This window comes from Mastacembelus armatus, chromosome 14 (assembly GCF_900324485.2).
Source record: "Mastacembelus armatus chromosome 14, fMasArm1.2, whole genome shotgun sequence".
Taxonomy (NCBI): Eukaryota; Metazoa; Chordata; class Actinopteri; order Synbranchiformes; family Mastacembelidae; genus Mastacembelus; species Mastacembelus armatus.
Window position 1 is genome coordinate 5,108,132 of NC_046646.1, and position 144,179 is coordinate 5,252,310.

General features: G+C 39.8%; 4 protein-coding genes across 5 annotated transcripts in view; 1 reads left to right on the forward strand and 3 right to left on the reverse strand.

Annotated features, from left to right (window-relative positions):
• Positions 1–26,779: 26,779 nt before the first annotated feature.
• uvrag (UV radiation resistance associated gene) lies at positions 26,780–103,173 on the reverse strand. 2 transcript variants are annotated; one of them, XM_026328406.1, is made up of 15 exons: positions 102,877–103,173; positions 99,968–100,085; positions 99,716–99,750; positions 98,370–98,531; positions 97,600–97,674; positions 97,388–97,473; positions 86,252–86,357; positions 82,682–82,808; positions 76,417–76,501; positions 73,692–73,779; positions 73,237–73,297; positions 69,100–69,265; positions 57,428–57,503; positions 35,794–35,885; positions 26,780–29,275 (listed from the first exon to the last, which is right to left on the reverse strand). In XM_026328406.1, exons 1-15 carry the CDS (start codon positions 102,979–102,981, stop codon positions 28,432–28,434), a joined length of 2,226 nt encoding a protein of 741 aa, XP_026184191.1. In that variant the 5' UTR covers positions 102,982–103,173; the 3' UTR covers positions 26,780–28,431. The 2 variants fall into 2 exon arrangements, with proteins under 2 accessions (XP_026184191.1, XP_026184190.1); XM_026328405.1 differs by having other exon boundaries at positions 99,968–100,121.
• A 988-nt stretch (positions 103,174–104,161) lies between these two features.
• On the reverse strand, positions 104,162–112,706 carry dgat2 (diacylglycerol O-acyltransferase 2). Its single transcript, XM_026328940.2, has 8 exons — positions 112,391–112,706; positions 110,801–110,929; positions 110,409–110,516; positions 109,559–109,629; positions 107,941–108,145; positions 107,388–107,562; positions 106,347–106,549; positions 104,162–105,642 (listed from the first exon to the last, which is right to left on the reverse strand). Exons 1-8 carry the CDS (start codon positions 112,428–112,430, stop codon positions 105,488–105,490), a joined length of 1,086 nt encoding a protein of 361 aa, XP_026184725.1. The 5' UTR covers positions 112,431–112,706; the 3' UTR covers positions 104,162–105,487.
• A 15,270-nt stretch (positions 112,707–127,976) lies between these two features.
• On the reverse strand, positions 127,977–136,527 carry mogat2 (monoacylglycerol O-acyltransferase 2). Its single transcript, XM_026328352.1, has 6 exons — positions 136,400–136,527; positions 135,108–135,286; positions 129,084–129,288; positions 128,726–128,900; positions 128,251–128,450; positions 127,977–128,131 (listed from the first exon to the last, which is right to left on the reverse strand). The coding sequence occupies exons 1-6, from the start codon at positions 136,491–136,493 to the stop codon at positions 127,977–127,979; spliced, it is 1,008 nt and encodes a 335-aa protein (XP_026184137.1). The 5' UTR covers positions 136,494–136,527.
• Positions 136,528–138,200: 1,673 nt separating this feature from the next.
• The window catches only part of map6a (microtubule-associated protein 6a), a 13,377-nt gene continuing 7,398 nt past the window's right edge, over positions 138,201–144,179 (forward strand). Inside the window, exon 1 of the mRNA XM_026328350.1 lies at positions 138,201–139,015. Within this exon, the coding sequence (XP_026184135.1) occupies positions 138,297–139,015 (719 nt within the window). The 5' untranslated portion in view covers positions 138,201–138,296. The remainder of the gene's footprint in view (positions 139,016–144,179) is intronic.

Sequence of the window (144,179 nt, forward strand, 5' to 3'; positions counted from 1 at the left end):
TGCTTTCCATTTGCCTTGTCCCTTTTCCACGTGCTGTTGGAAGGGTCTAAATTTTAGGTAATGTAGAAATGCACAATAATTAAGCTCAGCCTTTCAAAGTGTTAAGGTGTTGGCTATTGGCTACCTCAGCTGAGCTACTGTGTTTTGTCTGCTCATCAACCTTTCTTCACAATTATTTTTTTTGACTGGCCTGAAAACAACATCCGGGACAAATTAAATCAAGAGTCAAAAGAAAGGCTGAATATTAGATCATCTTCTATGAACAAAACAAGGACTGTAAATAATAAAATAATAACACATAGTTATTGAATTGTTAAGACATAACTGTCCAGCTTGTTTTCATGTCTTTTGTATGAGGAGCCTCAGTGCAGTCTGCTATGCTTTTGAAAATGGCATTTTCTGAGAATGTTTTCTTAATTTTGTGAAATGATTATCCATGAAATTTATAGTGCAACCACACAGAATGTAAACAATCTTGTACTCATTCACTAGCAATTAAGCTGCCAGATCTACTCACATTGGTCTCAAAGGCATGCATGAGCTGTCAGGATGCTGAAGGATAGCTGTTTAAACCAGATCATCCATAAGTAGTGCAATCCAACTCATAAAAAATAGTTGGGAAACAAATTTCACACTCAGCTGAAGCTCAGTAATATCATTTGGTTACAATTTGCATGTTATAAACAGCTGCCAATCAATTGTGCAACAAAAGGGATTCAAGGTAGTCAGTTCCAAACACTTTCAGCTCATCTCACACTGAAAATAAACAGAAAAACAGTCAGTCAAGCACTTCAGACATCAGATTGTTTGACTTCACAGGAATATGGACATGATTTTTGCAAATTTGTGACTCAGGCTGCTTAAAATAATACATAGTTTCCTATCACAGACTGCTTTTCTCACCTGCTGTTGTGGGAGCTGTTCAAAGGCAAAGGGAGCAGGCAGCAGGTCATCAAGAAAACTGCCAAAGAAATATATTAAATCAAGTTAGAACAATCATGAAATGTCATGGCACTGTATTTAGAGCAAGCAGACAGTTTTTAAGTGTTTCAGGTGGCTGTGAACGACACTGCAAAGCAAAGTCATCTAAATTCTGTCAGTATGGTCACAAAAACTCATTTCAGCTTTATTCTTCCTGAAAACCAGCTCATTTTGGTTTGTGACCTCTGACGAAGCCACAGGCTGAAATGTGTATGTACACTAATCCATACTCTGTATTTTCATTTTAAAACAGGACAAGGCAAATGAGAATGAAAGTGAGATTGAGCAACTCTAAAATATCAGCAATAATTCCTCATAGCACAATAAAACTGAATGTGTGCACGGCTATGCTTAAGTATGGTAGATCAATCTAGAAGAGGAAGTATTAAACTCTAAACTATAACGGATACTGACAGCCATACCGTTGCTTTCCAAAATTGTTCGACTAGTTAGAAGTTTGTTTAAAACCTGTGGACTGATTTTGTTTCTTAATCTCCTAATTTATCACTAATCTCAACTCAAAATGTTGTTTGTACTGTGAAACTGATGTAAAGTCCATAATTATGAGGATACAGTTCTGCTTTTAATGTCTGTGAGATGGTACAAGGGTGACATTGTGCAGGTGTTTCATCATCTCGCTTCCTGATCATGAATCACCTCACCACACACGCATGCAAACAGTCATATGACTGAGCTCTTCCGCTAAATGCTCCCACTGTGCTGGTCTGGAAGGACTGAGGCAGTGTGGCTGAAGACGAAAATAAAAGTTAAGTCGTTCTCCCCTGACCACTGGTGAGACCGCGGGCCTTTTTTGCTTGTTGTATAAATGTTTTGACAAATGGACTCCAACAGGCTTCCTTCTCTTATGCTTATTAAAAATGTAATCATGTGTAACTAAATATGTACAGAGATGAGCACCTTGAGACTGGAAGGAGGATGCAGTTGTTTGTTTTTTAGACTCCTAGTGCTCAATGTGTGGCAGAAAGCCCTGTCACAGTCAGGGGCCATTCAAATGGAGGTTGGAGAGTCAAAATATACTGGCCTCATATTTAACTTGTGCTGACCATAAGCAGGCATACAAACCATGGTCTGAACTAAGTCAACACATGGATATCTGGGTTTATTTGCATCTCCCTGTGCAGCGCACTCTGAGCTGATATCCTTTCTGCTTTATGGAAATATTGACCTCACTTCCATTTTTAATGCTAGTGATGAGGGTGTTGATTGACAGCTGCAACTGAGAAAGCCAGAATGATTTGATTTCTCTTGGTGAAGCATTGCCTGAATCCAGATATACATTTAGCCCCTGGGTGCCCTGAGGGTATCTCTGCTCTTTGATGTCCCACACACCTTCTGTTTGCCTCGGTGAGTGAAGAAAACAAAACCACAGCGGGCCCAGGGCTGGTTTGCAGCAATAACACTAAGATGCTGGGTGCTTTTTAGAAGCTATTTTTTTAAAGCACACCTTTAAAATCACAGGACTCTGTTTAATCAGACTGACTCTCACAAATTCCTGGTAAATATTAAAAACAAGCAAGTCCTTCTTTAACGTATAGTAAGCTTTAAATGGTGTGGTTTGTTAATTTAACAGTAGTCTAAGAGAGCAGTATCCGGTGTACTCTGGTGACCCCCGAGTTTAAACAGAGGTTTTGAACTCGATACTATGATCTGACAAATGAAAATATTTCAGTCTGATTAGTGGAAATGATTAAAATGATTTGTTTCCATTCTTTGGTGTTAGAAATTTCCAACCTAGACAGAAAAACCTGCAGTCTGAGCAACAGAAAAGAGTGGGAAAAAAAACAAGTTCAAATCCAGGGTAAGACGTTTATTTTGTCTTAAATCTGTCCTGCCATTCAACAATGATTAGAGGGTAAAGCAGAAATCACATACTACTTCACTGTAGTAATAACCCAATAATCCTTATGTCTTAAAGTTCACCACGTACGCACCAGCCCCCTAAACCCTGCCAGTTTTTCTGGTTAAAATTTTTCTGTCAGATGATGGTTATTTATGGTGCAGCTGACCTGTGCGCCAGATAATTAATAATAGTCTGATTCATCCCTGTCCAAAGGTACACGTGTGCTGTGAAGGAGGACACAGCACAGCTCAGCCCAGGAAATCCCCTGAGATTTAAAGCTCCGTGACTCTGAGTGCAACCTGCAGCTCTGTGTGGGCAGAGGCCGCAGGAGCACAGCAGCCCACAGAGCTCCTCCTGGAATAATTACCCCATCGCGTTCCTGTCAAAGGTAGACAAGGGGGCCACAGGACACATCTGACACGTTTCTGTCATTATTTGTGAAAATGGAAACACACTTCTGACTAGACTTCTGACAATATGGCTCTTCCATGTAGCTCAGTCAGAGTCAGTGTTGCATTTTTCTGACAGGTGTTTATTATTTTGTCCACCCCTTTTATATCAGTGTGTCTAGGTTAAATGACAGAAACATTTATCAGTAAAACACAATGACACAAGCTGTAGCCTCCAATACAGAGCTGAATCAAAAGCAGCTCTCAGAAACACACTCTGAACGCAAACTCTTCTTCATGTTGAAGGAGTTATTGCAGGACTGTTGGACTAGATCCACTTAGTTTTAGCTAATGATCCATCCCGCTCAAAGCAGCACCTGAGTGTAGTTTTATTACTATCACTCAAAAGGTAGCATGGAGCACTGGAGTCCCCTCCCCAAAGAGACTTTTTTCACTTTTGGACTTGAGCTCTGTTTATTTCTGTTTCCGAATGCTGTGACGAGGAGATCAAGGAGTCTGACATCACTCTTAAATGTCTGGAAAATAACCAAAAAGACATGAGCACAGATTTCATTACAATCTTGAAAATACAGAGATACTCCTCTCTAATCAGAAGTCACTAGGGGTTTCAAAGTGGGACAGCACAGCACTCTTTGACTGTACGACAGCAGATCTGGTCTATCTCAGCTGTTGCTGCAGGTCGCATCCACAAGTGACCTCTTCTTTTTCCTGTCGCTGCCCCCCCCATGCGTCAAATCAGGCGTTAGGTGATACCTAAGGAAAATACAAAGTGAGGAAAAAAAATCTTAATTTTAGAGCAGCTTTAGAGGGGCCATATTCAAAAGAAAAGCTGCTAAAGAATGGAAAATTTCTACACAGAACCTTGTTTTTTTCCTTTTAGATATGTATGTTAGGTATTAGGATTATTATTTCTATACCTTAAATACAATTCTCAAAAATGGTGCTGGGGTTTTTTATATTCCCTGTATCCCTCTGATCTCCATCATATGGACTGATGTTCATGATTCATCACAAATCATGAGCTCGCACCATAAAATTGAATATTTTGAAGTTAATACCTAATAACACTCTTAACATGACTCTAGCACCAAAAACACATATGGTACCAGTAGCTGTCATTTTCCCCATTGGCTGAGCTGGCTAGATTTCTAAGTGAGGAAAAACAGATAAAACTGTTCCTAAGACATCTGAAAAGCTTGCAAGACATTTAGTGTTCAGGATCTCTTGGAATTACTGGTGCTGACCTAGTCTGATATTCTCACCGAATGAACATTTCACGAATTGTTTGACAAAATTTAAAATGTGTGTGGGAAACACTGAGCAGAAAAAGGGCCTTTATAACACTCTTCTCCTTGACTGCTACTGCTGCAAATGAGATGACGTAACCAAGCGCATCAGTGACTTTCTAGGATGCATTTAATTCAAATAAGACTTTTGAAGACCAAAAAGAGCAATTGAAATTGACAGTAAGAGAAAAACACTGGTCTTAGATTGACCATGGCTGAAACATTTCTCCAAATCAGTATGTGTCTGCTGAATTTCTCAAATGTGAATATATTGCAATATACTTTATAAGTTATATATGATATGCTCACAGCTTATTTCTGTTGCACATGACCAAAAGCCAGTTGTTACAGGTTTAATTCACTCTGTTTACAACATGTAGATACAGTACGCCCTTTGGAGCAACATAAATGTATAGGTTTTCACATATGGTCTATTCCTATTCCTCAACAGATTCTCAGGCAAAGCTGTCCTGATGTGTTGTTTTTCTGACTTTAAGGGCTACATACAAGTGAGCACAATGGAGCACAATAGAAGTATAATGATGTAGACAGGAATTGACTGTGAAAATCTGGAACAGGAAAGAGACTATAAAATGTAGTGCCAAGGGATGACCTGCTGAAAAGGCATTCACATTTTACAAGCTTTGACACTCCACTTAGAAGGCCATTGTTTGTCTGTGAGAGAAATTTATACTCCCCATAATGAGTTGAAATAAATGTTGCTCCTGCCTAGTGACCAGATGTGATTAATGGTTATAAACTTCCTGGACTGGGAGCAGTTTCTAATGATCGAGCAAACTTGTCTGTTTGAGGTGATTTCTGTAGGTATAGTATATCCCACAGACCAAAGTCCTGTGTCCTTCCCTGTGTTCATACACATCCAGAGAGGACGCTCTAACAAATGAGCAGATAGCCATCAAGTCATTTTCATCTCCCCCACTGCTCCCTTCCATGCTAGAAGGCAAAATTAAGTTGCATATTGACAAGAGGTTTTACATCACACCATACTTGTTACACTGAAGAGCCTGTTTAGAAAGCCATTCGTTATGGAGCAGTGCTTACTCTACAGCTATTTCTCAGCATTCCCCACATTGAGACAGCTATGCCTGCTCTATGTTTGATCCCCTGCTCTCACTGCAGCGCTGTGGTATGCCCTGTGCCAGCTGTCACTGAAATGACCCCTAATTATCACTGAGCTCCAGTCTTTAATGTCCTTGTGAGTGGGTGTGTGTTTATGTGTGTGTTCCAACTCTCTCCATAACCAAGTACTGTAAATACCCCCCAGCACATAGTAGTGATTCTAGTAGTGGGTTTATGGCTCTGTGCCTGATTTTGTATTTGTGTGTGGCACATACAAGCTAGGGGCTGCAGTAATAGCATTTACAAAAGGGTGGGAAGTGAAAAAAAATGCAACAACCAAAAAGCAGGAAAGGTAAATTATTGTAATTCATCCATCCATTATTTATACCTATCCCAGCGCACTTCAGGCGTAAGGCAGGGGTACACTACGGACAGGTTGCCAGTACATCGCACGGCTGTTATAATAATTAATAATAATAATTAAGGATGGCCTGTACTGCCCTCCCACACACTTGTAGGTGGACATTCATTCACACATGACTCCCAGTTACTGACCTGCGGTGCCAGCCTGATCTCCTCTTTCTAGCAGCTCATAAAGGCAATCTACAGTGTGGACAGCCCCCTCACACTCAAGGGTCCTTCTCAGATCTCATTACACTGTATTACCACTAAGCCCACCATGTGTTCCCACAGTGGAAAATCCTGCTGTTCTCAGGGTATGGCTGGAAAACCATTAATTCCACCTCCCCCATCTAAATCTCATACAATCTCATAAAACCAGTGCGAGCTCTATGGGACGTGGAGATACGAGCTGCATGGATGGAGTTCCTAGACTATATGAGCAATGAAGGAGGGTTGCCATACGTTTGAAAGGCCCCATCTTATTGCTCAGCAGGACCAGCAGGCTCATAATGTTGAGAAATGGCTTGAGGAAAAAATAAAAGAAAAAAGAATTCAAGATATTCCTCGAATGAAATCTCACAGGATGTGAAAACTCCAGTTGAGGCTGGCAGCACTAAATCAAGACAAAAGGGGCTTCAATAATTCGGGGGCAAAGGGGGAGGGGGTGTCCTCCCTGTGTTAATGCTGGTATTTTTAGAGCAGCCATGGAGCAGGTCATTCAACAGCTGTGACCCGCCTAGGATGAGCGTGTGCGTCTATGTTTGTATGAGGATAAATGCCGTTATTAGTTCATGGTCACCTTCCCGCCTTAGCAACCAGTGATAGTTGGGTGGGGTGTGAAAGCGGGCCAGGCCACACACAGTTCATGCATGGCTTCAATGTTTTTGTCTAAGTTTTATCCTGAGCTGTATGGATTACAGACCGAAGCAACAGTGTGGTGTGGATATAGTATTAGCAGTCCAATATACTGGCCTGCACGGCCCCACCAGGGAGGACTAAAGAGCTCAGAAAGCTGATCCTGCTCACTCTGATACTGATGTATGATCTGTGTGTTTTCACTCTCCGAATGATTTGATACTGGTGTGCATGAGGACAAAGAATTTTACGACAGTGTGTGCACAATCCTAACCTGTAGCGCACAGGGATCTGGAATGGGGAGGCCTAAAACTTGGAGTCTACAAAAACAATAATAACATGCTTCTTTGTAGCTTCCTCCATGTCAAAATCCCAGCCTGCTGCGATCACAGGGGCAACAGCGAATTCCTGTCTGGGGATGCCAGAAGCTGTTAGTGTGAGGAGCAGTGTTCACTCGCTCAGCTCGCCCCAGTCCAACAGGAGGGAGGGAAGACAGGGGTTCTTCTGCACAAGGAAGTGCTTCAGCCAGACTATCACACAGATGGGGCGTGTTTGCAGACTTTTAAATGAACGCGAGGCTATGAAACCAACAAACAGGACATAGGTTAGCAATGCAACAAAACCTGCTTATTCCAAAAGGTAGTCATTTTTCTGATCGTCTTTTTTTTTAAATTATCCATCATTTCTTTCTTCTTCATAGACTTTTCACTGATTTCTTTCATACCTTTATTTTATTTCTCATTTTTTCTTTTTTCTAATGTTTTTTCAGCTTCTTTTTTCATTCCACATTCTTCCCTCTGTTTAGCCCTCCAGTCCCCTGGCATTTCTTCTTTCATAAAATTTTCCAGAATTTTTTTCCCACTTTTTTCTCTTTGTTACTGTTCCTCTTTTTTCTTCTTTCTCTCTGTTCAGTCAATCATTCTTTGTCATCCTTTTCTTAGAATTTCTCTTTTTCCCCTTTCTTCTCTCCTCTCCTGCCCTCCTTTCATGTTTACCCATGTTGCCTGACTTCCCTTCTTTCTCCATTTCCTTTCTTCCACCTTCTGTCCATCTTCCATCCATCCATCATCTACCACGTCTCCTGGAATATCCAGAGTCACGGGGTGGGGTTGGAGCCAATCCCAGCTGACACTGGGCAGGGGTCTATCACAGGGCCCTTTCAGTTTAAGCTAGATCTTTATCTTCTGTCCTTTCTTTGTATGTATTTACTTATTTATGTCAGCTTGTTCCACAACATTTGGTTGAATAAATGGGAAAAAAATCACAGCAACAGTTATTCAAACAGCTTTTCTGAATAAGTAAATTAAGTAAGTACAATTTTGTTTTTGTTTTTTTGTAAAGTGCCTTGATATAATTGTATTGTGATTTGGTGCAATACAAATAAAATAAACTGTACTGAATTGAACTTTTTTGCTTGGTAAGAACACAATTATTTCATAGTTTCAACAAAGACCACTTTTCCAATGCAAGCAACATCCATTTCTTAGACTGATCACCTGTTCCCTTTTTTCTGTTTCTATTCTTGCCACTTATTCTTCTTACCTTTCTCTCTCTCCTCTTTTCACCCATGAGCACCTCGACACTTGAACTGTCACAGTGCCGGTACCTGTCCGATAGTGACAGGCAGACAACAAGAGGAGAGACTTAAAGTCGCACACTGACATTGTGGCAGCTCTTAAACACTGCGCCCTCTGTGGTGACAGGCTGTCGAGCACTGCGGTTGATGGGACACAGTTAAAGTTACAGCAGCAGATGGTAAAGTACTAGAGCGAGGCTTTCAAAGGTACTTCTCATGCCCCTTTCTTTTGTGCAGCAGCAGCATATGTATGGTGAGATATTAAAAGCAGAGGGTCACATATATCTTCTGCTCAAACTCATCCTGGGCAACCAGAAAAGGGAGGCTTATAGCTTTCCCACATTGCACCTGGGTGAATTTTGAACCGTCCACACTTGCTCACTCCCTTACCTTCTTCATTTGTCTTCTCCTTTTTTTTCCCTTTCTCAACCCAGCATTCGACACCTCTGAACATCCACCCTGACAGCTGATTTATGTCCTTTAGGTGCAAATGGGAGTCCCCCCTTGAAGGATGTGTGGCACTGGGGAGGCGGCAGGTAGCGTGGTGTTACACCACAGGCCTTTGCGGTTTTCATTGTGACCTGCTGCACTGACATCATTTGACATTCATACTTACTTCATACCTTGCTGATCTTGTTACCATTCAGTAGACAGAATTCAAGAAGAACAAATCCTCAAGTGTGTAAGAGTTTTTAGGGCTCCCTGGATATTATTTATCCCTGTAGTCAGAGGATATCCCATGTGAGTGCAAGGCATTCAGGGGTTAATGTGAAATCCTCCTTATTCCCCCCATACAAGATGATTTATACTTCCAACTTAAGTTGTAGCACATGTGTCTCACATGGACAGAACAGCACATCGGATATGACTGCTGCCCCTGATGCCTTGGGAGTCATCAGTTGTACATGTTGAACCTTAAAGGTTCTTTCTGTGGCTTAACAGGTAGGAGGGTTCAAATCAAGTACAACTAGCAAGCTGTGAGGCTAACAATCACCCCAGCACACAGAATAAGAGTGCCAACAACTGTTACATTAACACTGAGTACAGGGAGCAGTCAGCCATTGTACAGTTATCAGATCTCTGTTATTGGATCACAAGAAAACCTGGACGTGACTGGAGGCTACAAATCTGTAAGAGCCATTAAGATGAGCAGAAAAGGTTAGCAAATAGATGTTAGAATCTTGTCATGGCTTAAAATACCATTGTCCCTATTGAAGAGGTATTTTCAGCTTCCTTCCCCATTGTTCATGTCCATCTCCAGTATCCACTTGACTTCTATTCTTGGCTTTATTGTAGCTGGGATTATGGTGACATGTCTATTGTGGCTCTCACAGCAGCTACAGCATCCATTGCTGCAGGACAACCACAGTTCAGTCAGTACAAGTTACAGCTGTCTTACACACACGATGCACCAGGCTAAGGTTACATATTGGTTTGACGAAGCCTGTTTACAGTGAAAGATACTGTTCGAAACAAAATTTCTGTTATCCATCTCCTTGGTTTTAGAGGTGTTCAGCAGGAGGCAGTTTTGTGACTCCCATCACTGAAGGCCTTTTATAGACCTTTTTATCCAGTCCATTCGTGATACACCAGAATACTTCTAAATGTTGCAAATCTCAAAATTGTATTATAAGGTCTGCTGTGTATAGTAATGGACTCAAATCAGTCCCCCGTGGAGCCTGCTGCTCAAAACTCTACCAGTGTAGCATTTTAGTGTAGCATTCACTTTAGTGTAGCATCTACAGAGAGGCCTCTTCAGCTCAGCTAGAATGGGGTGATATACTCCAGATGTGCTCCGTAGTAGTAAGAGGTGGTCATCTCTTGTGTAGATTGTCCTCCCCAGAGAAATATCCATAAGTGATTAAGCAAAATAGGTCAGTAGTACAAGGCTCAGGTACACATTTATATAAGTAAATATAAATAAATACAAGTATAAATGTAAATAACATAAAGCCAAGATACAATGGTTTGTAGAGGGTTTGTTTGTATTCTTTACTTTTGGACAGGTTAACTACTTCCTGTTTGCATTCTTTGTGCTAAGCTAAGCTAATTGGCTGATGGGTTTTGCTTTGTATTTAGATTTAAGAGAGCTTTTATTTTAAATGGGGAATAATGTCAAGCATTGAATTGGAAAGAAAGTTAAAGATCGTAACATAAAGAGAAGCAATGAAGTTCATGGTTAGCAGGTAATTAAAATGCATTTTGGCCCCAGATGTTTTGCAGTCAAACAATAGTGAGTCCAGCTGTCAGTGGATGGGACTGTTTCTTGTGCAATTAAGCAGCTTAAGTCATCTTTGGATACCTCACTTGAATGTGGGCTGGAACCCGAAAAGTCAGTTTTTTGTTTTGTTTTGTCAGTTTACAGTGTCATTTTTTTTTCTAGCTCCGAAAGAACTGGAGAGGCTTGTAGAGCTATAAGATATTCACAACTGGATAGGAAGCCAATCATCTGATGGTCCTCAGACGTTACAGTGAACATGAACAATGATGGATCATGCTTAGATCAAGTTTCAATACCTCAGTACACAAGCATCTGAGTTACCACCCAACTATATCACAGTTAAGAATGATCAGAAAACACAAAAGCTGCACAGCAAAGAAGGTACAGCAAAAATGATCTGTTTTCTCTATATGACCTCACCTTGGTGACATCTTGAGTTCTTTGGTGCTGGAGTTTCATGACAGCCTCTACAATAAAAGACTCCCACCACAGGAAGATGTACAACAGCAGATAAAAATGTAGAACTGAACGCTGGATATGTGATTCATTTGTCTTTGAGGAGAAAAGTTGCATTTCCCCACAGCACAAACCATGTCAGGAGCCAAAGTCAGGCCAGTCTGTCAATTAAGAAATGTCTCACTGCAGAGATTCTCACTGGGGTCATCAGGTAAAATAAGTTCATACTCCAGAGCAGATTCATCCTTTCTTCCCTATTGCACACCATCTGGACTGTCTGTGTATTTGTTCACCTGTAATATAAAACGTCCATGCAACAAACAAAAGGGAGGCATTCGTCTCTCTGTTTTGGTTAAAGATCCTTCATTGTGCAATAAGTTAGAACAGAACTCTCAGCACCAAACAACAGAGACCACATCATTTCATCCACCAGTTATCTGCACAGTTTTAACTCAGCTTACTAAATAATCTTCCTGAGTAAGTCTTTACACAAATGTAAATCTGTTGAAACAGATCAGAATAAGGTAGATTAAAAATGATATATTAAGGAAAATGTTTATTTTTACACCTCATGTGCCTCAATGCCACAGTCTTTTATTAGCTTAAGGAAAATATCATTCTGAAGTTTACAATTACTGCTCAACTGCATGTTTTATGTTGGAATCAATGTATTTTTAAAATATACAGGTGTCTTTTTCTTTGCAGTGCAGCTGTAAACACTGTATTCAGGTGATGTTCTGTTTTATAGACACTTACTGAAAGTGTTTATTAACTGGTTTTATCCACTATGGAAACTCTGTGTAACTAATGAGATTTCAACAGTATCTTTGAACAGTATCCTACTGTTACTTACAACAGTATCTTATATCTGAGAAAACATACTGTTTTGATTTGTTTTATATCTGAGAAAACAGTATGTTTTTACAGTATGTCTGAGTATGTTTTCTCAGATATAAAGAGAAGAACAGAGACAGTATGTTTTCTCAGATATAATCCAAGTTGTGGCTACACTTCAGAAACACAGGTACGATTTCAGCTCAATTTAAGCCCATCTTGAAAGATGTCATGTTTCTTTCCCCATTGTCACATGCTCTTTCAGTAAGCCTTAAGCCAATAAAGAGTACAATCAACACAGTCACTTCTGATGAAGTATCCACATATGCCTCCAATAAAATGTGGTGTGAAATGGGGGTTAAAGTTGAAATTGCCAAGGCTGACAGAACATCAGAAGACAAAGACACAAATCTGACAAAGTCAATATGAGTGAGAAAGGAAATATGAGGACTTATGATTGTAAGAGGACAATCAATGCAGCAGCCCTTGGTGCACCCTGGCACCCTGCCCCACCCTCAAGTCTCTATCTCATTCATCTCATCTGCACAAGAGCTGTGAGGCTGCTTCCACTCTCCCAGCTGCTTGCTCAGAAATCCACATACCACCTATTCTCTGTGCTCCCCCACCCTCCACAAACAACAAATAACTTACCTCAGCTGATGGATGACTCACTGTGAAACCTGAGATGGAAGCTTATCTTCATCTTCTCTGCAGTGTTACTGACAGCTTAACGTCATTAGAGGTATAACAAAGATTAGATCATTTTGATTGGCAATAGACAATACTAATATTTCTTCTGTACTTGCAGATGCTGGCTGGCAGTACTTTTATTTTCATTAATACACAGGACTCTGACATTGCAGTGTTCAATGTACAATGATTATAAGAGCAGACCATGGAGGCTTTTTTAAGATCCATCAGACACTTAAAATCTCATTGCTAACTATGTTTACAGACACAGGAGCAACTCAGGGTCAGATTTCACATTTTCACAGGAGAACTGACCAGAGTTCATCTGTTATTATTCATCTGTGGAGTATCAAATGAATCCCCAGGAGTTTCACACAAGAAAGTTTGTCTCCCCAAAGAAGACCTTCCTAACGCATAGAATAGGCACCAGGAGACTTTAAATAAAATTGAGTATATGGAATGCTTGAAAAACAAATTCATTATTTAAACTATTTTAATTTAGCATGTGATTTTTTAAACCTGAAGCTATTCTTGTCATTGAAGCAGCAGTAGGCTCCTTTCTACTGCTGCACAGTCATAGCAGGAGCCTCAGCCTTTCCACTGCACTTTATAGCACCTCAAACAAGTACATTTTCTATAATGACTCCACCATCTATCTGGAGTTCCAATATGCCAGTGGATTGTGGCAGTGAAATAGCAACAGCTGGCAACAACAACCAAGAGAACACAGCTAGAACATGATACATTTCTACAGTAACTATGACATATGGAAATAAAATTGAAAATGAGCAAAGTGTTCCTTTAATCTAAAATAAGTTACATTCTGCAGCATAAAAATAAGCACATCTGCTGATGTTTCTGCAGCCAACGTCTACAGTACATTTGTCATACCACTACTAAAGCAACAGTCAGTGCTCGGTGCAGTATACTGTATGTAGACTAATGGTCAAGCAATCTACACTCCAACCACTTGAATCGCTCTCCTCATTAGAACCTAATCAGACTTTAATATGGCTCAGTGTTGTTTTACAGCGCATGTGTGACTTATGTATGACTAGTCAGTTAATCAGTGTACACTTTCTTTAATGTACTCTTGATAGATTGAAACAGCTTCGCCCCTTGCTCTGCAGCTTGCCATTTCAGTGTCATTAGACATTATTGTTATGATAACCAGGACAAAATCCTTGGAATTGCAAAGGCCGAGGGAACATTTGATTAAATGCATCAATCTCTATTAAGAGGCCATACGTGCACACTATGCTTAATGCATAAAGACGAGGAAACCTAGTGCACTGCTGGTATAAATTAAAGTGACATTTATTCAACTTATCATTAGAACAGACCTTCTTGTCACTGAAATCAGATGCTTAGAATATTTGTGGGGAATACGAGTGAATTTTAAACTTTGACAAATGTTACTCCTCTGGCAGATAGTTCAGTATGTGCTACATGAACTCTGGTTTATCACTCCTGAATAGGAGCTTTGTAAAAGCTGCATGGCACACTCTGCACTATTTCTGATTTGGCCATTTATAACTGAAAAGTATATCTTTGGGTTAGCCACAGGCAACACATGTTTTTTCGGGCACTTTCTGATATTGCATTCTGCCTGTTGTATGTACCACTCGTTGACACATGCTTCCCTGTACATGTGCAGCTGGTTAATATGTAGCCTCATTCAATAAGCTTTTCTTTGGCTAAGTCTATTATAGTGTAGGAAATTCCTAATCCAGTATTCAGCCCAGCCATTGTTAAACACAAAGTACAATACACCTGTTGATGTTGCTGTACATAGTTTATCTCATCCTTCCCCTCCCCTGCTGCTGATGATAGGCAACTTACCAGTCTATTCTGTTCTGTATCATTCTGTATCAGATAGGTGTCATTATTGACTCAGCATCCTGCTCCACAGTTATATATACAGTCCTACATGCTATTAATGTAGAATGATTGCTAAGACAATCTAACCAAGCCCAGGTCTACAGGCAAATAGCAAAATATGATTGAGTCAACACTGAAATATTGTCAGCAGGAATATTGAATCTACCCTGATATTTAAACCACATTCAAAGCACGCAGTGAGTTTAATGTCTAATATGAGTGGGATTTTGAATCGTAAGCGGCACTGCATGCATGCCCTCCATGGGTTGATGAGTTTGGTTTCCATATGACATGTGTTGAATTTTCTACTTGAATAATTTGCTCATCAAGAACTGATATGTGATTTAAGTGCTTCCTACATTTTTTGAGCAGTACATTTAGGCAGGTGAGCCAGCAGCTGAAACACACAGATAATATTGATTAAATGTATTGTAGTGTTAAAAACTGGACCAATGATTCATCTTTTTTGTAACATATAATTAGTACTGCTGTAAAACCTCTAAGTTAAAGTTCAATGTTCAACCTCAACAATATCCAGAAACCTACCGAGCACAACTCAGTGTGCAATATTTATTATTATTCATTAAGTCAAAGTGGAGCTGAGCCTGATGGTTTTACAAGTAGGCCTACTGCATTTCTACAACCACACTATTAAAAAGCATTGAACAAGTAAAAATTTTGACCTGACAATGTCAGTAAAGGAAAAGAGCATCACTCAATTTAGTGCAGTTGATCTTAAAACTAAGTGAACAAAATGACATTGAGACTTTTCAGCCAAAATCAGAAGCAAGATCCTCATGGTGGTGAGTAAAGTCAGGGGATCACCCAAGTCTTCTTCTGATCCTCTGGGGATCAACGTCCATGGCAATCCAGCCAGCAGTCAGTGAGGTATTTCAGTTTGGACGAAAGTGATGGACTGAACAACCATCATTACCAGCCCTCAGTCAGATACCGAAGAACTATTCCCTAAGACTGATTATTCCTTTGACTTCGCTGTGTCAAAGTTTGTGGTTTGGATTTTGTGTTTTCACAGTTATTTTACACAAAGTCAGCACCGACAACAAGGAAGACCAAAGGGCAAATGCAAAGTATTTGAAGCAGAACACAGCAGTCTCCAAAAATACAGTAATTCTTCTCCTCAAGAGTTGGATGATGACATAGATTAAAGTTAGGCTATCAGACATCTTTAAGGAAAACTACAATAATATAATAATATCTTAAACGGACCTGTAATGTGCTTTCTTAAGATTAGTCAACATGATATTGTCTATAATATGTCATTCTTCATATTACAAAAGGCTTTGATACTGTGTCTGATTTCAGTGTTAAACTAGTAATAAGGGTAGTGTTACTGGTGTAATAGTCCCAGTTGATGATCGAGAGGCTGGGTATTCGTTTCAAGGGCCACTAAGGGCCACTGCTGGTGTAACAGAAGAAGCTGTCTCAGGTCTCATTTTACAAACAGGGCAGAAATATATGTCACTGAACAACATACACTTTGCTTGGCCACTTTACTTTGGCCTATCTGTGGGCTGTGGGCATATGTGAAGAAAGTCACTATGCACTCTTTTCTAAATGTATTTTATTCATGGTACCTTATTTTTATAGTGATTCAGTGAACAACAGTGATTCTAAAGCCCCATAGGTCACTGCTCATAGCCAGCTTTGAACAGTGAATTTTAGGATACGTCTTTGGCAAACCTAAAATCTAAATATTGCCCACACTGCCAGAAATTTAGGAGGTATTTTGATTCTTGATTATAAGAATTAAGTCCAACTCAATTCTGGAACCAGAGATACCTTTGAGGAACACTGAAGTCTTGTCCTCTATATTTTTTCTGGGAAGTTGTCTGAAGTTGAGAATGTACACATGGTGTGTCTCTGGTAGACAGATTCCAGTGCTCTTAGACCTGGTACATTAAAATTATATAAGCTAAATATATAAAATATTCAGTATTTCTGGTGGATCGATTCCTTATGACTAATAAAGATGATGTAAAAAATATGGTTATTATGCAGTAATATTCAGTGATCAATACTTTTAAAAATAGTTTAGTACTTTGGGAAATATACTTACTGAATTTTGTGCAGAGTTGGATGAGATAATTGACTCTATCTCATACCTCTTTGTTAAATGTGAAGCTGCAGTGGGGAGACAGCCTGGCTTAGCATAAAGACTGCAAACAGAGACAGAACATCTAGACTAGTGTAAGCTGTGAGAACATCTAGCTCTATGTCTGGGGAACTCTAACTTATGGGTTACTATAATGAAACCAAGAAACATCAGAGACCTGGGTGAAGTGCCACTTTAGTTCCATATACAATGCAGTTTCATTACAAACACACTGTAGATGTGAAAAATAAAAAACTGGGCTATTTAAAGAAAATAAATTAATGCAAAAATAAAACACTACCAATCATCCTTTGAATTATTTGACTGATTTGCACAAGCATGCAAATAGTCTGTTTAGTAACTCCACCAGCTGGAGGTAATTTCACGTGCAGGCCTGATTAGTCAGTGTAGGTGACTAGTACAATCCTACCACTAGGAAGTTAGTTCACCCACTGTTTCACTTGCAAGTGCATACCTGGGTTCTGGATATCAAGCTAGGTGGCTCGTCACCTACTGAGGTCTCTGACCACTGGACCTGCTCTTTCAACACAAACACTGACCAGCATTTCTAAACAGGCTTATAGTCTCTGCTATTCTTTATCTCATATTTCATTTTTCTCATGTTCTACATTACTCTAGATCATAACATCAACTGCAAATAATTACATACAGTGTAAAACAGTGTAAATCACAAAACACTTCAGTAGCCAATAAAACATAAAACAAAAAAAAAACCTATACTTTTTTAAAGTTTTTATTTTTCCAAAAATAATTTTAAAATATATTACCAGTGCATCTGTTGTATGTAATGTTAGTTGGTACTCATAAATACCTTCCAAGTCCTATAAAACCTCTGTTGCAAACGTGCTTTTCCTTATTTATACCAGAGTATTATTAGGCCTTGAATAACAACATTTGTTTGGGTTCCTCTCCAGAGGAAGTTGGCGGGGAAGGTCAGAGTGGTTATGGCTGTATGTAAGTGTGGCTGCAGAGCTGGAGCCCTGGAACAGATTTCTGGACAGGGCTTCAAAACAGAGGCCTGCCATGTTTCTTCCCCCCCAGTGAAAAACTAGACCGTGAGGCCCTCAAGAATAACATGGAATGCCTGGAGCAAAAATAATCCTCCCTATATCACACAATAGGGGAGTATGTGGATTTTGTCTCCAGCACAGCTCTGAAAAATGTGCAGATTGATAAGAAGACTGCGTGTTTTATTATAAAAACAAGGATCCCAGTTTATTGCACAGGCTAACCAAGGTATCCATCTGACATCCTAGCAGTCATGGTTTTTACTTAGTGGTCGGAGTGGCAAGCATGATTATATACAGGCACAGTGATATCAATCGGTCAGGAACATACAAATTTGTTCAGTTTGCATAAAACTGATTCTGGCAGCTATTTTAAAGATAAAATAGATGGTTTGGCTTTATAGTATTTAATGTGTGGATGACACAAAATTAAACTATAAAGAAACCTGGATCTACACGATTGACCACAGTTGAACAGTTTTATGTTCTGGTGATTTTACAGAAATCTGAATATATAAGAATCTTAGTAAATATGAACCTGCCTCTTTCCACACTGGTAGACATTTCTCATCCATCAATCCGTCATCTACGCCCGCTTATTCCTAACCAGGGTCAAAGGGATCCTGGAGCTGGAGCCTATCCCAGCTCTCTTTGGGCGAAAGACAGGGGTACACCCTGGACAGGTCACCAGTCCATCACAGGGCCACATAGAGACAAACAACCTCACACACTCACACTCACTCCTATGGGCAATTTAGAGTCACCAATCAACCTGACATACATGTTTTTGGACTGTGGGAGGAAACCAGAGTACCTGGAGAAAACCCACACAAGCACAGGGAGAACATGCAGACTCCACACAGAAAGGTCCCTGACAGGTTATGAACAGCAGTGCTTGGGAGACATTTTTGTTAAGTGAATAACAGCAGTAAATAGGGCAACATAGCGACGAGGTTTTTAGCACTGTTTTAGCAATAGGTTACACGTTCAAGTCCTGCTCAACTCAGTCTTTCTGTCTGCAGTTTGTATGTTCTCCTGGTGTCATGTGGGTCCTCCCACAGTCCAAAGACATACAAGTTAGGTTAACTGGTGACTCTAAATTGTCTGTAGGTGTGAAAGTCAGTGTCTGTCCCTACGTGTCAGCCTTGTGATACACTGCCGATCTGTCCAGAGAGTTGGACTTATTAGTGTAACCCGCATCTTACCCAATTTCAGCCGTCAGCTTCAGCCCTCTGTGACTCTGGATAGCAGGAATAAGTGCTAGATAACTGATGGGTGGACAGCAGTAAAGATGTAGAGGTGAAAATTACAAATTGGAATTTAAAATTGTTGCTTTATGGCTTTGGAAATTCCCCAGAGTTTTTATGACTTGAATGACAGTCAGCCCAGAGGGGAAAACAAATGTTTAGGTGAAGATAAACAAGGGACACGCTCTGGTGACTATATCGCAAGAGCTCCTGTGATTCCATTAACAGGACGTTGAATGCAAAACGTAATTCACCAAATGCAGGCACTGTGTCATCTGCACTAAAAACATGAATGAATCCTCAATCCAAAGTCTTTAAACTGGACTGACCACACTGAATCATCAGTGCTACTGAGTAATTCTGTAGTCATCAAGAACATTGTTGTCATTGTGGATGTGACATAAGAAACACACTTGCACAGTTATAATGTATGAGTTGATTCTCTAGTGCTGCAGCCTGTATTGTTTTTTGAGAGGAAGGGTCCTGTTTTATTTTAACATGCTCTGTAGTAATATGTAGCATATGTTAGGAAATGACCACTTACAGGTCTGGACAGGAAGCAGAACATTTGGACAGAACATCTTCTCAAAGTCATGGAGTTATGAAAAGTTTGTTTTCAAAATCCCATTACTTTGATATCTGGAAAGCAGCATATGTCAGTGCAAGTACAGACCTGGTGGTAATGAGTTTTCGCACCCAATTCTGGGAGCAGGAATTGGTCAATGATTAAACAAATGAAACTAAAGGTGGCAGTAGACACTGCACACTTTTTTGATTAACTAGAACTGACTAAGTCTCCCTCTCCTCTTCTTTCTCTGTGTGTGTGTGATAGAGTGAGAGAGATGCAGGGCAATTTCTGGTTAAGATTGATGAAAACAAAGCAAAAGTAATGAGAATTATTCCACTACACATCGAAACAGACAAGCTTATACAGTCATGAAACATGGTGTTCTGTTTTATTGTCCCCAAATTATTATGAACTCCGCTCAAACCCATCTGATTCTTCTGCACTGCTATGTGTAACGTGTTTCTCCCTCTCCTCTCTTACATAGTGAATGGTCTGTGGAAAGGTAAGTGACATTTTTGAGTCCGGATTGGTTCCACGATCTTTATGTATTCATTAAAAGTGAAGCTAACTTCTTAGCCTGAATCAAGGGAAGGTCAAGCAGAATGTATAAGGGAAAACAGGAGGCTGAGAAAGCAGGAATCAACTGGTGGCATCAATTAGCAGCCTGTTTTTCTGGGCCAGCCAAAACGTGGCTGCTGGAGACTGTTGCATGCTGGGACTCCTGCTATTCTCATGCCGCAGGATGGACCAAACTCTCTTTTGCAAACCCATGAATCTAAACCTAAGGTTGGTGCAGAAATGCTGAAGAAGTACTTATGGCCATTTTTCCTACTTCTAATTTATGAGACCTGTTCTCACATACAAATCCCTTCATGATCAAGCTCCTTCATACCTTAAAGACCTCATAGTACCATATTATCCCAATAGACCACTTCGCTCTCAGAGTGCAGGTCTACTTGTGGTTCCCAGAGTCTCCAAAAGCAGAATAGGAGGCAGAGCCTTTAGCTATCAAGCTCCTCTCCTGTGGAACCAGCTCTCAGCCTGGGTTCAGGAGGCAAACACTCTCTGTACTTTTAAGGCTAGACTTAAAACCTTCCTCTTTGACAAAGCATATAGTTAGGGCTGGCTTCAGGCAACCCTGAACCATCCCTTAGTTAGTTATGCTGCTATAGGCCTAGACTGCCCGAGGACCATCGGTGCACTGAGCTCCCCTACCCTAACCCTCCCCTCTCTTCTCTCCCACCTCATGTATATTCCACCATTGAATGTTACTAACCTTGTGCTCTCTCTCTCCCCTAGTTTGTGCTCTCTCTCTCTCTCTCTCTCTGTACCTTCTGCAGGTGTCCCTGGTCCTGGAGCTGTTTATCGCTGATGTGCAGTTACTGGTCCCACCAACCTGCAGTGTCTATTTGTTGTTTATTGTTGCTGTTCTTTTCTCTCTCCTCTATCCACTCACCCCAACCGGTCGAGGCAGATGGCCGCCCAAACTGAGCCCGGTTCTGCTGGAGGTTTTTTTCTTCCGTTAAAGGGAGTTTTTCCTCTCCACTGTCACCATGTGCTTGCTCATAAGGGAATTGTTGGGTTTTTAGTTTTAGTTTTTGTAAAGTGCCTTGAGATGATTTGTATTGTGATTTGGCGCTATACAAATAAAATTGAATTGAAATTGAATTGAATTGCTCAAATGCTCACATTTTTTGTGTTGTAGAGAGTACTACAGCTGTGAGCTCATTTAATGTGGATTATAAATACACAGTGGCTCATTATCATTACAAACACTGGAAAATGTAAGCCTGCCCTCTCAGTTACTTCACTTAGAGTTCCACACAAGCCTAAACTGAGATACAAACCATCTGCACAGTTCAGACTCAACCTGAACCCACATGATGCTGTCACACTCCAGAAAGCAAAACTAGACTGCAAGGAAACTTTTGACTGACCTGTGGGCACATGCTGATCTTTTCCCTCTGATTTCTAGTGTTATAAGAGCTACTGTCATTAGGCACATCATGATATGAATGAATTCTTTCATTTGAGTACTACAAGGACTAAAGCATAATGAGCTGACTTGGTTTGGGGATGAAAAGCAACAGACATAAAAAGTGGATGGATGTCACATTCGCTCATGTCAGTTATCATTGTAATGAACTGTGAATCTCTTAATAAAATGATTTTGGAAATGGTTCTTCCATTTGTGAAAATGTTGGCGTTCAGCTCTGTTGATAAAGCTTCATCACCAGCAGGTTTGACTATTCCCACTGGTTCCATGAAAACTTGGAGGAGTTTTCAGGCCAAGGTGAATTAGTGGGAGCTCTCCCAGAAACAACACACAGTATGATGCTGAAGTGTGTTTCCACACACAGTTTGGGTAAGTTTGAGAAGGAGATTTGTCAGAAGCTAACCAGTTGATGGGTGGATTTGGTGAAGATTACAGTTTCATATTTCATACTGGCTGGAGGAAGTGATAGCAGTTGGATAACACTATCCATGAACACTGATTTCACATTTGAGAGGTGAGACTGTGTACACAGGCGAGCAGGCAGGAAGAAAAAAGATTTCAGAGGCTCCGTTCTGGGCAAATCAGTCACTGTTTGCAGCTATATCAAAGCCAGCGGTGCAGCCAGAAGGCCATTCTTCTTTTCTTCTATTATTGCCTGATGCAGCCAAGCTTTAGTAAATCCTCAGGCAGGAGGGTCCTACCTGCTGGGTGGATTTTTTGAAAAGGGTGCTTGGCCCCACAGCCCCTCCCTGGAAATCTCCCCTCCACTACTTAGCACTCAAGTGCCTCTCTTTCACACACACATGCCTAACGCGCACTTTTCATACCTCTCCCCTTTTTTCACTTCCTCTCGCTCCTTTGTGTAACTGGTCTCACTTGCAGCCGATTAACATCAGATGTGTGTAATAGCTGCTGGGATTAAAGGCCTGGATGCACCTGTGATGTATGAGATGAGACAATTACACACATGACAAGGTAATTAGGAAGGAGAACATCAAGCCAATTTAACGACCTTGGCGATTTCCACATAAAATAGTGGTATAGCGGAGATTATCACTGACAGTGGCCATGTGTGTCCCATTTTCACATGGCCATGCTTGCACAGCCAAGATGTGGCTGTGGTCTTGGTTTGAGTCAAACCACTATCTTCTTTCTCATGCTGTGCATTTTGAAATAAACAGCACTCCGGATGGTAACTGGTAACTAACCACAAACCTGTGTTTTATCTATATCCTTCAGACTGTTTGAACATTTTTTTTTTTTAAATTGAGGAATATGTGAGGTTGTTACTTGTTTGATCACATTCCATGATGTGACTCACTGTACTCACTGTCATTAAATGCAGATCGACATATCTTCCATATTAGGAAGACAACATACATTTGTGTTACTTTTCAACATATGTTCCTGATACATTTTCACACAACATATGCCATTAATACAGCTTCTAATGAAAAGAAATGCAAATGCACATCATCCTGAAGAAGACACAGATGTGGTAAAAATTAATTATGTATGATCTATGTCTGACTTATGTTTGGAATGGTTTCTATGGTAATAAAGATAAAGCTGAGTAACCTGACTGACCTGTAGAAGCTCGGTAAACAAAACTCCATTAAAAATTGACTACGTTTAAATAAAGCAGCCTACAGCCATACTACTACTACTACTACTACTACTACTACTAGCTCACTGAGACTAAAGTGCTCTTGAGATAAAAAAGCAACGTCTATTACTGAAAACCACAAAGGTGAATCTCATGGTGGTTCTAGAGGGAAAGTCAGCGGATGATCCTGTGGAGACTATAGATGTTTATGCAAAATGTCACATACATTCATGTAAAATATGTGAAATTGCAAAACACAAACTGATAAGAGCCTCTGCAACAATACTTTGTGAACAAACCACCTGGTTAAAAAATTATGAGTAGTAAACTGCTGCTGTGTAGCAGAGCCACCAATTCATTTCATTTGTGTCTTTATTTTTGAACATTTTCAATTAAACACAACAAAAGAAAACATGTTTTTTAATGGAATATCATTTGTCACGATGTGGAAAGTGGGTTTTATATATAGGAAAGTATAAATAGGAATGATCAGACAGAAGGGCAAGAACATGGTGAAACAATCTACCAAACAACATGCAGACATCAACAGTATGTCTTTTTATTCTGCAATTTCTTCTTCTCAGATGGCACGCAGTGGTACGTAACCTTCAGTAGCCGCGCAGCAGGACACCATTGTTGTTCAGGAATATTGATGCTCAGCCAATTTTTTCATCACGAGATCAGGACCATGAATCAGTGCATGGCTGTACCTCAAAGGCACACAGAGAAAGAATCATTCCCAGAAATAAGAGAGGAGAAAACATGATGTTATCCATGAAAGTACGTCTACTTCAAAACATGTACACAATGTACAACACAATGGCTACTGTACAAAAGCAGAATGATCATCCGGCAAAAATCTAATCTTTCCCTCTGTGCTGTGATATGGGGAGTGTTGTTAAGGCCCATTGTGTGTTTGGGGAGTACTCCCTCTTCATTTGTATGTCAGGTGTCAGTTACGTCATTCAGACTTTCTATAGGTAATGACAGAAAACCACAATGTCTTCAAGCACAAATGTACTATATCGAGCAAGATGACATCAGTCTTCAGCAATCGGTTTTAATTTCACAAAGTTCATAATAAAACTGTCATAGTCAACATATTTTTTTAACCCAGAATTCTGCACTCACAGTACTGCAATCCCAATATTGATATTGCACCAATGAAATCAGCTGGACAGCACAGCATTTCATAAGCCTGTGCAACTGGAGCATGTGGAGAGAGTAAATCAGCCCTATAAAAGTCTGAGTTTGGTGAATGACTGGGAAAGGTTTGGATTCAGCTTAAAAAAAAACAGTGGGATTGATAGCGAGGAGCAAGGTTTTACTGCAGAAAATTTGGAGAGCTAACTGGGACCTCATCCAAGCAGATAGTTTTGTTTCTGAGATTGCTTAAACAGCTAAACCAGGTCACAGCACAATTCCAGGACAAGGTCAGCAGATCCACCAGGGCCTGGTCAAAGCTCTCAGACAGGACACCAGAACTGCTGCATATCCCTCCATGCTTGTAACACAGTCCCCCAACCCATTTATTGTGCCTATAATCCTACAATAAAAAGTTACAGTCTCAGTATGAGGTCTCAACTCACTAATGACTCAGAAGGTGGCTTGACAATAAAAACTATATACTTGTCAAAAGAATAGCTTTGGAAATACAGTTATTGCCTTTGTGTGTGTTGAATCTAAAACTGCAGCCAGGATGTGCTTAGCCTGTCCAAAGGTAAACAAATAATAATAATAACATAAGAAGAAGTCACACTTTATTGCTCTTGAATTCATAATTTAATTTCTACGTTGAGGAAATATTTTTTTCTTTGAAGGTTTTAATGCACATATGACAGTGACAGCAAACAAGCATATTTCAGCCTACATTGACTAAAATGTGCACTTACAGCTACTCTTCCTACTCTGTTAAGTATGATATACTGTGTCAGATATACTCTAATGCACCTGTCAAACATTCTTGACTTTTTTTTGTCTCCCATTTGACCACAGGTTTCCAAAAATAAAGTACAGTACACGCCGAAGGAGTGATAGGATTACAGTGCATGAGTGATACGCACAGTTAATAATGACCAGAGATCTGTACGACAGAGACCAGGTAATGCCCTGGGTATAGAGTGTCACTGAGACCAAAGAATGACAGGTGCACAGTGAGTGACTCTGAGCAGTCAGATGATATGGCTGATGTTTAAATGACATGTCGAAAGCTAAACTATTCTCCTCCCTGTGCACACTCTGGATTCTGGTCTATCACTGGGCGGTCGTAAGGATTAGATGGATTTTGCTGGTGACTATTTAAATCAATAATCAGAGTTAATGAGAACATTGCTATAGGGATAAAGGCAAGAGAGCAAGGGTTCATTCATTACTGTCACACACATACATACACACGTGGTGGTGTAAAGCCCAGAGGCCTTGGCTTAGACAGCCAGCAGAGGTGGTTTGGTTTGTGTGTATTTTGTGAGGTGCCTGTGATGATGAACAGTACAGCAGACTATACATCGCAGCAGAGCCGAACTGTTTAAACTGAGCTCTCATCTTTAAAAACATGAAGAGATGGATTTGCAAGGAAATAAGGTCTGCTTCCACTCACTCACAGTGCCTTGATTCTAGCTCTCATAAACTTTAAAATACAACAATAACCTGCAAGCTATCAGCTTTTTAAAGCCGTGCATCTGTGCAAAGGTGCACATGTAATGCTCACAAACATGTCTTCTTTCCATGATGGCACAAAAGTCCCGTGTCTGCCTGGATGAAATGTTATTTCCAGAAGGCTGAGTGTGGAAGCCTTCAGACACCTGTAGGGACTTAGCTGTGAGAGCAGACAGAGTGACACAAGGAGCTTACAGGTTCGAGGAGCAGGAAACTACTTTATGTGAATCTAGAGCCAGAAAGGAGAATTGAGCAATCACCCACATTATTGAAATTCCTAATGTGAAAGCCTATGAAAAGCCAAACATGTGATTTTGAAAGAGAAAGCTTTATTTCCATGAGTGATGGGCTAAAATATATTGATCACAGCCAATCATAATCTGCCTGACAGAAGGAAGGGAAGTGGGGAATTACAAGCACGCAGTGTGCTTCAAAGGCTTTAAGTTACTGTTTCTTGGTATTTAATGTGAACAAACTGACACATAACATAGAGTACAAAGTGACACAGTAATACCAGCAGGTAGGTTGAAGTTTACTCAGTAAAGTGCATAACGAGGTATAGGACTGCAGGGCTTAATTCAAGTACCGACTGCACTTAGCCATGTGTACCAGCACATGAGTACATACAGTATATGTTCGGTCTGTGGTGCTCACAGTGTCAAGATGATTGAAGGTAACAAGCTTTATTTTTGTTTTAGCCAACCAAGTGAGGCCAAAAGTGTTGAAACAAAGCAGTTCCCTTATGATCATCAGAGTTTCATCTAGTCAAATGAATAAAACAAATGTGGTATAACTAACCAAAATATAAAAATACATCAGTTTCTCCTCTTACATGTTTGTGACAGTACAAATTATTACAGATCCAGGAGAGCGAAACATGGCTAAAGATGTAGTCGACCAGAAATGTCTCAACAACTAATTGTCTATGACCTGTGGTGCACACATCCATGTACTCCACAGGATTATTTGCAATGTGTAAACTTGATGTAAACTTGAGCACATCCACACAAATACAAAAGCAGGCAGACCACACTTTAAAGGGGGCTACATAAATCCATGCCATTGGACTGCAAGTCTTTAATAACAAAAAAGAACTTCCATACAAAAGTATATGTACATGGTCACTTACTGAACAGTATAGAAGTTTATGGAAATGATCAAACATGGTTTATCTTTTAGTTTTAAACACAATACCTCTGAATAGTTAGCAACCACAGTACTGCACCTGAAACACAAGGTGGGCTGCTAGTGTAGAGTCTGTTTGTCATGGCAGGCAATGCAAAGCAGCTGTCCATGTCAGGACCCTCCACACACTGGTTATGATATGAGTCTAACATTTGACAGCAATAATTGGTAATGTTCCATGTAATTGGAGAAAATAAAAACTTATATTGACTTGCTTTCAAACAAAAGCACATACAGTTACTAAACATAAATAATGCAATAATTGAACCAGTGCAAGAAAGCATTCAGATCAGAGAGACAAGGGACAAAATCACAGACAATGGGACTGAGAGACTTGTATTAATACTTACAGTAGAGCCTGAGCCAGACAGCCCAACAGAGCACAGACACAGAATTTCATTTTTGGTCTACTGAATATGACAGTCAGTGGACATAACATCATCATGGAAGTTAATTGGAAAAAGAGAAAACAAGAGGACATGGAGATGGACAGAAAAGCAATTGCACTGTATCCCTGCCATGTGCTGTGAGCTCCAACCTGCTGCTTCTGTGATCCTCATCTTTACACCTGAAGGAAAAATCTCAAGCTCATAGGGTGAATAACGAGAGCTCAGGATGAGGAGATGCAGTGTGTTATAGTTAGGGAGCCTCTGAATAGGCTGCTGGTTCCACCTCCCACCTCACTTTGTGGTAGCAAAACCCTGCCATGTTCAAAGGTCACTGGTGAGATTAACTGAAGCCTAACTGATTGTGTGACTGTGGTTGTATACTAAAGTGAAGCCGCGACGGACACGCAGACATGTGCCCGTGTCCTCCCTCCTGCACGCTCCCCCTGCCATGACGCGAATAAAGGCTTGGAAACATTTTACTTTTATAGTTAAAGGTGTAAGTACTGGGACAGCAGAATGATCCACTTTGCTCTAACTTGCAACCAATGTGTGTGCATCTGTTGTCTGTGTTAATTGGTAAGATGTCTAAACAAAACACAACAAAACAAGCCAAAAAAAAAAGGAAGAAGCAAGCAGAAGCTTCTCTTGCTGAGGTAAAACTTGACATACAATGATAAGGAAAAGAGTTTGAAGCTGCTGCACTGAAAAAAAAACCAAAAACAAATCTTCTACCTTGGTGGTGTACCTAGGCTGCAATCTGGATGCATATTTTATATTTTTACAGTAATGGTCCCTGGTATGGAGCAACAGACAAAAACTGACATTAGCTGGGGCCAAATCATTTTCAGTGACTGAACAATGTTTTTTTTTCAATAATAAACTAATGTTGGCACAAATAAAAATGAAGTGGTCTGTTCCAGTACTTGTACTTTTAACTGTATTTCATTTGAAAGGATATTGGACAAATGTATACAATAAGTGCAAATTGATTGTAATTCCAGGGTAGCTCCTATGACTGTTGATGCTGAGATTAGGGAGTGAGGACCATGCTCCTGCCTTTGCAATTGTGCAGGTTTTTGATACTTCCCTCTCTCTTTTCAGAGCCTCTGCCTTACTTATCTGAGTTCTTGCGTGGTCTGCGGAAGCTGGACATATTCTCATTTAGTGCATAGATGCGCCTGGAGAACTCCTCAAAGCCAGCCACGTCCAGCTCACCCAACACCTGTTCATCACACTCCACAGCTACTGCATGGTCCACAGGGATGCAGTGGTAGTCTTCTAGGCGGGCCTCATCTGCTAGCCCTAACCCCATCCCTAATCCTAAACCCAGGCCCAAACCTGTAGCCTCTGTACCCATGATTTCCTCAGCTTGCTCTACAGAGCAGCGTGGCTCTGGGACCAGGCCAACTGGTGCCTGTCCTGGTACCAAGGTGCCATTCATGGTGCCCGTATGCTGAGCAGCGCCCACTGTTTCCTTACTAGTTTCCTGCACTGTAGAACAGGTGGGCACCACTGTGCTACTTAGCAGTTGCTCTTCAGTCTCTTCTTCCTTATTCACTTCTATCTCTTTGTCAGTGCTTCCTGATTGCTCTCCCTCAAACACTGTCACCCCACCCTGCTCCTTCTCTTCTTTCTGCTCTCCCTCCTCGCTGGCCTCCATTGTTTTGGTCAGACTAAGTGAGGTCATGTTAGCATCAAGGGAGGAGGAAAGTTGTTTTAGTGAGGGTGAGGGTGGTGTCAGGCCACCTGGAGGCTGCTCTTCACCCATGGCTGTGTTGTAGCTGGGCGGAGGCGTTGGCTTGTACTTGAGCTCATCCACCTCCGAGCTCGCTCTTTTCCTCAGGCCTCGGCTCGGGGAGCTAGTGTGGCATGGGTAGCCCATTTCTGAGGAGGCAGACACGCCAAGCTGGGACTTGGTCGGCACCGGGATAACGCTAGACACATGGTGTCGATCACTGTGAGGAAAAAAGAGGGATGCCAAATTAGCTAGGGAATAAACAAAAGCAGAGACAGCAATGCCCGGTTCTATGTGTGTATCACATTCAAGATAAGTGTTAACTACACTGTATTGCAATTATTTGAGCAAGCAGTAACCACTACAACTTGTATATCTGGAACATCCTAAGGGGGCAAATGACAGACTGGATCTGGGTCTTCACTGATCTCATCAGCTCCCCTCCTCCCAAAGTGGCCAGCTCCTTTCCCCTGATCCAGGAGAAAGACAGCTGCAGCTCTTTGTAAATCACTCCACCTTACAACATTCAGAAAACATTTGTGCAGCCTCTGAGACTGCACTCACGTTCTGCCGAGTGGAAGAGCGCAGCAGGCGTTCACCCAAGTATGTCAGACATTTTCCTGCATAACAGATAACAGACTCAGGATCTGGTACAAACCGCCCCACCCCAGTACTGGGGCCATAAATTTACCTAAATGGGCGCCTCACCGCCTCTTCCGATAGCTAAGGCCATGTATAATTCACCGGACTACTTAGTGGTCTTTTTAACATGACCAGTCTGCTATCTGGAGCCAAGCCACTCTACTGTTGGGGTCAAAGGTGAAGCAGGGCCCCTTTGCATTCTCTAGAGATTCACATCTGTTGGTTAAGAGTTGAGGACAAATCTCTGCTTTGTTCAGTTGGACATGCAAATAGAGGACCTTGTATGTTGCAAAGGAAGTCTTGCTTAAAACAGTGGTATTTCCACATCATTGATGAGAGCACCAGTTGACACAAACAATTATTTATTGTGTACTAGCTCACAGCCTGATGTGCTCTTCAGCACCAAACACATGACAGCTTGTAACAAAGGACCCTGACCTTGACCCATGCAGACACCCTGCCGAGGTGGTCCTGACAGGCTTCACAGTGCCCTTACAGGCAGGACAGTTTGCTGAGACCACTGCAGAAGCCTGTCTAATTTGAACAGAAACGTGTCAAACTTCAAAGGACCTGTGATACAGTCAATGAGAACCATCCATGCTCTGAGGGTAGTGCATGTGACCGCTTATGGAGCCAAATGCTGCACCTCATGGCTAACATTTAAGCTAACTGCAGATACACAGATGTAAATGTCTGATGGTCAACTGAGGTCAGAGTTAAGAAAGCAAAAGAACAGAGTAATGGCCTGATCATGTGAGTGTGTTTCTCTTAAACGGGCAGAATGGAAGGTAGACTGAATTACTTGGCAGTGAATGTCCATCAAAATACCTTCAGCTGGCCTCACCTAAAACACACGTTAATTCTTCAGCAAAATGGAAACAATATGCTTTTTAACACACTATTTTCGTTGGAGACAAAGAAAAAAAAAACAAGTTGTATGATGATTTCATTTGTAATGTCTCAGAGCATTATTTAAGATGGTGAGATTCTCAGAATGAAAAAAAAATCAAACATTCAAAATTCTGAACTTGATTTGGTGGAAAGGAATAAAGACAGATATCACAGATATCATGACAAGTCAATTATTATATAAGTAAGTGGAAAATCTGGTTCAGACTCTTTGAAACACAATACAGGTTTGGAAACAGAAGACAACTGGCACTGAGTAAAAACAATAAGGTTTTCGTGCAAAATGTAAACGCTAACAAGTGATTACTACATATTTTTAGCTTGACTGAGTGATGTCCTTAAGGCAGTGACTCATTAGATGGCTTTGACTTTAATTATCATCAGCCATTTCCTTCCATTCCTTCCTCCAGCTGGTTCTCTCATATAATCCATTTGCTTTGATTTCAGATGGCCATCTACACCACAAATAATTGTATTACTGACACTGGAATAAAATCACATGGTCATCACACGAACTCTTTTGTATAATGAGAAATTTTGTGTTATTTTGTTCCTGTCTGTGTCTTGGTCGGCCTTATATTTGTCCTGTTGTGTCAAATTGTGCTGCAGCATATAAGCAACAAAGGAGATTGGCTGTGTCAGTGAGAACTTTAGCCAAGCAAATCTTTAACAGTCATAACATTTTTTCCTTGAAACATTACGGTTACACTGATGACATGTTTCTTAATGTCAGAAATTAGGCTTTACATATATCCAACTGTGGCCATGTGTGCTGGGACAGAGCTGCTGAAAAACATTTCCTAAAATTGTTTGGAAAAGCTGGAACTCATACAGGATCATTACAGAATACAGCCAAAAACTCACCCTGCATGAACTGAGTCTCTTGTTGTCATTCTTGGTGCAATGCGTGAGATTCTTCATATTTGTAATAACCATTTTCTGCTCCCTTTCCAATTTTTTTTTCCCCTAAATCATTTGTACAAATAGACTTTAAACTCTTCTTTGAAAATAGGTGGAATGGAATAAAAATGTTGGCCATTTGGATGACAAGAATTTAACATTATTTCTTTCTTGAAAGTAGGATTTAAATTGCAAAAAAGATGTTAACATTCTCAGTATGTGAATGTTAGGATGCTAATAATGCCTGCATTTTATTCAAAGCACAACTGTGACAACCTACAGTCCTGATTTACTGGCATCCCTAAGTCATGACAAATATTAATAAATTCTTGTTCGGTTAAATGCTGCAGTCCACTGGCCTTATCCCTAATACAGACTCTAAAGTCTGGACACACTTTTTCATTCAATTCAGTGGTAAAGTGTGTCCAAACCTTTGATTGGTATTGTATGTGATAGACTACACAGCTGTGTAGTGGTTCAAATAACCCGCCAAGAGCACGTCTTTAAGTGTCACTGAACCCCCTTCTCGGCTCCATTACTCTGACAACTTCACTGCACAGAAATAGCCTTTATTCCTACAAAGCTTCTTGCCTGCTCACTTCCTTTACACTGCTATCAAGCTTGGCATATTTCAGGCCAAGTCAGGAATTCCATAAGCCAGACCACTGTCCAATCCCCGACAGACATAACAACATGCCCCTGCTGATATCCAAATCCTGCTGGGGAGCCATGATTTTGGGCCAAAGCAAACAATGGCAGTGAAGCCTTGGTTGTTTGATGTGGTTTAGGGAATCCCTGTGAAACTAAAAGAGCAAACTTCACTAAAAAATTGATATGCACTATGGTAGAAGTTTTCTTTTTTGCTTTAACAGGGAAGGACTTAATAAAGACAGGGAATCACCACAGCACAGCATGAGCAAGAGGACCAACAAGCTGACAACACCATCACACTGCTCAACAGTGCACACCGCATGTGTTACATTTAAAATATAAAAAGTAAATGCGTTATCATAACAATTACTTCATCCAAAGGCTTGGTATATTACTGCTACCCTATGACTTTTATTTACTTAACATGTTGCTTTGGCTAAATTTGGTCTACAAGCCAACAGTGAAGTCAATTATACATTTTAAACTTTACCAATGTAATATACTACTCAGTGAATTAACACGTCACATTACATCTTATGTGTTGAATTTACACATAAACCAAAGTGTAGAAACAACAGGTTGTTTAGTTACCTGGCATAGTGAGTTCCTCTTATGCAAAAAATAGTCTGGCACATAAACCACATAAAACTACAGCTTGTAGTTTATTTGTTTGTACACAGCCGGTCCCCTGTATTCTGTTTAACAAGGCTAATCATTAGCAGTACCGCACAGACTGCCTGTTGTAACTAAAATTCCAACTTCATTCCTCGAGCCATTGGCTGAATGAGCCATGGTCAGCTTTTGTGTATTGTCTGCGATTATTATTATAATAACTACTACTGAACACAGATGCCTCAATTTACCATGTTAGGTTATTTAGGTGAAGTTAACTGGACACAGTGATGCTGTCTGTAAGTGCAAGTGTCTGCCATGACATTCAGACTTAACATCAACATCACTGGGATCTACAGCTCTTCATAACATACAATTTTTCAACTTTTAAAGCTTTTTTCAATGATAAAAAACGACCATGTTGTAATTCCTTTAAAATTGAAACGTAAATATATAAATAATTAATTAAAACTGGTGTCTGTAGAAGCAGTGTACCTTTGCAGAATATCAAACAGGAACAATAACACTTGAATTTCATTGACAAGACTGTAGCCGTCTAAATATCATTGCTTTGTGTGTACTACCAGTAAAAGGTTTGGACACACTTTCTCATTCAGTTTAATAGGAATCATGTCCCACATGGGACTTAACTTTTCATTCACTCTGGGGTGTTCGGGGAGGTTCACATCCTCCAGCTGCAGTGCTGAATCTGCCTGGCCACACCTTGCTTCCCCCTGAGTACGTCGTCTTACTTCAAGGCACCAGAGTGGGATTAGGGCTCTGTGAACCTTTGCCAGATCTTCAGTGGATGTGGAGCGGCAAATGGAAGCATGTTGAATGTGTTTGCTTTGATCTCTGCAGACTGTGCAGTTTACAAAGAACTGGTTTCTGGTACTGTCTCTGTCTCCCGCTCAGTAATAGATTCACCATTTTCCCACTGCTTCAGCAAGATTTTCAAAAACCTATACTGCCTATATATCATTAGAGATGGACTGTATGTAAAATGGCATATTATGATGTGTTTCTGAGACAGTACTATTTGGGAAAGTATGAAGACATGATGAGCATCTTTTGCCAAACCTCACAGTGGGAAAAAGTCTCACATGCGCTGTGCTTTTGTTGTTTTATCATCCTGTGTAAAATGTTAAAGATGAACCTGGATGAACCTGCAGTGCCCTTGGTCTTGGCATTTTTTGGCAATTCTCTCACTGTGCATGTTGGATTAGTACCTATAGGGACAAACTGTTTCCACATCTATTCTGGAAACAGTTCCCCTGATTATATCCTTCATCACTTCATCACTGTTTAGATGTATAAAGGAGAAAGAGAGAGATGATGAGAAGGGATGGAGGAAGCAGATTAGCCTCTCAGTCTAAAGAATAATTACCTGCAGCTGCCATGCAGCTTTTTTATACATCCATATTTCATAAGCTGGGTCACGGTGCTAGAAATTGTATCTGAATTTAGGCTGGAACTGATATGTGAAGGAAATGGTGCAACATCCTCACTGGAGGCTTTAAGATGAATGAAGTCAGTGCAATATGCATTTATAATGAAAAAAGTGCAGGTTTAACAGTAACTCATTAAATGACAGTCAAAGTCATGTTTGAATTTTTTTCGCATCAAATTACACAAAGTTTAAATTATACAGTTTTGCATATAGCTTCACAGCTGCTTCATATTTGCAGTACAAATGTAAGAATGATATCAATCTTATAATTATCTGCTAACTTTCCCTAAATGTTGAATTATTCTTTTAGGATGTTGCCAGATATGGCAATGTGTGGTTGTAGCTGACTATTACTCAGGATGATGTGAAAGCAGTGTCTTGAATTTCAGCTGACAACTTCAGCATAGCCACTGTGGAACAGTGTTACACCTTAACCTCCACTTCTTCAAAAACTTTCATAAGTGTGTACACACAAATACATATACACATAGCTTCAGGGTGAGTTGGCCCAGGCTTTCATCTCATCTATTTTTGGGCTCTTCCACTTCCCATTAGGGAGAAGGAGCAACGAAGGGCTGATTTTAGAGTAGAGGCTTTTCATGGCTTCTACCCTTTCAAAACAAAAGATCATTCAATTAATGTGTGTAATACACATATTCCCCCTTGCTGACCATGGGAGAGGAGTGGAGATCAAAGACAAGTTTCTCTTTTATAGGGCAGTGGAGCTGAAGCCTGACACAGACCAACTCTCAGCTTCTACTGAAGGGTTACATACAGGCCATAAGACTGTAGAAGGAGAGAGGCTCAGATCTAAGCGTTCCACTTCACCAGGACAAAGTGGCTGCTGAAAATCTCATTAGCAACATTTTTTTTTAACATTATTACAGAGGGCGAGTATAGCATTCTTTGACACACGAAATACAAATTTCGTAAATACATTTCTGTGTGATTTCAGACAATAATCTGTTAACAAATTAAAACTCATTGACTCAAAGTAAAAGACATCTGACTACTTAGTAATATCAGCTACATTTCTATTAGATAGTTGCCAGTAATCTTAAACAACTTAAATTTAGTTGGAATGAACATGACTATCATTAGCTAGTGAAAGTAAACCTACTGTATTGTCCTAAATATAACATACAGAATTGCTGGATATTATGTTTAAATAAGTAGAAGTTGTATTACAAAATGCAAATAAGTGCATGATGGAACAGTGGTTAGCACTGTCCCCTCATGGCATTGAGGTCCTGGGTTCAAACCATTTATCATCCAGGGCCTTTTTGTGAGTTGTGTGTAAATTTGCATGCTCTCCCTGTGTATCCTGGGTACTTAGATTTCCTACTTCTAAAGTGCAAAACCAAAACTGCCCAAACCCCTTAAGGACAACTAATGGATGTATGGTTTCACGGAACTCTTGCTTGGATATCTCCATCATAATTTTAGAATTTCATACAGATATAATGATAAAGTTCTAAACTAATTACTTGGTGAAAAACGTGAAACATTTGGACAATTTCACAGAATCTCTCAGGCTTCATGAACGATAATGAAATACTCGTTGTGATTCTTACCATCGGACCAGCAGACCATGCTCTAGAAAGTTCTTCAGGTTGGGTAGAGTCTGCTGCAGGTCTGGGGTGGTCAAACCATGCTGATATCTCAGCTGCAAGAAAAAGGAAAATTTACTGTATCATTTACATACAACAAATTTCAAGATGACACTGAGCTATACATAAAGAGAAGTGTGTGGTGGCCCAGTGTGTAACATGTAGACATGTATGCACGTTCTCTATGTTTGAATGTTGTTTGGATTAGAAAGAAATACCACCTACAGGAGAGGTCTGAAGGCTACATACTTTCACCATGACACATTTTTACTCTCCCCATCAGACTCTTGGGACTATTACTCTTCTGGACACATAATGGGTATCCCTCCCTGATAACAGGCATGTGCGCAAATATGTAAGGAGTGTGGAAAGACAGAGAGACAAGATGCTGGTGGCAAAAAAACAACAAAAAAAAAAAAACAAAAAAAAACCCCCAAAACCTGCTGTTAAAACATCTAGACAACATGGGGCAAAGAGACCACATCAGAAAGTGCATTACATTCTCCCATTATCTTTGCCTCATCCTTCAGTAGACTCACCTCTGCTTTTGGCCTTGTACCACAGTGCTGTATTTCATGATGATAGAATCAAATCCAGTGGGGGGAAAAAAAAAAAAAATCAACAAGGCCACCTTGAAACTCCAGCTCTGGTGCCAGAAATAACCCCTCTAACAGTTGAGTGATGTCACAGCAAGCCAACTCTTATCCCAGCGAGTTTATTTAACCTATATTAGTGAACAGCAGAGGAGCATCATGTCACACGTCCAGCGTATATCTCCGAGGCCCCTCTGTCACACACTGCCTGCACCAGTTGACATCTGTTTTATTTCCATTCGGATGCCAAGACAACCACTCTACTTTTTACACACACACACACACACACACTTCTAGTTAAGAAATGTAGTGCGCACATGACTCTGACACAACATTCACCAAGGATAAGATACTGCTTATTGATATAAGATCACATAATGGATGTGTGGCTTGATAAGAAAGGCACTGCAGAGAAATAAAGGCCAAAGGTCAGATTACAGTAACCCTCAAAACACAGCCGCACCAGTTTCAAATGTTGTAATTTTCCCCATCAGGGCACTGTTGTAGTCCACAGAGGCTCCTCTAAAGTTTGACTGATGTCCAGAGGAGTGGGATAAAAGTATTGACACGAAAGGTCACACTGACAGAGCACACGCAGGCCACGTGTGTCAAATTTCTACTCTATATGAGCAGCTGCCAGAATAATTAGTACACTGCAGGACATGAGCAGTACAATACATGTTTGATATGCAGCAATGTGTTAGGGGAGCTAGAGAACCTACCGACTAATACTAACAGAGGAGGATTTTATCAAAAGCAGTCAGAAAATGGTGTTGCCTCGAAACCCAGCCTGTGATGGAGTGACCCAAAACCTATGAGGGCAACACAGAGATCCATTCATGGCTCAAAGTAAACCTCACTGTCTGACCATATGACGATGTTTAACCATCCACGGGGTCTGCTGAATGGAACTGGGGTTGAAACAGCAGGCCAAGATCAATAAAAGCACCAGTTTAGAAACAGAAACACCATAGCAACATAGGGCCGGGGGGCTTGCGTGTTCTTTGGCTAGATGCTAAATAAAGAAAAATCCCCATCTCACGAAAATCTCTAAGTTAGTAAGGTCTAGAAAGTGTGAATCAGAAATCATGAGTCAGATATGAGCAAAAAAATAAATATTATGGTTTCAGCAAGAGTAAACAGCATTTGCTGGATACACTGCAAGTTTCTCTTTGATACCCAGAAGGCGTAACAAAACGCTGTCTTAGATCCCTTCACTTGACCTGAGCTTGTATGTGTTAAAACCACACTGTGTCTGACAGGAACCCTATGTCAAATTACATGCCTGTATGTCTGAGTGTGTGTAGGTGAGAGAAAGTGCATGAGTGTACAATTGTCAGTGTAACTCCTATCGTTTTGCTTATGCATGCTTGCCAAGTGTGCAGCATACAGAAACTGGATATGGGTGAGGACAAAAGAGTGATGACTCTCTGCAAGAGCACTTCAATCCTACGAAGCTCATTGTAGGGCATTAAAAACCAGGAAGATCTTAGTGAGAAGCATGTGCTAATGCTTTATTCTTCTGGAGTGTGACTGGTCCAAGACTCTGGATAATATATACCTCCATCAAGCCAACACAAATTCAAACTCTATATGTTCACTCGTCAAATGTCTGCCAGTGGCCACCAACAACACTTGAACTAAGTGTCTGGTTGGCAGCAGTGCACAGCCACCAGTACTGGGACTGTGGTTTGCACTGTCTTTGTAATGAGGTGTGTTAAACACATTCAGACAGGTTGGAAGGCTGAATTCTGCAGCCCTACAGCTGACCCAGTGCTCAGCCAACCAGCCTCGATCAATATTCATAAAACGTTTTGGCCCTCCCTTGTGGAAACCGCATTACGTTTCTCCTCCGAGTGCAATATATGTGTATATGTGTTGCTCATGAACTTCATCCTGGGAGGGCAATTATCCTGGAGGCTGGCTGTCAAATATGCAAACATCGGCCCACGCCCTCCTTCTCTGCTTACTACAGGCAAACAGAAAAACATAAGTGACCTGGCTGTGTCGTCTGGAGGAAAAGAGAACAGAGAATGTTGTAAAAGACAAAGAAAAGTGCGAGGCAGATTAATGACATGAAGTTGGGTGTCATTTCCAACTGTCAGAGCCATAACCACTTTGACTATATAATAGAAACAAACAGCTGGGTGGGAAAGTTTAGATTCTGGTCTGTTTTTTGGTAGTGTGGCGTAACTGAAACAGGGTAAAAAAAAAAAATAAGCACAAGATTCATTCCTGTTGCACACAACAGGAATTCAAATTTGTGCATCATTTCCACTTCTTCCAAAAGCTGGTAAAACCTGGAGAATTTTCTGTACAAACATCATTGAGAAACAACCTAGAAACAATTGAGTATCTTTATGTCAACAACTCCAGACCAGATCATACAAATTGCTTAGAATCAGTCCACTTGAGACCGCTTGTCATTTCCAGTTTCCCTTTCATGCACACCTGTGATGAATGCTGGTGGAGTCCCTTGCATGCTTGTATGTATGCGTATGGAAGAGTGCTTTCAAACTGGCCACGGGGATCTTTGTAATGCGACTAACCAGATCGTGGTGAGAAATTCCCAGGGCCCATTGAGGACGGCTGAAAGGAAAGAAGGAGGGGGCAAGACTGAGGGCACCCACTAGGGAACTTTCATATGATGACATAGTGAAACAGAACCGGCAAGGTCTCCTCAGCGCTGCTCACACCTTTGTGTCTGGCACTCCCTTCCCTGTTTAGCTATTCAACAAAACATGCTCAGGACTTTGGGAGGCTCCTCAGCATGTGTAGTGGGTAATCAGTTGGTATGACTGTAAGGTTTGGTATGTGTGTGTGTGTAAGAGTTGTAAGAGTCTAGAGGGTGAGTGCAACCAATCTGTCACATCTGAGAATTTGGGAACTCATCCTCATCCATCACAAAGAGAGTAACAGCCCAAAGAATGCAGCAATATACACAGCCATGGCCTGCCAATCCACTGAAGCCATGGCCACACATAAACAGACTCAAACTGTTTACAGTCAGTTTGCAGTGCATGCCACCCATCATTTGGCAAATCCTGGTTGTTTTCCCTGAGCTCTGTACATCAGCTAAACAAACACAGCCTAGCTTATGCCATGTATTACTGTTTCCTTGAGTTTGACTAAACTAATCACCTTCAGATCAGACCTCAAACGTGGGCGGGATGCAGAGAATTTTGATGCTGATTACAAATGATGTGGTATAGGAGGGCAGCCCAGGTAACACAGCACTCCTCCCCCCATATCCACCTTTTCTGCCAGCAGGCCACTGTAGAAACTGCTTGTCAACACATACATCTCAAATGTTCAACAGTGCACTTTTAGCATTATTTGACGAACTTCCGTCATCACGGGAGATGGTCAGTGTAGGAAAACTGGGATGCAGGATATTATCATCAAGAGCTTTGTATTTCGTGTGTCAAAGGGTTAAAAGTCTCCAAGTCAAACGCTGGAATATCCTGTGCATGTCTGAGCTGCATCATGGACAATTACCCTATGATTTATAATCAGCATGGTTTTGTCCAGTGGGGTAAAAATAGAAATCATTCAGTACATAGGTTTTACATAGTCCCCAGGGATGACAATCAGGGAGCTTATTAGGTCCTATGACAGTTTGCTATACAGGGGCCAACCAGGTGTTCCTCCCTCCTCTATGCCTCTGGTCAAACTGCAGACAGGATAGTTCAGCATACACTGGGATGTTGACACAGAAATTAATCTCATAACCTCATATGTAAACATGCCTGTGTATGACAATACACCTCTTCTGGTTAAGATGACCAATTCCTGAACAATTGACATACCACTGAATAAGGAATAAGAAAAAAAACACATAATATAGTAAGCTCTGAATGGTACTGGAGCATTTAAAAAAAATCTTGCAACAAAATCTTAACATTAATGTGGCACGTGAGGGCAGCGTTTGTCCACTGGTGGGCATGTGGTTTTCACACATACAGATTTCATGTTTTGCTCATGATTTAAGCTTATTAGACCTGTCAACTCTGGCTAAGAATTTTATTGAATATGAGTCCATTACACTACACCATGAGCACCAGCTTTCTTCATGACAGCAGTGAAATGTTATACTTCTCATTCTAGTTGTCATTAAATTTATATGCATGCGTTTGTTTCAATCCTCATATGTCTCTGGTTTCATATGAGCAACTCACAACTCAACTTGTTTTTGTTTAGTTGTGGTGTGCGGTGTGTTTGATTGACAGATCTGTTTCCAAGTATTCAAAGGCTGAGTTAAGCTTAATAATAAACAGCACATTCACTTCCGTGGTGATATAGTGCAAATGTTAAAACACTGTATTTACACACAGGAATTGGCATCTGATCCATTGTTTTGACATTTCAATAAACAGTTTGAAATGTCCAGAAGAATTACAGAAGAATTGAGAATAGGGAAGAAAACAATAAATTATTTTTTCATTTCTCACTTTGTAACTGAACCACAAAGTGAAAACTAGGTAGTTGCCATCTGCTCTTTGAGATGAACTGCACCTTTCCTTGCAGTGGTGTTATGAGCAATGGCACAAAATAAAATAAAATCAAAAAATATTTAAAAAAAACAAAAAACAAACAAAAAAAAACAAGTGCAACCCAATTTCAACATTCAAACTGTTCTAAAACTGACTCCGATAGGCTGTATGTTTTCGCCAACATCTTCAATTGGCTCTTCGGGACAACTTATAGAATTGTCTGAAGTCATACAAAAACATGAGAGAAGTGAAAACACACTGTCCATTACACTATCGCTATTACACTATTACGCTATTACATAATAAAATAAAATCTATAGAAATATGTTTTAAGATTGTAGTTTCATGTACTTTCTGATCTTAATGACATTTGCAGTATTTTGCCTTTTCTGTGTTTTCACAACTTCATTTGATTTATATCAAACATAATCCTCCTTCTCGAAGGCTCTTTCTAGCTCACTGGTGGATTTGAAATGGTTGATTATGTTTGTTACAGTGTGGTGCTTCTGGGATTCTGCCCATCTGGCTTATCTTGGGCACATAATGAAACTCTCTCTGCATTGCCTTCACTCATCCACTACATAAATTAAACTGAAATGTTGACTAGGATTCATACAAAATGCTGCAGATGGGACAATGAGAATATGAGGATAACATATGCGTTTTTACCGCTCGATTGTCTTCATTTAATGTGTATTTGGTTATATACTGATCTGCCTGCTGTTTTAACATTTTACATGTGCAGCTATGTATTGGACAACGGTAGGTAAAGCCTCACATGGTGCAATGGGGGTTCAAAACCTCAATCATGTGGTACAGCACAAAATATTTAATCTAACTTGATTAATCACTGCAGCCTTTTATGTGTCTCAATAAATAAACAGACCAGGGCTGACCAGTTATTTGAGTCTGGCTACAGTTATATAATATATTCACAACAGAAATTCACTTCCTTTAAACTTGAGCAGTTGTCTGGCCTTGAATACATGCCACGGTCATCATCACCCAGTGTTTAAGCTAAACTGGGAATCAGGATTCATAAACACCACAGCCGTCTGCTTACAACTGAAAATATCTTCCCACATATTTATATATGCAAAGAATCTTCAGTGCCTCAGATGTGACATGGACAACGTATTTCTTTATCTTCTTTGCCAAATTTTAGATTGCAATTAGGCCTGCTGCATTTTTTTAACGCTGCCACTAATTTATATTAGATTTAGAGTTGTGCATGTTCTCAAAACGCAGTAGTTCAGTGTAATAGGCAGTGACGTACTGTACTGGTTGCTCATCCAAACGCCTGGCCTCAAACATCCAAAGTCCAACCAAAAAAGAAAAGAAGGATGAACATACCATTTGTAAATTATTTACATAAAAATGATCCAAGGAAGTAAAACTCACCGAAGCAGCTAAAAAGTAATAGAGATGAATCTTTCCATTTCCAGAAACATCAGAATTTTGCACCGATGGGAAAGAAGTCAGTTCAAACCTTTTCAAATCAGATTTTATGTCGGTATTAAATGTTGACCAGTTTATAAACTGATCACATCAACTCCACAAATAAATCAACATAAACTGAGTAAAACTGATGTCAGCAGCCTGCGCTTTTAAAATAATAAATTATAGTGCCAATTCACATTAATTGAATCTTGATAATATGACAAATACCTGCTTTGATTTGTTTTAACATAGAAATATTTAGTGAATGAAGTGTATGAACAACAGTTACACCCATCACAGGGGCGAAGGGCTGGGTTATACTAGAACAGAAGGGCTCATATGACGTGTTGTCCGGGAACTTGTCTACACCTGATGTGAACAGCCACACTTGAATGCGCAGTCATAATTGCTCATGCAACTTTGTTTAAACACACATGGTGAAGTGGTCCTACACAGATTTTCCTAATCTCAGTCTGGAAAGGCTTTGGGGGGAGTGGGTTTTAAGCATTGAAGGAGTATTTCAGACAAGCAACTCTGAAAGAGTATACTGGTCAACTAACGCAAGTGAAACTTAGCTGTTAACAGCTATTTGAAGAGAGAGAAGATAGAAACAGCAGCCACAAGGCAGTTTCTGCATTGAAATAAAGTCATGGGTTAATAATGTATGACTTTTATCAAACTTCACCATCTAAAGGTCATCTAAAAGCTTACAGTGGCCTGTAACTGATTTACAGCACATTAAGTTCAATATTCACGGTACAAGAATGTCTAGAGCTAAACTGAAAAGTACTAAAGGTCATTTGCTGCTATTTGCCGAGAAAATCTGTACTTATAGTAATTTTGTCATTAAAAGGAAAGGTTCATCAACCAGCCAGCACTCACAGGTGGTGGGGAGCACTGCTAAACATGTGAATGCATAAATGTCCCCTTGTGACATTACTTGAGTTAGTGTCGGGGGGATCCGTAGACTAAAATTCAGAAAACTAAAAAACTCAGGGTGTGGCATCAGAAAGAAGAGATCTAACCAAGACTTCTCTCAAAATGTGCAAGGACTAAAAGCTTTCACTTTCATAAACGCCTCTACAAGATTACATAATAGATAGTGGAGCATGTTTAAGATTAAGGTGTTTAACTAAGTTATTGACTTTAGCAGCAACCGTATCACAGTAAGATGTTCAAGAACTAAAGTAAACCCTGTACTCACATATCCATGGGAACTGCCTGACTTCATAGTACTACATGTTTAAGCACTTCCTTAACAGGTGACATCTAATATTCTTTGCACTTCCTGTCACTGTTGCCATTTCAAAGAAGCGTGTAATAAAACAGTTTTTAATAGTGTATACTCAAAGTTCTTCCACTTCATTTAACATCCTTTAACTTCGCTGGCTTTCTCCTTTTACTCTGCCCCCTTTTTTTTTTTTTTTACTTTTACTCCCCCTCTTTTTCTGTCTCTGTCTCTTCCACACTGTGGTAATGTAATACAGGTGTGGCGCACTCTCTGCGCCTGAGTCGGATTCAAAAGCAGCCCTAATTCAAACCAGATTCTTCCGTTGCATTACTTGTTGTTACACTTTGCTGAGTATCATATTGCTGCCAAATTCAGTCAACAGATTTACATAATTATGGGAAAGGATGTGTGAGATGAATAGGAAATTCAGTTAGGGAGACCACCGATGACAAGAGACCAATGTTAGTCTCCTCTGACCCCAGTCACTGCAAGCAAGGTAGGCGGTGGGTACTGCCATGCCCACAGTCTTAAATCCCTTCATGTTGTGGTTATTTGGTTTGCATGTGCCGGTCAGTAAGGAGGGCAGTAAGTGCTGTGTGCTGCAGTGACATCTATTGAAAGAGCCACCATCTGGTCATCAGGGCTAATGACTATCATCACTGTAGCCATGGAGCTGAGCACAGTAACCCAACACCCATATAGGCTGACCCTGTCTGTGAAGTCACAACACTGAGGTCAACTTCCTGTTAGCGGCGCTGGCATGCAGGGCCATCATCAATCCTTCATGGCAGCTCTTCCAACAGCTCCTAGTGCCTGGATCAGGCGTACCTAAAAGAATATGCTAATTCACTGCTTTGTAGTTTAAATTTCAAAGCACATGGAACTTATTCTAGAGGGAAGCCACAAAGGTTTGTGATCTGTACAGCAATTGGTGCCATAACGTGAAGGGTGCAAAATGTGTGACGTGTGACAGGAGCATAGCCTCAGTTCAGCACAAAATAACAAACTTTCCCCCTGGCTGAGGTTTGCCTTTCAAATAGCACCACAAACACCACAAACAGTCATTAAATAATCATCTTAATTTAGCCAGAGTCTGATCACACATTATATTATTTTTAATAAAAGTCTTGTGATATTTTAGGAAATTTATCTTCATATTTGTAATGTGCTTCCACAAGGCTCTTAGGAAAATAGTCGTCTGGAGAAGAGAAGATTAAATGTATGTTTGTGGGCAGGTGTGTATTCTGGCAATATCTCACTGTGAATGGGCATATTATTTTCTTTCCTCCTTATTTTTTGGATTGCTTTATGGCTGAGACTTTCTACTGGTATTACCAGTGGACTGGAGGTCACAAGGAGAGTGCAGGTTGTAAACTTGCAGATTTATTTCTAAGTGATGGCTGCTAAGAACTACTTATTTAAATGTCTGCTTATCTTTGCTATCTGTATTAAGCTGAAAGTGTGAGTGAGCAATAACAAGACAGGAAGATGAATAACAAATGATGTGGGACTTAGTTTTTTCTCAATACTCATCACTACATACAAATAGCAAACATTTTTGTCAAGAATCAACACAACACCAGTGATAGTACAATGAACATATCTGGCCTACAGTGCAACTGACAGGGAAGCTACAAGCCCCATCAAAACAGTAACTAGAGAGGCACAGACTAATGCTCCAACTTCCAATATTTTACAAAGTTCAAAGGGATTTTCAGTCAGATCCTGCTTCTATTCAACCAGGATAAAACATGAAGCATCAAACTAATTTGGGCTGGTGAGGATGATTATATATACCCTCATGCACAAGGATTTGACAGTATTTATAACATATGTATTTTGATTGACTGTACATACAATGCTGCAGTTTTTAGAATTTGTGTGTAAGTCAGATAGGGCCATCAGGATAGGGTTGTGAAAATATTTGAGCCCTGGCAGGAATTTTATTTGTAGGCCATCAGTTCAAGCAGACATGGGTTCTTGTAAACTTAATAGAACTTAAGCCCAAGCTGAGTTAAGCTAAACTAGGAAGTAGGAAACAATAGTAATGATGTAATAATAATAGTAATGACTCATCTTGGGTAAAAAATAAATAAAATAAATAAATATTGATAATAAAAAAAAAAACATTAAGAAAAATAAACTCACCACATATATTTGACTGCAAACAAATTATGCTATAAAATGCAGCATGTGTTCAGCAAATCCAGTTGTGTAAGAAAATGGATTTTTGAAAAAAAAAGATAAAAATTCAAAAGCAGTGTAATGGTACAATAAACAAAAGAAAAGTCATTGGCTTTCTTTTTCATTGGCTCAAAGTATCAAATTAAAATGCCACGATACTGGAAAAGTATAGACTGTATCCGGTTTACTTTGGAGCGCCTGGAGCATTCTCTGTTCATCTGGGTTTGTTCAACTATGACCCTGCGTAGTGTTAAGGATGTTAAAACATTTTTTGCGCTGCCAGTGGGCTGCTGTGCTTGAAATTGAAACAGTCATACACCAGTACAGAAAGATTTTCACATAATGAATGGCTGATTAGAATCAGGGACGGGTCTTCTGTATCCATGGCAGACTACAAAGACACAATCTACTGTACACAATATTTTAGAAAGCAAAGCAGTACTCATGGACCAAATCCCATGTGGAGTATTTGTTGCATTGATAAGGAGGTGTAATCTGTGATTAGACTAGCTGATTCAAGTTTATAATGTCCTCAGACTGAGTGCTGTGAATGCTGAGTGCTCTCAGTTCAACCCCACATATTGTAAGTTCTTAATAATAACTCACAGCTCATGGTTCTTGATTTGTTTGCCAGTAATACAATGATTAGGTTCAATTGTTCCAATTCCTCTCTAGTTTTTTCCAGCCTCCGTTTCCTAAAGGCAGACACAAACTACTACTCTACATTTTATTATAATAACCATAATTCATAGCATTCCCTTTCCTTTAAATATATACAATCCCTGCAGTCAAATAATAGCATGATAGGTGTATTTATGAAGCAGTACCATGTTCCATGTCTTCACAAGAAATTAATAAACCCATAAATGGTTTGATGGATTTTTAAAAACAATAAAGAACCAAATCCACTTCATCCACTTGTGTCATTACGGTTTTTTTGCCCCAACGCTTTTAGTGGCCAACTATATAGATTGTTACATTGATTCAGAGTGAGGGAAGTGTGAGATTGAATGTGTGGTTTCTAACTTTCTAATAAGCTGGACGAAGGCCACCTGTGAACTAAATTGGGCAGGGTGGAGTAAAATGAAACACAATCCAGCTCTTACAACAAGCAATTCATAAAAATCAGATACTTACTAAAAAAAAAAAAAAAAAAAAAAAAAGAAACAATAACTTAGAAAAACAAATCTGAGCTGCATTAATGAAACCTGACAAAATAAAACTTAAATGAAATATTTCATAGTCAAGGATCCAAACAACTGTTCACACACACAGCAGCTCTCATCAGTTATAATTTGATCACAACACTGTGGTCTGCAGACTCCTAACTGTTGACTGGCTGATGTTACCGGGTGGAGGAAGCCTTGTCAACAGGGTTAGAGGAGATGAATTATGATATTGTTGCTGACAGGTGAACTTCTATGGCTGTCACAGGAAGGAACAGCACTCTCCTACTCTCAACTTAGTGCTCCAAACTGTTTCACTGCGACTGAGAAATGGTCGAAAGGCAAAGACTATAAACACATAAAAGTTTAACATGTGCACTGACACAATATTATTTTAGCCTGTATATTTGTGTTTATATTGTAGCTGGATGCATATGTACTTAAGGCAGGGTGCAGTGTATGTGGACAGCATCCTAATTGCTCTTAAAAGCAATAGCCAATAACTGCTGGATGTTTTAACTTAAAAAAAAAAAAAAGGTGAGTAAACAGGTGAGTAACACCCTGGAGTGCAACAACAAACAAACTCAATTTAAATATATAACTGGAATGAGCAGTGACAGTAATAATTTTCCAACTAACTACTGAATTAAAATTCAACTGTACAGCAGCTTCTGAAAATATTCAGAGGCGACAATGCTAATCACTGTACAACGGTGTCAGCAGAGAAGGTAAAATTGTATTGCTTTCTATTTTAATGTTGAAAATATACTTTACATCATATTGGCCAAACGGTTCTGTTGTTACTGAACTCAAGATAAAAATAATATTTTTCATGCAGCTAATACGATGGAAAATAAAGATACTTCAATTCAACTTTCATGTTATTTTTAAGGAAAAGAAAAAATATTTTTGCAGTCTCCTTTTTAACTTGAGCTGGTGTTTATTTAACAACTGCTTTCATAAGCCACTTAGCCCCTTTTCTCCAGTAACTGTAAAATTATTATGTGGCCTCTGGGACAAAAGGACTGGGCTCATCACAGACACTTCATTAATAGTGAGAAAGCAGTGGCTGGATGGCAGAGATGATGACATGACAGCGAGGACACCTCACCCATATTTTCTCCTTTTAGAAATAATGGAGGCTGACATCATGGGATGATGTAGAGACATTAACCTAATGAGCTGAGAGTTCATTGGTGGAGAGGGGTGTTGGTTCATCTGATTTTCAGGGGGAAAAAAAACACTAATGCTCAGATTAACCTGACAAAACCAAATTACAGGAAAGAGACATTGGCTCTCTTAACGTGATGATGGGTGCCACTGAAAGAACTTTGTGGTTCAGAACTTCTGCGTTAATTCAGATAAAAAGCTGCCGATTGGCCAGAGTCAAAGGGCTGTAATTAAATCCACATGGAAGCGAAAACTGCACTGGAAAGAAGGACTAACATGGAGCCAGGAGAGCTGATTTTTTTCAATGACCAGATGGGGCCAGCATTGTTTTATTCTATGAGCTGTCACTGAGCTGCAATAAGGCCTGAGCTCATGATAGAGCACCTCTACTCCCAAACACCCATATGACAGCACACAGGTTTTGATGAATTAACAAGAAAAACAAGTTTTTCTAAACTTGCTGACATAAAATATACTTGGTCTCTGCCCTCTCCAATCTTCTGACAAGTTGGTGGGGGCCTCGGGAGTTAAGCTTGGCCAAAAAAAAAAAAAAAAAAAAGCCCACAAGCAAAGAATTCTTTGTTTGTATGACTTGGGCCAGTTTCCCCCAACTTTACGAGAAAAACAGAAATGACCTTAACCACTACGGATATTTTAAAAAACTATGACATAACTATCATAAAAGGAGTAGATATAACCTCATGTGAAGAAAAAACAATGTACTTAATTTGGACTGTCTGATAGGTTTTTCTCTTTCCTTCATCTAGTGAGCAGTAAGTTTTTGTGTAACATAAGCCAACATTTTTTAGATATTACCACAGAAGTGGAAGTGAGAGAGAGAAATTTGTCTGTAAAAATGTTGGGAATTCAAAGAGGCCCAGTGATAATACAGAGTGGTATACTGTAGCTTATAGTGAGACGACAGGAGAACAGACTCCAAACAAACTTACAACCCACTGTAAACTGCACCATTACGCAAATGATGGAGCAGAACAGCCAAAACTTTCCAAACACCCAGAATCACAGCAAAGCCCTCGTTTTCTGAACATTTTGCCAGTAAAATCCACAGTCCTGACTGTGGGAAGAACGTATTTTAAATTGATGAACCACTTTATGATACCGTCATTAAACTGACTGATTGTAAAGGCCCAAAGAAAAACAAACTAACCATGTTTCTGGATCTTGACCTATGTATTCTATTTTAAGATAAAAATGTCGGTACTGGTGTATCTCTGTCTAATGACACTGTGACCCTCATCCAGCCAGAGACTCATCAGTCTCAACAAGTAATAATAATAATTTCACTTGACACTAAACATTGGTATTAAATATTGGTGAAGACTTAAATAACCAAAAGAAGCTGAATATTTTTGCACACACAAAATTTTCTCCAATCACTCACTCTGTCTCCCTTATACACAGCACAAGCAGGCACACCTACACACAGACATAGGATTACTCTTATATATAGTGGAACTTATTCCTCTGGTACCTCTTTGTGGTGATGGACCAAACCTGGAACTACCAACCACAAAATGTGGAAATTCAATTAGATGAATTTAAGTGTTTCATAAACTCATAGGTGGCTATCCAGAGGAATTCCTATAAAACCCTGAAGCTCAGGCATAATCGCAGCACATTGACGGCTTCACTACGTACACACACCCACAACTGAAAACCACAGAGTAGTGACATACAGTTTCAACTGTGGCCTGAAAGCTGCTGATAAATCCCAACTTCTGGCTGACAGCAAGTAGAAAGCTAACATAGCCTACTACAAAGACCACTCTTCATTGTACTGGTCTGGTCTGGAGTATGGCTAATTTCCACTGTTCATTCTTATTAAAAACAGAACCTGGGGCAGAAAGCTTAAGGTTTTGCAAGCACAGCACTACATATGCTCTACCTCCTTTCCATACTTTCCCTAATACAGCAGTATATGGTAAATATCTGTTTATAGAGGAGAAAAAGGTTCCACCAAAAACTCTCTGGCCAATAAGTGGCACCGGATGCAAGCTGTAGCTAAAAACAAAAAGTTTGTGATGGAAACCATGAATCACACAGTAAGGCTATAAACATCCATAGGCTTTCAGAGGTATATGTTAAGACCTGGGTTTGGTTAAATAGTTCAACAAGGAGTTTCAGAGAACCACAGGACAACTAAAGCACTGGAGGTGTTTGTTTTTTTTCCCTGTAAGATAAAAAATAAAAGTTTTAATCTAACTGTAATTTCTCAAGAGTGAGTCTTGCTATATTGTAGAAATGCAGTAGTCAACTTAGTCAAGTTTCTCCTGACACATCCGCTGTTCAACCTCAGCTACAATATCCAGACCGCAGGTTACTGCCAGTTCATGTCTCACAACATTTATCAGTTCAGTTATTGCAAGTACCACTGCTGTAAATGAAAAAAAAATATAACAAAATACATAATCTTAAATGATCTCATACCATATTAATTCAGATGGTGTCTAATACATACAATGCATTATCCCAATTAGGTAACAGTACTGCATGCTACAGACTAAAACTTTCTGATAAACCTAATCTCTCCACATCATGAGAGCAATGACGTCTCTCCTTCCTCTTGGCATCAATCACCAGGGACAGCCATTGGCTTACTGTCTCTGCTAATGTTAACAATCTCACAATCGAAACCAGCCTGCTCTCAATTTATCCCACTTATAACCTGCCAAAATAATTTCTTGCTTGAAATATGATAAATTAAGTACACTAATGAAGTGCTTTTTACTGCCAGCAGAGTACAGAGACATTGCTAAATGTGGCACCTTAATGGCATTCAAATGCAAAACACACTGACAAACAGGCTCTGTAATCTTAACCTCTATTATATGTGAAGAGATAATTATCCAACATTTGCACAGCATGTGGTCATGTGGGAAATGACGCTCTGAGCATACATATTCAGGTTATTCTTCACCAGGCTAAAGCAAAAACAGACATGTTTATGGCTTGGACTAAAAGAACTTCACTCAGTACTTCATTTCTTCTTTCCTGTTTAGGGTGAAAGAGAGGTATATTACATTGACTTGGTAGTGCATTTTCTGGTGTCTGTCCCACCCATTATGTGTTTTATCATATCAATCCCTGTAAAATTGAAAACGGATGTGGTTGCTATGGAAGGATGAAGAGAATGAGTGGCAGCAAGGAGTTGTAATGATCACTTCCAGGCCCTGCCTGTCTTAGGCTAAAGATGGTGGCAGAGCCTGGGGAACCGTCCAGGGTTCAGGTAAACAAACAGTGTATTGCGAGCTGCATTAAGATTTCTGAACACTGAGGAATCTGTTTGTTGAGATGAGGTTTCTGCAGAGGCGGCTGTACAGAAGAATGACTGCTGTTGTTCAAGCGAGACAGTGCAGATGTAATCATCTATTTTCCTTTCTTTTTTTCTGGAACGTTCTCTGGAAAGCAGTGAGAAGTGAGTCACGAACCTCAGGCCTCAGCTGGACAAGGAGTAAAAGACCAACAGGTTTCTGAGGAAAACCTGGAATAGTTCTGTCTAAAAGTGTTCCAATTCTCAGAAATATCCTGCTGAAAAACAGGCTCCAGTTTCTGCTCTCATTCAAGGGATTCCAAGCATTGGAGAAGTGAAAAATAGTGAGAAGAGAGAGCAAAGCTTTTCTCCAGGGAGCCACAGAGATGAAATGATGAATCCTCCTCATCCATGATCTATTTTTCATATAAAAGACTCTTAAGAATGTCCTGGATATGTGGTTAGACACGATATCTATCAGTGCTATCATATTTAAACATGCTTTATACAATATTGTAAAAAAAAAATTCAATATAATTCAAGGACATTTTCCAAGACTTCTGACCAAAGAGATTAAGAAGAGAGTAGTGCATTTACAGTACATAATAGATATATCAAGCTGGTGAGAAGGAAGACTTTATTTGATGACCTACTTTCACTATTCAACATTCACTCATCGAACACAGTCATTTCTAATGTAAAGGTCCAACATCCTTACAGGAATGTAAACTGTGAAATCCCTGAAGGGATTAATAAAGTTTATCTATCGGAAAAAAATAATAATAATTATAATAATCTGGTAAAATCATTGTTTCACTAAAGAGACTCTTCACATAACCCAGTTGTAGACCCTGAACCATCTCCAACATTCACATTAAAGGAAACAAGGTAATAGCTAGAGATAGTTTCCTTTAGGGAATTTTACAGTCTTGACAACTTGGTCTGAGGTTGAGGGGAGTTATGAGGTGGAAGAGAGCTGCATAATGTTCACTTTTTGTATGTCTTTGCAGGACTCATATGGTTTTTATCGAAGCACAGGCACATGAGCTAATGGCCACAAAAGGCTATGCCAAGACTATGTCGTATCTCTTTTGACTGGGGTCATAAGCCTTGTTGCAGAGGTGAAAAGCTGAAGCAAGGCCCTAAAATCTGAAAAACTGTGTGGAAAAAAGGTGCAAGAAAAGACCTGAAATTAAGAGAATCTCTAACCAAACCTGAAGACAGATTCTGTGTATTTCTCTCTTTTTTTCCTTTTTGGCAGATAGTAGAGACTCTTCTCCAGCCAGTTCATTTTTACTTGCTGATTTTTATTTGCTTTTTTTTACCATGAGGCAAATGGGTGGTTTTAGTAAATGCAGCATTTTTGTAGTTTGGGCTTAGAGGCCTGTAGACAAAAGTCAAAATCTGACAGAGATTCTTGTTTTTATCAATCTGAGATGTTTAACATGAATATAATGCAAAAATGCTCCCTGTTCACTACTAGACTGAAGCTAATGAACTCTCTGTAGGTGAGAACGACTAAGGTATAAAGTACGGCAGGTGGTGCGAATTAATTTATTCATTTATTCATTTACAAAGCCTGAATCTATCAGCCCAATAAATGTCAATATTAAGTAATCAAAGTATCTTGAAAACACCACAGTAAATCCATAATTTCTATGAATAAATCCTTCCTAAGTTATTCGTGCTGGAGTACTTACAACCCTTCCAAACAGCCTCACCAAGGATCCTTCTGTTCTGCCTGCTGCCACCTCAACTAACCACTAAACCCAGCGGGTCTCTCATGAGTCACAGCATGTTTTATGGTGCCACAGTTGCCACTCTTAATGGAAACGGGCGCTCTGACGTATGATCCTGACCAACACTGTGGCACTCCGCCTGCAGATCATGGTGTGAAAATGCCCAGAGACTTGGAAAGTGGGAGAATGCAGGCAACTTTCGCCAGCAGACAGAAATAAAAGGGAACCAGAGGTGACATGGCTGGGCCACAGCAGATTTACTGATTCAATTTCTAAGATTTGGCATTCTGTCCATGGGGACCAAAAATATGATACACCAAGACGTAATTGTTATGCCTACTTCCTCTTTCTTAAAACCTAAAGTTTTTGTGTAGTGTCAGCTGTCATCCAATCAGCCCCACATGTGTGTTTCAAAACATCACAGCCTACTGAATAACACAAGGTGTAGTTAAATACAGCACATGGCCTGCTTCCAAACAAAAGACTGCTGGGTTTTGTTTGGAGTCAGCCATGCTAACTTGGATAATTTGTCTCTATCAACAGAGAAATGGCAGGTTTATGCCCCCCTGTGGATGGGCACTTCAGGCCCAATAATATACCCCTGACTGACTTCTTAAAAAAGCAGCAGCCTGATGCCATTTAATGAACAACTGAGCTGAGATGAAATCACGTTTTGTCTGAATTATCTTTTCATTTTTGGCATTGATTAAATTGGGACAAAAAGAGAAAACATGCCAACAAAAATAACAATGTCTCCACACTAACATGATTGACTTAGGCAGATTTGGCAATATTTTCTCCAAGAAGCTGGAGAATATCTATGCCTCAAATGAGCACTACATAAAACCTTACTTAACCTCTCTTAACAAATTAACCTGAAGTGGCAACATGGGAGTGTGTTACCACCTTACTTCCAGGGTGCTCCACGTAGCCTTTTCTTACCACTGACCTCATAACATGAGACCTAATAAAAGCAAATATCTCCCCCTATGCCACATCAAAGCATGGCTGACCCTGCTGTGGCCCTGATCCTTCACCAGCTTCCCCTGTATCACTTTCAAACACAACCACCCTGGGCAATTTTATAAGAGATGGACAGTTAATGTCTTCCACCTAGGCTCCAGTCAGTCAGCATACCAACCAGTCAGCCAGGTCTGCCTTGAAACGAAACCTCTGTTTTGTATCATGGCTTCACAAAATGCCTCAACCAAAAAAGTCCATTAAACATGCAAAAACCACAAAAAACTGTCTGCTGCAAGTAAACGCTATATCTGTCATTAAATCATTTAAGCAGTAGAAAACCAACAGTCTGTAACACTTAGTAAAGCAGTCATTTAAAAGGTCCAGTTAATTAACAAGAAGCATGGAACAGAGCAGGACTGAAAGGCAGTCTCAATAATAAAGTGCTTGAGAAGTTTAAGAAACCCTAATTAAGTTTTTAAAAAAACTGCATGTAGCATAAACAAGTTCAGTTGACTGCTGCTTTTCCCAGACATACAGTAACTTCAAGACTTGAACATGTGTGATGCCTGTGATGTGAGATCAAAGAAATTGAAAGATCAGACTCATAGGAGTGCACATTTTAAAGCACTGTCCAGAAATAAACCAAAGTAGGATGGAGAAGCTCTGTTTGCGGTGGGTTCTATTTTATCAATTCTGACATGTTTACCACTTATTCAGTTTTGAAACAATGGTCTATTATCACTCTCATATGGAGCTGGACTACTCATATAGCACCATTATATTGTTTTGGAGTCAAGCTGATAACTCATCCTTAACATACACATAGCCAGGCACACATGGACTGCATAAAACTATTCTTTGAATAAAAGCTGAAATTTCATCTTGTAAAAATACTGATGCTCTACCAAGCAGTTTTAAAGCAGGATGTGATATTATAGCTTTGGTAAAAATAGGAAAAAGAAATGATTTCCTCTAGGAGACCTAAAATCTAATGCTGCTATAAAATACAATACAATAAACAATTCATTTACTTCTGTGTGCTTGGCTTATATTAACTTTGCCATGCAGGCTTTCAGTAATTGACACAGAGAAGCGAGCCTCCACAAGGTTAACAATTGATAAGCAATAGAGATAAATATGCCTTTGGTTTATTAATTCAGAATTCCATGGATTGCACTTACAAAGTTATCAGGCTTGCCTGAGTCACGGTTAATGGGTTACATCTGGTTTCAGAGCCTTAAATCTGAATCCTTGTGTCACCAAAGATATCCTGCTGCCTGGATCTTATTTTCCATTTGCAGTGGACCACAGATCTTTTTGAAGCACCAAATATGCACTTTGTTTTTTTTTTGTTTTTTTTTTTTGAGGCAGCCATTTTCATAGTAACTTAAAATGTGCCTTGAAGACCTAACTCCATCATGCTTTCAATATTTTAATGTAACAAATTCAGTATTTGATTTATATTTCATTGCTGGGAAGCTGGCTTAGATACAGGACATTTCTCTTCAAGCCACTCACAAGTGCCAGTCAGCGATCAAACTAAACTTTCAGCAAGAGTGAGGTTCCAGTGCTACATTTTGTGACACCGCATGGTTAAGATTCACAAAATGGAAATCTCAGAAAGCTTAGATCAGATGTGCGACTTTAATGAAAAGGATTATAGGTGGGGGTTATGTGAAATCATGAGTTGCAGTATGCGCTGAGATTTGAGAAAAAGACTGCATAGTGTCATGCAAATTAAATCTCTCTCTCTTTCTGGTGCATACAAGAAACAAAAAATTGACTACACAATACCATCTGAACTAGCTTTTTGTAATGGTTTTAAAAGTTGGTCTACCCACATTAGTGTATGGACAACTTGTTAACTCACACTAAAATGTATGTCAGTGAAAAAAGTACACTCAACAACAACTAGCATAAATTTTTTTCTTTGAGCCTCAATGCCAAAATTCTTGCGAGGGTTTAGACTGACAATCAACAATGGAATGACAATGTCAGATTAAAATTTAGACTTATGCGCATTATGTTAACCAGATAAATTACAAGACCAACCTTGAATAATGGGTTCATTTTGGATTCATTACAAAAATATTATTCTGAAAAATGACAAACTATATTGAGTGGAACTGTTTTAAAACACAACAGACCTCTTTGTCATTATCTTTGGTGGGTTCAGACATTTGCTGCCTCAATTGTTTTGCTATCTGGCTTATTTTAATATTCTCCTACTACTTTTCCTACTCTGGTGGGCAGATGGCAGACTTTGATATTGGCTAGCAGCTTGCGGTCTGGTATTAAAAGTAAAAGCTCCCAAAGTGCTGCAGCTTGATGTCCATCAATCCTAGTCTCATTCAGTCAAGAGACGAAGAGAAAGCAGGGAATGGAATGGAAATTGTTAAAAGTCGGTGCTAAACCTTATGAAAGAATGGAAAGATTCACATAGGTCACCACATTAGGAATATCAACTACAAACACAGATAATGGCAGATTTACAGGCAGTCTCTACAGGAAGGCATTTGTAGTGGTGCACTGAAATAAAAATAAAGTGAGCTATAAAGAAAAGCTCAAACATTTATTTTACCTCTTCACAGCTGAACAATCACAGCATGAAAGAGGTGTGAATATCAGATTGTTTGGTTTCTGAAAGTTACAGAAATGGTTAGACAAAGACCTCAGAGCACACTGGTCCCTAATGGTTAAGTCTGCTGATATTCTATCCATCCATCTGTTATCTAAACCTGCTTATTCCTATTTAGGGTCACAGGGATCTGCTGGAGCCTATCCCAGCTCTCTTTGGGTGAAATGCAGTGGTACAGCCTGGACAGGTCATCATTCTATATTTTTCTTATTGTCATCAAGTCTCATGAAAAGACCAAGACCCAAAATGACTTCATCCTACTGACAAGTACTGCAGCGAAAGCTGAATATGTATTATTCCTCTGTACCATAGAGCTTCACTGTAGTCCATAAATCTGTTGGCATGGGTCTAGAGCCATGCTTGCACCTCTGTGACACTCTATTAATTGCACTGGTGATATTACTGATATGCAATGGTTAAGTCATAAATGACAAATGCTAGGATGCTTATGGTCCAGAGTACAGCTGAAGCTGATGGTAATGTTATTAGTATTACACAATTTCCAAGTCTGGACCACAATGTGAACTTTATACTTGACTGAAAGAACTGATCCAATACTTATTACTAAGTTTCTAGATACTGTAAAAACTTTGTAATGGGGTAAAAAATGTTACCCTAATTATCTTCCATCAAATTTGTCAAAACACATTTCCACTTTCACATATTAGTGGCAAACATTTATGTGCTGCATGTATGCTCATATATATTACCTGGGCAATGTTCTTGTTGAGTAAGTAGACCCCATACTCAAAATGAAACCTCTCTCCTCTGGGGTACAAGGGGAATCTAGGAAAGAGAGAAGGCACTAAGCATTAAACAGGAATAATTCATCTGCACCATTGCATCCATTAAACAGTTTGAAACAAAGATATTATGACCCTCTGTACAAACACAAAGGAAGGTTCATTGCTCTGTATTTTTAAATTATATGCACTAAAACAACTGTTGCACTTTTGCTCTGAAACAGCCAAATAATTCTTCTTGTTGCTGAAATCGCATGTTCATGTAAGAAGCAGCAGTTACAATTGCAGCACTTCGTTGAAGAATCCTGGTCTGGGTCTGTGATCCCATCTCACAGATGCCACCTCCATACCTTGATAAACTGAAATATCAAACAGAAGCAGAGGTGTCCAAACAGCCTGCACCCTGCCTCTCAGGATGAACAAAGAGAACTTTCCCTTTAGGCACAGTGGAAAAATCCCAATTGTGCCAGTTAGATCTTTAGATCTTTCTTTAAGAGAGTGTAGACAAAAGATGGAGAGAGACAGCCCTGGGTATTGGGGTGGGGTACTGAGGGTAGTATGCTGACATCTAGAGAGGGAAAATTCTCTATGAAAGCAGGAACTTAAGGCTGGACTCATCCCTTCCTGTCATTATGTGCTTATGTCTGCTGATCTCCCACTGAGGAGGATACAGTATATTGGGAATCCAGCTTCACAGACTGAGGAGGGCTTTGGTTTGAGAAAAGAAACACACACACGCGGGCACGCACACACAGAGTTTAGATCAACATATTTGTAATGACCTTTGCTATCTACATTCACATCTTACCACTATCTAAACTCCACCTTTAAATGCTTCACCTTCACCTTCAGGGTAACCTAAACCTAATCCCATTCTTAACCTCTCACCCAAACACTAAAGCAGTGCTTTCACAAAAAAGAAGGAGAAATGGAAAGATGAGAGAGAGTTTCAGTGCTTATTTTTGCACATGAAAGTAATATGTGGTCTTTATGAAAGCAAAACACAGCCACCTGCAAACTCTCCATGGCACAAATATACACAGCATCTATGTTGCCTTTGTGTCCCCAAGTCAAATAAGACAGGCAAGGAAGACCCATATCGTAACAATGAGCTTTTGGTCTTTTGTCTGACAGTGTTTTCATTTGCTACTTGAGTAAGATCTATGCAAAGGATATTTTGATCAGCTACTTCATGTCGAAGATTTTATAATAACAAGTCAGGAAAAACTGAAGAGGAAATTGAGCTCTTTGTCCAAATCTACATCTAGGTGACCAAAACGTGTGATCGACTCCATAAAACACATGCTTCTTATTACAACAAAGTGGTGCCAGGAGCGGAAGATAGGTTCTTATGTGTATATTATACAGTATGTGCAGATGTGTCTGTGTACATGTGGGTACTGGCAAGCATGTGCATCCACCATTCCTCCTTTCAATGCGCGTGTCCCCCTCCATCCCCAAGAAATGGGTCATGGGTCTTTTGTTAATCCTGTGAGGGCAAATATGGGGCTCTTCATCCTCTCTTGCTATGACCTATAGGTGCCTGAAGCAATGGGTGAATAAGGTGGAAATACATACTTCCTCAGAGCTGTCAGCTCACTGGACTTTACTGTTAAGTGAGGTCATGCTAACAGCACTGTGACTCTGCTTGGTTAATATAGTGATTTGGTGTGCCTGCAGCATGCTGTAGGCCAGATTTTGCTCCGACCTTTATGCGCTTGGAAAACAAATCTATGATGACACCCACATTTCTCCTGTAAAAGCACTTACCCTTAATAACATGAACCTACTGAGAGATTTTTAACAAGAGGTCTAAAACCAAGGTCTGTACACCAGGGGCTATATTCATAAACATTCACATAATGCAAAGAGTAGCTCTGAATGACAAAAGAAAATTGTCAGAATTGTGGGCGTTTCCAAACAATTTCCCTTAAACTTTAAGGGTAGATCTAGTTAAGATAAAAGTTATTCATGAAGCATTAAAAAAAAAAAGCTCCTACTGTAGGGTGGAAAACTGTTAGGAGTACGGAGGAAGACTTTTAAGAGACTTAGGGGTTTCTAAAGCAGAGGAGAAAATACCAGAAAGATGAAGAGGGAGAAGAAAATGTGCTCAAAACTCTGATTGACATTGAGTTAATCAAGCGTTTCAGATTATCGTGCAGGAATAGTGTTTATGGTTGATCTTATTACAGATGCATTCACATCTGTTACTACATTCACTGCAAGACTATCTAAATTTCCCTTCAGGGGCTAATAAAGTTTATCTCATCTCATCTTATCTCCTACCCAGTACAAACAGGCCACAATGCCAGAAATAAAAGTCATCACAATTCAGAGATCTAATGGCAACCAGGACAATGCAACACTGCAGCAGTGATGGCTTGGGTCTGTAACAATCTCCATCAGAAAAATGATCATGCAAATAATTAGCACAGCATCTCAGAACTTCATCTTGTGTTCAGCTAATTCTCTTTCCACTGGACACAGAATATACTTTATTGCAGGGTGACAAAAAGACATTCAGGGACATATCAGGCTTCCCCAGTGTTGACAAGGAAGGTAACTGACAGATTGCACACCTGAATTATTGCACCGTCAGAAAATGCAGAGGTTTATGTAAATAGACATCACAACAACAACAACAACAACAACAACAACATTCAAGTTGTTTCCATTGAGGGTAGCAGGGCCATTTCTCTCCAGTTACTTTAAACAAACTGAGCCTGTGAGTGTGATTAGGGGAAAATATAGAATAAATGTTTTCAAAGTAAAGGCTTATTATAATGCTTTTGTTTATGTTTAAAATCTTCCCAGATATAGCTCATTCTAGCCTTAAAATGAACTGTAGGGGTCCAAAAGCTGGAAAAGCAGAGTAGAAAAAGGGACCATGCAGTCAGACTCTTGTTGGTCCCCTGACATGGAGCCAATGCCCCATGGAGAAAGTGACATGCCAGAGGTCATATCTCAGCACCCGGAAATAACTAACAGAGAGCGGAAGAACAACACAAGGCTTTCCCATCACAGCTGGCACTCCTAATATCACTTCCCGACAAATAGATAGGCTTTGTTTGCTGAACATGTGTGAAAAGGAAAAAAGAGCAACATCCAACACAGGCTCCATCTCAGCGAAGTGATTAATGACTGCTGCCCACTGTGTCTAAAATCACACTGTGGAGACTCTGGCTCACCAAACATCAGGAATTCCTCCCAGTGACATGCAGTAAAGTCAGATATATTGTTGCACAGCAGAGGATCAAGGCTGGAAGTCTGAGGACAGAGGGATTGGACAAGGTACAAGGAGAGCAATCTCTTCAACTTTGTCCCACTGAGATTAAGACACTTTTCAAAGGAGATCTGAGCAAGAAATAATCAAAATTGTTTTTTCTATTATTTTAAAATTAGGTCATGCGTACTTGCCTCCTGTGCCTTGCGCACAATGCTGTTGCATATTTCATTTAATTTTGTTTATAAATCAAATCAAATATTTTCTATCATAGCACTCTTACTTGCATTACATCACTTTCTTTAATCAAACCATTCTTTCATCAGCACATCCCTCTCCTGCTCCCCTCAGTGGAAGGGTAATGTCCACCAAACTAACAGAGTAAACTGAATATGACAGGCACCATAATCAACACACCCACTCACTTTAGCATCCAAAAGAATGATTACTGAAAAAAATGTCTGTTTTCATCTAGCTAATTTTCAACTCTGCATGCACAGGACAATTAACTGAAAAAGAAATGACAGTAAGTTAAGAGCAGAAGTAAATCTGTCACATTTTTCTCTGTAACAGAAAAATGGGATGGTTAGCATCCGTGTGCTGGTTCTGTTTATAGAGACAAACCTATGTAATTAAGTTGCATCTCCCAGGAAAGTCCCTGGTCTGTGTGAGTGAGAATACTGTATGTACACACCCTGGCCTGCCAGCTCTTAAACTGGATGGTCTAGACACCCGTTCTCCACACAGACAACCTTCAAATACAAAGTAAGAAGGAGGAATGGCCATTTTTGCAAAGAGAAAAGGTGGGGCCCAAGGACTCTAGCTAAACCTATATGTATTTTGTTTTATACATACAACCAACGATATTAGATAATGCCACAAGGTCAGTGGGTACTTATAATACAAACTAGTAAGGGCATGTATATACTATAAAGCACCGTGCAGAGGTTTTAGGCACTTAAGATGTTTTACATTGTTATCATACCACCAGGTGTCTGATTGATCTCAGGATCATTGTGCAGGACAAGAAGTCCAAAAAGAAGCTACTAGAGTTCATGAAGAACTGTTTTCAGAGACAAGAAGAACCAGGAGTCTTGCAGCAGATGGTCTGACCCCCACAGAGCCCTGATCTCAGGAGTGTGGTCAGTCTGGGATCACATGAAGAGACAGAAACACTGGGACAGGCTGAATCTACAGAGGAACTGCAGCAGCTTCTCCTAGGTGCTGCAAAGTACCAGGAGAAACCTTGTGCAGGTCAGTCCAGAGAAAACTGCTGCTGGTTTAAGGGTAAAGGGGAGTGCTGGAAATACTGATTAGATTTAAGTTTGGTTCCTTTTATAGCACTCTGTATGAAGTTACTGATAAATGAAAAACTATATGTTCAAGCCCACTTCAAAATGCTGTGTAAAATCTATAAAAACAGAATGTGTTGGTGTGCAAATCTCATAAACCCATATTTTATTCACAACAGAACATAGAAAACAAAAGTTAAAACTCAAAGTTTGAAGAAAAAAATAAGGTCATTTTGAAATTAATGGCAGCAACATATTGCAAAAAAATTTGCAAATCATTGCATTCTGTTTTTATGTGGATTGTACACAGGTTTGTAGTTTAGCATCCCCTGTGTGTCTTTCATCCCTAAAAACCTTTGCATAGTACTGAATTTAAGCATGTTCTACCACACTGGACCTCCCTCTCTGATCCATTGTGTTAAATAGAGGAGTTTAGAGGAGGACACAGGCATGCAGGTGGGTGGTCGCACTCAGCTATACTGAGGTTCATGAGAATACAGTGGGAAGACTCCTAGTGGCTGGCTGAGCATCTGTAATCTATACACAGGCTGAGGTCTCCACATGTGTTGGCTTGCTTGTTTAGACATCCAAATTAATATTCCAATTGTGCAAAACAACAGTTTTGGCTCATATGCTTGAGATGAGGCTTGGCCAGTACTTACACCCCTGTTTTAATGGTGATGGTGGTGGTAGTGGTATAGTGGGGTGGAGGGGTTGTGAGTTTCACAATGTCTTTAATGTGCAATTTCAAACAGCACAAGACCATAAATCATCTGGGTCTGCCTTAAAAAAAAACACACCTGCCTTGCAACTGTCAAGGCTCTAATGGCAGTGGTTACTAAATAAATCACAGTGTGCTGTAATTTTCAATATCTGAGAAATGATTACACTGAGCATCTGTCAGAGAATGCTATTTTAATGACCACTGCTGCACTTAAGACCCCAGTATAACTGTTTCGCCATCTTGGTCTACACTGTTAAAGTGTCTCCTGAGTGATGTGGTGGTTGCTTGCTCTGTCATACTGGGTTTTCATCACAGCTCTTAAGAATATCCAGGAGTTTGCTGACCGTAGCTCCCAACCCACATGCTCTCATTTTCTCTTTCCTTCCCTTTTGTTTTCTTCCATTGTTTTAATCACAAGCAGAAATGCAGATGAGGGGCTCAATCTGTCCAAAACCTTACATAGTATTCACAAGCCCAAAACTAAACCAGATCAACACGTTATCCCAAGTGTAGTCTTTAAAATGACCCTAAATCAAAGAATTACAACACCTATTTAGGATTATTATTCAAACCACACAACAGTCTCAGATCAACACCAATTTTCTAAACCACATCTAAAGAATCTACTGCCATGCTGTGAAACTGGATTTAGGCACAGTGGAGCTTTGAGATAAATGGTAACTTAATAATACAATGCTAAGTATATCTAATGTTTACTCACCATGTTCACCATCTTAGTTTAACCTTGTAGCATTCTTGCATTTGTTCATTGGCCTTGAGCACAAACAGAAACTGATGTAAATGTCACTATTTTTGCAGCTGATTTAGTTCAGGGTAAATTAAATTTTTGATGTGATAGTTGCACTACAAAACGTCAAGGAATAATCAAAGTTACTGCAATTTATATCTATCTCATGACAATCTGCCCAGTAGCTGTTAAGACATTTCAGTTAAAACCACAAATCAAGCATCACCCTATTATGTTTCCACTACAGGAAAAGTCAAGAGATCACCAGTTAGGAATCATCCACTGAGCACCACAGATATCTGTAACAAATTTCAGTCCGTCCAATAATGGCAAGAGCTGATAGGTTCATTTTTTCTTCAATCTATGTACAATATAAACAAGTAAACACTATTACATTACACTATTGAATGCTTTCAGCTGGCTGGGCCATTCCTTTCAACTTACAGCATCCTTTGGAAAGCCATTCAGCACAGATGCTTCTTGTTATCTTTTTTAATGAACTATGGACAAAGACTGCTCTAAGGCTGCACAACAGCAGGACTCCAAGATAAAGGGCCGCTTATGCAAGTAACCTGTCAACCTAGAACAGACTCCTTGACTTCTTCACAACTATTATAAACACAGCACTCCTGCCATTGTCCTTGAATGATGTGGCAGAAAAACTCAAAAGACAAGTAAATATTCTTTTCGGTTCAAGGGTGCCTTTGTAGTTGAGGTGCAGACCCAAATAATGTTTAGGATTTCTGGCTGCTAAGTTGATTGCCTCCTTTATCTTTTTTTAAATGAAAAATATAAGAACTGAACCACTACCTAAAAAAAAATGGATATCTGTCAATGGATATACTCAAAAATGTGCATAAAATCTTATTTTTCACTATATTTGAACATAGGAGATTGTTATTATTGCACACAAATAATAAAAATATTTAATTTGCATTGAAGCTGAAATGTATCTTTTAAAATATAGATGCTGTCAATATATTTAGCTGTACCATAGGGCAGAGTACAAAGAAATAATAATGCCACATTTAAAAGGAGACCAACTGAGGATGTGCATACCTCTCTATATTATAGGTCTTTGAGCAAGATGTTTAACCCACCCTGCAGCCTCACCGTGCTTATCCCTGTCACTGGCAGGACAAGGTAGTTTGGGCATAATTTCCCATCTCCTATCCACATGGTCCACGTTAAAGGATGTAAAACTGCTGAAACCCTGGAACAATAACCTCTTTTCCTGGAGTGCACAGGTTCCTTTTTAAGCTGGCCTCCCTCCCCTGGCATTCATGTTCAGTGTGTTCAGTGTTCATGTGCTTCAACCAAGCAGTGATGTGTAAATCCCACTGATATATATATATATATATATATATATATATATATATATATATATATATATATATATATATATATTTATTTTTTATTTTTTTCGTTTAGCCAGTGATAAAAAAAAAGTTTTAAAAAATCTGATTTGCTTCAATTCTTTGGACGAAACACCATATGAGCCAGTGCTTGCTTTTTAATAGCAGGGGTCTGGTCTCAATCAAATTCTTGACATCTGGATCACATCTCCCTACTTCTGCCCCATGCAATCAGACAATGGAACTGTGCTCTACAAAATATGGGCACAACATGTAGTCAGAGTCCACTGATTTCAGAGGACATCTCTGACAGACTTGGAGATCCCAAAAAGGCCAAATGAGGTACCAAACAGGCCAGTCATTTTACACACCTTCCTTTTAAATAGAGACAGTTTCTGCCAGTTTCTGTGGCCAAGTACTGGAGAGCAACACAGATCAGATCTACACGTCCAGGCTGCTTTTTGTCTATAGCAAAATTTAAACATTTATAAAAATAAGGTACTTTACTCAGCAGATGGAAAAGAGTAAAGTGATTTTAGCCAAATTAAAAAGTTGAAACATATTCACATTCACTCCACAATGATTATGTGTGCTTGCAACACTTCCTACAGGCTAATAATGAGTTTTTTTATTTCTCAGCTATAGTCAGTGTTGAGAGCAATGTTTTATGTTAAAGATTAACTCAGGAAAATATTTCATTGGAATCTGCATGCACACTAGCTACTGCAGTGGAGCCACAGAATATAACCTGAAGATATGTGGATCTAGAAAGTCGATCTAGAAACGACTCATCACATTTCATAACTGACGTTAGGACAGCTTCCACTGAAATGGAGCTACATTAAACATGCAATAAAAAGTTCCTTCTGTAAATGCATGCCATTTTAACGACTGCTTGTTAATCCTACCACACTTTTAGAAACTGACCCAGAGCCACCTCACTTATCACCACCGGCTGCCTCTTTCCGACTTTTTAATCGCCCATTTTTGTACACATTTAAGGCTCAGCTAGTTGCTTTCCATCTCCCCACACATCATTTTGCTATGTTTCTGCAGCCCACGGGGGCCTCAGAGGTCATAAACATAGTTGGCCCCATTCAGAGACACCTAAGCTGGATTGTTGTGTCTGTTCAAAGGCCACACAGCCACTTTATTTTTTTGTTGCAGGACGCTGGTGTAAATATTCTGCATGGTTGTACTGGCAGTATGCAAAGTGACTCCCAATGAGCCTCTCCAGATGGTGTCATGACATAATCATCCACACAGAGATGGCTACTGAGTAACTTTCATCTAAACTGTTAAAATAAATGTAAAATAAAATATCTTTTTTTTCCCCACATGCTTTTCGTCTCCTGATATACAAAAAATATGTTCTGGACTGAGAGCACAGTATACCGGTAAACTCTTACGAGGGTTACACCAATAGCTGGCAAATATCTTTCATGCTATGTAATAAGCACCTAAACATAAAACACAAAAGATGACAATAAAAACAAAAGACTAGAGAGACTTTCTGGACTGCGGACATGATTTAAAATCAACATGTTGCCTACATCTCTTTTATTACCAGTTTAATTATTTACAATAACCTTAATCCAAATTTCTTGTTCCTTTACAGCCAAAACGTGGTTGCAATATTTCTTCAGCTTCCAAGAAAAATTAAACACATAATAAACATAGATATTATTTCAAATAAAGTAACAGATAAATTTAAAAAAAAGTCTGAAATAATGTACATTAAGAAGGCAACAAGGTTAAGAGCTGTCATGTCTTTTCTCTTCCAGTGGCTTTGAGCCTACCTACACTACTCGCTCAAACACTAAGAGGCAAATCATATTCCCTCACATCCACAGTTATCAGCAACACTGCTGATTATAGCATAGTCTTCTTCATTACTTCCACCTCTCACACTTACTGAAGGGGGTGTTGTTGCTGTGGAATGCCGATATGCATGTAAGCTGCATACCGGAGCATGTGCGTTCCAAGCAGGCAATTATCGTAACGCAGCAAGATTTTCTCTAATTGACTTGCTGCATAGTTACAAGACCACAACACTTACAAATAATAATTTCTTTACATTGGCCTATGCCGTGATTACAGTGCCTGTGCAATTCATAACCTACACAAACTGCCCTGACAAAGCCCCAGGGAATGTTAGATTTTCAGTTTATCATTTCCTGCTCTCTAGATTAACATAGTTTTCTTCAACTATGAATAGTTCTTGATTCAACCAAAATGATAATGCTGTAAAGATGTGAAGTAAATGATTATAGCCCTACGGTGCAACACAGACTGAGGCACATAATGAGCACTGTGAGTTTCCATCTTAGTGGAGCCTCATTCTCTAAACATCTGAGAAAAGTGAAAAAAGAGAATTGAGTGTTGTTAACAAGAGCAAAACATAAAAGCTTAAGACAGCACCTCCTGCCCAAGCTAATTAGGTCTGAAGTGGAAAAGAGAAGAGATGAGCAAAAGCAAGCATCTCCATTAAGGGTTCACAGCAATGTGATGTGTAACTCTGGAGGCCAAGTCCAAGTGAAGACATACAACTGTAGCCTGCACTGCTCTTGGTGTGTGTATTGATAAAGACATCAAGTGTCATCTGCCAAGCAGCACTACAATTGGGAAAAAAAAAAAAAAAACTAACCCAGGAATATGTTGAGAAAATTTTAACTATTTCCTAAGGGAAATATTTACACTTGACTATTACGTTGTAGAAGTTAAGGTTTCCCCTTCACAGAAATGTGTCATGGCACACAGCTAAACCCACAGAAGGACAAATTTTTCAACTGCAGGAAACTCATGCAAACCACACAAATGATGGCCCCACAAACAATCCTGAATGAAACCTGATAGGTGGAAATTATGTATATCAATGTTACTGTGACTTTGGTTCACATGTATAGAAATACAAGATTTCTTCATTTGGCCTATAGTATCCAGAAAGAACACGTTATCCATAACACTTAATATGCTTTGTTCTCTAGCCGTTGACCTCATATGTCATAGAAATTCTGTCTGACCTCAGAGTTTAACTGTTTTTTTCCTTCTTAATCCTAAATTTAATTGAAACAAGAAGAATGAGGACTACGTCTACACTAATTAAGTTGATGGGTAATGGATAGGGAAAAATTAAATTAACATGGTGTTGCATGACAAACAGTTTCCAAACAACGCATAGTAGGCCTTTAAAGAAATGTGCATATTAGCGGGCCATGTGTGGATATTTCATCCAATCCAAAACCTCTTGGAATTTATCTGTTTTTGCTCATAGAAAGAGTACTGCAGCTACCACCAGGTGATGGAAGACAGGAGACTCTAGTATGCTGCAATGCAGGGATGTGGTTAAAAAAATATATAATTCTCCTTGTATTCTGGTCTGCTAAGGAAACAGTCACTTCTGCTTACAGTAGTTACCCTGACAACTGCCACTGTGACCAAGATAAGCTTTGAATGCATGGATAGGACACCTGTGAGACACTTACACTTAATTTTCCAAAGTTCTTCAGCGCATGATAAAGTCAATTCTTGTTAAAAATGCACATTGCATTTCAGAGCAAACCTGATTGTGCATGGACTCGCTGTAGCAACCCATAATGGGATCCAAAAAAAAAAAAAATCATAATCATAATAATTCTGTCTTTAAATGTTTTTTTAATATATTAAATTTACCAAACTACATCTTGAGATTGAATTCAGTTTAGACAGATGCATGGTTTCTCTTAAACCTTAATAATTCCCATCCTTGATTTTGTTAATGTTCTAAGTGGTGTCTTATTATGCCATAGGGGATGGGCCATGAACTAGTACACCACTTCAATTCAATTTTAATCTGCACTAACTAACTGTGTAATATAAAACAATGTGCAGTGAAAGTAAATACAAAACATTTGTTCTCTTCTATTTACTGTGAGAAATTGATAAGATTGTATTCAGTGTGGGTTTTCCTACCCAGTAAAGCTCAACAGCTGCCAAAACTGCTGAGTGCAGCAAAAGTCTGAACACTTTAAATGTTTGTATGAACATTATCCATTATAATCCTGTTCACATGAGAGCATGGGAGAAAATATTTTTTCCTCAAAAGAAAGCAACATCAAGTCAACCAAAAAATTGCAAGCTATGATTGATCAGACTGATGATGACCAGGCAACATTGGTGTTCACAAAATGCTTATTCAAAACATTCAGTATTGTTCTGTATGCATTTCTATCACACATTCGGTTTATATTTGTGATGAAAATATCAGAATATTTTAAGCTTACATGTTTGATTTAGTGTTTTCATTTTCCCCACTTACTCTCTTTCCTTCTCAGTGAGTCTGTCCGTGATGGTGTCCTTGATAGAGGAGCGTGACCCCTTGTGGATCACTGGATACCTTAGAGGGATTTGCAAGAAGCATGAGATCATCAGGACCAGGTGTGCTGTGTAACCCAGGGCAACAGCTATGCTCCCATCATCCTTTGCTACAGAACACAAAGTAAAAAAAGAAAAAAAGAAATACACTTTTAATCAATCTGGGCTTTTAAATTAATCTACATCAACACAAAAATCTTCAATCTAAAACAAACTGATTTCAAAATGGCAGCATTTAATTGCCCTAAGTCAGTACTTTATTATATCAAAAAACCCTGAGCACGCAGTCAGCGATTTTTGTTTTGCTTAGAATGTGCTTTCATTACATGGAAAAATAAATTGTATTTACATAGACCATGCCCACAACCCAAACAAAAATCTATAAACATCCAACCAAAGATAGCTTGGTAACAAAGTATTCAGAGAAGGAAGAGTAGTTGCATTCATGTGGGGAAACTATTTTGAATGTGATACAAAGTGTGGCACAGCACATACAGTATATAAAAAAAAAACATTGGCTGCAGTGGGACACCCAGTTTCTTTGAGATGTGCTTGAGAAGAAAAAGGCATCACATATAACTATCCCTTCAGAGTCCAAATAATGTCTAGGATGGAAAACTGGATGCCTCTGTGAACATTTTCTGACAGGGAAAGGAACAGAGAACCATCTCATTTCAAGTACAAGAAATGGTTTCATGACAACCACGCTAAGTGGTTTCACATTCTCCAACAGCAGCAACACACTGCCTAAGGCTTAAAATAACCATGGTTTTTATCTTAATGCTTTGAAATAATAGATGATGGCAGCAGTGAGTGGATGACCACTTGGTTCATACTGTGCGTTATTCCAATTTAAGACAAATATCATTGCATTCTGCCTCCTGCATTTCTACTCCCAAATGATTAAGGCACCTGGGCTAAACAGCTTCCTGAGCTCTGTTGCTTTTGGGCAGCTAAAGGACATACCACTATAAGTGACACATTAGTAACTAGAACTGCTTATACCTGGCACGCCTGACAAGGAAGGCTTTGTTAAAAACACCTTAGTGCAGTTACCATGTTTGCTACCACTTGTACGCTGATGATACCCAGTTTTATTTACCAGTTTCCGCAACTGATAACTTCCTGGCCACTCTCCAGAACTGTCTAGCTAACATGAAAAACTGGATGGCTGACAACTTTCTGCAGCTAAATGAAAACAAGATAGAAATTTATTTATTTGGTCCAAATGCTGACAGCCCTTGGCCCTCCCTCTGCATATTTGCACAACTTGGTTAAGAATCCTGGTGTTTATATGGACTCTCTCTTAAACTATGAGAAACAAATCTGTAAGTTGTTCTTAGTCTTCCAACTAAGAACCATTTCAAAATTAAAACCTATTTTAACGCACAAAAATCTAGAAACAATTATTTATGCTTTTATCACTAGTAGATTGGACTATTGCAATTCCCAGTATACTGAACTGCCACAATCATCCCCAAACAGACTCCAGTTAGTACAAAATGCAGCTGCTAGATTTTTAACAGGAACAAAAAAAAGAAAGATCATATAAACCCTATTTTAGCAGAACTCCATTGGCTCCCAGTCAAATACAGAATTGATTTTAAGATTTTATTGATTGTCTTGAAAGCTCTTAATTGCTCTGCGCCACAATTTATTTCAGATATGTTGACCCCATACTCCACTTCTCACTCCCTCAGGTCAATTTCCCTCCACCAATATCGTCTGTTCCCACATCTCACCTAAAAACTAAGGGAGATCGTGCCTCCTCCATTGCTGCTCCTAAACTTTGGAATGACCTCCCTCTGTACATTAGGACCTGCCCTTGTCTAGACCATTTTAAATCTTTGTTAAAGACACACATTTTTAATCTGGCTTTAAATTAGCCAACACTTGAGTTACATTTGTCCATTTTTTGTGTCGTTTTTACCTTGCCCGATTTAATTTTTATATTGCACCTTTTTATATTTTGATCTATTTTAATTTTTTTTCTATTATTTTACTTATTTAACTGTTGTGTTTAGGGCTCAATGAGTGTGAAGCACTTTGGTGCAACTTCTGTTGTCTGGAATGTGCTATATAAATAAAATGGATTGGCTTGGCTTAGTTAAATGTAAAACATAGATGGCTCTCTGTACCACCCTATTCCATTTTGACTTGCAGCAGGATTAGGACCTCAACTAACTCTGACCCTGGTCTGTAATATGCTACATCGTGGGAGAGCAAGTTTGTGCAATGGGCAGAATGGAAGGATAACATGAATGCTTCTCTCTCCATTCTTCCGGTCATCTTCATACAATTTCTATATAATACATATATAACACATACATACATATATATAATACACTTTCATATACACCAAATAAACCATACCTCTACTGTGCTTACAGGTTGAAGTAGTTAGCAGTAAATGCATTAAGGTGTTTTCTGTTAGTCCTTCTGCCACAGCACGTGCTCTGTACTTTACTCACTAGTACGTGTCGACCTACACTGGACTAGGAGACAGAAGCAGGAGCAGACCTCCACTTTATGAGAATAAGTAATGGCTGCAAACACACATGGGCTGGCTGTCAGTACTACACAGTCTTAAAGACGTTAACAGGTGGAATGTGACAGCAGGGAGCGGAGGAGACCAGGAGTGGTATTTTTGAATTATGGATTCAGAGGCCTGCATGGCCTCACCAACTGTGAGGAAGGGGAATTTGAGAATGTTGAGTGGACAGTGGTGGGTGTGTTCTCAGACAAGTGCTGGAGACCATGGCTAACCATTCTTTACCCATTCGCTCCAGCACCTCTTCAGATCATCTGAGCAAATGAGAGGTCATGGTGTGATCAAGTTTCCCTTCCTGTGACAGCAAATCTCGTTTATCACAACACATTCAGCTTGACCCTTACTCTAACCTAACCCACCAGCATGATAACAAGGTCTTTGTGGCTATAACTGCCTGCTGACAAAACCTCTTTTATGTTCTGTTGCCTGAATCTGTGTATTGATATTAACCCACGTGAACTTTGTGGCCATGTCTCACTGGGTTGGTGGAACAGACAGAGAAGCATCATGTGACAAAACTCTTCAAGACTGTGGTAGTGCTGAACAATCCCTTCATCAGCAGCAAACAAGAGATTAGAAAGGCTAAGCATTCAAATAACAGAAGATTGCAACGCAGCCTAGTGTGCCCTCTGCCCAGCCTTTAACAGGCATCCAAACTCCAAACTGTTTCTTTACTTATAAAGAAAGCAAAATCTTCCATCCTTCCATCTGTTATCTATACCCGCTTATTCCTTAGTTAGTGTCACAGCGATCTGCTGGAGCCTATCCCAGCTCTCTTTGGGTGAAAGGCAGGGGTACACCCTGGACAGGTCAAAAGCAAAATCTTACTTATCTTTATTTTTACTGTGGCTTAATCAGTATGGTGCCTTCCCCTCCTTCTTTTTAGTACTTATATAACAGCAACACAGGAAATCATATTCAATTATTCTTGGCCTTTTCTACTGGGCTGACAAGAAAAATTCATTAAATTTTAAGACAGGAGAATAAAAGAAAGCAAAAAAAACAGCAGGCTTTGTGCATGTGTTTGTTAATTTGCTGTCTTTGCTGCAGGAAAGTGATTACTTTGATGTTCAATCACTGTTGACTCACCTAATATAAGACGTGTTGTCATATGTGAGGGAACTGTGACTTTGATTGTATACAAGTAGCCAAAGTCCTAGCTAGTAAAACCATTCACTTTCTATTGATGATACAATTAGGTCATTATGTCTTTTATGCATTAAATCAACATATCAGTAATTATAAAATCATGGTGCTTATGCACTTTAAAGACTGTAATACTACTGCATAGTAACACCTGCTCAATTTTCTAAATTATCATCCACAGCAGTCAAAATTATGATATAATAGATGTAGTATCTGTTAGATCATCAAGCTTGAAAATATCTAACTTTCCATTGCCCTGTTTCACTAATTATTGCCTTATAACTATAAGGACTAAATCTAAGACAAAACATTTGTTTAGCATGCCTTACCCCAGCTTATCAGATTGTAACCCTGAAACACATATGCAGAGACATAATGCATTACCTTGAAAGTCTTCAGAGTTTGGCAGCTTCACTCCACAGATGACATAATCTGTCTGATTAGCCTGTGGATTTAAATAAGAGGTTTCATGTTAAAGACAGTGATCAGACAACAGAAACAGCCCCAGACAAGATGAAAACCTGGGTGGAACAAAACACCGGCTTCAGTCCTGGCAGAGACACTTGCTTCATTTAAAGTATTTGTTTGTGTGTCTGACGTTTCAGAAAACTGAGTAACTGTAATGTAAGACAAGCAAGTTAAATGTAGATCATTATGAGTGATCAGAGATAGATGATCTTTCGAATTGGCACTGCCAGAATTAAGCATGACTAAAAGCACTGTAAAACACCTAAATATCTAAATAGCATTTTGCTTTATCAAAGCATTGTTTTGTAAGCACATAATTGTTTGCAGTTGTCTAGTCGTCAACATGTTGTGCAACATCAGGTCCAACTTACCACATCAATGGGGTAGATATAGGAAAGCTCAGAGAGGAGCTGACGACAGCGGAAGGTGAGCTGGGCGTTGGACTTGAGAAATTGCTCTCTGGGGATACAAAACCAGACACAAGATGACAGTGAGTAAGCAGCTGGCAGAGAGAAAATAAAAGCTGTAGTTAAGACTGGTGGACACAGGAGTGGTAATGCAGCAGAGAGACCAGAGAAAGAGCACAGATGAGATTGTATGGGGATGAAGAGTAGCTGAAAGCAGTTAAATTCACTGAAAATATAAAAGGACAGTTCATGTATGCAGCATAATGATGTGTGATAGCAGGTTAATGTCCCACTACAGCCAGTCTGCTTTTGTCTAGTCCGCACTTGGAAGAGAGCTTACTGACACAGCTGTGACTTATATTCGGTTAAACCGCTAAAAGAAAAAGTTAAATAACAGTGACAGTCCCAGTTAGATTTGCTGGGTGGTCCATCAAGCCCAGCTTGTCCTGTTATCAAAACAGGCTGAAGGACGTCCAGCAATTATGACCTGTGAAAAGTGTTGAAGCTTCAGAGTTTACCTCAGTAACTGTCATGTCAACTGTGGTTTAACCTGAGTTCTGTAACATGATGTTACAAATGCTATAAATGTTGTGTTCCTCTGTGGTAAAACTATTTCTTTGTACAAGGCACACAACTATATGCAACACTGAGATTTAAAAACTAAAAAATATTTAGATATTTCTTGTTGCTGCTAAAGCTATGAGCAGAATCTAAGCCAAAAAGCTAAGAGCAAAATCTGGCCAGAGAAATAAGTGCAACAAGCTGTACAATCCCAACATGTACTGAAAAATAGAAAAGTCTAGACGTTTGTGGAGAAAATGATACATTTTGTGTATTTTTCCTCTGAACAAGAAAAAATAATACAAAAGCAGTGAGGAACCTGTACCCCCTTATGGCAGTTCTTCTCATCATATTGTGATTCTAAATTTAAAATAAGACTATAGCTGAACTACAGATAAAGAACACACAAGCACACAAAATACAAAGAATAAGCATATAAATGTTAAGTGCTATTACTGAGCTGTGTTAACCCCCATCAACCAAATGAATGCAATGTAAAACATTTATCATAATCTGCAGGTAAAATGTCATTATGTACAGAAACAGCAAATAAGTCACTGGATCTGAATATACACATGCTGTTGTAGCTGATTTTATCTAAGTAGTAAAACAACATTTAACAGGTGGATGGCTAAACATATGAATTTTTATGTATGCCTTTAATTCTCTCTCTTTGGGTGCTCTGTACAGTCATGTGCACAATAGGTCAACATGTCATGCAGATAAAAATAAATTTGAGGAGAAATGGTTGGAGATGCACCCCAGTGTAATCCACCATGTGCACAAAAGTTGAAATGTTAGCTTCAGCAAATACAGTTGTTGTCTGTTCCAACTGTGAACTTCGGCTTGAACTAGTAATTATTATTTTTAATGCTAGATGACATAGCTGGGCTAATTGATGCACTTCATTACTTTAGTGTAAGTGGAGATGAAATAGCAATAACCTTCAGCATTATAAAGCGATGCTATGCTACTTCAATAACAACTGAAAGTTTCCATTAAATATTTAAGTTAATTAATTGTAACTTGTTTAGTACCAGCACAACAATTTATTTTGTTGACAGAGTCGGGCTAGCTGTTTCACACTTTTCAGTTTTTGTGCAAAGCCAAACTAATCTGCTGTCCATAGCTTTACTGTGAATTTAATAGGCAGATATAGGGTCAATCTCTGCTAAAAGATGGGCTAGTTTTAACAATCAGGTAGTTCATTTCAGTGATTCAGTGGCAGATTTTTAATTCCTGTTTGCTGCAGCAGTTGTATTTACATAAAACAACAAAATGAAAAATTTAACAAAGCCAGGCATTTTATAAATGTGTCATCTTTAGTTACCCTTGATAAAAATATCTTTCCTTCTGAAATGTTGTTCAATTATAAAATAGCATAATGGAAACATTCAAGTGACGTATAAATACATCAAAACTTTAGTTTTACAACTTTACAAAGGCGTATAGTTAAATAAACTTTGTGCCACTGATGACAGACATAATATATCTATCTCCAGTTTTGCAAGATAAGCTGTTCACCATCAGTGAAATATTAAACAGGAATGGGCAAAGGCTAAGACATGCATATGTATGCTTAACCTTCCACTAGCTAAATCAAGTAGTTAAATAAAAAAAAAATTTAAAAAAAAGGCACTTCCATGAAAAACATCAACAACAGATATTTCCAAGGAGTGGATGTTAGGCAGATGTACAAATGTCTGTGTTAATTTCCTGTTTGCTGGGTCTCTTGGCCCCTGCTGGCCTTCCTGGGGCTCTGGTTTACCCTCTGTGACTGCCAGGTACTTCTCAGACAAACAAAGCTGAATCCAGGGTCAGCAACCGCCGAACACATTGCTACAGGCCAAGTCAAACACAGGCCAACAGACTTTTTAGCACAATGTGCAAACTCTGTTAAGAGCACATACATAGGCAGTACCAGCCGCAAAAACATCCCCTTGTTTTGAAAGCGCAAGGTGGGAGGCAGGGTGCAGGGTGTAATCTCACAATTCAACACAACTGAGCAACATAGTGGGTCACATCATTCACTAGGCCCGCGGCAATGTCGAGTTGATGGATAAATACATTTTAAAGTATGCTTTCTTTGCAGAAATAAAGCAATCACTAATTACAGGTTCATACATACCTCTTAGCGGTACATTCCTTCTGCAGCTTGGTTAAAGATTCTTTCTCCTCCTTTAGACTCTCGTGCTGAGCGGAGAATGCTTCCTCTGACAGAGACAAAGAAAAAAAAAAGAAAATTATCAGGTGTGCGCTCTGGTCTACTATACCTGAACAGCCAGGTGGGCCTATGTTGGGTTGGCTGCCATCCACTGTTCAAACTTCAGGGAGATCAAACAGCTCTTTTGATCAAGCCAAAACCATTTCCTTTGACACCACATAAAACTAAAAAACATCTGTATGCAAATAACTGGATTTGTCAGACTCTGTAAAAACAGAGCTGGGCAAATAAATAAAATCAGACACATAAGACACAGTGATAATACAGCTTGTGGAAGTTGTGTAACTGAAATATTGGTGAGCTCACAATAATTCAATGTAGCACAAAACCAGACAGAACCAACGTATAATTTAGGGTTGAGTATTTCTGTAATCTGCATTTTTATAGCAACACATATGTTGGGATAGCAGACAAATGCAACTGATTTCTGACTTATGGTTCCACAGGATTTCAATTAAAAAAAGGCCATTTATTTCAATATTAATCATAATTTTTGTGATTTTGTTTTTATTAGTTTAACAGTTTTAGCAATTAGCAAATACATTTGTCATTATAAGTGACTATAGACAAAACAGTGATTTAGACTTATCAGAACACATCTTTGCTACATATTTATGTATGTATTTATATAGTGTTTCATGTTTTCATCTAGGATGGAAGCTGAAAATAGAAAAGGCATATAGACGATTTTGTATTTGCTTTGTCATGACTACTAAAGCACTTCGATTGCTGTCCTAAACTCCAGTTTATTGAAGAATGAAGAAAAAAAATATCACAAATATCACATTTGCACATCTGTGATGAAGTGTCTCCCTAACACAACTGGCCTTACATGACAAAAGGAAGACCATGATAATATAGGAGCCATGTAACCACAGAGTAAAGTTACTGCTAATTTGTACAGAAACTCTGATAGCGTTTTTTCTAATCTTCACATATATCATTTGACCAAAGCAAAAACACCTTTATATAGCGCAGTAAACACAAATAACTCATTGTTTTCTCAAATTTTGAACCCAGAGCTATAATGACTTCTGTAATTAAGCCTCTGTTAATGTAAACATAGTATTATCTATGGTTTCCCAAAGCCTTTATTGAATTCTGTTTAAAGTGTTGGGGTTCTGGGAGTGAGCCATCAAAAAAAACTAAATCTAACAACAAACTCCCCTTTTTTTCCATGTTCTCAGCAAGAATACAATCTGCTCTCCATCAAGATGGATGACAGCAGCTGGCAGAAAAAGTGAGTTTTGAGCAATTATTTTATCAAATCACATATTCTCTTTATCACACATTCCCATTTGCATCCATGTTGCTCAAATGAGCAACATAAGCCTAAGTGAAACTTCTAAAGAGCGGGGGAAGCAGAAAATGGAGGTACTCAGAAGTATCTCCATCAGATTAAGTTAGAACAGATATTGTGAGACAGAAATCAGACAGGCCATCCTTCTCTGCTGTGAGTGATGACACAAAAACATATTTTAACACGGACAGTGTGGGCCTGTATTGCTCTCTTGCTTTCATGTATTGCCCAGCTCAGTCCTATCTGTTCTAGCCATCCATCTTTTCATCCCGTCAACCCTCTAACCTGCTCCAGTTTGAATCACTGTATTATCAGAGACAAAATACAGCAAGTAACACGGCAGCGTAACTCAGCATTCTGGTTCTTTGCATGTTGACACATTTTCCTCCATATTAAACACTGAAGACTGGTTTACTTAGGATCCTCCTGTAATTTCTGACATGAGACGATGTACAGTAAGGCCTCTCTGGCTGCAGATGACGGTCTCCGTGGAATCCTAAAGTAAATCTAATCTAGCTGCAACATGGACAACTACTCCAATGGTATTGGGGTTTGTTTTCCTGGATTGGGTGAGGTACATAACTGTTTTTAAGGACATTAAAAGTTTTAAAAGCTGAAACCCAAGAGAGATAAATGCTTTCTTGTCAAAGTCTGTGGCCCTACAGGACTGCATTTTTAGAGCAAATTTATTTGCCCCGTGTGATGCTTTTCATGGGTAACTTGTGAGACTGCAGTTTAAATTAAGGGAATCTTTAGCCAAATGAAATAAAAAAAGAACTGAGCCAAGGTTTATTGTCATAAATGATACTACAAAATGTTCAGAGAAAATCCCATATACAAAAGCTTTAAAGGCAAATATAATCTGATTCATATTAGTTAAGTTTCACACTGACATTATCGACAGTCATTTAAAAAAAATGTGGCATTCAGGGCAGCTGTGAAAATTATGATAATAAAAATGTCTATGCTACAGACTTACAGCTTTCCACCAACTCATCAGAAAGTGAAATGAGATGTTAAATAATTTTAAAGGAATATACTATACTACTGTCCGAAAATAAATGTATAATGGAGGTTTAATAACAATAAAAATGTTCAGAAGACCAGATTGAATGCTGCATGTTGGAAAACAATTGTAAAGGATGTGTGTTTGTCTCCAACTAAAATTTTTCAGAATAGTCTTGTTTCAAAACTAATGTTCTTCGTGCTATTATGGAAAACGTTTGCGTGTAACATAGAGACTGAGTATGATGTCAGGGCAGTTAAAAAATTAGAAATAGGCAGAAAGACATCCTGCTAAGTCATTAGACAAACTTGGACTGCAGTACCTGTCAACCCTTACCGTGAGTCAAGATGGCAGCCAGCTGAGGATGTGGATGTGTAAAACTGTGTTGTTGCTAAAAGAGTCATAATGATGATAGTTTCAATATGAGACCTTTTCTCTGAGGTGACAAATACCTCCACACACCTTTCCTTCATACAACTGTGTTCCTTCCACCTCAGAAGCCTAACCACTGACATTTAGTGCTTAGGAGCCCTGGCTGAATAATAGTACAATAAATGCTGCACAGGCCTGATTTATGTTGTCCGCTCAAGGTGGAAGGAGGGAAATTAGACAGAAGGAAATTATGACAAAAGTGTAACCCCACCAAAACTAAACCAATTAATTCTGGGTGGAGGAAAGAAAAACTATTATTTTAAATTCACAGCTGTAAAAAAGGAAAATTCTGCAGTCATGCCCATGTGTCTTCTGTCATGGTTTGCGTTAAAGACATGTTTGGACTTATGTAAGTATGCGTGCATTTGCAGAACAGAAAAACAACAGTTATTCTCAAGTCTACACTCATGCTAAGATTTCCCTGTCTTTACTGTAAATCACTGGGCAATGAAAGGCTGGTCATTAACCTGTCATCAGGATGATACCAATTGTTTGTTTTTCAGTGCACATTATACTAGCACTGGCCAGGATGGTAAAGACGGACCACAGACATGAACAAAGACGCACACAGAACAGGCATCTGCAAGTCTGCAGCAACATTGTAATGGTTACTAAAATGTAGACACCAGACTTTCATCTCATCTTTATCTGCTAGTTCACATATAGATACACACACCTGCAGAAACACCACTTTATATTTGGGGTTTTGGGCCCATTTTGAGAAGGGATGATTTCTGGGAAAAACAGTTTGGTGTTATGTGCTAATGGGCCCTATGGCTGTGTGAACGATGGAAGACCACACAACCAGGTACAGATGAGGTCCTAAAAAGCATGACGAACAATGGAGATTAACAGTCCATATGGGATACCCTCTGGGGATACACAGCATAGTGATGTACTTATGCACACTGTTAAAATGTCAATAAAACTTTCAAAGAAACCTGTATCTAATAAGAACTTGAATGTGTGGAAATTCAACAAATTAAACTCTTGCTTCTAATTAAATCAAGACTGACATCAAATGGGTATATGAATCATCAGTCCTAAGCCACCAGCTTGCTTGTTAAGCAATCGATATTAATTGAATGTGACTAATGTGGCTTTTTTAAAGCTTGTGTGCGAAAAAAATATTCTAAATAAAATCTAAGCTACAACTGATAAAATCATATGTGTCTCAGAAATGAAAGATGAGATCAAATGAAACAAACAGGTTACAGTCCCAACCTAAACATAATCAGACACAAAATCAGCTGCTGTATAAAATACTATAAACTCCTGTCTCCGATAGTATCCTGTCTGTAATTAATGTAGGGTTTTTTTCTGATTGTGAAACAAATGAATATGTGCTGGCTGATTACAAGAGTTAAACAACAAGTTGGAAGTAAAGCAAAGCTCAAAAACATGTGGTTTTTGGCTTTTGAATTATGAGTCCATGGAGGAAAAAAAAAAAAAAAAAAAAAAGAAAAACAGCAAAAATTTCAGCACAGCCCTGCTTAGCTATAGCAATTCAATATATCCTAAAATTCTCTCTAACCAGCTGAAGGAATGTTTTTCTCTGTTTCTTAATAAACACCTGTCCAGTCTGGAAAAAAGCCAGGAAAGAGCTGCAGAGAAGGGGAGCAGCAGGTTGTTTTGCCTGTAGGCAGAGTGGTGACAGGTAAAATGGCAGAGGATTAACAGACATTTTTTAATATTCAGAGCACACAGAAAATTTCTCATTCCAATGCTCAGTTTTGTCTGTCTGAGTGTATATGTCTGCATCTATGTGCAGACTTCAACAAATGAAGTCTGCTAATGATTAGATGATCAAACTAATCATTAATAACCCCAGCCCCTCCCACTAGCACTACCACCACCACCGCTGCTACTACTGCTGCTGCTGCCACCCCCTCCGGTTGGTGGCTCAGTAAGGTGCCCTGCCTTTGGCTCAAACAGCAAATGACAATGCCATTGCTGATGATTACACAACCACGGTATACCTAGTCAGTGCATACAATGCATAGTGGAAAGCTGCACAGGAACAACCTAACTGTACAATACAGTCACTTGCTGTTCAGCTTTGCTGACTAAAAAAATGAGAAGCATAAAATCAAATCAGTGGATTAAAGCTGTGAAACCAAAAGCTGATAGCTCTTGATCCACATCTCCATGAAATATATCGTCATTATAATATAACAGTTTGTGGGTATTTACAATCAAAAAGCCAGTATTAAGGTGCAACCATATTTGTGTACATCTGTATGTGTATATAAAGTGTATTTTCCAACCCAAGGTTCCTTAATACTTCCTTTAATAAGCCTTTTATTTCCTCATCAACAGTAACAGGCAGCAATAAAACACTCCTCAGCTCTCAAGACATCAGAGATCAGAGCTGCAGACCTCACAGGGTTAACAAAATAACAGCACTGAAACATTGCTGTTTCTTTAGAGGCCTGGCACAGGATGCAGTCAGTCATTATGTGCAGTTAAGAGTCTGTACACATTGTAATGAGCTTGTATTTAATTTATCTCCTCTGTAACTGGTGACACAATAAAGGGAAAACGTGGAAAAATTAACTGGCCTTCTTGATTTACAGTAACTGTAGAGAGATGCAATTGAGCATTATAGAGATTATAGTAAAGACATTTTGGTTATTTCACTTATTTTAAGAGCCATAGTCAAAGGAATTTACATTATTATTCAAACTGAAACTGGAAAACGTAGGTCTTAGTATAAACAAAAATTATAGTCAAACTGTGTCATAAGAACATTCTCTAATCTCTTTACAATTAGTAGCTGAATCAGCCTCTTGAGGTTAATAATAGAATGACTGCGAGTTTTGATTTGATTTGCTAACTGTGTTTTGACCATTATACTAAGTCTTCTTACACAAGCTTGATTGGAGTCATGCTGCATCAGAGACAACTAAATAAGTTGCAGAAGCACTGATGGATCATTTAATGTGACACTTAGGCTCTCTGTGCCTTTCATGTCTTTTACCAGTGTGTTTGTGTTAGTACTAGCTTTAGTTTGAGGGTAAAAACACTGATACAGTGTATTGATTAGACAGAACAATATTCTATATCATTTTAGCCTGAAACAGAAAAACACTGCTCTATCATCAGGGCAGCAAAAAACATTCGTAGGGCTAAAATGACTGGTATGATTATATCACTTTTAAACTATTCCCTAGGATAATTCATACCCATAATTCACTGGATTGCACCATTTGAGATATGTTTAATCTGCTTGCATTGAGTTGAGTCATTTTCAGGACTACAAGTACTAAAATATTGTTTGTGCTTCAGAAAATTAACAAAGCAATTAAAATCCATCCATATACCCTAACTCCACTTTATAGTACACAACAACAAAAACTAAGTAATAGTACCACAACTTAGTAATAAAAACTAATATTGTATTAACAGACAGTGCGTGGTGGACACATTACCTTTTTTCTGAAGCTGCACCTTATCCTTCTGCTGCAGGTCGATCTCCCTGCCAAGCGCCTTTCTCTGCCGCTGCAGCTCACTACGCAGCACAGCTATTCGCAGCTGCATGCACTCCCGTTCTTTTTTCTGTTCAGAGGACAAGAGAAGATACAACAGATATGGAGAGAAACAGAGAAAGAGGATGAAGGAAAATATTTAGTAGATGGTCACAGCATTTTAAGTGTTCTTTTATGAAGACCTCCTAGATTCTCTCAAAAAACAATCCATGTTTCTGCAGGCTGATCCCATGTCACAGCTAATATTCACTATCAATAATCCACAATTTGCTGTCGACAACTATTTACATTTAACTATTTACAGCAGTACTATATTTACAACTCATTACATTTTAGTTCGTTCTAGACCTTTCTGACCAAAAGCAAACAAACAAAAAAAACTCCTGTGATTAATAAGGCCTACAGCACATTCAGGTGTTAAAGTCCCAGGGCCTGGCTAAGTTAAAAGAAGGAAGAATGACGTAAGGGATTTTTTTTACTGTTGGACAGAGCTAGATTAGCAGTTTTCTCCAGTTTGTATTTATTCCAAGCTAACCTAACTCTACAATCCAACTTTATATTTAACAGATGAATATTAGTTTGGTATTTGTCTTCACAGCAACTTCTCAGTGATAATGCAAACATCAATGGGTGTAAAGGAAGTATTTAGGATAAGACATTTACAGGCAGTAGTAAGTGGCCTGGATCTGGACATGCTGGAAGAGTGTGAATCAGATGGGACTGACTCCTGCCCATCCTTGCGACTCTTAAGTATAAGCAGGTAGAATAGATCAGTGCGAGGTCGCGGTTCAGAGTTCACTGCCTCAGTCGTTCAGTCGGATTTTTCCTTAGAACCCAACTAATAATTGTTCATAAAAACCCTCACAATTTCGCAGAATCCGCAAATGCTAAATTAATAAGAACAATATAATTTACTAATGTAGGTCCCTAATTTATTGACTAATAATATATTAAGCTGAGTTTGAAATGAAATTAAAGTGTTTTGAGAGCATATCTGGGGTCATATTTAGGGTTTAAACTATAAAAATAGGCAATTATAGGCATTCTTTTGACCATATCCAAAATTTGCAGTTTTTCACAATTCACGGGGGCTTTAGGAGTGTAACACCCGCGAATTTTGGGGGTTTACTCTATAGGAAGTGGATATAAAGTACAGACATAGTTGGCAAAGACCAAGAAAGAGTGCTCAGTTGGCTTTCATTACGTAAAGATAAAAATACTATTTAACATCCAGCACTGAAAGCCCAGCACAAATATGTGAGACAAACTCATTAAAGAGACCACCATAAAGTCCATCAACTCCTGTGTTTAGCCACGACTTTCATCTGGCATCTCTCACACAACATGCTCCCTACACCATCAGTGTACAGGGAATTTAGTCAAGCTCTAGCCCTCCTTATGGTGTGTCCATTCATCAGGCATCATGTCTCTATCTGTTACAAAGAGATTCTCCACTGGACTAAACATCTAAAGAAGAACAGCACAGAGGATTCATGGATTGACAGCTATGGCTGTGTTATACAGTGGATAACTGGAGCCTGTCAGAACCATATAATGAAAAAAATAAGTTAAGTTGAACAGATAGAACAACTTCAAAACATACAAAGAGAGATTTAAGAGGTGACAAAGAATTGCGTGGATGCTGACAAAGAGTTGGGTGAGTTGAAAGAGAAAAACATGAGATGTAACAGTGACATGGATAATGGAGAGTTGAGAGAGAGGGTACTTGCTGGTAGGATAACAGAGATTCAGAACGTGTTTTTCATCCTGTACCTTGACAACAGCTACTGTGGCATCTCTCTCTCTCTCTCTCTCTCTCTCTTTATCTGTCTCACACACACAGACACACACACGCACACAGACACTCACACAGACACGCACATGCACACTTAGATAGTGATCATAGCCAGGGTCTGAGAAAACAGAGATATGCTTCTTTTTGAAGATTTCTGAGGGTTTTGTGACAAAAACACAGAGAAGTATCAGGCACGGAGAGAAGACTCACTGATAGAGCCTCCATCTCACCAATGTGTCACACCCTGATGCTTGCATTTTAACCACCACTGGTTTTGGCACGAACCATGAGCCTCCTACACTTTCACTCAGTAATACAGTGGACAAGTGTGCAACAGCTATGTGAGTTTGTGTGTGAGAGGAACTGTAACCCACCAGCAAGGCCCATCTGACTCCTAACATCAAACAGCAATGGGTCAGCTGAGTAAATAAGCAGCAGACATGGGGGGAGCATGTTATTACCCAGCAGATTAATGGCAGAGTGTGGGTGAGAGGGTGAAAGGGCCATGCCCTGAGGTTGGTGGCCTCCACTCTGTCCCCCTTTGATCCATGCTCACTATGACGTGCACAGAAGGATAGTACAGGGTTCTCCAAAGGCAAAGAGGGAAACCCTTAGAAGAGCCACACAATGCTCCACTCACTCCAACTTGGTATATTACAGAAGGGTAGAGGACGAAGGATTATGTGATATATTAGCTGATGTGAGCTTTGAAAAGGATTTTAATGAATGTTTCAGTGAGGGCGAAATATCAGAGACAGGTTTGTGAAAGGAATCCATTGTGGCAAAAGAATGGAACCTCAATGTCTTTGTGGGAAGACTATAGTGGAGCTGCTTCAATAGGTGGGTGAAGATCTAGGGAAAAGGAATGAGCCCTATCAAAAGCTGATGAAAAGCATAATGGAAAGAAATGCCACTATAGAATACCTAAGAGACACTCAAAACTTTTACATTGTGCAAAAGCACATACACAACTCATGCTGAAAAGTGTAAAACACTGTTGGCACACAGAAACATCCCAGTTGCTCAAAGTCAATTTCAGCATGTAAGGTATGTAATCATGTGACCAGAAAAATGCCTTTTCCAAAGACAAGTCTACCTGGAGGGTGAAAACACCAAAATGTCACTGCCTCAGGGCCTTTATAACAGAATAAGTAAGGGGATGCTTTCAAAATGAATGTTTACATTTAAAAACAATGTCAAGCCTGGGATCAGTGTTCAGTTTTAACAGCTGTGGGGCTGCCAATTCCAACAATGTTAAATATGCTTTTTTGTTTTTACTTTGGATCCTAGTTAAGGATATGACAGGAGGTAGAATCATAAACAGAGAACTTTGGTCGGAGGTTTATCATTTAGGCAGGTGGGATTTTGCTCATTCTCCATCAAAACAAAAGACAGCTGCCCAAAAGGTATAATTACATTTCACATCGAGATTATATCCAGGTCTTTGGGTGATACAAGTTTAAATCCTGTACTGTGTTTATGTGTCTCCTGATGGTTAGCATTAGTGCAGAGGTCAGCATGTCATTTATTGTTCATCACAACACTTACCATGCTGCTAATTAAAGTTCAAATCTTATATAGCAAACTATCACTATAGCATAAGCAGATAAAACACTAACATAGACTGCTGAAGACAAGCAAATAAGATGCCTAAACACTGATAAAAGGGACGTTGCTGATGGGTTGAGATACACTGCTGCTGGGTGACTTGTGCTCACCCGTTCTGTGCAGGTCGCTGTCGTCCTTAGCTTCTCTTCAATCTCCTTCCCAATCTTCTGCACTGTCACTTGAGTCTGCTTGATGGCTCTCTGGGCTGTGTGGAGTCTACAGGAGGGGGAGAACTCAAAATTAAAATCTGCATGATTGTTTGTAACCACACATTGGACGACAAGAACAGCTATCTTTCCAAGTGGCCACTAAATTGACTGGCTGAAAAAAATTTGCCCATTATGGCTACAGTGACAATTTGGCCTCCATTGTAAGAATTATGACTGTCCCCATGTGGAAGACTCATTGTGTAGTGTGTTTGTTTCTTTTTCTCGTTTACTGAGGACGATCTTCATTGTCCCTGCCCGTCTCCAAAACCATAAATGTTAATGATGAGTTATGATGTTAACCAAAAGGATAGAAAGTATATTGAACATTCCCAGTGTTAAAAGTCTACAGTTCATTATTATTTTTTATTAGGGTCTACAGGACAGATAAAGTTCTTAAATACCACAAACCACAAATATCACAAAAACACTTCAATCACTTTTATTCTTTAGTAATTTAACCACAATATGAGATCAAAGGTTGTCTAAAAGACCTGAGGTTTTCAACCCCAGAAAGTGAAACCTTCAACTTATTAATTGAAATCAGAAAGTCAAAGCATTACTTCCAAAAGCCACATCACTATCCTCTCTGAAACTGGTGAAAAGCATGAGTACACAAATGACAAGGAAACGCATTATTTCGACTATCAATCACAGAGGCAGTTAACTTCCAACAATGTTCTCTTCAAGCACAGAGCCACCAACAATTCATCAAATTCAACAAAAAAACCAGAGCAACTTACAAAGGACAAATAAAAGAGGAAGCTGGCATTTAGCAGTCGAAACATCTGACTCATATTAGATCAGAAATGTCTCAATGCCATGAAAACTGGACTGGACAGTAGTTACCTTTCTCTACATTTCTCTTGTTCTGTTGATGAATAATTTCAACAAAATGGTTGGTTTGATAAAAGTTGCATCCAACTCAGACACTGGTATTTACATGCCAGACATGGAAATCTTACTTTAAGCATTAAGCATTAAGATGCAGTTGCTCCTTGCTTTATTTTTTTCTACTAATGGTTATTGTACTTCTTCAGGTTGAGTTCATAAGACACAAGCAGAAACAAGAGAGAGTGATTAGACTGGACAGAAGATTGTAGGAGATTGTAGTTTGGGTCATAAGGGTGATTTGAACAGAGTTTTCCTTAGGTGTGCTTGCTTGTAGTCTTCAAAATATTGCCTCTTGAGTGGGTTTACTACTAAGACGGCCTTCTTAACAGGCTTACAGCTTGGTGGGGTCATTTCACAAACCCTACGGGCTCTTTGTTATGAAACTCAAACAGTCACTTTTTGATATTATTGTCTGTTTCTGGCAACCAACTCAAAAAATGTTTCTATAATAATGTAAATACATCTTTAGGGAGGAGTCCAATAGGAAAATCATTTCATGGTCTCTGCCCACATTTTTAATCTGCCTAAAGTGATTGCAGTTGGAAATAGTTTTTAGGAACATCAGGGCAAATCTGTTTTGACAGCTTCATCTGTTTAGGTGATTGCAATGGGAGAATCTGATATGGCCTTTTCCCCCAGGTGAGAATAGTTATCTCTTCTCTCCTTTTCACGCATGTCTGCCCCCTTATCGTTCCCTGACTCCTGGCCTAAAGGCCATGGAGACCTGCCCATCAGGTTCTATCAAAATCTATGCAACAGCATGGGGCAGGAGATTTACAATGTACATATTCATTGGGGCAGCTGTCCAGACAACCCCTTCTCACAAGCCACAACAACTTTCCTTTTCTAAGGCATGAGTGGTACCCAACAACTCTACCATGGGGGACATGCAGGAAGTTATGACTGAGGCTGTGCACTCAACCCCTGATTGTGATATACATCAGAAAAACAATAACATTTGCTCCTTTCTACCAGATCCTCCAGGAGTGTCAGATGAAACTTGTGCTTTTGAAACTTTCAGATACTGTGACAGAGGGAATCTTGTAGAAAAACCCTGAATAGGGATAGTATAATCAGAGAATAGATAAATAAATAAAATAATAGATGATCTTCCAGTTCTTTACAACAAAAAAAAAAAAAAAAAAAAAAAGCTTTCAGAACATTTGGAGAGCAGACTGGTCAGCTCTCTTGCCCATGTCTCCTGTGATCTTTTGATTTACCTTTACTGATTATCCAGTATCTGCATGTTTGCAATCAGTACTGATAGGATCTGTGTAAGACACCTGGTTGCACATTATTTTTCTTCTAAGACAACAAGAGTAAACATCAAGTCGATGCCTTATGTAGCACTGTTGCTTAAAAAGGGAGATGTCAATGACAAAATGCCAATTAATGTATATGCAACAGCACAAGTTGGCCTCATAATACCTGTCTGTCTTTCTTACTTGGAGTCAGTCTTCCAATTCCTTCCTTTTATATTACTGCTTTTTGTTCTGAAAAAATACTTTAACTGAATTACAAAAACCTTTGTGTGTGTGACAGAGAAAAAGGAGGTAAAATAGTGGAGGCAATAGTAAGCTTTAACAAAACAAAGTCTGATTCAAAGTCTATACACATATACAGTGGCCTTTCCAAAGCAGTATTCTGAATGTACTGTACATCGTGTAGCCTGGCCAGTCTTCCAGCTGTTCATCACATGCAAGTGTGCCCAGTGCACTTGTCAAAACAAATGTGGGTCAGAGGAAACAAGCCCAAGAACAAATGACCTGATTGAATTCACTTCCAGCAAGCATTTTTCAAATAACACAGGGTGAATAGGGCAGCCAATTAACCAAATCCAAACAAGCTTAGAGACATTTTGAGACAACAAATTGAGGACAATGTCCTCATATCACACCTCCGACAGGAACAAAGTAAACAGCACAGCAGCAGGAAAATTACAACAAACAACATTTCTAGATTCTGTCTTTATCTCATTGCCAAAGAATGTCAACACATTTAACCACCTGCTATGTACCTCACTTCCCCATTGTCTCCATCTACATGGAATGGAAGATAAGATTACTGCAGTGAGGTTTCTTTAGCCTGCCTGCATATGCAATCCTCAAGGCTGAAGTTTTTCCATATGGATTTGGTGAGTTCCTATTAGCCATGTTTACATGATAACTACAACAGAGATTCAGGGAAGATGAAGAATGATGAGAAAAGATATTTTTAATCTCAAAGGGTCAAAAATGGGTCATGCATTTTCAGGAACGTTTTAGATGTTTGGATCCCCAGCATAACATCCTTGTTTTGTAGGAAAAATCTCAAAACTGTTCTTCATAGTTACTTAAGTTGTCTTGGGTAGTAAGTCCAGAATTAAATAATGAAAAATAGTGTTTTATATATGTAGCGCCCCCTACCTTTTATAGCAGTTTAATTGGGAACAGCAACAGGTTCAATAAACTAATGCCTAAGAGATATTGGATGTCACTGAATTAAATACTTGTAAAAATCTACTCAGGATAAAACCTGTTTTCACACATTCACTGGTCTGAACTCAAAGGGAAAATTTCACAAATGCTAGAACTACCGAATTGACCTCTGTGGCAAATACACTAACATACACATGGCTCATACACGTCAAAATATTAATTAATTCAATACAATTCAATTCAATTGTATAGCACCCAATCACAATACAAATCATCTCAAGGCACTTTACAAAAAAAAAAAAAAATACAACAAATCCCAAGCACTTGGCGACAGTGGAGAGGAAAAACTCCCTTTAACGGAAGAAAAAACCTGCAGCAGAGCCGGGCAGAACCAGTTACTACTCAGTTATTACTCTGAATACTTACAGGTCTGAAGGCTTGATGGACAAGAAGTCAATGCAGACTAGATCGAATGGCCGATTGCTAGTCATGTGGTTCAGAGGTGCAGCTTTCTTGGGCAATGTTTTTTCTCGTTACACGCCGGCCACAGTTCTTTACATACTGCTAAACATATGCGGACATCCTGGGTCAATAGAAGTGATCTCTCAGGAGTTCAGTTGTTGTCTCTACTCCCAACTGACCGGAGTCATCTTGCAAGGAGTGAAGTACTTGGGACCAGTACCTTGGAGGTAAAACTAACTGTAGCTTCTTTTTCCCACAGGAACTGTTGGTGACTCTGTGCAGAAATTGATTCATGATCTTCAACTTGGATCCCTGCCGTTGTTACAAAGCAACGGTAGCGTTGGAACACCTTATGCCAGTAAGTATTTTACAGGATCCTACTCTTGCGCTTTCAACTCTTCATTGCAACTTCCTGGCTTGTACTGCAAACTGAAGTTGTACGTAGCTAATGCCACTAACCAACAATGGCCCGTCGCACTTAGATTGGCACTGGACAACACATAGGTAAGGGGATTGTTGTCCGTTTTAACTTTAAACTGGCCACCACACAGGTCGTCGTGGAACTTCTATACAATGGCTCATTTAAGCGCCAGGAACTCCAACTGATGAATAGGGTAACACTGCTCGGATGGACTCAGTTTTCGGCTAGCAGAAGCCACGTGTCTTAAACTATTTGGGTGTTCCTGATTCAGGACAGCCCCCAGTCTACTCAGACTGGCATCAACTTGTAGGACGTAAGGTTTGGTGGGATCTGCAAAAGAGAGTACTGGAGCATGGGTGAGACAGTAAATGATTTTACAGGAAGTATCTGTACAGTTGTCATCCCAACGCTCTCCAAATGGCCCAGACTCTTTGTAATATTTCTTGACATCTACTGCCTTTCTGTTTTGGCCAGACGTTGGTGGATAACCTTTGGTGAGCTCCATCAATGCCTGAGTAGTCTTTTATGAATCACCGGTAGACTCCACAAAACCCAAGAAATGACTTCAGGTCAGTGGGCATCTTCCAGCGAGTTACTGGCCCTGCTCTTCTTCTGGGCTGCCACAATGGGCGATGCATGTAGACTTCTCGACTCCTTAATGATTTCAGCTGTTAACAATTCTTTGATGTGACATCATACATCCTCGATATCACCCGGTGATGTGCGATGTGCTTGGAGCGTTCTCTGAATGACCTGTTGTCTTGCAGCCTGATGTTATGTTCAATCCCGCTGGCTAATCCAACATCTCACTCATTGGTGGAAAACACATCTCCTCTGGCAGACAACTTCTGACGCAGTCTCCGTTCCCAGGCCTCAGGAATAGCTGACTCGCCAAAATCAAACATTGGGTCTATTACTTTAGTGCTGTTGTGGCCTGCAGAAGGCACTGCGAGCATGTCTGTGGGATACACCTGTGCCACTACTGTTCCTGCAGGAATAGAAATATCCTTAGATGTATCATTATGAACCAGGAATTGGATATTTTTCCCATCTACTACTGAAGTACTAAAGGGGTTATGAATGTTCCAGCTGGAAGTTTGTCCTCCTTAGCTGTGTCTACAATGAAGATCTCAGTTCTCAGAGGCTTGTCAGTCTCCATTTGACAGACCGCATGCACTTCACCTCTGGATGGAACCACACGGTCACCAGGTCGTACCCACCAGACTTTCCCTTCAGGCTTGTCAGTGAGTTTCTGAGTCTCTCGCAGCTGGGACAGATGGATAAGCAGCATGTTGGGTCTGGATTTTCAAAGCACGTGTGACACTGGATCCCTCCATACCTTGACTGAGCGCAGCTAGTCGTTTGAAGAAACTGGCGTTGGTACCAATTATAATCGGCACTTGGGGAGGGCCTTGAGGTTCAAGGCATACGAGGGTCAGAATGGACAGTGATTCTTCCACGCCAGTCACAGAAGCAGAGAAGGTGACATCAACAACTATATATCCCTTATATGGGTAACTGGATGAACTGAACCCCCATATTGACAATCCAGTCAGTGGGTGAATGGGCACATCCGGGAGATTCTTGGAAAACCAGCTGTCAAACACCTGTGATACGGTGTCTAACAGGGCTTGGCATACGTGTTCATTAAGCTTCACATCCACTGTGATGTCGGTCCAACTAAGCCTTTGAGAAGACTGCTGAATTCATAGATGTCTGTCTGACTCTTCTTCAAGAAACAGGCTTGGTGCTGGACCTTTCGATTGCTGTCCTCCATCTCACACTTCTCACTCTTAGCTTGCCGCAATAAACGAATCAGCTTTTGAATGACTTGATCAGAGTTTAGCGGAGCTTGACACTTTGTCACAATATGTTCGTCCTCTCCACATCTATAGCAAAAATAATCATCTCTTGTTCTTGCGGGCTTGCCTTTCAGGGACATGGAAGAAGTGGAGGGTTTTCAATCTCTGGAACCTGAGGAAAGAGGTGGGTAGAGCTAACACTCATAATGGCCAACTGCTGCTGCAGGTGTTGAACCTGCTTTCTTAACTCCTGAACTTCAGAATTGTCAGTTTTTTCAGTCTGATTTATCCGTTTTTCTTTTGGTTTAATTACCAGAGATGAAGTAGACATGGTTTTGGACTCAGCTCCACATATCTGTGTTCTTAAATCTTGAATCTCGGCCTTGAGGTCTTTGATGGCAGAGGTGCTGGCTCTTTCCTCTTCCTGGTAATGTATGGCTTTTGCTTTGGCAGACATTCTGTGGCAAGATGCCTCATGTATCTCCTTCAGAAGACTCAGAAAAGAAGGTTTTTTCTTTCTCTTAGCCGCAGCTGGAACTCAGACTCATGTCTGAGTTCACAGCCCCATGAATAAGCTGTTCAATTCGTACTTCATCCACAAGTCCTGGAGACAACCCATCACGTTCTACCACTTCGCTGAGCATCTTCTCCACCCTTCTCAGGAATTCAGAGAGGGTCTCTCCAGTGCTCTGGCGCATGAGACAAAACTTGAAATACAAGTCCTCACCAGACTCTGATGATCCAAATGTACTCTCCAAGGCTTCCAATTACTGAAGGGCACTCGACCCCAGACTGGAAAACCGGACAGCTCCAAAGATCTCTAACACAGGTCCCTTCAGGCTTTCTATAACTCTGCGTTGTTTTTCTTTTTCAGAGCACTCACATTCAGTTATAATGAGCCTCACTTGTTCAATCCAGGTTTCCATATTCCAGGGGGGGTAGGAACTACAGCTGAAAGCTTGTCCAGGCATCGGTATGCATTGGTGTCACTGGGTTACTTTAGAGTCTTTTCCAGTACCTCACCTCACCCATGGCACATATGATGGACACCAGGGAGCTGTCCGTTGCGCTGCAGGGAGTAAACAGAGCTTGTAAGTCACTAAGTGATTTACCTTCTCCCATCAGGAGCTTAGCAAGTCTCTCTCTAAATCCTCCAGCCGCAGTGTCAGTTATGGGTTCCCTTGGTTGGACCGCTATTATTGTCCATGGCACTTTCCTCTCTCCGGACGACACTTCCGGAGGTAGGTGTGTGGGGTCAATGGCTTGTCTGCACTCACACAACACCAACATAGAACGTGAGATCCTTCTCGTGTGTCTGTGACACAAACTCTTCCTACAACTTTGACAGTTTCCACTGTCTCTTCCATCTCAGCCACTTCTGTGTGGACAGGTACATTTATCAACATAAAAGCATGACTCTAATCAACATCAACATCCAGCTGATTAACTTCTCTTGCAGGCAGGTTGAGGTTTTTTCACTTTTCAGTGACTTAGAATGAGATAGAAATATGTGCTTTGGCTTGGCTGATCTGCTCTGTTTTTTTGTTTTTTTTTTAAGGAACTCACCAGTGACTTATCAGAGGGAGATCCCAGACGAGCCCCAACTTTGTGCAACGCCCCCTACCTTTCACAGCAGTTTAGTAGGGAACAGCACCAGGTTCAATAAACCAATGTCTAAGAAATATTGGATTAAGGCTCCCCTGATGTCACTGAATAAAATATTTCTCTTGCAAAAATTTACGTTTCACAGGTACACTGGTCAAGACTAAATTCTTTTGAATAAATAAATTAATATATAAATATATAAATGTAATTAAAGTAAAATGTAATAGTAGAAATAGCTGAAATTTCAATTCCCTACATACTCACACAATCCAGATTATCTCAATTTTGGTACCATTTGACCTCAGGGGAAATTTCACAAATGGCAGAACTACTGAATTGACCTCTGTGGCAAATACACTTCAGGTTACTTGGGGAAACTAACCAACTTTTTAAATTAAACATAGACGTAACTCACTTTGGGTGTTGGATACGTAGTGGCCGTGAAAACAGAAATTGGCCTCTTCACCCTCCGGAGTGTATAATAAAAGCAAACAAGAGTACCTGAGTTACTGTAGTGTGGACTGGACGCGAAATACCGTGGTTGGCCTCTTGCCGATCCTCGTCCCACGCTGTCCCTTGTGGCCGACGCGGGTCACGCTCCAATGCAGCCAGAGGAACCCCAGACCTCACGGTGATCTGAGGTGCTATCTGGTTTCCCTCGGGTCAGGTAGGTGCTGAACTCGCGAAGCCTGAAGTCCTTTTTGTCCCTTTCTGAGTTATCCTTGAAGATAACTCGAAGCACAGTCTGCTTCAGCTCTAATTACTAACAAATGACGTACCAGCCCTTACGGAAAATTGTACTCAGACTACAATATTGCAATAAGCACCACATGAAAAAGCTAACAGAGGAGCCAGCACTGCTAGGCAAGTGAGAGAAATACAAGTGAACAAGGTAATAAGAAGAGAAGGCGTAGAGGCTGGAAAAAATACATCTCAAAGCTCTCAGCCCTAAGAGAATGGAATCTCAGACGAAAAAATTAATACATTTTTCAGAGGACGAATGGTGGGGCAAATACTAGAGAGGGTGTTGTAGGGCCACTGCATAAACTGTATATAGCAACCAAAGACCTCCTCCCAAATGTGTTACTGTATAAATGGGGGTTGCTTTGATACTGCATGTTGAGTCCAGAGGAGTAGAATAAGAAAACGAGGATCAGGTGTGAAAGTTGTTTTGAAGAATGATGATGTTTTATGTGTCACATCGGCCACTGTTGCATCAACATTTACCGTCTAGCTTAGTTACTATTATAAACTCTAATTTCTATATGTAACTGCGCAACTTTAGAACTGAGGGGCCACTGACATCCTTACACACCACTTCAGTTCCACGCTCAAAAGCACATCAGGCATTGAAAGATGGGTTAATATAAACAGGAAAATAGCCCACTCTGCCACTTCTCCTTTTTGTTAATATGCAACTAGTCCAACACGCAGCTCAGTCAAACTGTGACAGCAAGTCGATTCTACTACCAACAGAACAGTAAAACTGAGTTTTGGAAGGTTGAGGAATGTCTGAACCTGTGTTAACAGCCTCTACAAAAGGGGGGGGGGGGGGACAACTTTGTTGAACAGCTGGATCATCTTCGTCACTGTCTTCATGGCTCTCTTTATACCCAAACAGGGGCCCAACTATACGTAAGATGTGGTTCAGCCTCTATCTCCTGTCAGAAGAGACAGGAGGTTGCTGATTGATGATCTGTACGTTCTCTCTTCATCTTGCCATCTGAGACGTGTTGTGTTTTCTAGCCCACATCACCATGTTACTCACACAAGCAAGGGATATTGTCAAATGGAGCCAGGCAGAAAAGCAGACTATGAATCTACTGACAAATTACCATCATTAATCAAGATCAGTGCATTCTTTGCAAAGCAGCTCTCATCCGTTTCCATTAAAGCAGTGTGCTCAAAAAGATGCTTTGCACTGGACTGAAGCAGAGTGGGGGAGAATTTGATGATATTATCTGACAGCGTGGGTGTCCCTTCTTGACATCCATCACTGTTCTTGAAGAAAACTACATTTACTACAAGTTCTATAGACAAGCCACAATAGGAATTGGATGAAAAAGTCACAGCTCTGCAGTTAAGAAACTGTTTGATATAATGAGTACTGGATTTTTTTTACCATGGGGGTGGGGAGGATAATATTTATTGGGGTAATAATACCTGATGAATCATTCTGCAGTACTTAATGATAAACCATGGACATATAAGTGTACTAAGTCAAATAAAACACTGATGGGGTAAGGAGCTGCAAGCCGAGCAGCATGAGGAAAAAAGCGTTCCATGTAAGTGTGTTAAACTCCACAGAGTTCTACTGCGTGTGGACAGATGAAGAGGATGTGGAAGAAGGCTGCAATAATAGAGAAGCAAGAACAGAGGTCATAAAAGTTACTGTTCAAACTGTGTCTTTTTCCTGTCAGCTGTTGGAGAGACAACTGTCTCCAAAGAGTCCAAACAAACATAAACTCTGACCACTTCTAGATGAGGTCTAATTTTACTTTGGTAGAACACTGCTTTATTTGTCACTGCAAAAACCTGTGATGCATTTATATCACCCTATTTAATTCTTATGGAAGGAAAATGTTAGGTGAAACCTTCATAATACTCCTAATCACACGATCTTATTTTGGAAATGTCTAATTTGAACTTTCAATATACATGCACATCTATTTTGACAAAACAGGGTGTAATTGTGTGATCAGTCTTTGCTTAACAGTGGGTTTCCCTTTGGGGAAGCCCTGGTGGTTCTGAAAGCAGTGTTTACATTCTACTGCAGTTAAATATAAATAGAGCCCAACAAGAATATGTTTGTCAACAGATGTCAGCACTGCACTGAGTAGTCTCAAGTTCTTTATTACTGTACCAGGATTCCCCAACTGAGGAGGAACTTACTCAGAGGATCTGTGTCTCCTTCCTCTGGTGTAAATGTGTACTGCAAGTATTAAAGTCAACACCATCAACTACATTTTAATGACAAGTGTGTCACTTGTCACTGACTTCACCAGGAGGGAAATCCTTCAAATTAACATTAACACTATTTGTCTGATTACTGTATGTCCAAGTAACAGTGTGGACTGCAGGCTTTGCAGCTTAAACAAAGTCAGCTGATCTTCCCTGAAAATGAGTCAAAGTGTTGGCTTTCCTGTGGCACCATCTGCTGGACAACAAATGCTCAAGACACAAATACCACACACAGGTCACCTAATAACATGGCCAATAATGCACAGAAGGTAAAGACATATTTAGGGGAAAATTAGATGTGGTTTGAGATAAAACAAATATACTCTAAAACTGTCTTTACTAGTAGCGGAATTTCACTGCAGATGAGAGAAAAGAGCTCAGAAGAAAGGTTACTGCACTCTAATGATGCAATTAATTAGATGAAAGTGGAGGGCTAAGGAAATGATAATATGATCAAATCTCATGGAATGAATCTTACCTGAGCAAAGAGAAAACACTGTAGGAGTTCCTGACTGAACTCTGGTCGACCTGAAGCAGACTGTTTTTCTTCCGCTCCGACTGATCCTACAACAGCCACATGTCAGTGTTTCAGGGCAGAAGCCAAACCGTGTCCAGATAAAGCTAACGAGATTAGGACCAGGTATTCCATTATGGTGTGAGAAGTTCTGGAAAGTGGACAAAAGTCTGTACCTTGTGATCAAAGTCAGCTGCATAGTAGCCATCATTCAATCCAAATATGATCTCATTTGGATTCCTGGATCGAATCTGTGGACAAAGCAAGGCATTAGAGGCCCACCCCAGGGACTGAGTCAAGAGAACACGGGACAGCAGGCATCTGGATGTCCACGAAACCGTGCTATCTGTTAACAAGCTTTGAAAATAGTCTCACTGTGAAAGGCACTAGCAATAACACAGACCTCATCTACTGGATTTACAAAAGCTTTGGCTCAGTTTTCTCATGAATTACAATCTGCCAAACTGTCAATGTATAGAAAACAAATGAATGTATGGGATCAAATAGGAAAAGAATGAACTGAGTGTCTATTACACATTTTTTTTACATTTCAAGAATGTAAGACTCTCCAGACTGATCATACTAGAGTAAACTGAATACTTAACAACTTAAATCATTATTTTCAGAAGTCTTTCATACTGCATTTCAAATGTTCACACTGTTTATATAAGCTTCAGGAAATGATCTGCAGAAATGAGCATGATCATAATTAATGTATAACTTAATTTGTTTTTCATTTTGTGGGTTGTGTTGAAAGTAGAGTATACTACTTTGAATTCATTGTTTTGTTGTGGATTAAATGTAGAATTTAAAATAATGTTTGTATATGATGTGTAGTTAGGTTTTTGCTCCCATCACTTAAAGAGTATCTTCCTGTGTTGCCTATAGACAGTTAATGTCAAACAGGAATCCTTGTGATAAAATTATATCTGTTGCGGTTGCTGACCTGCTGTCCCGTGTATCGGAGACCATCCAGATTGACCTTCCATTCAATGAGGAGCTGATAGTGTTCCTCCTGTCCTCCCCAGATTCTCACCACAAAGCAAGACACCGATGTGTCCAGAAGGTATGGCAGCATGCCAAAGTCCAGACTGCGCCAAGTTGGATTCTGAAGAACGTACATAGATATAGAGTACCAGTCACTTGGTGAGGAAAATCAACATAGTAAAAGGACATTAATGCCTTACACAAAAGTTTATGAGCACGAAAGCCATTTTATTTATTTCAGCTGTAATCAAACATTCATGGCAACTCACAGATGCTTTTAGAATTCAGGCTTATCTACCTTTATGTCAGATAATTGAAAGGCAACAATAGTGTGTGTTTCTACCATGTGTATGGTCAAGGGGTTGGTTGCAAATCTGAAAGCAAAGATGTCAAATGTCTTTCAAATGTAACGTCATAATGTGATCTCTATCCACTATAGAGTAATTGAGTCTTTCTGTTCTAAATTCATCTTAAAGCTTATCCTGCTATAGTTTGCTCTAAATCATTGAACTTCTGGACTGACAGCACTGAGTACTGTTCCTACAAAGCAATGTAGCCATTTATATAATTCAATTATGTCCCATTACCCTCCATCACAGTCAAAATCTGCTCTTTAGGTCACTGTCAAAGACAAGTTAGAAAGGAATGTCAAAAGCAGAAGTACAGTCCACAAGGGTGGGGGTGTGGGGTTGGAAAACAGAACTAGTGAGAGTCAGTAGCGGAAGCCGAGGGGCATAGCAGACAAGTGATGACAGGAAATAGAGGGAATACTAGAGAATGTCAGCAAGTATGTTCCATTCAGCAGGAGGAAGCTGGGCTGAGGGATGACATAGGTTCTGATTCCTGCAGTGCATTATACAGTCTGCCGAGAGTACTCAACAGTATGCCTGGAAAGCAGCTTAGGTCAGCTCATGACTCGGCAGCAGGCCTGAATGTAATGGCTTGCTATCCTTGGCTGCTTCTATAGCTTCATGTGGAGTTGCATCTGGCACGTAAATAGAATCTGCGGACATTTACACCACTGACTGAAGCTTACAGACCAAAAGAAAGCTGTACAAGGCACCTGCACACATTGTATAATTTTTCATTCATGCTAAATAATGTCAGACATTTTATTTACTGAAGCATGTCTCACAGCACATCAGTGTAAATGTAATGCTTGAAAAATAGTTTAAGTAGGTTTAAACTGAAACAATGGACCCAAAAGTGACTAAACATGTGGCTGGCAAAGAGTGACAGCAGGCTGCAGGGAATGACAACATACTGAGCATAATCCCAGGATGAAGACATGAATGGTATACTCACCAGTGAGTCTCGTATGACCTCACTCTTGTAAAAATCTAAAAAGACATCAAAGAACGCTGATTAAAAAAAAACACTGCTCAAGATACTGGGCTAAATCAGTGCTAAAATACTGATATTACCACAAGGAGTCATAGATTAAAAAAAAAATCCAAATAGCTTATCTCTAAGAACCACTCCCACAGAACCAGTCACTGGTTCTATGTCCTGGATTCAGTCTAATGTGGTAACATTAGGAAACGTGTTCTCACTCACCTCTAGATATACGGTCTGCTATGCAGAGGTGGAGGGTGAAGTATGTGTCCAGCAGTGGAGAACCATTCTTGTTGACAATGTTTCTGGCTGCAATGCTCCGGAGATGACGCAATCGTCTCTGTTTGGCAGCGGATGGACAAAGAGCGAGAAGAGACTGAGAACAAATAACAGGCATCAGATCTGTTCAGTGTCATTCTGATCATGTGACATTGTGGACAAATACTATCTAGGCTATTGTGGCTGGGTCTCAGGATAAGTGAAGAGAGATGTCAACAGATCAATGAAGTATCACAATATCAATCCTATGTTTAATCTGCCTGAAATACCAGCTAGTTCTCACGCACAGAAGCAAAGTCACCTGCTACATGTCAGCAGTTCACACAACAGAGGCACAACACTTTCATGGTAGAATTAGGTGGCCAGCTAACTTGGTCGTGTTTCTCATGAGAACATTACCAGGATTTTTGCAATGGGCCAGCTACAGAAAGTCATCATGGAGAAATGTGACATGCCACACAAAACAAAGTCATCATATCAGTCCTTCTTGAAGCCACAAGTAAAGACTTTAAACAATATTGTACCTACCTGATCCATCCATCCATTCATCCATCATCCATACCCGCTTATTCCTAACCAGGGTCACGGGGATCAGCTGGAGCCTGTCCCAGCTCTCTTTGGGTGGAAGGCAGGGGTACACCCTGGACAGGTCACCAGTCCATCACAGGGCCACATAGAGACAAACAACCTCACACACTCACTCCTATGGGCAATTTAGAGTCACCAATCAACCTGACATACATGTTTTTGGACTGTGGGAGGAAACCAGAGTACCTGGAGAAAACCCACACAAGCACAGGGAGAACATGCAAACTCCACACAGAAAGGCCCCTGATGGGTTTCAAACCAGGAACCTTCTTGCTGTGAGGCAACAGTGCTAACCACTCATCCACCATGGTGCCCATGATCCATTATTTGAATATTAAGTCAAATACCCAATTCCAAAAATCTTCCTGAAGAAGGTGGTGGTTTAATAAATATCTAAAATTTACTAGGAAATGTTGAGGTAAAATAAAAGATGGCCTGAAAAGCACCATGAGCACCGAGACAAAGGAGGCACAGAATCTAGTTTTGGAAAATTCCAGCTTCAGGCAAACATGTCACCAAAGCCTTCCTCCTGCAGCAATCCTGAGACTAAGTCTAAATCATGGGATTCCCTAGAAGATTAGGGGTCCAAAAAACGAAAACAATGATTGTTCCGCAACAGGCTCACAAACCCACTTAAAAATATCAATGCTCATTTCTGAATGGACTAATGTGGACCACTGGCAGACAGTAATAGTTGTAAGCACAATTTTCATCAACTGTGGTGGGTTGGGCTCTTCAAAATAGAATTACACTAATAACCAAAGCCCTTTTTTTAGGCTAGAAGCTCAAACAAAGAACAAAGTCAGGATCAGTATTATCTGACCACATGTCTTACAGTGATCAAAGAAGTTTAGTGGTGGTATGTAACTAAGTGCTGGTCACAAGCCTTTTGCCTACTGTAATTCAGACACATACTGATCCTACTTCTATAGAAGTTGGCCTAAATCTCAGCTCAGCCTTAAACAGTTAGTGGAAAAAAGTAGCATTTCACAAGGAGAAGAATCCCTCAAAACTGTCCTGCTATAACGTGTTTCAGAGAGCTGCTGACTCAAATATGTGACGTTTCATGTTACTGTTGCTCTGTTCTGCAGTATACAGACAGACTGTTATTTAGCCTAGCTCCACTGATAGAAACAGACAATAAACAGAAACAGTAAAGAGTGCATACATCCTCAATAGAGACCACCAGCATTAACCAGGTCTTTTGATTTTAGCTTTCACTGTATCTGATACTGTGAGGCAGTGGACCAATAGAACATCGCTGCTGGGACAATGTTTTAATCATGGAGCTAAACATCTTGTAATGAGGAACGTGGAAAAACATACAATTAATCAACAATAATCAACTGTTTACAATTGCATTCATGTTATATTCATTTAGCTGTGTATTTCTACTTATTACAGCTGTAAAAGTAAATGTAATTTCTTTTATCACCAAAATGCAACCTGTAAAAAGAGATGCACTGGTCACAGCATTTTGCTTTCATCCATATGATCACAGGTCAATGTTGAAAATCACATGAAAATGAAATGAAACAAGATCTATGGTGAACCCTCGAAACCCCTCAGTCATTTGTGCATGCAAATGTTGGATTCACTGCATGGCCTGTGCAGATCAGATGATGCTGGTTGGTATTTATTGCTGCTTGAGCACAAAAAGGATGAAATGTCAACTGTTTAAGATCTTACATTCATACATTATATCCATGTAACAGGCATTTCTTTTACGTTTCCAGATGAATGGATGGATGGATAGACTGGAAGATTATTTCCAGGATTCCGGAGAGTCCCCTGGCTTAAATTACATTACATTAGATGGTCAATAGGTTGTTGGTATTGCAATAAAAAGCAGACAAAGAGACAGACACCATCACTACAATGACAGACGCTGCCACCTGCGTGCTGACACTACGCCAACTTACTATTAGCAGAAGCATACTAGCTTCGTACACTTTGAACGTGAAGAGTGAAATAAACCTTAACACGGGGCGCACACTGACACGGCTGAGCTCACCGGTGTCCACCAGCAGCCAAGCTGGTCTCAGTGTGTCCGGATGTCAGCCCGGCCACCCTCATTTCCAGTAAGAGAGCTAAGCAGCTAGCAGTTGTTGGGTTAGCCAGCTAGCCTGACGGGCCTGCTGTGTTTCTGCAGGCAGCTCTTAGCGCTGACGCTGTGAACACACATCGGGCTGCTCGCTTCACGCTTTCCTGGTTTCGCTTGAATGCGGGTGGTGTCGACGTGAGCTCAGAGGCTTCGCACTTACCTGTTGGGAGGTGAGCTCCACATGCAAGGCTCGAGAGGATGAAGCTCCAGAGCTGGTGACAGAGGCGGCGGGGATGGCAAGAACCCGACCGGTGAGAGAGTTCATCCTCCTGTCGGCATCCAGCGAGGTCCCCTCATTCAACAAAACAGCCCATGCTCGACACCCGGGATACTCGTTTCAAAGTTCACTAAACTCCGGACACGCACCAGAGATATGCAGCCGCCGCTGTTCGCAGCTGTCAGCTAGCCAACGGGACGTAAACAAAGTACAGGCTATTTGCCACACTTGGTTCAGAAATCCGTCTCCGGTTGGGAGTGGCGATAGCTCGGCTTCTCATTGGCTGACGATGACGTCTGTCACGTAAAGTCACCGCCTACCACTGAAAGCGTGTGTTGCTATTAGACGTTTCATCTGTTTATCTTCCATGGTGGGCGGGTGTTCGTTAAAATCTGTCAAAGCTGCAAAATATGAGGAAGTTGCATAGCCCAGCGTGACATGCAGGTGACGGATAAGCGCTGACACTGAGGCCGTTAGAGCTAACGATGCCAAATCCTACTGTACCGAACACATCAGGGGTCTGGGTCAACCTTATGTCTCTGACCTCCAAGTGCACAAAAGTATAAGGACAACATGTCTGAATTGTGCTGTCTGTTCTGTGCACTAGACAACAAGGCCACTGACTTATTTCTCAGTAACAGTAAGTCCTGCATTCAAAAGTATTAAAAGGTTGTACAGAAATAACATAAAAACTAAACATAAAGAATAAATAATTAAAGTATTCAGCTTGTAGAATGGGCCATATATAAAGCAATGACTTATAAACAGCATTGTAGTGTAGGTAATCAAGGTAGGCTAACCAGACTAAAAAAATACATGTTTGCCAGTGAAATTAATGCAGCATGTTTTATAAGATGATCACAAATTTTATGTGATTCACTGAAAGTCTGAAACCTAAAATATCTCAAATAAACAGTATAATGTGAAAATACAAGCATCTTTACTATACAAATTCACTTGAGTAAATGTACTTTACTGTCCACTACTGCAGGATCCTCAACATCCTCACTTCCTTCCAGTAATGGGCTTACAAACTGATAATGTAGGTCATCAGCCTGACTGCAGAATATTAAGCAACCACTAGGGGGCAGTGTTGGCCACATGGGCGGTTTAGGCTTTTCAAAAATAGTTGATTTGATGATGGACAAACTGACGTGTTACATTTTTTGAAGTGATCCTCACAACGTATAGTCCTACAAATACACACACACACACACACACACACAAATCTTTTGAAAACATACAAAAGTTTATTTAGGATATTGTCTGACAGATGATGCTGGTCATCATACAGACAGGTCTCTCTGTGTTTATTATTTGTAACTTTATTGCACAGGGATTACAATGTTCTTTATAAGGCACAATAACGGAGCCAGAGGAAACCTGCTCTTCAAATGGCAATCCTATATAATTTACTGCCTGTCTTCATGGCCATCGCCAGGACATGACATGGTTCCAGGGATATGTTCTATATTCACATATTATTATTTTACATACATACATACTAGTGACAAACTATAACTTACTACCAGTATATAAGGTACCACCTTGCATAAACTGTTCATCATTGAATCAAGTAACACCGACAATACTACTTGATTTTCTTCATCTGCAGTTCAAAAACTTTCCAAAACACCTGAAGAGACAAGCTATTACTGTAATTTCTGCTGCAAAAACACATCCATCTGGTCCTGGACACTAAAGGAAATCAAGCAAAGCAGCATAATGATTGTCTGAATAAATTCTCATGACAAATACATTTTTCCTTGGGACAAAAGCTTCTGAAAGTATTAGCAAAACAAAAAGTGCATTAGAAATACAGTGGACTTACTCCCCTCTATAAAAAGTAATACTTCATGGCATTATACAATCACAGGCACACATATGTATCATGCATTCACAACATGAATCCACAGTGGAGAACTCCTTTACTTTCAGCTTTTATACAGTAGAAATACATCCATGTGTGGGAGAACACACTGTAGGTCTTTGGCTCAATTGACATTTGGGTTTATTACCTAAATAATAAAGTGATACCTCCAATTTGCATTGCTTGTGCATTTAGTATATAATGGGATCTTAAAGATCTTAGGCAGAACTAGAAGAATGCATGGGTGAAAAATTGACGGCACTCCTTTGAAGCCCTTATCTTACCTTCCAGCTCCATCTAGTGGAACTCACCCTCTCTGTGCTGATTGAGACAGTCAAATTTGATGCCGTCACCAAGGAAATGGGAATAGAAACAACTAAGGCACACTTTTTGATGGGGATTTAGTTTAACTTTGTCCAGCTAACACTTTTTAACCTGATGGCAGCAGCAAGGAAGAATCAGCCTTCTTCATATCCGTTATTTCTTGAAGAGAAAATATGTTTGTGTGTGTGAAACAGTACAGAGAGCAAAGATTTCTCTATCAAACATGCTCACATATAGAGTTTGCAATCCAGAGATAATCCAAACCGGGCATCCAAGGTTGAAGGAAGTGGAAGGAGGGGAAGTGGGTGCACGGTACACAGTACAGAGATTTAATGGACCCCCTCCTCCCAAATCATCCATTCACTGGATATACAGAACATCACTCTCTTCCAGGCCAAAGCGGGTCTTGTACTTGTCAAAAAGGCTCTGGAGGGACTTGATGTACATTGCATGGTAGAGGTCAATGGTCTCTTCAGTTGGATCCTCAATTTTTGGCACTGTGATTGGTTCCCCAACTATAACAACAACACAGAAAAGCTTTAAAACAAGGAGCTAAACAATCTTGGGTTGAAGCAAATATATATATTTTAACGTGTTAAGGCAAACTCATTGTAACAGCACTAATTTTAATTTTATTAACGCGTGATTAACACAGCACCCATTTCCTGTTTGACCCATGGCCTAGCTCGAAGCAGGAGAAAATGCAGCCATAGACAGTAAAGAGTGCAGCAGAAAACAGAAATGGAGAAAGAAAAAGGTCTGAACAGTAAATTCATGTACAAAACGATGTCTGGATGGTTCTGTCGACAAGACAAAAGTTGTCTGTGTTTATTGTCGATATGAATTAAGTTGGCTTGTCTGCTTTTTCCATGTGTTTAATAGACATGAACATGTTCTTTGAAAAGCATATCTACCATCTTTGAAACATGTCTATGTTCTTTATGCTGTATGTTTAGGGTAGTTTCACTAATAATATACATTTGCATAAAGCATCCATGTTTGTCCATGACCATGTTGATTAAAAACTAAAAACTTTGAAAGAAAACTTGAAAAGTATCAATTTAAGGTACATTTAGAACAGATAAAAATGTGCGATTAATCACAAGTTAACTCATGACTATCATGTGATTAATCCCTATTATTTATTTATTTATTTTGCAATGTATAGCATCTTTAAATGTGATCAGACACTCCGACCAAACGTAGCAGATAAACTTGCCAATGGTGGTGATCGGCTTGCAGTAAGGCACAATGCCCCAGGAGCTGCCAAAGAAGAGGCCACATCCATGGAAAAGGCAAGGAGCAAAGCCCAGGGTCTTCTGTAACCTCTTTTGGAGAGCTTTTAAGTAGGTTCCCTCCTCAAAGATCACCTGCTTATAGACATCATTCTCCCCAAAGGAATACACTGGAACCAGGTCAGATCTGAGGGAACATGAAGGAGATCTCAACAAATTTCCCCTAATTGTAAGAATTAGACAAGTTCTGCTAAGCCAATGTCAAGAACTACAGTATGTTTTCAGTACACAAAATTTTGAGAAACATAGAAAAGAGAAACAATATTAAAAACTAAGCTACGTATTACAAATAAAATATAAAGAGTATAATATAAATATAAATTACATCATTATTTTTTTCATTTATGTTAACTTAACTTCACACAAAGAGCAATAAATTGAACAAAACCTAAATCTAATCAGTATTTGAAGCACTAAACCTTTGCCCATAAACCAGTAGCAGTTATTTTATACACATCAAAACAAATCTATAGCAGTAAGTAAACCAGCAGCAGAAAGTAAAATCAATGTGACTTCCGCTCACATTTCACCTAGAATGTTAACCTAGTTTTTATGAATCAAGATCTGCATAACTGTGATTTCTAAGCTTCTTCGCACCCCGTCATAATCCTCAGCTATATCTGAGAAAGAATCAGGCTGGTTTGGAGTTAGCGACACAAACCAGGGCCACTTCCATTATAATGCGACTAGTGCACTGCCCAATGCCTCTTTACCCAGACTGACCCTTCCAAAAGAGTATTGTATGGCACAAGAAGGTCTTAGCTTTGTGAGGGATAAGACTGTATATTCATAAAACATTTGGTAATGCTCTCTGTGGGGTAGTTTCAACCTTTCTCCATTTCTCCAGTGAGTCACCACAGCCTTGAGAATGGCATTTACATGCTCACAGCAGATTTGTCCCAGGCTGTGTTTAGTCATTGTAACTGCACGTGTCCTGGTGTCTGACTGCTGTGCAGACAGCTTACCCTTTCTGTAAGGCCAGCCTCACAAAGCCTTTACGATTTTTCAGGGTGACAATATTCGTCCCTGGTGCACAGTGCAGAGATTCTGCTGCTCCTCCAACTACAATGACCACAGCATTTCCTGTCCCACTATGTGACAGCAGGTAGTCAATAGAGTTCCTGTTCACCGGACAGATACCTTAGAGGGAAAAAAGTGCAAAGATCATGCAAATAGCACAAATCTGATCCACTGAAGCTAAAAATAAAATCAATGAGGAGATTGTTGCATTACACATTATGAGAGGAAAGGTTACAGGAAACCTATGAGACGATTAAAAATAACATACAATAACCTACAGTTACCTAAGAAAGTATATATGCTATCTACAGCCAAAGAGCCCCTCAGAATAGAACAGCTTAACCTCTAGAAATCAGTGAAATCAGTAGATCCAAGTAAACAGAGTCTACGTCTGCTGTGCCATAGGGCAAGGTCCGGTCTCTTACCGATATAGTTATCAGCATTAATGGATATTTCAAGGGCTCAAATAAGACCCCACGGCTTCTCAAATCCTCTCACCTCCAGACATCAGGTAGTCTCGAAGCACAGGGAGGCGGAAGTTTCCTGCCAGGGTTGCCAGAGAGGGTTTGATGCCTGGGAATTTCTTAGAGAAGCCAGTGGCCTCTGTTCCAAAGTTGCAGAAAGCCCCAAAACAGAAGATGCCATGGGGGTGGTAGCCAAATATGTAGTTCCGGCTGGGCAGCAGGTTGTGGGTTTTAACTAGCTGAAGGACAACAGCAAAAAGATAGCCAGTGAGAGTATGATTTCAATATAGATGATATACATGTAATCATATTTATTTTGACATTTTGAAGCCACGCATACAATAGCTACACTTTTAACTATATTAACTATGTATTTGTATGGATACGTATGTGGATTTCATGTTGAAGCTGGAAAACTGTGCCATCTCATGAATGAAACATTGTGAAACACTCTGTACTCATTTGCAGTGCGTGTTCAGATCCATCACAAAGCATCTACACTGCTTCCTTAGCAGCAAGTTCAATACAAGGGTTGCATAATCACATTAGCAAAGGAGATCCCATTCAGCATCCCCATGGTACCAGAGGAAACCATGGGGATGTTAAAATCCATGTGAGGAATTTGTCTGCGTACAAGACAAGCTACACAATATTATTTCTAATATTGAAACCTGCACAGACATTCAGGTACGAGTCACACTCGAGACTTTCCGTAGTCTGGGCCAGTTCAGATTTTCACCAGTTCCAAGTCATATAAATAATGTCATATCATATGTGCAGAATAGGGGGAGAATGCTTGTCCTTCCCCTGCAGATATATTCTGGTTATTTTTAGTTACTGGAGAGGAAAAGCCTTAATTACTTACTTTAACCCGCATGTTCAGCACTGTCACAACAGATGAACTTTGATCTGAAAACCTTAGTCGCTAACAACTAATGTTTCAACACAGAGAGAAAGGTATAGTTTTGCACAAGAGCAAAACCCAGCATTGCTTCATGTGGGTCTTGCACCAGTTTTGGGATTTCTTAAAACTGAGAGAAACGTCAGTTGGCATCAAGCATCTGGGTGACTGATCTCATTAATCCACTGGGACAAACTGCCACATGGTTCACAGTGCAAGTCAATGAACAGTCCAGCTGTAAAGAATAGCCTGCAGCCTTCTTTCTCCCTCGCTTTTTACTCTCAGTACAGTGTTCTTCTTACAATGGAGTGATGTTATGCATTTAAATATAGTCAGCGGAGTTTGTTATCACAAATGAAACATTAAGTACAGAAATTACACATTAGATCTCATATTCAATCTTAATTCTTCTTAAAAAGACAGTATTCATCTGTAATATAGCTGCAACTCATGATCACTTGTTAACCTATTAGTTATTCTTTTAATTATTGCATCAATTGTCAACAAAATTTCACATACAAAAAAAAAAATCTGCACCACATTACCACAGGGTCCAAGGTGAAATCAAATGTATTTTTTCCTGATTAACAGTCTTGTGCATAGAGAGAAACTTTGAGAAATTGGAATCAAAACATGTTTGGCACGTCTGTGTGTGTGCGTGCATGTGCGTGCGTGTTCTTCAGCCTGAACCAGGGATTAATTAGCAATTAGCAATTAGCAATGGCAGACTAAGAATCTGACAGTTACTTACCCTGATTGGGAAGTAGTCTCTGAAATATGCCCACATTGTCCAGTTCCTCACCCAAGAGGACCTCCTGCCACCTGAGATCAGAAATCATTACAGATTAGAAAGTGCTGTGTTGTAAGGTGAGGCAGAAGATAGCAGGAGGACAAAACATCACGTTGGCAGGGAGTTGCTGGAAAAAAAAAAAAAAAAAATCCATTTATTTGCAGTGTCCATAAAGGTGGACTCCCAGCTCATAACTGAGTTGATAAGGTGAACTACAACTAAACATTATTTTCTTTCATTGTTTATAACAACACCTCAATTCCTGGTTCAGCATTTTGGCATATTAAAAATTTGTCAAACTACATTTAACCAAACTGTTGTAAATGGCTGTAAATTTTTAAAAAATTACATCAACAAAAAGACTAAAGAAGCTTAGTACTGCTCCTTAGCCTATCAGGTAGGACAAAGTCCTAAAATTCCCACCAGTGTCAAGCCCTGCTCATAATCAACACAGGACAAGAAACAGCATGGAGCAAACAGCTGATACCCCATCCACCCCTAACAACCTTATCTGTGATGTTTGATAAATTACCTAAACCACAGAGCAGCTACCTAAAATGTTAAAAGTTGCTGTGTTTGAAAAACACAGAGGTCATTCTCAGTTTAAATGCTGTTAATATTTTAATGCTTAATTTATCAGAAGTTTTTATACTTAGAAATGTAGCACTCAACAAAATCAAAGGAAAAGATCAGAGCAGTAGCTTATGAAGTATCATGCCTGCACAGTTTTTGGAAATTTCATCATCCTCATCATTAATACAGTGTTTAACTAAGTAATGGATATTTCTGATTGACGTCTTCAATATATTGCCTTGTTTTGGGGTGTTCCAGTCAATGATGAGCCAGGCAGTGTAAATGGCAGCAATAAGCCAGCAATCAGTGCAGAACATGTAGATCAACAGCACAGTGCAGGCAGCACCTGGAGGGAGAGAGGACAGACCATGCAATCAAAGATTTGAATTGAAATACCTAGCATTATTAAATACAGATCCACAGTTCACCAAAAAGTATCTAAAATATTCTGGTAAAAGCTAGGAGAGGTACCAAGGCAATGAAGACCTAGAAGCAATAAGCAGTGTGTGCAGCTCAGTGCTTATGTCACTAAAAGCTCACTCTTCCAGGTTGTTTCCTTTTGGCTTCTATTTTCTTCCCACTTAACTAAAATGTACACGAGCATTTACACTGACAAACACACTTATTTACCCATAGCTAAGAAGGAGATGATCCACTGCAGCACAGAGATGACCCTCAGATGCTTTTCTACCTTGGACCTGCAGGGCCAGAACGCTGACGGCAGGTCCTGCAGGGCAGAGAGAATGCAGGAGCCAGTGCCTGAAAACAACAGGTGAAGGAAGAAGGAAGTTTTATCCAAGTTTGCTGGTGTGAGATGACATTTGGCAATGAACTTAACTGAAATGATGCAGTTAACACCATCCTAGTAGTGGTATTTTCCTAGTCCTGGTTTGATTTATACAAAATCAACAAAATAAAGAGAAACTCTGTCCAAAGATCCTATATCATCATTCACTTCAGTCAAGCCACAGTCTGTCAACCTCAGCTACTCAGCAGCTAATTTCAGCTCCCAATCCAGAAAAGCAATGTGAAGAGGGAGCATTAAGTAACGGACACATTAACAGACACTAAAGCTCTACCAGGCACTAAAAGCCAATAAGAAGATGAGCTCTCCTCCAGAAAAACACTGTCGTCTAATCCCATCTGTGGGCACTGAAAATAACACAGCTCCGGGCCACTGCTGGTTATATGATGCTGTACCACCAACACTATCACTGCTCAAACCTGTGCCAGTGACCGGCAGGGTCGTTTGCCCAGAGTACAGCTGGAGACCAGTTCATGGCCAAATCTGCCCAACAGCAATGTGCTCTGAGACCTGCTGTGAGCCTTATCAAACTAGGTACCAATAGCAGATGTACACATGAGGTGTTGAAAGGGCGGCGCCCAGGTGGACTGTTTGCTTATCTGTCAAAGAGTCTTACATGACTTAAAGTGTTAATCTTAAAATGATGCCCCCTTAGGCTTATGTGTACAGGTTTCTGCACTGCCAGACTCATCTGTGGCTGCAGAATCAACTTAAAAAGATAAGCACATTTTTATCCCTCTGATTTATCTCGCCAGTGTGTACACTCAGAGGGTTCATTGTACATGCTGGTATGTGAGTATTGTTTTAAAATGTGGACCCAATGTTGACAGGTCCTTGAATTGTCAACAAAATCAAGTCCTTGACAAGAAGAAACAGAGGAATTTAGCAGACGTCGTCAGGTCTAGACTGCAGAATATTCTGATGAAATAGTCACTAATTTTCCCAGAAGCCATCACTACTTCACATGTTGGGCCATCAGAAAAAAAAAATTAAACTTCCCAAAATGTTAAACATGTCTACTGGAAGAACCTCTGAATGTGCACTGTAAGTTAGCTGGAGATTTGAATTACCACAATAATGAACATTATTGTTCAGGATGTTTAACACACTATTTACTAGTATCACCTATAACATAGTGGCAATTCCTTTTCCCTGCTTTTCTAAATCAGCTTTTAAACGTTTTACACAGTATTCCTCAAAAATAATTACTCCTATAATGACAATATTGTGACTTTGTTTTTATGCCGCTTTCTAAAACGTGCCTTCCATGAAATTAAGCACAATCTGACAGATCACACTAGCGGCTGGTGCACGGTTCATGTGTCGCTGCTCTTCCAGGAACGCCTCCTGATTTGTTTGACCACCTCTTGTTTGTTTATCGCAAAACCTGTTGCACTGTTTCCAAGCCGCCTTACCTCTGAGGACGCCGGAGTATGCAGCCAGGATCGTCTTCATGGCTGAGGCTTCTTGGACGCGCAGGGTCTCCCCGGTGAAAGAAGACAAAGCACTAAATTAGAAAGTCAGATGTGAGCTTGGTAATGAAAGTCGAGCCTACACCTCCACAGTCATGACTGCCCAACACGCATTTAATGGGTGCGGGGAGGAGCACAGACAGAGACAGAGACAGAGACGGAGACAGGACAGAGCAGCAGAGTGTGGCAGTAATGCGCTGAGGAGCCTGTCCTCCCTGCTCTGTGATAGGTAGACCTGCAGGAGCGACAGTGGAGCCCCTGTCCTCTCCGTCTCTATTTAAGACGCCGGTCACGTGGATCAATAGTGAAAAACACCGAGCCCTGCCTCACCTCTGTGCCAGGTTTCTACCTGGGACACATAAAACAGCCAAACATTTCATGGCCACATTTTGCAACGTGGTGCAAAGAAGTGCGCTTTTTCTCATATGATATGTTTGTCATCAAGAATAGGTCACTGCTGTGACACCCTCTAAAATCAGTCCTTTTGCTTTGAAGACATGGTTAGAGGGTTGCCTTTGTTCTTTTTATTCCTGTGAAGTTATATGGAACACTTGTTTTGCTATTTTGTCATTATTCAATAACAATAATAATCAATTCTTACATCCTGTCCTTCCTATGACACAGTTCTGTGCTTGTATAGCTACATGTTTTAATTTTACATATAATTTGATTTTGAATGCAATTATATATTTAGGTCTCTGTGATAGTGGTAAGTCGTGCGGCACTGCAGTATGCTTTGGCAGCATTTGTGTAGTCTTACACAATACAGCCCAGAGCTGCCAGCGTGATGGACTCCTGAAGCCTCGTTTCACATGCTCAGCGTCAACAAAATATATGCAAAAGCACATGCGCTGGACTGACCACTGCACTATATTATCAGAACAAAAGGCATCTCTTGCAAAGCAATTTGCATGTTCCTTTTATGTCAGTCATGAATTAGGACTTCAGGGTATGGACAGCAGCACTGGAAAAAGACTAGCTATAAATAGTTATTGTTAATCACAGTAAAATACCAAATGTTATTTCACAGGGTTTTTACAGATCACAGTCTAAAAACTTTTTGCCATTACAAAACCATCTATAAAATGAGAAAAACAACATTATATGGGGGCATGGACCAAAGTCAATGCTAACCTTCATCATGGTTTGCATTGTTTTTCTTTAGGATGATGAAGAAAAAACAGCTAATTTTGATAAGTATTAAAGACAGTAGGTTTCAAAGTACAAGGTGAGCCTCTGAAGAGTTTTCATTTTCAAGCAATGCATGCTGGGTAGTCTGTCTTTCCACATGTCTCTACATCCTCCAATTTGTGGTATAATTAATACATTTAATTTACAGCCAATGCATGTTTCTTAAGCCAATACTATTCTGTATTTCAACAGACATAGAGTAGACTATGGTGTTATTCTCACTATGGATGGATAATGATTTTACATTTAAAACTATAGAAAAACAGCATTGAAAATAACAATAGATTTTCATAGTGTAAAATTACACATTTTAACTTTAATTTTACATAAAAATGTAGATTTACAGATCCATCCATCCATTATCTATAGCTGCTCATTCCTACTTAGTCACGGGGATCAGCTGGAGCCTATCCCAGCTCTCTTTGGGTGAAAGGCAGGGGTCCACCCTGGACAGGTCACCAGTCCATCACAGGGCCACATAGAGACAAACAACCTCACACACTCACACTCACTCCTATGGGCAATTTAGAGTCACCAATCAACCTGACATACATGTTTTTGGACTGTGGGAGGAAACCAGAGTACCTGGAGAAAACCCACACAAGCACAGGGAGAACATGCAAACTCCACACAGAAAGGCCCCTGATGGGTTTTGAACCAGGAACCTTCTTGCTGTGAGGGAACAGTGCTAACTACTTAGCCACTGTGCTGCCCTATTTTACAGATATTCTTCTAAAATTTAAAAAGGAAACAGCAAACGTGAATTTGTCTGTGTCTGTGGTAAATTTCTGCACTGTGCTTGCAGGTATGTCCTGTTCTTTGTAGCTTCTGCCAAGCACCAAGTTAGCCAGCTGGTACTGCAGACTCACCAGGCAGGGACCTGCTGAAGGTGGACACGTGGTTAGTTATGGCAGGATAACATAGACAGATAAATTATCATATATGACATTATTAAACTAAAACTACTGTATAAATGCATAGGTTATAATTATACTGGCAGTAATTCAAATGTCTCTCCGGTGGAAGTGCTGACCCTTCTGAAACGTGACAGGTGATCCCAACTGTGCTTATTAGTGGTCACAGGCCAAAAATGTTGAGACAGAAGTTTAATCTTGCACAATGCATTTTACTAGATTATCATATGTTTTTCATGTAGAACTCATACGGCTGTTTAGAAACTCAGAAAAATGGTCAGTTCTTAGTTGTCAAATTAATGTAGTACAGTAAAAGTACAATATTTCCTCATGAAATGTTTTGGAGTTGTCATATAAAACTGTACTGTACCAATGAAAATCTGCTTAGTTGCTTACACCTCTGGGTGTCTTTGTTGAGTCCCATGAGGTATACTGTACTACATCACCTTTAAACCTACAGACTCAAAGAAGAGTCCAGTAAATACTCCCGGAACACATCCCACTGCATGGTAATATATATTAACAAGAAGCACAACTGATCCATTGAAACCAATTTATACACAACTCTGGTCAAACTCTGATGAAATAGTTCTTCTGAAATCAAATATCCAGACAGCTTTTAATCTTTCACACACTCTGCAGACCTTGACTCTTACTAATTTATCAAATTAAACATTATTTCCAGCCTTTACTGGCAAGATTTTGTGCTCTGTGTATCTAATAAAGTTCATCTCAAAACACTGAACTGATAATGCATATCTACTGTCTACCAGGCCCAACAATCATTACTGTATTTGGATGAAATCAGTCATGAAGTCCTTGACATGAGGCAGCTGTTGAGAAATGTCTCCATCAGTCAATGCAACAACCACAGATGACATATTCATGCAATTATACCAGAGATTCTCTAATACATTTTATTCTTTCTGCTATTAATGCTTTCCGTGTCTATTTTGACATTGATTGTTATTGTCCAAGGTTGTCATGATGTGATGCATCTGGCTACCACTACAATTTTTAGATATTAATTATAATATTAATTCTGACATTTGTTCTGTATGCAACACCTCAGTTAATCTAAACCGTATGTAACCCACTGCATCTGTAGAGCAGATACCCAATCACCCACTTTGAAGATATAACTTTATCACGCAGGCATCCTTTCCAGAATTTTTCTAACCAATAAATAAAAATGCAGTCCTGTTTTGTCCTAATACCAGCTTTCATTTGTGTTCAGGACTCTGTGTTCCATTGAGAATGATTTAGATACTGGTGATACAGTCTGTACGGTCTATACCATTATATACTGTATAGTGGGAGCAGAAGTCTATTTACGTTTTGTTTTCCAAGCCAAGATAAGATATGACCCAAAGGATTCAGAGAACACAGAGTTTGATTATTTTGCACTTTGACCACTGTCTTTAAAAATAAGTCAATAATGTTGTCACCCTGACCTCGCTCATAACTACACAGATCCCAGTGACATGAATCTTTTGATACAGATGAAATTTCTGTATCAAGTGCATCAATCCAGCATGTTTCCTACAGGTTAATTAGTCTTTTCCAGTGTTGTACACCATGTACTTTTCACTGGTTTACAAGTGACTGATTTAACTTGGTTGAAGAAGATTTAAAGGCCAGTATTGCTTTATTTGCTGTCTCAGTTTTGCATCAGAATATTGCTGTAAGTTTTTCTTTCAGTCAGCATTTTCAGCCACACACACACACAAATCTTGTCCAGATTGTGTTGAAAGGATCAGGGCATTGTCCAATCTGCCAGTTTTTTAATTTTGAAATATCAGAGCCATGCAATCTAGTGTGAGTAGTCTGCCAAAGTTCACAGACAGCCTTATCATTTAGGAACCCGATCCAAATCCAGACATAGAACCTTTAATGTGGAATTTAGAGATAAAAAAAAAAATCATGATCACCAAACAAAAGAAATTCTCTAATCGCTCAGCTATACAGTACAACAGTAACAATAAGTAAACTAGGTATAAATATAAAGAATACAAAGTAAAGGCAGATAAAGAGATATAAATAGTGTGGTGGCCCTGAGGTACAATATTGAATTTGGTCTTATCATTTTTGTCATTCATCCAAAAATCCCTTATCTAAACAGCAGCCTGTATCAAGACAAATGATGTATGACTGCTATAGAGCCTGCTATAGAGCCTGTACAGTGTAGACATCAGCAAATGTTAGAGATGTTATCTGAGAAAAACATAATGGTTTCCTGTTTGAATGTACTTCTTTCAGATTGTTTTAAAGCAGTGAGAATCAAAAGCTTCATGGTTCATCTTTACGTTCAAAGGACATTTTTACCTCAGCCTACAGGTTTACATATCACGTGATCCTGTGACCTTGTGCTCTGTGTTGATGTCTGTTTGGCTGAGGGAAGGGCTGAGTTTGTCGGGCCCACATACACACAGCTATGCACACACACACGCAAATACACACACGCACACACAAACATGGGGTGCTTGCACATGCACACACACACACTATGAGAGCAGTAAAATCTTTCTGCGCAAATGATAAATTGAAATGAGAGCAGCTTGTTAAAACACCCCTTAAGCAAGTCTTTGTGGATACAGACACATGAATCACAAGCAAATTTGATGGTGAAGAAAACCGTGCACAAAAAAATGTTTCATTTCAAGTCTACTTTAACATAGCAACTGTAGGTGTTTTGTAGATTTTTCTTGTTCTTTAAGATGATAAAAATGTGTCAAAATATCAGTGATCATTAGTTCAGTCTGCTAATGAAATTAGATTTTAAATTTAGTATGCCATTAATGTCACTGCAACAGGTTCTTTGTTCAAATAGCATATTAATATTTTTATTGTTTCAGCATATGTATGTACATATATATATATATATATATATCAAGACTAGGCTTTTTGAGTAAAGGTTTGATTACTGCAGTCTTAAAGGCCTGTGGTACGTAGCCTGATACTAGAGATAAATTTACCAAGTCTAATAAAGATGAGTTCATTAATGGCAGGGTGTCTTTAAGCAGTCTAGTCTGGATGGGGTCTAAGAGACACATTGATGATTTCGATGAAGCAACTACTGATGTAAATTCAGAGAGATCTATGGGAGAGAAGCAGTCTAAACATAACTGAGGTCTTAGAGATGATTCAAGAGCTACTGTAGTAGAGGATTCATTTATTGCAGCAATAGGAAGCATCTGCTGAATTTTATCTCTAATAGTTGTGATTTTATTTGTAAAGAAACTCATAAAGTCATCACTGCTGAGAGCTAAGGGAACACTGGGCTCAACGGAGCTGTGACTTTTTGTCAGCCTGGCTACAGTGCTGAAAAGAAACAGACAGACTTGCAGCTGTTATTGCAGTGAAAGGTGGTTCTATAAAGTATTGACTCAGGGGGGCTGAATACAAATGCATGCCACCATGCATAAACCATTAATCATTTATGTGCCACTTTGTGTTGGTCTATGACATAAAATCCCAATGAAATACATTTACGTTTGTGGTTGTAACATGCCAAAATATGGAAAAATTTCAAGGGCTATGAATACTTTTGCAAGGCACCGTGTAAAAGGTACAAGGTCACCCCTAGAGTGCAAAGTCTAGTTCTAGTGTTGATTTGTGCTGTTAATTTCTTTAAAGATTAGTTAAACTGTGATGGACTGGTGAAGTGGCCAAATATTGGTGACTTTCATTTAACCAAATGCACACACAGCAGTGAACACACTGGGAGCAGTGGGCAGCCAATGCTGCAGCACCCAGGGATTTGGTGCCTTGCTTAAGGGTCTCACCTCAGTTATGGTATTGAGGGTGGAGAGAGCACTGGCTATTCAGTCTCTCACCAACAATTCCTGCTGGTCCTGAGACTCGAACCTGAAACTTTTGGGTTACAGGTCCGACACTAACGATTGGGCCACAACTACCCCTGTCTTTCACCCAAAGAGAGTTGGGATAGACTCCAGCAGATCCCTGTGACCCTGGGTAGGAATAAGCAGGTATAGATAATGGATGGAGGGATGAATACTGAATTTCTGTGCATTACAAACGGCTTGAGAAAAAATGACGTGAGCAGGACAAAGTGACCACATTACAATAGGGTGACATTTAAAGGTTAAGTCTTGATGTTTCAACGTGAAATCACACTGATGAAGCCACCTGGATGAGCAGTGAAACGTTTCGACTTAAAAACTGAAAGTCCAGTTGCCATGACTCAACCTTTAGATAACTTCCCCTGGACGACTGAGAATCTTCACAGAAATAGTGTGACATATGATGTATGATTTGTCCACATGTGGTGTAAAGTTATACTGTGAGAGGTAGGATAAAACTACATGAAAATGACATGTTTTAGCTGAAATAAGAACACTAAATGTTGTTCAAAAACTATTAAATATATCAAAAGGCTTTTTGTATCCATATAGGATTGTGAAATTTAAACTCTGAATAAAGCTCCTAGGCAAAAATTCTTTTTGCTTATATTAACTTTTTTACATTCATTCTTGATGATTATCTCCCTGTATGTGTATAGTTGAGCTGATACAGACTTGAATTTTATTTGCCATTAATAAAGTATCTTTCTGTACATTTATTTCACTGTTGGTGAAGGTGCAGAGCATCAAAGTTAAGTGGGATACTGTACGTTGAACCTAAGCTTTCCAAATGCTTAAGTGCTATTATGAAGAATCAAACTACATTTTTCCAGATATGTCTGTAGAGATGCTCAGTCGTCCAGATGAAGTTATCTAGTGGTTAAGTCATGGCAACTGGCCTTCTAGTTTTTAGTTTGAAACGTTTCACTACTCATCCAAGTGGCTTCATCAGTTTAAGAGAAAGCTGGTATGGAATCTCAAATTTATCCTTCAGGTTGGTTTCACTGCACCTCTAGTCCAAACAGGCTGATTAGATGAGCTATGTAAATGGGGTGAGAGTCGTTAGACCACACTCCTGAGTTGGTTTCACTTCACACATGGCCTGAATAGGCCCCCCTCCCTGACGTTATTATGGACTATGTGACATCCAGACAGAAGTATGTCAGGCTGGGGAGATGTGTTTCTGGGACACTGGAATGCAGCACTGGGGCTCCACAGGGGACTGTTCTTGCTCCTTTTCTGTTCACAGTCTACACATTGGACTTTAGGTATGACTCAGAGTCTTGCCACATTCAAAAGTATTCTGATGATATGGTTGTAGCATGTGTGTGCGGTGGACAGGAGGGGGAGTACAAGGACCTAGTGGAGGCCTTCGCTGACTGGAGCAAAAAGAACTATCTTCTCCTGAACACCACCAGGACTAAGGAGCTTGTGGTGGATTTTAAGAGATCAAAAGCAACATGCCAGTCAGTCCGCATTGATGGGCAGGAGTTGGAGACTGTGCAGACCTTCAAGTACCTGGGGGTGGTACTGGACAAAAAACTGGATTGGTCTGCCAATGTGGATGCAGTGTACAGGAAAGGGCAAAGACGCCTCTTCTTCTTGAGACTGCTCGGTTCATACAATGTGGTTAAGCAGCAGATGTGGAGGAAGCTGCTATTGAAGAATAATAAACACCCCCTACTACTGACTAAACAGAGAAGCAGCTGCAGTGGGAGGCTCATCTCAATGCGCTGCAGAACTGAGAGGTTGAGAAGATCCTTTGTCCCCACAGCCATTAGACTTTTTAACAGTAATTGTTGATATGTTAGATACCAGGGTATATGTTATATACCAGGGCCTTTATCTGTTTATTATATTTTATAGTGAAATTTCTATGTTAAAGTAAATATAAGAGCTGCTGGACAATCTGAATTTTCACCATGGGGGATGAATAAAGTATGTATCTATCCATCTATCTATCTATCAGAATTCAGTTCTGTGTCATGAACTAGGTCGTGGTCAGGAGCAAACTTCAACCAAAAACACAGGAGTGAAGGGAAAGGGGCTTTATTGAACCAAAAAACAAGATTAAACAAGAACTAACACACAAGGCAGGAGTACACCAGGACATGAAACCTGAACATGAAGACAAGACAGGGACTCAAGGGCAACAAGGCATGAGGGTCTGGGTCACACACTTAGGGAGACGCACCAGACCAAACAAGAAAACATGAACATGAAAGTCAGGGAAAACAAGGCATGAGGGTCTGGGTCACACACAAGGAGGACTCACAGACCTAGGGGGAAACATGGACATGAAAATCAGGGAAGACAAGGCATGAACAAGGGAAACTAACATGCACACGGTAACAAGACAAAACCTGAACACAAGAGGAACTAGATAAACACGCAAGACATGGTGAGGACACACACAAAAGAAAACCAGAACAACTTAACTTGGAGAAACCAAAAAGACAAACCATGGCAAAAGGTCAGGCAATCAAGGCATAGGAAGCATAACAGACATGGTAGGATAGCAGTCGAGGTGAGGCAATAGACAACCTGGCAAAGGGCAGTGACTGAAACAAGGTACTTAAAGTGAGGGAGAAAACAAGGCACAGGTGAAAACAATGAACTAATTGGGTCAAAAGGTCAAGGGAACAGAAAACAACCAAAACAAAATCCTGCCATGATCCTTCAAAATAAAACAAAAAGGAAGTACAAAATTGCGGATCATGACATTCTGATTTATAAAACTTCTTCCATGCTGTCTATGATTATCATTAAGAAACTGGAAATCCCAGGGCATTTCCAAAAACTCCCTCCAAGACAGTGTGTAGATTGATTTCCACTGCTTCTTTGTAGGTTTCCCATTCCTCTAGTGGCATGTCAAAGATCCCCTCTGTCTCCCATTTTTCTTTTACACAAGAGGTATTGCCCCACTTAACTCTTGCAGTTAGTTTTCAGGCAGTTCTAAAAGCAGTACCAGCAATGTATGCCAAAATAAACAGTCTTAGTGTTATCAAACTAGGTCCTGTTTTTTCCAAATCCCCTTTATTATGGAGGATTAACAGCATTGATTAATTTATCAATGTGGCGTTTCTAAAAAATCCTCTGTTGCTCCCATAGGTCACTCAGCAAAACAGTGACTGAGGCTTGGTCACTTTAAACTAGGCATTAAGTAAAACCAGGTTTGAGCCATCAGGTGCTGTTTCCATTCTGGAAATGACGTAGAGTGATGTTAACTGAAGTGATCTCTCTGTCATTTTCATATGGCTAATTAGTGAGTTACATGTTACATGTTTTCATAACTGCCAGGTCTTGACTTTGACCCCATTATTTTTTTCCCTGCCAAATTAACCTTGAAGTCATTTTGAACAGTTCAGTTTCTTGTATGGAATATCAGCCGGTAATGTTTGGAACAAATACAACAGCCTAAGGAGAATATTTATTTTAATTGGCACAACATGCTGAATTAATCCAACAAAGGGAACCAGATTCCAACGGACCGGATCTTTTCTAATTTTGTAAACAAGTGGATCATGCAATGCTGACTATGCTAATGCTGCTAACTACCTGCTTCACAATATTTATATTTCAAACTATGTCTTATTTCAGTTTTATGTTTCCTCAGCAAGTTTATGTTTCAGAATTTCTTAACTCTTCTTCCCATGCAAATAGTTTAATTTTTGCAATGAAGCTGTTGTATTTCCTGGTAGTACTACTTTTGTCACTTTTCCGGAGTAAAGCAAGGAGAAACCTCATCATCAGCCAGTTCATCTGTTGTCCTGCTATTGAATAAGTGTTATCCATGTATGGGAATGGGAATATTATATTTTTTTCATGTTGCTAATAAGCATTGGTCAATACTGAAGTTACAGCCTGAAAACCCCTGCACACAGTCAGCAGAGGTTCATGTGGAGCAAACTGTGAATCACTTTTCACTGCTTTCACACAAAATACATTCAGTGACCACAGTTACCAAAATTCATGAACTCCTTTCTCAGACTGAGACCAGCCCCTGGAAAATACTATACAGGGTGTCTATAAAGATATTACAAAGGCAATTGATGAGATATCTTAATCAAACTTGTTTTATGTACTCAGTGGTTATCAAAGTTCTTTTTATGGTGTTATGTTAAAGATATTGTGTTCCTATTTTTTGCATGTTTGTCACACTTTAATGTTTCAGATCATCAAACAAATGTAAATATTAGTCAAAGATAATACAAGTAAACACATCATGCAGTTTTTAAATGAAGGTTTTTATTATTAAGGGAAAACAAAATCCAAAACTACATGGCCCTGTGTGAAAAAGTGCTTGCCCCCCCTGTTAAAACATGACTTAACTGTGGTTTATCACACCTGAGTTCAATTCCTCTAGCCACACCCAGGCCTGATTACTGCCACACTTGATCACAATCAAGAAATCACTTAAAGTGTGACAAACATGAAAAAAAACAAGAATTCAGGAAGGGGGGCAACACTTTTTCACACCACTGTACAGGTGTATTAAATGAGGCAGAAAACTTCAATATCTACTCCTCATTTTGTAATAATTTCCACATATTTGTCAGTTCATTAGTTTTTGTAAAAATGTTTTTAAATTGTTAGACTTTATGGACACCCTGTACTTTTGCAGCACATTTTTCACATGCTAACACACTTTGTTCAAAACACAATCAAAACAGAATGATGGAAAAAAAAGTTGATTTCTGCTGCAGCCACATGGAAATCGATAGAAAATAATATAAAAAATATTGACAATAAATTGATAGTAAATCCAAACACAGCTGAGTGCAGTGTACAGCTGAAAACCTACCCAGTTTGGCTCATTAGTAAGCAGATAAGGTTTCTGAACAGTTCGTTTTGGAAATATGGATCGAAGAAGACAGGGTGGTAAAGAGAGGAGAGTGGCAGGGACAGGGAGAGGAGGAAGGAGAGGAAGACCAAGAGCTGTGGTCTCTGATGAGATAAGGGCAACAGTTATTGGGTACATGGCATATCTGCTGCCTCCATATGAACCGCAGCCTGGGGTCGTCGAGCAGGAACCTCTTCCCGATTACATTTTTGTAGGAGGTCATGGTTTAAAATCTTGTTAGACCAAAAAATGTGGGGAAACCAAAAACTGTTTGGTTTGGTCTGTGTCAGCCATACGCCAGCATTCTGCTCCATAGACTAGTGTGGAAACCACACAGCTATTGTACAATTTTAGTTTTGTTTTGATGTTATAGTTTGTTGAATGCTATACTTTGTTCATGCCCCTAAGAACATTTTGGGCCTCTGTTATTCTGTCCTGAATGTCTTCTTTTGTTCCACCGTCTTCTCATATTGCTTGTATTACTTGCACTATCTTTGTACGAATGCTGTATGCTCTCTATGTATGCTGTCATAAGATTTTTCGAAATTAACAAAATTAACATACAGCTGTCTGTTCCATTCAGAGCACTGCTCAATAATGTTTCTCAAGGTGAAGATTTGGTCTATGCAAATTTAATCTTTTCTAAAACCTGCTTCTGAGTTGTTTATCTACTGCTTCATTGATTCGCTGGATGATTATTTTGCCCAAGATTTTGCTGGGCACAGGGAGAAGGGTGATGCTGCGCCAGTTGTTACAATCGTATAAGGTACCATTTTTGGGGATCTTTATGATAATTCCTCCATCAAGTACTTGTTCATTTTCCCATATTTCTGTAAAGAAGGGTTGTGGGATGTCAGCCACAGTTTCTGGTGATGATTTAAATAGTTCTGCACTTAAGCTGTTGCAGCCTGGAGCATTGCCATTCTTTAGAGTTTTTATTGCTGTTATTATTTCTTGTTTTCTTGGTGGGTTAATATTGATGTTAAGCTCTTGATCTGCTTCTTTAATTTCAGCTGTTTCTACTGGTGCAGACCTGTTAAGTAATTCTTTAATTCTCTGTCCATCTTTCTTCTTGTTCTGGCTGTTTTAGGCAGCTTTCCATCGTTGTTCCTGACTGGACCAGTTGTATTTGTTGGCTGTAACTTTCCACAAATTAGTTTTGTAATTTTGTAGACATTCCCTTGCTCCCCTTTGTTTGCTGCTTCTTCTGCATGTTGTGTGAGATCTTCCATGTTAAGCTCTCTTGTCATCTCTTGCAAGTTTCTTGACTTTTTTGACTGCTGCTCTGTAACTTTCCTGATGTTTTTCTGACTTCATCTGACTGGTGGTACACGCTGCAGCCTGGGGTGACATAGTCTTGTGTCCATTCATGGTTTTGACCATATAAGAAATGCTGAGGAGAATAGTTAGCGCCCGTTACCGGTGGAATTGCTTCTCTATCCTTATGATGGTGTGTGCTGAGTCTGGAAAGGTCAACTTCATAATCCTCATAGCAGTGGCACCAAGGGTTTGAAGTTTTGAATATGATCCTTACTAAGGTAGAAGCAGCTTGGATCTGGCTCAAAGGACCACTTAATGTAGGTGAGGTAACTCTAACTTTGTAGACTGTGAGATGCAAAAACCTGTTTTGTCACTGATACTATCCTGGAGTTTCGGCTAGAACACCACTTCAAGGCCAGGAGAGATATTCAAGTGTATGTAGACTGACTCAGTACCAACGGAACCCACTTGGAGGCAATGAGGAGACAGAGGCGGTTCTTTAACTCCTTATATTGTACAGCAGAATCATCAGAAGTGACATAACATAGGAGCAGGAGGTCTGGGTATGGGTGTTACTACTCAGTAGGATATAAACAGACTGCTGTCATAACGAAGTCCTACAGCTATATTTTCCATGCACTTTCCATGTCTTTATACTCATTGCCTTTGTAAGAACTCTCCAGGCTGCAAAAGAGTCTGCCAGGTTAAATGTTTTTAAGTGACGTTCCAACAAGCTGCATTGTGATTGGTCAGAGTGTTTCTGTTACCTGCGAAAAGTTGGTCAAATCGACCTAAGGGCGAAAAATACAAATGGCGCTTTTTTGCACAGTGAACTTCCGCCATTGATGTGAAATGGTCTATTGACAAGTCACTGGTTCAAAAAATATTACTGACGCATGAAAAAAAAATTGCTCTGGTGTGTAAAGACCTTAAGACGAAACAATCTAACACGAGACTCTCAAAACCAACGCCATGGCCAGCGAAGAAACCAAAGAAGAAAGGGAGAATAATTGAAGTCTGAACATAAATCAATATCAGACGGGCTTACACTCTGGATTCGCCGTCAGTTTAGTCAACAAATTCATGTGTGTTGCGCTGCCCAAATCCTTAGTTGTGTCAGCCCCTGTTCTGTCTCATCTCTATGTTAACCTGCCCTGACTTTCCTACCTTGTTCCCTTACCCTGCTCCTGTTTTCCCTATGGGTCTCTGTTCATGTTGCCTCGTTCCTTAGTTAGATTTCCTTGTCCTTGGGTTCCCCCCCTTGACCTTTCCCCTGCCAACCTCTGTATACCTGTTCCTTGTCCTTTTTGGTTCTTTGTTTAAAGAAATAAAATCCTTGTTGCACCTGAGTAATGGCCTGGGCGTATCATTGGTCCCAAATCAACCCTGAAATGTGACAACGTACTTTTTGGGCCGGGTCGATACATCTTTTCGTACCATATTTGTCTGATCGGCCCATAAAACTCTTAGCAGCCTATAGTTTTTTCTGCCTAATTAGTTGACGGCGCTGTGGTCTTTGCAGCTTTTTTTCCAGACAGACCGGCCCATGAGACATTTAATTTAATGCAATGGCTCTTTTCATAATTGACTTTCGGCTGACCCAATCACAAACATTACAATGTGTGCAGCCCTCTCCAATGATGCTTTGCTTTTGTACAAACTTCTCATTGGTCCCTACAATACAGAGAGGCTATAGCTTCCTTAGATGACTGCCATAATCAACATGTGCCAGTAGGAAAGCGAGGTCAAATGGCAGGAAAGACATTTGTTGTTGAATGGGATAATGTAGTATTCCACCACTCTGCTGCCACTGACTGATGTGCTGCACAGCCCAAGATGTCTGTCCTTCTCCTGCCTCCATACTTGCCTTTCCTGAAGCTCTCTCTTTGTTTTCTGCTCCCACTTACCTCATCCTGAAGGTACACAAGTTACACAGGCTGTGAGGCCCAACAAATCCAGGGATGAGCAGACAAAAACTGAAGAGTTACCAGGCATTAAACAGGTTAGATAAGGAATGCAAAGGCACCAACAGGGAGCAGGATGAATCAAAACCCAAAGAGGCCATATAAAAGGTCAGGAGGAGGCAGGACAGGAGACAATTCAGATACAGGTTACAGAGCTGGCAGCTAGAGAGAACTGCATAGAGCAAATTATAATATGGCACAGACTGAAAGGAGGCAGCAGCTTAAATAGTCTGATGATAGTGGTGAATGGTATTGAGTCAGGTAAAGCTAGACGTAAAGAAGATAAACAGCACAAAAAGCCCCTGAAAAACCTATGACCCTGACAAAATCCAAATAATACTATAAGCTATTACAAAGAAAAGTTACACAAAAAAATAAACTTTTGCCCTGCATAAATGTACTTTTAAATTTATATGAAAGTATATTTTTGATTTGGGTTAAGACAAAATTTAATTTAATTTAATTCCATCCAAGGTTTTATCCAAAAAAGGTAACTTTGTTAATAGGTTATTTGTGATTTTTATTGCTTGGGGTAAATGAAAATATTTAATCAAAATACAAAGTTTAAATTATAAATGTGATGTGACATCTGAATCAGTACTTAAAATAAGTATGAGAATTCTAAGATCAGTGTAATAAATTACCTAGTAGTGTTTTTCCAAAACAGCTATAACTGTCTCAGAAAGTTTAATCAATTGCAGCATAGACATTGACATAGTTCAACATTTTGCACAGTATACCATATTTCAGGAGTGTTTGCTTAGCTGTGACACAGGACAGGATGTCATATCTTCCAGCCAAGAAAGAGCATGAACAAGACTAGTTAATGCTAACTAAGCTAACTTAATGCACAGTACAATAGACAGAAATCAGAGCGGTATCAGTTCTCCACCTCTTGTTTGAAAGAAATGCAATAAGTATATTTCCAATAAATTATAATCATTTATTTAATGTCAATTATTCATGTAATGTCTTAGATCTGTAGTATGAAAGCAAAATAATTTATTTGTGTATATATATTTACCTTGCATTTAGCAATTATAAAGATGCCAAATAATGCAATTTGACTGCTAAAGATGTTGCAACCTACACACTAACCCAAATTCCATGGCTGACTCTAAGAATTTCAGGTCTTGCACAAAAACAAAAACCAGATGCAACAACTGGGAGATTAAGTGAGGAAAATTTGACTTGAATCATTAGTGTACAATGCCCCAAGCAGCCCTGGAAAAACACAGCAGGTCTGTGTAAATAAATATATAATCATTTCCATTCTGGTTTTGCTCCTCTCACAGTAGATGAATCCTACTTTATCCTACTTTACACAGCAGTTTCTAGTTGCACAACCTTTAACACTTGGTTGATCTTTAATTAGCAGGGCATTTGAGAGGAAATTCAAATGTTGAGTGCCAAGAAAAAACAGTACCTCATCTAAACCTGCTGCACTAGAGCTCTAGAAATAAATCTGCTTTCAAATTCTGTCCATCTTCCACTTCAGACAAAGTTCAGGTGTGTGTCCTTGTCCACCCCATAATTGCCCTTGTGCTCCTCAAACAGATTGTTGAGTTCATCCATGTACAGCTGGTGGAGGACATCAAGTTCCTCAGCTGTTGGCTTCTCAATCTTCTCCACCCTAATTGGCCGACCAACTGCAGAGACATGAATAGGTACACGACAACACAGTATTATTTATACTTTATGATTTTCAGTATTGATTTGCACTGATAAAGTGACTATTCATCTATAGATGAACGAGCTGTTAACTCACCTATTGTATTGATGGGCTTTCTGTATGGCATGAGACCAAAGGAGTACTGGAAAACTCCCCGTGCGTGGAAGAGAGGCAGGGAGATACCCATGATGCTTTGCAGGTGGTCCTGTATCCATCGAAGCCAAGTTCCTCTAGGATTTTCGAATTGATCATAGACTTCATTCTCTCCAAAGGAAAAGACTGGCACTAGATGAGCACTAAAAAGGAGTTTTAAGGACAATTGATTATTGTGCACTCTTTGAAATCCTTGCAGTTTCTCATTACAAATTGATCCCATTCCTGAATATGTGCTTTCCTAGGAAATTCCATGTGAAGAGCTTCAATAAGTTTCTGGCCACACTCAAACCCCAAGAACCATAAAACGAATAGATTGACACAAAAAAATCTTTTTAAAAAAAATCATAGGATCTCAGAGAATTTGCTGTTTTGAAGTGAACATGCTTCTTATTCCCCCAGGCCTCTCTCCTATTACCCATGCTCCATGGCTAACTTGATGAAGCCTTTCTTCTCGGCCAAGATCACATTGTAAGTCCCAGGGTGGGCATCAAGGGCCTCTCGGGCTCCTCCAACTGCTATTACAACAGCGTTGCCGCCACCCTGTCGGCTGAGCAGATAGCTAGCGCTCTCTTTGTCTGAAGGAATCAGACCTGCAGTGTCAAAATAGGAAATGATTAATGATCAAAGTAACACCTTGAATTGTTTTGACATAGGCTTACTGGTACATATTTAGGGTAGCGCAAATTCAACATGTTTGGACCATCTGTAGCTAAATGAAAGATTCTGATCTATTGTGATGTACCAGTACATTTGTAAGTGTCCCTGGCCCAAACCTGCACACATGATGTAGTCTCTGAAGAACGGGGCTCTGAACCAAAGGGGAAGCATCAGCAAGTAGCTGGTGATGCCAGGAAACAATTGTGTGAAGCCTGTGGTGTTGGTGCAGAAGTTGGCAAAGGCTCCCACTACCAACACACCATGGGGGTGAAAGCCTAGGACATAGTTATGCCTGGGGTCCAAGTCAGCTGTTTTCATTAGCTGGGATAAGAAAAGCAAATAATAGTGTTAAAATGAAAGCATTAATATAGATTCATTTATGTGTGAATAAGGATCCAGATATAGTACACTGTTGCACAAGACGCTTGGATTTGAGATAGAGCTGGCAGTACTGCTTTATGGTGGTCATCCCGACATGTGACTTGATATGATATTTTCAACACTGTCACTGAAACTTCACACCCCAAATCTGTGTCATTTCACACTCTCCAAAATCATTTAGGACCAGCCAGCTGTAAGATATGCAATACCTGAAAATACAGTAACAAAGTACATATGGTCATTGAACTGTACATAAGTACAATTTGAGGTACCTGAGTAGTTCACTGCTTAGTTACTTTGTACTTGTATATTTCAGAGTGAAGTACTGTAATACTCCACTACATGTACTTCCAGTGTTCAATAGCTAGAGTTATATATATTATGTTTTTATTTAAAAAAAGTTAAAGATTAAACTAGTGGTCTGCATTTTCTCTTCTGACTGACCAAAGACACATTTATCCTTTAAATCACTAAAATACTTTTTTTAACCATTAGAGATTCAAAAATGGAAAAGTATATAATATTTCACAAAAAACAAACATTAGCGGGTCCAAGAAAACTGAACATATATATTTATGGAGAACAACTTTCTCTTTGTGTACCCCTTGAATCAATAATTATCTCATGACCCCTCAAGCATACCTTGTGATATAACTCTGGGAACTACAGAGCTATATTACCTAACTGGACAACTGCTATTCAGTTATACAGCTATCACAAACAGTGCCTTTACATTTGCTGTTATTTCACCACCATTCATACATTGGATGTTAGACATAGCATATGTGAATATTTCATATTCACTTTTGATTCCTAGTGGAACCTCATTAAACACCAGATCAATGCAGTATAGCCCCAGCACCATGTACTGTGACACATTCTGCTGTAAAGAGAGGGATATTAGGTCTTCTAGAGGTTGAGCCATAGCAACTCGATTTCTAGTTTTTAGGTCAAAATGTTTCACTACTCATCCGAGTAGCTTCATCGGTGTAAGAGAAAGCTGGTATGGAATCTCAAATTTACCCTTCAGGTTGGTTTCACTCCACCTAGTTCAAATAGGCTCATTAGGCGAACTATGTAAATCAGATAAGAGTTGTTAGAGCCGCACTCCTGAGTTGGTTTCACTTCACACCTGGTCTGAACAGGCCATGACTCAACCTCTAGATAACTTCACCCTGACGACTGAGAATCTCCACAGACAGATGTACAGTGTTTTTCCTGCACCACGTATGTGTAGTGAAAATCTGTAAATTCTACATCGATTTTGTTTGTTCCCTTGGCGTCATTTCCCCACAATGAATTCTTGATTAGTTCATTTAGTAGTAATATTGATTAAAGAGTTATTTGTTCACTTGTGTGATAAGACTGTATGATAGCTGTTCAATGCTTTGATGTTTACAGCACTGACGAAGTGGCCTTTGCATTAGTCAAGCCACTAGGCATTTAGTTGATCCTTGCACATGGAGAAATATCTCCCTATAGTGTCAGAAATAATTGTTGTTGACCATTAACTGTATATGATTTGATAGGACAGTTCCCCTGTGGAGCATTGTAATCATGCCTCTACTAGCCCAGACCAGGGAGGGAGGAGATAGCTGTAACTTTATGTGTGAGATTAGTATTTCATGTCACAGTGCTCTCAAGGCCACATTCACACCCATTATCTGGCAGCCGTCTTATCTTGTCAGGGACAAAGAGGCCGCTTCAAGGGGATTTCATTCACTTTGATTTTTTTTTTTCTCTTTCTCTAAAAGTCATGCAGTACATAGTGCGTTCAGAGTGTCAGACATTTTCTTGTAGCTAATCAAACGTAGTATAAAGAAAAATTAGACTAAACAGTTTTTTTTAACTGTATAGTCAAATTAAGATATTGGCCCTTTACAAAGCTGGTGTGTTGTTTTTGTGCTCACACACTATTTGTTTTGTGGGCACCTAGTGCTGGTGACTCCCAGGTCACAAAGTTAACACTGGCTCGAGCTCATCCACTGAGGACCTACGCTGTTTACAAATAAAGGAAATGTCTACTAGTGACCAATCACAGGGTTGTCACCACCACATAGTGCTGTTATCCCTGTCAAGGACATTGCTTTCAGTCAATATAGTTCAGTGGACCAAAGGTTCAAGTAGCAAGAAAGTTTTTTGTGCCACATTTTCATTAAAAATATAAACCACCACAATTCTGGAGCTGTACTGGATCTTACTTAGCTGGGCCAGAGTCATCCTACCAGTTTCCCCCTTATACATTCATCATTTTGAATATTTTTGGTATAATTCTTTCTTGGGTAAATCCCTGAAAGAATACCAGATGTTGTGGCATGGCCATCCAGTCAGTATGACTGTCTATCCCAGGGTGTATTTGCTGCAGATCCAAACCCGGCACCTAAAAGAAATCTTTGTATTATTAAAGTAACTCTTCTAAAGGATTGTATTTCATTTCATTTTCATTATGTATGAATGTGCGTCATCCTCCTGTCCTATCTACATGCATTTTTACTTCTCTCTTAAAAATAGAGCACCCATCAGCTGTTAAGCTTAGTCTGAGCTGATGATGCTGTAATTAGAAACAGTGGGAAAAGACACACCAATGAAATGAATTGGGCTCCCTGAAGTACACTGCTTCACTTCACACCCACACTGCCGCTTTGTTTCAGACTCAATGTGGCATACAGTCAGATGATGCTATGTTTCAGTTGAGCTGGGTAAAAAACACGTTATTATTCTTTGGAATGACCTAAATGGGGTTGAGCTTTACGGACCGAGAGCAATAGCAGCAGCATTCTTCTGTCTGCAGTGCACCAGTATGAGCTCTCTGATGAGCAGCTGACGTAGTAACCAACTCCGACAGTGTAACTCTCAACCTCTGTGGATGAAACTCTGTCAGAAATGTGTTTGCTCCACTCTTCTTTGTTTAGTGGTGTTGTTTTATTGATAGTTGCATCTACTATTTCACCTGTTCTACCATTTCTTAAACTTTTTTATTGTTTAGCTCATTGTAGGAGCAGCCAATAGCTTTCACTCTTGGAAGCTAAGCAGGGCTGTGCCTGGTTAGTAGTTGGATGAGTGACCAACTTGAAAGACCAGGGCCTGCTATCCTCAGACACTGAGGTTGAGTCAGTAAGGGCATCTGGTGTAAAACTTGTGTCAAATCAGCAATGTGGGTCAATTGATCCACTGTGGCAACCCTGAATGGGAGTAAGCCAAAAGAAAAAAAAAAACGTTTAGTGCATTGTGTTATTATGGTATTTCTGTGCTGGCATTCTTAGTACTTTTATTTTAATATGGTGGTTACTGCTGTAACTGCTTCATTTTAATGTTTATTTTGTTTCATTTTTGTGTTTCATTTCTTTAAATTTTCATGAGTTTTCCCATTTTCCTGCAGAGGTTCTAGTTGGCTATAAAACAAGATTTTACAGCACATACATAAAGTATGATGATGCCGATGGTAAGGGTAGTACTGTAGTACTAATAGTACTACTATTGTTTCTTATTAGTAGTAGTATTGTCTATAATATTACTAAATTTAAGATTCTATTGAAGAAAAGACTCAGATTGGCTGATACAGATCAGCCAATAAAGATTACTGTTAACATTTAATGCTGAGAAGGCTAAATTATGTAAACAGAGACATGACCTGCTTAACACCTATCGATACAAAGAGATGCAATTATCTGATGAACAGGTTTCTTTTACGATTCTGACCTAATTTTCATTTAAAAAACAAATCATGAACTCAAGTCTGCATGACTCAAAACAATTTTAAATGCACCAAATGGTTCAGAGCAATGTTTAAGATCATGTATACAGAGGTCTTTTTAAAGGATTATTGAACTTATGTTTTTGTTGTTGCACTGTGTCTTATCAGCATGGTCCAAAGTGTAAGTACATATAAGAAGTAGACCTGTGTAATGTGGTGGATCCAGTCAATAGGATTTCTCTTCTTTGTGATTTCCTCCGATGACATGCTCTCTAGTTAGTTGTCATGGTTAAAAACACTTAACAACCAACACTGATCACCGTTGATGAATCTGCTATAAATTACTGGTCTTTTTCAAGATCAAAAGCTGCCAGTCAGCATTACCTGACCTCATGGATCTGTATTACTTATGCAGGACCACCAGAGGGACACAGTAAGCTGCAAGATGTCCTGCGCAGTCAGAACTGACTGGAGTCAAGAGTCAGTTTAATATGTTTGTAATCTCACATCTGATTAAAAGCACTGTTAATTTATCTGATACTCCAACATAGCTGCCAGGTTATCTTTCTTTTCAATTAAAACCAAGACAACAAAGCAAGCCCATTTTGGTTTATTGATCATTAGTTATCTGTTTCCTAGATTATTGGGTTTTATTTGTCTGTATGACCAGTAGCAATCAACCTCTCGCAGTGAGTTGTGAGTTCATGGCTGTAACAAATTAGCTATGCAGATTTAAGTGGAATAGGTGCTTAAAGGCTTGAAGGCAAACACCTGGTGGCTGGGTCCAGTCAGGCACAGCCTGAAGACAAAATGTGGGGACAACTGGACCCACCACCCGCAGAAGGAACCATATGGAGCCAGTAAAATGTGGTTTGGACAGCAGTTGAAGCCTGAACCCTTGGATGGCTAAGCTGGCTCTTGGGACATGGAACATCACTACACTGGTGGGGAAGGAGCCTGATCTTGTGCAGGAGGTTGAGAAGTACTGACTAAAGAAAAGTTGGAGTCTCTTCCATTCTGGAGTTGCCCAGGTGGTTGCAAAAGCAAAAACGTAGGTGTGGGAGGAGTTCGGTGAGGCCATGGAGCAGGACTTTCGGTCAGCCTCGAGAAGATTCTGGCAAACCATTTTGCGATTCAGAAGGGGGAAGCAGTGCACTACTCACACTGTGTATAGTAGAGAGGGTGTCCTCTGCAGAGGAGGCAGAGATGGGGGACTTGAGGAGGAGCTTACCCATCACTGCTGCTGAACAGAGGACTCCAGTGAAGGTGCTCCAGAAGTATGGGGTCTGGGGCCTGCTGCTGCAGGCTTTCTGGTCCTTTTACATCTGGAGTGTGGACTCCACCAGGGCTGCCCTTTGTCACCAATTCTGTTCTGGTGACAGAATGTCACCGTCAATGTTCTAGGCATAGTCAGGGTTTGGAGGGGGTCAGGTTTGGTGGACACAGGATCTCATCTCTGCTCTTTGCAGATGATGTGGTTCTGTTGGCTTTATCAGCGTGTACTGGTGCAGTTTGCAGCTGAGTGTGAAGCAGCACCTCCAAATCCGAGGCCACAGGCTTTGGATAGTGATCAAAAGAATCAGAACTCCGATACAAGTGGCTGAAATAAGTTTCCTCTAGTGGGTGGCTCCTTTCTGTTTCCTTCAGTGTTTAGTCGTCATGCTAAGCTAAGCTAACTGCCTCCAGGCTCCAGCTTTATATAATGCTGACAGACTAACAGTAAGAAAGTAAGAAAATACCACCCCCACACTGCAATCATTATACAAAATAATGTTTTTGAAAATTCTCTTTATAGTTCCACCATATTTTTTATATTTAGTATGGCTGTCATTTAGTAGAGTCAATTAATCTAGTTTAAACAGTGACATTTCAATAAACAGCACTTGTTTAACACGCTAAGGAAAAGCCTGCGGTGTTTGTCTTATTTGCAGTAGATGACCCACAGAGAAGGATGCTAATTTCCCACCCCACCTTACATGGACTTAAGTCCTGCTTAATGGTGGTTTTCTGCATATACATTTTACATAGAGATCAAAATACAACCAGTCTAAAAGCTGTCTCTCACCTTGATGGGGAAGTAATCACGCATGTAATCCCAAACTTTGAGAGCACACAAGACAGGCAGCTTGTGGCCTCCTTGTGATGGGGTGTCATAGTCATAGAACCACCAGATGGCGTACAACACGCTGATCAGCCAGAAGCGAGTGAACAGCAGGTACAGGAACAGGAAGATGCAGGTGGGGGCTAAGGGCAGAAAGAATTTGTGCAGAAAGCTGCAGCTTTACAAAGCAAGAAAATGCAGTAAAGTTCATCATTCCATATAAATATATATTCTAATATTCCAATACAAATGCAGTGGTGACTTTAAAGAGCACAAGTGTTTTCATTTTTGGCTCAGGCATTATTGGTTTCTGTGGGTGCACACACCGATCAGTGCTCAGTTTCCAAACTTCTTTTTAAAAAACAAGACTACATCTAAACGTCAAAATGAGTCCTCCTATCAAGTAAAGCCCTGGATGCCAGTGATAAAATTATCTGCAAGAATGTCTGTTTTAGTGTAATAAGGTCTTCCTTTAGACAGTCAAATGTCAAGCAAAGGCAAAACACCAAAAAAATAATAATATGTGAAAAAGAGTTGAGTAATTATTTGAACAGCTACAGAGTAGGCCTGCTTAAAAATGCTATACAGCCAGAATGCTTGTATGATATGTAATAGTGATTCCAAATTATGGGCCATGTGGGAAGTCTTTGCCCAACTAATTTGAAGACAAAAAAAAAGAAATTACAATCTGGTAAAACAATAATTCCTGCATTACCATGTTTATCAGAATAAAACAAATGGGCAAAATTTTTACAAGCTTTTTAAATCTCGATTTACACAATGTGTATTTGTGAGTACACATATTTCGTGCAGAAGATATAGGCTGTCTCTTCAGGCTGCAGATGTTTTTATCAGAGTTAAGAATAGTGATGTGTTATTTTTATATCAGCCTTTATTATTTGTATCTTGGATTGGTATGGAATTCATTGAACAAAAAAGCTTATACTCAGGACACACGTCCCACCAGTGTAAATTAGTTGTAATGCCACCTGCTGCTTTGTGAAACTAGGCACCAAAGAGCAGAGAGATCAGAATGGAAAAGTAAATGTTATGGATAAATTATTGAAAGCTTTGAGAGTATGTCAGACAAAGAGGGCTGTGAACCACTGATATACAGCACCTTTGTATTCTGTACTTTTCAGATTGACTTACTCTTTTTCTGAAAGCATAAAGAAATGAGGACTAAATGTAGCAGCTCTGTACTTCCCCAATATTACCATCCCATTAACACCCCATCTTTAAATATGCATACCTACCCAGTCCAAGGAAGGAGTAGACCCACTGTAGCACCATGGCCGTCTGCAGTCTCCTCTGAAAGGGCACATTCAAGGGGGCAAAAACGACCTTCATGTTTTCCACAAGTGAAGACAACCTGACAACCTGAGGTGCTGCAACTGGAAATGAAGAAGAAAATGTAGTGACGTGGGTCCAAAGTCTATGTCTTTCATCTCTCCACCATCAACTCCAAGTCTCTTATCTCCGAAGCTCTGTATAGGATTTGATTTGCTAGTGCATATCTAACACATGAGACTTTTGACCCCGCAAGGAAGATGCTGGTGAAGCACACATTCACACATCACATTCAAACATGAAAAACAGGCCATGCAACATCAAGCAGAAGTCAGTGAAAGAGGGGGATGTCAAAGACCTTTGCTTTTGCTGCTTTTGAAAACAGTCAGTGATTAGCATAACCATGTAGCATGTCAGTCTTGAAAATTTTAAAGGCAGGCCCAGTTGGTTGGGCAATCATAAAACTGCATGTCAGAGTGATAGAGACGGCAATAAAGGTACTTTATCACATTTCTTATCACATAATGCTATAACAGTGCTGTATGAAATACTTCACAATTTGCATATTCTTTAAAATGAAAGTGCAGTTTTGTAGCAAGCCCATGATCGTTGTGTGAGGAGCCACCTATACATTGCATCACAAATCAACACACAACACTCAGTCTCAGTGTTTCACTCATTCACCTCATTTAGACTGACATTTAAAAGGCTCAGTAGGTTTCATTGTCATTCTGGATTTTTTTTTTCTTGTGTCCTCTTTGATTCATTTATTCAGGGATTATCTACCCTAATTACCTCATTACCAGGCCAGTGTGATCTTCAACACTCAGTCAGTGTTTTACCTGCAGCCAATGACAAACAATGAAGGAAATGCATTTAAGTAAATAAAGGAAAGATAAGCTTAGACTTATTATTACCTTCAAAAAGGAGCTGGCAGCCCACATGATAAAAACTCTGCTCTGTAGATAATGTGTTTGTCTTTTAGATGTTTTATAAATGGTAGCCCAATGTGAAACAGGCCCTCAGGGTGCATAATGTGTTGGCATTATTCATGCATTCTGTTATTTTCTGGCAGAGGCAATTTTGCATGAATCATTAACCTACATTTTGTAGTGTGGATCTTTGATTTGAAGCTGTTTTTCTATAGTTTTAAAAAAATCACTATTGTACTTCAATAAAATAAAAAATAAATAAATAAATGAACATTGTTTTGTTTTTCAAAATGTTTTCTCATATTAAAATGTTGTAGTGCAGGATGAACCGAGCGTCCCCCCACTGTGTTTGTCAGATGTATAACGGAAATCATTTTTCTTCAAATTTCAAAATTAAAGCTTCACACCAGTTTAAGTGTTCAGGCTATAGGTGAGATGTGTGGGGGGGCTGAGAGGGGCGGATTTACCAACCTAAAGAAAAACATTTCCGACATGTTCTGTTTGCTTTTGGGTGGTTTTCTTTATTGAGAGGACACCGGCACACGGTTTCTGGATTTCGGGTGAGGCGGAAGCCTGTTTATTTTCTCTCTACCTTGACTCTGAGTTCCTCCGGTTTTGTGTCTCCGGGATGCTGAGCAGGCGGGCGGGGCCGTTTTCCTTGCAGTGCCCTGCCGAGGAGTGATGCAGCTACACGTACGGACCCAGAGGAAACCACAGCAAACACCAATACGGTTCGTTTTTAATACACCCCGTCAAATATGCATCTTTAGGCTTTATTATTTTTATTAGAAGCACAATGGATTTAATTAACACGCCAGTCTAACGTGAACAGCATTGGAGCCATCCAACACACGGACATCTTGCTTGCCTGAGTGGACAGAAACATTTCCTTTCATTTGGGAATATTTAGTAGGAGTCTGCGACCCGCACCATGGCGTGGCCCTGTATCAGCAGGGCGTGCTGCATGGCCCGCTTCTGGAACCAGCTGGACAAGTCTGACATTGCGGTACCGCTGGTCTTTACCAAGTACACGGACGTCTCTGAGATGCAGCACATCCAGCTGCAGCCTCCGCTCCACCCTCCACAGGCCCGGGTCGCCATAGAAACACAGCCGTCTCGCGCAGAAAGCCGCTCCACGACGGCGCCTCGAGCGCCGCGAAGGTGCGTCTCGGAGGAGCGCGTGTGCAGCTCAGTGATGCGCGAGGACTTTAAGCACTGGAAAGTGCGTCCCGAGCCGAGCTGTAAACCCAAGAGCGAGTACCACGGACCAGAAACGCCGTTCAACAGCGAGACCCAGTACCAGAAAGACTTCAAGCCTTGGCCCATCCCAAAAAGGTACGACCATCCTTGGATACCTAAGCCGCCTCCGACCGTCTCAGGGGGCGATGACCGGGCACCGGACAGGTCAAAGCACGCGAAACAGCACGTGGCGCTGACGGATGCGGACACCGGCGTGGAGAAGAGCGCAATTGCTGACAAGGTGCAAGAGAAACACCTTCTCCAGGGACAAGAGAGGAAAAAGCGTTCCAGCAAGCCCGAGGGGGACAAGAAAGTAGTCCTGAAGAAGGAGGGAGAGGGCAGAGGGAGGGCCGCGGCAGATGCAGTCAACAGGCAAATCAAAGAGGAGATTACAGCCGGCAGCTCATACAAGTGAGTTCCTACACTGCCTGTCACTGGGGCTTACTGAGGACTCAGCTAGGGCAGCTGGGAGTCCAGAGTCCTCACCTCGTCCATGGGAGGGTTATAGGGGTCGTCACTGGTATTGTATACAGTAAATCACACATTTATTCATTGACTTGCTACTCTGAGGGTTTACACACTATACATCAAACACAAGCTATCTGTGGCCAGGGAGAAATGATTTTGATCCAGGATCTGTCACTGTCACTTTAAATGCCTCATTTTAACAGTTTTCTCCATTTTCTCTTCTCCTTTCCTCCAAATCATTTTGTTCTTCATTTCTTGGAGGCCCCTAGACAAACAATAAATGTCAGGGTAGGGTTTGCCCAGAAGAAAACAACCTAAACATGGGGGCCCATGAGAAGACTAAAGTTTTGTCAATGGTTGGCCTCTGACCCTGGGAATGTTTCTTGGTAGGGGGCAAGCAGTTTATCGTTTAAGTGAGTTGAAAACATGGTGAAGACTGTATCTTGAAGCAAGCAGCTGGGAGATATACTCTCCCGTGTCAAAACATCACACAGAAGTGAATTTATTTTTCTTCATGGAAGGTTAAAGGTTCAGTGTGTGATATTTGAGCGGTCTATTAGCAGAAATGGAATATTGTATTCATAAATACACTAATACACTAATTAATTAAATACTAATACACTAATGTTGTCGTTAGAGTGTAATCACTGGAAAATACCAGCTGCTGCGTTTTCTTAATCTTAGAATGAGCCTTTAAATCTCCATAGGGAGCAGGTCTCCTTTCAAGGAGACAGCCATGTTGTTCCAGTGTAGTTGTTGAACAGTGTTGATGTTTGGGAACATCAGGCTAATCTCTGCCCTGTTATGCAACGCACCCGAGGATGATGGGGGCTGTTGGATGGATATGCATCAAGTCACACACATCACTGTCAGTGAAAACATGCACTGGTTGCACTTGTTACGTTGCACTTATGTAATATGTGAATGCTGGTGGTTGTGAGAGTATGAGATCATGTAATATGTAAAACCAGTTTCTATACCTGGTTTACAATGTTTTATGAGAGCTCAATGTTTTACTATTTGTCTTACTTTGAAGTATCACATCTCTCCACTGATATTGGATACTGTGATTTGTATAAGATTTAAACTGATTTAATGTTTCTTATGTCCTAGCTCAGCGTTGTTGCAGAATGTAGGTTTGAAAAAGGAGACCTAGCCAAAGTGTGATTCGGCTGATGGAGGGGAATGGTGCTATGTGTGTCACTGAATACTACAGCTGTCTCGTGCCTTACGGTGGTGCCTTTGTTGTTGAGCAGTCCTTAGGGTGCAGCTCAGAGCACTTTCCTCTACACCGAATGTAAATGGCTGCACCGTGACCAGCAGAAACCCAGTCGACCTTCTGTCTTCCACTGCCAGCAGAGACTCAAAGCAGGTCAACAGTGGGTTAATGCCATGGGCAGTGTGCACACAGCAACACAAACACATATATCTCTTAATATTATGATGCATAATTACACAGGATCATTGCTGCAGTTAAAAAACAAAGATCTGCAATCAATATCACCATATTAATGATAACATTTCTGTTACTGATATACAATACAGTATACAGTATATCACTGGATTGTTTGCATGTGTAAAATACTTCAGCTGATATTGTTAGATTAGTTGCTCTGATGGAGCCTGTGCTTCTCATTTTGTATAGTTGTGGTTAGAGACTGGCTGATATTGTTGTTTGTTGGTTTGGGATTGTCATGAAATTTCATAAACTCATGCTTGTACTCCAACAAGAGCCAATATCACTATAACTCTGCCTGCCAGTCAGCTTACTGTCATACTCAGGATGAAAGAAAACTACAGTGATGATCCACAACATTTTTTAATGATATTTCCATCGACCTTAAAAGTAGTTTATGCTGAATGGTGATTAACTTGTTAGTGTGACAACCTGCGAAACTGACAGGGTGAACATGGTAAACATTATACCTGCTGAACACCAGAGTGTTAGCTAACACCACAACACCTAAATATAGCTTCATAGACATGCATGTTTGGCTGTAACCTCTTGTTCAGTTGTGCTAAGTCCCTAAGCAACCAATTTAATATCTCCTTATCAAAGTTGTTATTGTTTATACAAATGAAGATAATAACAGTTGATAAAATCAAATATGGATATTGGTGTCAGCTTCAAAAATCTCCCACATTCTCTGTCTAACCATCCTTGCTCTACCATTGTACCTGTTTGTACCAGGCCAATTAAACATGAAGTCCCGTTCCTGTTCACTTTATCCCTTCTCTGATGAGAAGACTTGCCATTTTTATAAACACTGATTTGTCCAGCTTGCTGACCACTAGAGCACTTTTTAGCAGTGCACCTGGGAAGTTGACTACAGATGTTCTATGCCAACAACTGTTTCTTTCTTGCTTGAAGCGGTGCAACAATTTCAACCAACACAAGGCCCATCCAACCTTCATCTCACCGCCAACTCACTGCATTATTTTTAAAATGCCACTTTCTGCATGAGAATAAGTCATGAGTCTAAGACAATAGCTACTGGAGTCTTTGTGTTTCCTTTTTGCTACCAGCACTGCTGTGCAAGCCATTCTTCATCTTGTCAGCATTGTTTTTTGCATCATAATGCTAATAGTAAAACAGGTAGTGAAAGTTCACTGAGTTCAGAGAGGGAGAGACTGAGGGGGCATGAATTTTTAATACCATTTTGTACCACAAATTTTCCTCTCATGTTTCTCACCTTGCCACATAACGTCCTCCCTCATTCAGCCAAGGATGCTCAATAAACTCCACATCAGTTTGTCATTTTTGTCAGTCAGAGGCGAATGGATTCTGGTGGATTTAAAAATGATCCTCTTAGAGAGCTTTATGTTTCTACTGACAACCAGAGAATGAATGTAACACCAATCCTGCTCCAGCTCAGAGATTAGGGTGAAAACAAAAAATACAGATATAAAATAACAAATTTTCTCAAAAACTGCTTTGATTTTGCTGGACTCTGATAATTAAAGTTAGTGTGGTTTAATTTTGCAATGTGACCGCATGTTTCTCCCAATATGTAATCCTAGAAACTAGAAACGATATCCAGTATTCAGTTGCATCAGTTCAGAGCTGTGCCAGCTAACGGTAACAGTCTTATGTAAACCATCTAATCTGATTTCATCCTATCTGATTACAGTTAATTCACAATATCTTCAGATTTGATTATAGATATGAATAGATTATGTAAGAAACTGTAAGCCAGGAAACCTTGCAACTGAAATGTGAATGACTGAAAATCTGCATGTTGATACTTTGTTGTAAAGCATGATTTAAAATGAAAATGCTCAAATCAACATTTTGAACATTTTTTCTCAAGTGGTTTTCATAAAGATTAGTATTTCTTGTTACCATCGCAAAAGGTCCAATTACTGACAGCATTTACTGACAGTATCAAGAAGGCTTGTAAAATTTGCATGGGCTCCATCCTGTGTGACACAGTGAGAGTCCCCTGCAGTAATGCATTGTACTCTTTCCACTGAGCTGCTTCCTGAGAAGCTGCAGTGAAACTGGAAGATAGAGTTGAGGCCAATAGATCCCTAGAAGATTGACCAGAAGCCAGGCTTTATACCAGCTGACACACCAACAAACACTTTTAAACCATAGGGCTACAGTAGTTTACATGGGCAGATTGATTCCCTGGAATACTCTGAGAGAAACTGGCCAGCCCTATATCTCAGGCCAGTCACGGATGCTGAATTAGAGCCAGAATCGCTGTGGTCACTGTCACAAATAACTGTGCAGAAATTTGTATCAGAGGTGTTGGTGCCCAGAGTAGCATACAATGGCAAAATCATATTGTACACTGCATTCTTATACAGTATAAACATTAGTGATGTAGCTAGCTATTATTTTCCTCAGTGATTTTAATATTTTTACAGAGTTATTCCCTTTGTCAGAAAAATGGTAGAAGATTATGAAAAATCCTCATCAGATGATCAATGATGGTTAATGACCAAATATTCTAAAAATCTATTGTTCATCTCTCTATTGTTTATATGTCATATCAATCGCAAACATTATACCTTGTAAATTTGTTAGCATCGTCACTGTGAGCACATGAGCATGCTGATATTACCGAGAATCTCATTGGAAATTGCAGAATTGGAATTCATTTTTCATTGTGATTTGCATGTGTGGGTTGTGAGTCAAACACACGTTTAACGTACCATTTTAGATTTATGAACATTAGAAGGATTACATGTTCAATCACTGTGTTGTAATGTAGTATTTATGTTTTTATTATAGCTGTTTTATAAATTTCTTGAAGTTGGAGAATGGTTCACGCCTTTATCTACAGCTTATCTTTCTAGGGTTGCCATGGCGCAGGAGCAAATCCCATCTGGCACTGGGCAAGAGACAGGGTGCACCCTGGACAGACTGACAATTACCATAAGAAGCTTAATTTTCATTAATAATTTGGAATTTCAAATTTTTTTGCTCCACTGGGAATCCTTTCCTGATGTATAATCGCCTCCCAGGTGGGAGGAGATCTGTGCAGCTTAATACTATCTGCATCCATGATGCAGACATTTGCCGGCATTTGTTTTTATGCTTTCCTCTCTTGTCTCTCCCAGACTGTTCCATGTTAGAGCAGGGTTACATGGAGCTCAGCAGTGCTGTACCCTAGCCTGGCTCCATTCCTGTCAGTGCCAGTGTTTGGTTGTGCTGATGAAGCCTTTCTCTGCACATACCTTCACCACATTGGGTCAGAAGTGTCAGCTCTCCAAAGCAGCTTTAGTCACACAGCAAGAAATATCAGGCTTGATAGCATCATTTGGGCCACAGTGACTTAGAGCTGGAGAAGAGTAACATATAGAAAAAAGAAGATACATAGGGAGATGGGGGTGGGGGTTGGAATGTGTGTTAAAAGCAGGTAATTTTATTTTTAAACTTTGACAAGGCTAAATTGTGAGTGCATCTGAATATTAAATATTTTTATGAACCTGAGCGTCCCCCAACTGGAGGACCTAGACAAGCAGTTATCAAACATAGATGGATGGATGTTCATTCTTCCCTAGTTAAAGCTTTTCTGACTTTCATTGACCAGAAATGTAATCAGCTGTGGACTGCATGATATTCAAACGTTCTTAATGATTTTGATTCGCCCACATG

What these genes read in the sequence shown, in the direction of transcription:
- uvrag (XM_026328405.1), bottom strand. Translation starts at nt 102,981, where the DNA reads ATGAACTCTCTCACCGGTCGGGTTCTTGCCATCCCCGCCGCCTCTGTC. An exon ending in CAGCTGACTTTGATCACAAG is followed by an intron (nt 97,474 to 97,599) that starts GTACAGACTTTT and finishes TGGCTGTTGTAG; the next exon opens with GATCAGTCGGAGCGGAAGAA. An exon ending in ATATCTACCCCATTGATGTG is followed by an intron (nt 73,298 to 73,691) that starts GTAAGTTGGACC and finishes TTAAATCCACAG; the next exon opens with GCTAATCAGACAGATTATGT.
- mogat2 (XM_026328352.1), bottom strand. Translation starts at nt 136,493, where the DNA reads ATGAAGGTCGTTTTTGCCCCCTTGAATGTGCCCTTTCAGAGGAGACTG. An exon ending in AAGTTAGCCATGGAGCATGG is followed by an intron (nt 128,451 to 128,725) that starts GTAATAGGAGAG and finishes ACTCCTTTTTAG; the next exon opens with TGCTCATCTAGTGCCAGTCT. An exon ending in AAAGCCCATCAATACAATAG is followed by an intron (nt 128,132 to 128,250) that starts GTGAGTTAACAG and finishes ATGTCTCTGCAG; the next exon opens with TTGGTCGGCCAATTAGGGTG.
- dgat2 (XM_026328940.2), bottom strand. Translation starts at nt 112,430, where the DNA reads ATGAAGACGATCCTGGCTGCATACTCCGGCGTCCTCAGAG. An exon ending in CTGGAACACCCCAAAACAAG is followed by an intron (nt 109,630 to 110,408) that starts GCAATATATTGA and finishes TTCTGATCTCAG; the next exon opens with GTGGCAGGAGGTCCTCTTGG. An exon ending in GAGACTACTTCCCAATCAGG is followed by an intron (nt 108,146 to 109,558) that starts GTAAGTAACTGT and finishes GTTGTCCTTCAG; the next exon opens with CTAGTTAAAACCCACAACCT.